We start from the raw sequence: 133686 nt of genomic DNA on the forward strand, positions 1-133686 counted from the left end.
CTTAGATGTTGGGACAGATCAGATACAAAATTGTCTGTACTTGATAAGAGAGATTGGAGGGTGGGGGAGCTGCGTGCCATTAGCATTCTACTAGCTTTGAAGTTAATGGTGTCTCATCCCAACCAGTGGTCTGACATAAATGTTGAATAAGGATGGTAGGGTGGGCAGCTTCAGTACTTTGAGTAGCTGTCCATCATGATCATTAAGGATCTGTGAGAGAAATGAGTGAAACCATTTTAATGCAACTCCCTCCATTCCAGCAAGGCCTCCAGGTGGACTGTGGGGCAGGGCGGGGAGAGTTGAGAGCGATCAAGATCCTACAGGCATCAGAAGGAACTTTGTAATTGGATAAATGAAAAATCCTAATGCTTTAATTGAAGCTGTTTTCCATCTAGCTACACTTCTACAGAATGGTGAGAAAAGAAACCCTATGGGCATTGCAGCCTTGAGTACCCCGGCAGACGTGGGGGAGGGGGGCAAAATGCTGAATCTGACAATGATCTCCAGGGGAGACTCTCTTATTGTTTTCCAGTGGAAGCCGACACTGCAATGAAAAGAACCTTGAGACAAGAAAAGAATTCAGCAGCACTTGCTGCTGTGTGTGTGTATTGTCCGTTGGCTGGAGGGGCTGTTTTTTAAAAAAGGTGACTTTGACAAGAGATTTGTTTTCCCACGTTGGCTGGTTTTAATTTAGTAAGAGACAAAAGGGATAATATTAAGACATATTTTGCATATTTCACATAGGTCACAACATGGGGCAGAGGAACAAGTCCGTCCCATTTTATGTTGTGATCATTCCAACACAGAAGTCTAATCACAACTAGATTATATTGCAGGGGTATGTTGGGTTACTCAGTTTGTTGCATGACATTTTTGTTAGTGATGTTTTGTCAGTGGTGTTTGGCTTCTGACATTTCACTTTCAGCAGCATGCACTGTAGACTGCCACTGGCCATTCATGCTGTCATAAATATAAAGGGAAGGGTAAACCCCTTTAAAATCCCTCCTGGCCAGAGGAAAACTCCTCTCACCTGTAAAGGGTTAAGAAGCTAAAGGTAACCTCACTGGCACCTGACCAAAATGACCAATGAGGAGACAAGATACTTTCAAAAGCTGGGAGGAGGGAGAGAAACAAAGGGTCTGTGTGTCTGTCTATATGCTGTTTTTGCCGGGAATAGACCAGGAATGGAGTCTTAGAAGTTTTAGTAAGTAATCTAGCTAGGTATGTGTTAGATTATGATTTCTTTAAATGGCTGAGAAAAGAATTGTGCTGAATGGAATAACTATTTCTGTCTGTGTATCTTTTTTGTAACTTAAGGTTTTGCCTAGAGAGATTCTCTATGTTTTGAATCTAATTACACTGTAAGGTATCTACCATCCTGATTTTACAGAGGGGATTTCTTTACTTCTATTTACTCCTATTCCTATTAAAAGTCTTCTTGTAAGAAAGCTGAATGCTTTTTCATTGTTCTCAGATCCAAGGGTCTGGATCTGTAGTCACCTAGGCAAATTGGTGGGGCTTTTTACCAAACCTTGTCCAGGAAGTGGGGTGTAAGGTTTTGGGAAGTATTTGGGGGGAAAGACGTTTCCAAACAGCTCTTCCCCAGTAACCAGTATTTGTTTGGTGGTGGTAGCGGCCAATCCAAGGACAAAGGGTGGAATATTTTGTACCTTGGGGAAGTTTTGACCTAAACTGGTAAAGATAAGCTTAGGAGGTTTTCATGCAGGTCCCCACATCTGTACCTTAGCATTCAGAGTGAGGGGAGGAACCTTGACACATGCCTAGAGTTATGCCAGTCATATAGCAAAGAACAATTAATCATCCCAGTTGTCTTTAAAATGGCTAGGTACAATAAATTCACAGCATGTGCTGGTTTTCTTCTGTTTTTATGCTGCTGCTGTTGCTGGTGCTGCTACAAAAATTTAAAAAATCAAGCTTGAAACAAAGGGGAAAGATGGCTTTTCAAAACACCCCATCACCTTATATTAAATTTGGTAATGCATCCCCCAACTGGGGACCTGTGAACCAGAAAAATGCTAGGGTTTAGTAAAATAACTTCAGCCTCGCTTGCAGGTGTACTGGAGATATTTATTTGAAGGGAAATGGAGTGTCTAGCATAATTTCTTCCTACATACGCTTCTGAGGAAACAAATCAAATGTTCTCTGACCTACATTTACCACTGTTCCCTATACAATCTTCATGATGATATGACTGGCTTTATTTGCAGATAGCGATTTTCTGATTCTAATTGGGTCTTGATAACTGTTCAGTACAGGACACAATAGTTTGTGTTTATACATCATCTAGCACAGTGGCATACTGGCCTGTGATTGAGGCTCCTAGGCACTATTATAATACAAATAATAAACAACAATAATCATAAAGAAGAAGGTGCCTATTTAACCAACAAGGATATATTTCTAGTTTGAGATTTTTAAATTTTTAAAAGATTTTTAAAGCCATAAGTGACCATTATATTCATCTAGGGCAGGAGTTCTCAAACTGGGGGTTGGGACCCCTCGAGGGGTCACAAGGGTCTTACAGCGGGGGGGGGGTCGCAAGCTGTCAGCCTACACCCCGAACCACGCTTCGCCTTCAGCATTTACAATGGTGTTAAATATATAAAAAGTGTTTTTAATTTATAAGGGGGAGGGCGCACTCAGAGGCTTTCTATGTGAAAGGGGTCACCAATACAAAAGTCTGAGAACCACTGATCTAGGGTAACACTTTCGAAAGTGTCTAAAGGTACATCTACATTTACAGCGGTGTGTAGAATACAGACACTGCACTCCCAGCTAGCACAGGTATAAATAGCAGTAGAGACGGTGAGGCCTGGCTTAGATGGCTGAGGTATGTACTTGACCCATCTAAGCCAGGCCTCACCCTACCCAGCTCTCTACGTCCCCAAGCAGTGCCTTCCATGTATACATGGCTGTTTTTAGCAGTGTAGTGTCCTGCTGCAGCAAAAGGCTCTGGGAGCGGGGAAAGGCTCCGGCAGGGGGGAGGGGAGACAGCTGAAGCCTTTTACTGTGGTGTGTATCTAACACAGCACAATTATGAGTATGGATGCAGCTCCCCTTTCATTGCACTGCATAGCTACCTAGGTAGTGCCTGTACTCTACACACCACCATAAGTCTAGCTATAGCTTAAGTGACTTAGGAGCCAAACTCATAGTTTCAAAAGCAAGTTAGACACTTGTGGCTAGATATTTATGGGATATAGGCACTGATATCCACCAGGTGGATGCCACTGACCTTTTCAAAACCCTACCTCCAGTCTTGCCTAACCTCCCCTTGAAGCCTAAGTTTCCACCAGTTAGCATTTTCAAAGCATCCTAAGCACTGCTGCTACTCCGTGGCTAAGGAGCTGCTTGAAGCCCAAGCTCATGCCAAAGCCCCAAGGTGGAATCTTTTAAAGTAGGCAAGGGAACACTTACCTTGGCAGCAGAGCCTGACCCCCTGCTGTGCCCTGAGCATGTCTAAGGTCTGATACCTGTCATAGCCCACAGCAGGAGGCCACTGCTTGGTCAAGGAGCAGTACGTCATCTGCAAAAAGACAGCCAGGAGAACAGGGAAACATAGGGTGAGCATGAGAAAGGTATTGAGTGTGAGCAGGGGAGAGAGAGGGAGAAAGTTTCAGCTGCTAGGGCATGGGTTACCTAAGTGGCTGATCTGGCTTAGGTGCCTAATTCCAGGAGAGGGTTCACAATTGACGATCCCAAGAAGAAGGAAGTGTCTATCTCTGCCCCATCAGCCAGGCTTAGCAGGTCAGCCACTTGGGTGCCTAAACTCCTCTCCTCTCCCCATCCCTTTTCTTAGCCTTTCACTCCTGGTTAGGATAAGCAGCTCTCTGTTCAGCTGACCAGCTTCTGAAAATCCCGTTCTTAAGCACTTAACTATCCCACCTAACTCAGGGATGAAAATTCCAATAGGTAGCAGGCCCACTATGGGTTAAACCTAAATCAGTGAGATTTAGGCTCCTAAGGGAAACATTTTCAAAGATATTTAGGTGCCCAGTGGGATTTTCAAAAGTGCCTAAATGGGTTAGGTGCCTAAATCCCATTGACAATCCCATTAGGCACCTATCTGCATCTTCGGGTGCTTAAATACCTTTGAAAATCTGACCGCAAGATGTCTGAGAGAGTTTTGAAAATGGACTTGGGCTCTTAAGTCACTTAGATGCTTTCAAAAATTTTACCCTTAGTCTAACTTCCAGCATAACACAGGCCAAAGGACTTCACTCAGTAACTCCTGCATCAAGCCCATAACATCGGGTTGAGATACAGCATAATTTTAATAAGAGGTAATACAAATATGGTCTTATTTCTACCTTGTTTGTGCACTATTTGTCTTTATTGCCTCTTATCTTTATTAAACTTAGTGTTGAAAAAGACCATCATCACTATGCCCACAGACTCTCCCAATGTTTCTTTGTGTCTTGTGTACTTTGTCCCAAAAAAAAAAAGGGAGGAAAAAAAAAGAAAATTCATGTGATGCCAATGGTAAATTTCATATATTTCTCTGATAAATTCAGGTTTTTTTACATTTTTGAATATGTTTGTTAGGGGGCTAATTCCTTCACCCACTTACTTCCCTGGTCCTTCTTGCATGAACAGAGAGCAACAATACCTGAAGTCCAAAGCTGCAAACAATTTGATGTTTATTGGGGTGAACTTCCAGCAAGCATGATTCTAGTTTCCTTCCCTGTTCCCATTTCCCCCCACCCTTACTTCCTGATTGACTGCAGACTATATAGTAAAACTTGAGTTCTGTTTAGCTATACTTTAACCTATCATTTTACTGAAATGTAACTAGCCAATCCTAACATATTGTAACATGATTATTTAACCAATTATATCCCACCACCTTAATTAGTTTACACCCAGCAAAATTAATTATACCGCAGACAGAAACAATCACAGAACCAGACCGAGACCATGCAAATAAACAATGGCAAAGTGGGAACTATAATGACAAAACAATACAGAAGTGAAGATTTCACTGCTACATCTATAAAGACATAAGGGTTTCCCAGCTGCATCTATTGATAAGTGAGTTCTTACTGAACAGAAAACTATCAAACTAAACTTCCTTTTACATCCTCTAGGCTCTTCCCTTTGTCTGGAGATGATAGATCAGATCACCTTTCTAACAGCTCCAGATTGCCTTATTTCAATGTGACTAGTTTGGAATGTGAGGATGTGACAGTTCCCTTCCCAGCTTATGGCTGCCTCTGCTGCTTAGCCAGAGATCTTAGCCTAAGAACAGGGCCTCAGACTGTCTCAGTAAGAGAAGGCCCTTACACCGGCAGACAGTGATTTGATTCTTTCTTTTAAACCTCTATAACTAGCTAAGTGATAAGAATACACCTAAATTCTTAGAGTCTAGGCCTTTACAGACAGGCCTGAATATCTATATCCTAACAATGTTCAATTATATTTATTATATAAAATTATATAATTTTTCTCTGCTGCTATCATTTTATATTTAATACTGTTCCAACCACTATCTATCCATATAAAAATACAGAGATGGGTCTGAAGCCAAACCTCAGATTTAACTACACCTGAACGTTGGAAGTGTTTGAAATATGAATCTAGATCTGAATTTTGCACATGGCAGACTTGCTGACCAAGCTGTGCCTACTTCATGGATAAATTAGGACTTCAGTTTCTAGGTCTGTGACTAAATGCCATTCAACCACCCTAAATTTGTATATGTAATCTCATAATGGGATATCCTCGCTATCCAACATCTCTGAGAATGCATCATTTGTATACACGCTACATTTTAATGAAAGAAAATATTTTTAAAATAATGAATGCGGTCATGGAGCCGCCGGCTGTATTTTTGCATGGAGTGATGAATTCTATCAAATACTTTGTGGGATGGGGAATAAGAGGGCCCCTTCTGTACAACACAGTGTGTTGTACTCATTACTGGTGCAATTCTGATTTTGCCATTGTTTTTACACCACTCAACTCTAGTGACTTCAGCGGAGTTATTCCTGTTGTATGCAGGTATAAGTGAGATCAGATCCAGAACCTACATGTTTTATTTGTGAGCTGATGATAATCAAAGGGATTTTGTGGGGGGAGGGGGTTGTTTGTTTTTCTCCCCCAAGGTTTCAGGGAACATCTTTGCAGGTGGAAACAATGAAACTTCCAGGAAGTCACACATTCCTTTGATAGAAAACTACTCTTCTCAAGGAACACAGATTACTCTACTGATTCTTACCTAAAGGAACAATCATGCTGAATGCGTTCGTGAACTCCGCTTTTTACTGTTTTGTTTCTCCTAGTTACTTGAGTTTGGGCCAGCAGATAATTCTCCAGTTTTCTAACTCTGTCCTTGCTATATCACCTGTCTCTCTCCTACTCTTTGCCCAATAGCTATCAAAACTAACCACATATTCTACCCATCTGTTTTCTCTAACACATTTGGTGTTTCTGTGTTTCCGTGGCTGGGATGATTTAGTTGGGGATTGGTCCTGCTTTGAGCAGGGGGTTGGACTAGATGACCTCCTGAGGTCCCTTCTGTCACGGAGTCCCTGGGCGATGCTCTGGAACTGCTCCCCATGAAGCCAGTCAGGACTCTGGGGTAGTCGCCTTTCTGGGAGCAGCCTGTCTTCAGGACACACAGCTCACACAGCTTCCACCTTCCTGGGTCTGACCTCGGAGCATTCAGCATCCTCTGCCCCTCCGTGCGCTTCCCCCCAGTGAGTCCACTCAGGTGGGGCTCCTGGGGAAGCCAGAGGGTCCTGCCCCCCAACTCCGCAGTCAGACGGGACTCTCAGCCAGCCAGTAAAACAGAAGGTTTATTAGACGACAGGAACATGGTCTAACACAGAGCTTGCAGGTGCAGAGAACGGGACCCCTCAGCTGGGTCCATTCTGGGGGGCAGTGAGCCAGACAACCACGTCTGCACTTCACTCCATGTCCCAGCCAGCCCCAAACTGAAACTCCCTCCAGCCCCTCCTCCTCTGGGCTTTGTTCCTTTCCCCGGGCCAGGTGGTCACCTGATTCCTTTGTTCTCCAACCCTTTAGCTCTCACCTGGCAGGGGGGAAGGGCCCAGGCCATCAGTTGCCAGGAAACAGGGTGTTGGCCATTCTCTGTGTCCAGACTCCTGCACACACCGGCCCTCTAGGGCTCTGCAATGATCATACACCCTTACCCCACCACCTAGATACTTAAGAACTGCCTAGGGGAAACTGAGGCACCCCCACACTATTCAGAGGAAACATTAAGAAGAGTCCCACTTCGTCACACCTTCCAACCCTGATATTCTATGATTCTATGAACTCAGCACAGGGACCTGCTCAGGAATTTACATTTGACTGACTTTGGAGAGGCATGTTAGAGCAGCCACCAGCGGTCAGCAGCTGGTGCTGGAGCAGCGGCTGGGGCTAGGGCTGGGGTTGGAGCAGAAATACATATTTTGTAAGATTAATATTGGGGGGAGGGGCTATGCCCCTGCTTGCCCTCCCACTCTCACCCTTGTGCATGGCCTTGACTCAGCAGCAGCTTGATGTGGAAGAAACCTGAGATTTGGAAAATTCCAACACACATAAATGTGTTTTATCTAGACACCCATTACCATAGTTTTAAATGAAAACTAGCAGATGCCAAATGAGTCACCTACCTTGAATACTCATTAAAATCACTGACCGTTATTTGCTACACCAGGGTCCATAGCTGTTGTGTGGAAAGCCTTCAATGACAAAATCTTACACCGTGTCTTGATTTTGCCAAATTCAAGTTCTGAGAGAGCAAGTCTGTCTATTTAAGCACTTACAATGTGCTCATTGCCATATCTTCTGAGCATCTTCTACAGGAGAGGTCCCTCAGCTGAGAACACCATGTTGCCAAACAGATCTGGACTGTCATAATGAGAGATGGGGGGAAAAATGGTATTTTTTTATAATTAGCTCCTAGCCCATGCTTCAAAGATACTTCAATTGAAGAGACTAGGTACTTGAAGGTGAAAGAGTAACCATTTCAGAGCCCAAAGCATTGGTCTTATCTGCTCAAAGCAATCTGTGCCAGTGAAAATGAATATTTTGACATAGCATGCACGCATGCCATGAATATTATAGCTCTGAGCTTGACCTAAAATTTCCTATTTTTTTCAAGGTAGGCATTTGAATATGATAAACAATCATCAAACATAGAGTAACTGCTTCTGAGCTGACCTTTCAAGATGTGGATATTATACCCTATTCCTGCAAACTATGAAATGTAAGAGACACGGGAGAGTCTGCCAAATCAATACCCTGCGTAATTGCTTTTTGAAATAGAATACACAGGGACGTATGCAGGCACAGGGATGCATTTTATGCTTGTCACATGTTATCTAAATCACCAGAAGATAAACTACTCAGGTGAACAATGGAAAAATTTGGGCATCCTCTAAGGTGAGTGTGGTCTACTGTACAGATGTTGCTTAGCTTTTGGCAGAGTGGGGAACTACCTCCTGCTGTCTGTTGCAGAGGGTGCCAAATCTTCTGGCGCTCTTGGCAATTCTGCTCCACCCTGAATGTGGGACAGTACCTAACAGACACAATCTGGCCTTTTATTTTCTACACAGCTGGGTTTTGAGTGGTAAAGTTCAGATCCATTGTTATAACTATTACAACAGTGCACAGAAATCCCAGTCAGGATCAGAGGCCCATGCTGTTGCAAAAACACAAGGAGAGACATTATTCTAGCCCATAAGTGTTTATGACTTTAGATCCAAACTTTGGCCAAGGGTTGCCGTGTTTGGATCTGTGAAGTTGATTTAGGCCATTATGAAACTTGGATCCAGATGGGAACTTTCTCCAAGTTTCAGGATGTCTGTATCCAGGCGTACAGTTTGGTCCAGCATTTAGCCCCGCAGTAAGTACATAAAGTAGCTCTTCAAAACCCACCTGCCTATATTCTCAAAGTTTTCGCAAACAACTTTGCCTGATCCCTAACAAGATCTAATCCAGTTCCCGCTGACTTTTATGGTAGATGCATCAGACCAGTAACAGCTCTTGAGAACTTCAGAAAGTAAACCCTACCCACTTGGAATCGGCAAATAACACTTCACCTCCACAGTTTTATCAAAATTGAAGAAATAAATATGGCACATTAATTAAACAAAGGCATATACACAAATATCATAAGAAACCGCTTTAGCAGGACTTGACGTGGATAGATTTAGTACTTTATAAAATACAGCACCAATCCAAAATTTAAAACATGTTAACCCATCTATTGTTAAATAAATGCTTTATTACAGCATATTGTTCAGTGACTGCTGATTTATCTTGTGGTTCTTTTCTCACCACTTCTTAGAAGAATAGTGATTCTTTAGGAAGCCATTATTGCAGAAGGTCATTGTGCAGGTTATTTGAAAAACAACTAGCATGTTTCCAGATTCTGAAAACTGCACATCAATCAATTCGGTATGTTAGACATTTACAAAGTATTCCTTAGGGATTATGCCCTATTATTCTGTTGCTGATCGGTTCAAACCATTATCAGCTCTGTACATACATTATAGGTGCCTCTAACATTTTAGGATCTGACTGCAAACGGGATGGTGAAAGATATACAGCATTTTTAATCTTTCGTGCCTGTTATTTCCATAAAATCTGCTTTAATGGAAGAACAATCATATTTGCCTGAAATGCAAAGGAAGCAAATGAAATAACAGTACAGTAATAATGTTACTGAAATTAAAAGCCATTAATGTCTTCCTGCCATAAAGCTTAATTGTGACTTATTTTGCCAGTGTGTAGACATAAGAGAAGTATGAACGCTGTTTTAAAATTAGAGGGATTATCTCTTGAAGTTCATATGCAAATGTTATTGGATTTCTGCTTTAGCAAAGAAAGGCTGTCTCAAACGAATATGAGTGAGTCACTTAAAAATAGATTAGCTGTACTTCTTGTACCGGGAATCTTTCCTGAGTTTGAGGGGTTCCTGTGTATTATCTAATTATTTTGTTCTGAAAAGGTTAACAGGAAAATACAAAATGTGATCAGGAACTATGTTAACATTCTTATCCTCAAAGGCATGTATAAAAGAAACACTAGCAATGTGCAAAATAGCACAGATATGTAGGGTTGAATCCTCAGCTGTGTCTGAGATGTGCTCAGTGAGGCTGAGGGATGAGGGGACAAAAGTGGATCTAAAGTCACCTTTTTGTGTTTCTCCAGTCATAAGGTCTATTTGGTCCCAGGCATAACTCTTGGAACATCCTGAAGGGGTCAGGCTTTTGAATACCTCAACGTTTTGGGATATTTACGTGGAGAAAGTGAGAAATTTCTGTATTGTTTTTATGAAAAGGATGTGGGACTCAGTTTCCCCACTCATTTTTATTCGGTATAAAGGAGTTTATTTCTTTCCAGAGACTGGAGAATGAACAATGAATTGACTGGGTGTGGGCCATATACATGTGTCCGGGTTGGTTTGAATGGACTATCAAGAACTGTCCACATGTGAAAGGAGCTCTCTGATGCAGACCAACCACCGGACCATTAAGTTTTAATAACTGTGGGCCAAGAGGATCTGTTGGATGTGGATGGGTAATTACCTGTCTGACCACAACTCCTCCCTTACCTCAATCTGGAGGGACAGTGCCTGTGAAAACAGCATGACTGGAACTTGAGACAAAGGACTTGAGTGTTAGAAGACGGATAAGAATCCTGTTCTCCCAGCCAAGGAGGTAATTCGCTCTTGGATAGTTGGACAAAGTCAGGAAAGTTTGCTGCAGGTGTGCAGTCTGCCTACCAGGCCCACCTAACTAAGCAAGGAAAAGCTGGCAAGCTAGTTGAGAGACATGTGCAATGTCCCTAAATACTGTATTCTGGTTGTCACATTATATCTTGTTTTGTCACTGCAAATGTCTGCTGATTGCACCACTCCCAACAGGGTAGATCTCCAACAGGAATCCTACCTCATTTGGAAATGCTGAAGGAACCGCGGCAAGAAAGAGAGGTGCTGAAGCCAGAGATCCAGGCTCAGAGCAGCAGTGTCATGGGGCTTGACCTGGATAAAAGCAGAGGCCTCGGGCCTATCATTTAAGAAAGGTATACTCCTAGAAAGAATGTATAAAGGTTGGAAGCATAGCATGCCCTGTGGATTCATCACAGTTTGTAACTGAAGTGTTGGTGCAGTATATGCAAAATTTGAATCTGGTTCCAGGTTCAGATTTCAGACATTCCCTAAATGTTGGGATTATTAACATCCAAATTTCTGATCTCTGTTTAGAAAGGCGGGCTGGTGAGGGAAGGGGGAAGTATCTAGTGAAGTCCCACAGCTTTCAATCTGAAATAGAACTAGGTGTTCAGATAAGGCTTTAATTAGTTAGTGGGTGCTAACAGAAGTTAAGTAGTGAGAGAGAGAAACCAGGACAGCTGTTTGGGAATTTATTTTATTTCCTGTGAAAATTAAATGGGAAAATATTATCAAAAACTGAAATACCCTAAATTGTTTTTGGCAACCCCAAACTGAATATTTTGTGGGGGGAAGTAAGGGGTAGGTTTATACTGAAAAAGTGAGATTTCAACAAAAAAAAAAACTGGGGGAAAAAATTAAAAATAAATTAACCAAAAAAAGTCAATGAAACATTTTTAACCAGCTCTATATACCAGTATTGTTCACGATAGTAATGTGTGACCTAAAGGATGAAGTAAATTAAACTTTCATGAAATGTATGAATGACACAACGATAATATAAAAAGCAAATGAAGAAGGAATAAAATGAACATATCTTGAGGCAGAGTGAGATGAGATTTAATATAAGGAAGTACAATTTAATACTTTAAAGGACTGTTAATATTTATTCTCATAGCTTCTGTGGAAAAAAAAAAGACTTGGAGCTAATTGTGCATAATAAACTGAATATGAACTCAGTTTGTGATCCTGCTGCCAAAAGATTAACAGAGTTCTGGGAGTTATATACAGAGCTATGGGGCAGGAGGTTATAACATCAGTTTGTACTGTAAATACAGCAATAGTCCTGCACATTACAAGGAAAAACATCAAAAAGCTGGAAAGAGCTAAAAGATCAGCTAAAATACTAATGATAAAATGATAACGAGACTGGAAAATGGGCATTATCTTCCTAACTTCGTTTGTACAGCTTAGAATACTGAAGTTTTAGGGAGAACTTGGCTACTTCCTTTGTCCTGCCAATGTTCCCAGCCTTCACCTTAGTTCATTTCTCCTACAAGCACCTCTCTGCTTTCTCTCATGTCACAACTTATGTAGGGAAGAAATGTTTGTATAGATTCTGAAACACAGAGATATGAGACAAGAAACTACAGCTTCCAGAAAGGATCACTGCAGCTCAGCCAAAGAAGACCATAGTGCATCATGGAATATGGAGACCGAACAGGGAAAAGAGCCCCGAGGGGATAATGTGGGCTGGAGGGATAAAGAACTACAACTCCCATGAGGCAGCATGGTGGATCAAGTAAAAACAGAGATTCTGAAATGACTCCCATGGCACTGAAGTAGTAAAGGCAAAAGGAGAGATTCTGTAACAAAATGGGGAATGTCAAAACATTTCATTCTGATTGTTTCAACATTCTTGAATTGAAATTTTTCTGAACTTTCATCTTTTCATCTTGAATTAGGATGAAAACAAATGTCAAAATATTAAATTTCCCATGGAAAAGAAATCCTGTTTTATGATCAACTCTAACGGTAAGTGTGTTGGGACGGGGATGTCTCTTTCCTATATATTTGTACCACACTTGGCACAACAGGGCCCTGATCCCTAACTAGGCCTCTAAGCTGATTATAATTTAAATAATAAATAATAAATATAATTAATAAACAAAATAAAAGAATGATTCACATTCAAAAGTAAAGGAAGATGTGATGGACTTAAGTTAATCAGTCAACCCTATCAGCTGTGCATCCTAGGGCTAAGTTTTTAAAAGTACCTAACAGATATTTGTCAAGGTAGCATAATCACCACACAAGCCACAACAATTACACATGACTGTGTCATTGTGTTTGTTGGTTCCTGAGTCCAGGTTAAATAGCACATCAAGTTTCCATACCCATGTACCTATACTATCTTTGACTTCAATGGGACTACTAATATGCTTAAAGTTAAGCCTGGGTTTAAGTGTTTTTCTGGATCATGGCCTTTAAGGGCATCTGCTAGACTCCTTAACTCTCTCCTTCACTGCATCTTTTTTCTTGCAATGTGGTTGAAATTGTTTCATCTATTAGAATATTGGCCAGTCCCAGAGAACCTTCAAGCTTTGGAGAGCTTGCAGGACCTCTGTGCAAGGTAGGAAGGAGGTTCCTTTAGCTCTCTCATAATCCCTGTACTGAAGACATGGATATAGATATGGCACCATAGTATAGATGCAGCCTACAGCCATGGAAGGGTTTTTTCCATTGCTGTAGGAACACCATCTCCCTGAGTGATGGTAGCTAGGTTGATAGAAGCATTCTTCCATTGACCTAGCTGCCTCCACACCGGGGGTTAGACTGACGTAGTTACAGTGCTTGGTGGTATACATTTTTCACACCCCTGAGTGCTGTAGCTATGACAACCTAAATTTTAAATGTGGACCAGGCCATAGACTTGTGAGCCATACTATTAAATCCCAGATACGGAAAATACATAAGATACTAAGAAATTTGAAAAAAAAAAAAAAATCTTTGTCCCAGGCCATCTCCCTGCGTGATATGTGGACTTTTTGAGTTTTTCTGTTTTACAGTGAGCAGGTCAGTCAAAACTGATTTTCAGGAAACTATTCATGCCTGTTTTCATTGTCTCTTATTTGCATGAATGTTTGTGTAATTCTGTCAAGTTGTTTTGTATTTTTAGGCATTATTTATTTTTTGTTATTATTATTTATTTTAGGCATTATTATGTATTTTTATTATGCATTATTGTTTATTTTTAGGCAGTATTATTATGTATTTTATTGCTCCTGCAACAATTTCTGGAGCCATTTTCATTTTCAAATTTCCTGTACAGTTGTGAGATTCCTTTTAACTGCAAATGTCCTTTCATTAATCACACACAAAAACATAAATCATAAATACATGTTGTGCACAAGCTTATCTCTGTAATCACACAATCTTCTAAGTTTCCTAACCCTCCTCTTTTTCCTATTATTTGTAAACTCCACTCGTGTCTTGTCTGATATTTGAACTGGAAACTCTTCAGGGCACAGGGTGTCTTTTATTCTATGTCTGTGCAGAGCCTAGCACGTTGGGGCCCCGATCCTTATTGGGTCTCTAGGAAGTATTGTAATAATAATCAGTAATTAATAAATTCAGATTCAACTTAGAAATTCACACAGGCACCCCAATTGTAAAGATGTGCAGAAAAACACAATGCACTCAGACATTCACATCACTTGCACGGAGGGATACAAAACACAGAGCTGCGTAGAAAGAAGTAACAAACAGTAGAGTTAAAGTGAATTTTGGATTCAAATGAAGTTTCAAAAGAAATGTGGATTCAAATGAAGTTTGCCAGTCTGGGATTTAAATAAGCACTTGTGAATGTTTTTTAAAAATTATTTATCTAGCTGTGCAATTTGTATTGGTTTGTCCATTAAGGGCATACAGTTCAGTCATAAACAAAATTCAGAAAGGTGAAATTCAGTCAAGAGAAAAACAGAACAAGAGCGCTTACAAGCCCTGTTCCCTCTAAGCTGTGCGCGTCTGCATGTGCACACAGATCCTGAACCCCACTCACACGGCGAAACACCACGCACACAAAAAATGAAATCGGAACCAGGCCGAAATATTGGGTGACTTTTGACATTGTTTGCCCGCCATCTATCAACACAGCCAGATTCTACTTGTTGGCAAGTGAGGGAAAGGCAAAGGAGGATAATGAATCGTACCCATCCCCGCCAGCATTTTGAACGTGGAACGTTGATCACGTCGGGATGGTCGGGACCCACACATCTCCTTGTAGTCTGTTCATTTGGCTGTGTACAAACTCAAATATGTGCGAATAAGTCAAAATGCCTGGCCGTAGTTGCTAAGGAACTGCAAAGATTTCCCAGAAATGAACAAAGGTAAGTGTTGTTTTCGTGATTGAAATCTTTCAAAGGCATTGGACCTCATACATTTACTCATGATGTTTTACCATTTTCCCCTCGTTTTTTGCCGCAGATACATGGACGTGGTCGGAACTATGCACAAACTTCCGGTATCCTGATCTGAATGATTTCCTGTTTGCCCTTTTTTCGAGTCACGCTGTTAAGCACATTGAAATAGTAGCCATATAATAAAAGTATTAATTTTAAATAAACCAATCTGGTAAAAAATCAATCCCAAAATGTCACTGTCTAGAGGTCTAAAGCGTAAAAGAACACCGAATTCATTTAAATCTGGATGGCTGGATGATACTATAAGGACGGTTACACCAAAGTCACATAGTGTAATGCTTGTTAAACTTCATGAAATATTCACATATGATGAGGACAACAGAGTGGTTTTGTATATTCTCGAGATACCAGAGCTTCGGGAGGATTTTCAACGGAAAGAATGTGGAACGATGTATGGAAGTTGGATTTCTTAAAGCGTCATCTGTTAAGGAAGTCTCATATAGACGATGTAACAAAACTTAGAAACAAAAACCCTTCCTTACGGAGCAGATTGCTTAGCATGATTCTTGAAAGTCCAGCTGAAAAGCAGAGGAGGCAAATTAATCTTGAACACAAGAGCTCAAACCCAGAAGTAATCAAGGTACTTATTGACAATAAAATGAACAGCTCAGTGCTTTCTGTTCAGGATGTTAATGATCATATGGAAAGTATGCACGCATACCAGCGAGCTGGAGAAGTAAAAATTATGCTTTTGAATTTCTTGAAATTATCAACTGCATTGTCCAAAATGACCTCATGTATGAAACAGCATCAGCAATGTTTCATACTCTAGCTGTTGATGAAAGCACTGATATATCCATTAACAGATACTGGATACTCTACTTTCAATATAGATCCATAAATTCTGCAGACTATAAAACTTTGTTTGGTGGACTATTACGATTGCAAGAATGTGATGCTGTTTCAATAGTGTCTGCAATCAAAGAGTTTTATAAAAAACACCAACTTGATCTAATGAAAATGGTGATGTTCACATCTGATGGTGCCTCCGTGATGTTGGGCAAACTCAATGGTGTGGCAGCTCAGCTGAAACGTGATATTCCACACTTAGTCCAGCACCATTGCATTGCGCACCGGGAAGACTTGGGGATTTCTGATGCATGGAAAGAGGTCAAGCTGATAAGAGACATCGAAACCTTAATGAGAACTGTCTACACAGTGTTCTGTCAGTCATCCAGGAGAAAATGCAAATTTCAGGAAATAGTGGATGCTTCTGAATGCGAGTCAGTGGCTTTCAGGCCACTCAGTGAAGTGTGCTGGTTATCTAGGCACTTTGCACTTCAAGCAATTATTCGCAACTATAATCCTCTTCTGGAATATTTTGAGCAAGACAAAGATAAAGACAGTTTCTAAATACTGCCACAAAAAGCTGAATACCATGGAAAAGTGAATAACATTAGAAGTTTTGAATAATGTTTTGTCAGAGCTGGCTTCACTATCCATGCTGCTCCAGAAACAGGGCCTTACACCTCTTGAAGCATTTCACCTTGCCCAAGGTAAACTGAACAAGATCAGAAGACAGTACCTTGGAGATTCGGTCTTATGGAGTGACAAAGTTAAGGCTCTCTTAGATATGAGCTCTCAAGAAAATAATGAAATTGATTCCAGTTCCATAATAACTTTCATAAACATCTTGTGTGCACATTTGGCAGACAGGTTTCCAGAGGATGAAGTCCAGGAGTGGTCCGCTTTTGATTGTGCAGCAATAGTTAAGTGTGACTTCAATTCTGGAATTCATCAGGTCGAATCCCTATGTTCAAAATACAAAGACTTTCTTGCTGAAGAGATTGTTATAGTCAGTCAGTACAATGACTTCAAGTTTGCAGTAGCCGAAAGAATCAAAAGCCAATTGGTTTTGAGCTTCCTGGATATGGTGACATTTGCTCACCAGAACGAACAGTTTCAGGATCTTGCAAAGTTGATGGATATTGGAGGAACATTCCTAGCATCAAGTGCAGACTGTGAGCGTGGCTTTAGCTTAATGAACACTCTAAAAAACAAACTACGGAATCATTTACAAGTAGATCATTTGGACATGCTGATGTGTATTAAGAGTTACCAGCTGGATGGAGGACTGACAGATCTGGGCAGAGTTTATATTGCATAGGCAAATGAAAAAGATCACAGGGAAAAACAGTAAGGTTAATTTAGCGCTCTTTGACATTTCGACCAATAAGGAAATTAAAATGCATTTGTAATTACATATATTATTCTTGGCTGATAATAATTTATTAATATTTTTTAGGAAAATTTTAAATTTAAAAAACAAACTCTTGTTTTTCTTTTTTTACTTATGATGTCTCTATCTGAACCCCCATATAAATTGACATAATGGTATACTTATTGAATTGTCTTTATTATATGTTTATCAAAATATTTTCAGACGTGTATAGAATGAAAGGTGAAAGTGGACACCAACAGGCAGAAGCCTATAGACTGATAATGATCATGATTAATATGTGCTTGATATATGCTCATGATTGTCTATAAAAAAGATCATAAAGCGTAATGCTTAAAACTAACTTCTGCTTCATGAAGAATGGTTACATTTCCTTTTTCTAAGTATTTAAAAATGACATTAATAAAATAACATGGTGTAAAACTATTATCACAAATTGCAAATTAAAACTTTTTAAATGTATACACATTTTACTCGTTTGGGTGCATTTGCCTCATAGCGCACAAATTTGAACTCTGCTTTAACAATTTGTGCAAAAGAATTTTTTTGCGCACACAGCCTGTCAAAAATTAGAGGGAACATTGCTTACAAGATTCATAATTTTTTATCCAAAATGAAATTCTGCCTCCCTTGTTCACCACTACTTCACAGGTATAAAACCACACCAGACCTTATATACCTGGCTAGGTACACAACACACCACACACACAAAGCAACTATAGGTGAATGGCACAGAAACACAAGAGCCACATGTAGGCACACAGATACACAGCCCATACACTAAGTAACTCACCCAGCAAAATGAAAGCAACACAAATGGGAATGAAAAGAGAGTGAAACAGGAGAGCCAAAAACAAACACAGAGAGGGTGCAGACTGAACGCAGCAAGCATCTGGTCAGCCCATGGTATGGAACCTTGATACCTGTGAAAGGGAGCAGATAAGTGTAAAGTCACTCTAATTAACAATAGAGACCCCCAGACACAATATAGCCAGGCACGTGCAGCCACAGAGATACTGTCAGAATCCGCAGCAGCAGTGCAAGTGCGTGGGGCGAGGGAGGGGAAGCCACAACGTGAAGGATGCACTAAAAGTGTACAGCATAGAACCGGATAATGTGAGCCCGTGACAAATCGGGCCAGGTGGTGGGTGGGAGCACGGGTGTGCCTAAATGAGCCTGGAGTAAGGACGCGTGCACGATACAATGACAGGGGGCCATCAATTAGAGGGCGCCTGTCCCGGTGTGAACAGCCCTGTGGTTATCAGCGACAGTAACTGGGTAAATAAAGATCCCCCCCCCTCCTCCTCGCCCCCTGCCTTGATAAGAACGTGCTGGCGGGGGCGCATCCAAGGGCTTATCAAGTCTCACAACCCACAGAGGAAACAAAGCGCCCCCGTTCAATGAGTGTGCGGGGAAGGGGCCGAGGGGCTAGTGGTGGCTTTGTACGGCCTGGGAATTGTAGGGAAGGGCTTGTCGATCAAGGGAACGGGGAAACCTCCGGGGGAGGGAAGGGGGTGCTCAGGACATATCAGTAACTAGCAACTTGTGCCCGAGCCCTGGAGTTACTTTGGGAGCCGGGCTGGAAAGGAAACCGCAATGCCAGGGCCCCTGCTACCCAAAAGTAGGAGTAGTGGGTGAACGGGTTAATACGCTCCAGAGGTGGGGCTATTGGGGGGCTGAGGGGTTTGACGCAGGGGAACCTAGTAACACCCAGATATTCCCCAGAACCAGCGATATCGCACTGGGGGGGGGGGGGGGCGGGGTGTTGATGCAGGGGAACCACACTAACACCCCCTGCTTCGCAGAGGCGGGGATATTGGGGGACTGGGGTGTTTGATGCAGGGGAACTCCAATAACACCCCCCTGTTCCCCAGAGGCGGTGATATTGGGGGGCTTTGGTGTTTGATACAGGGGAACCCCAGTAACACCCCCTGCTCCCCAGAGGTGGGGATATTGGGGTGGGGGGCTGAGGTAGTTGATACAGATGAACCCAAGTAATACCTCCTGCTCCCCAGAGGCGAGGATACTGGGGGGCTGGGGTGTTTGATACCGGTGAACCCCAGTAGCAGCCCCTGTTCCCCAGAGGCAGGGATATTTGCAGGGTCGGGTGTTTGATACAGGGGCACCCCAGTAACCCCGCTCCCTAGAAGCGAGGATATCGGTGTGGCTGGGGTGTTTGATACAGGGGAACCCCAGTAACACCCCCTGCTCCCAGGAGGCAGAGATACTGGGGACTTTGGTGTTTGATACAGGGGAACCCCAGTAACCCCCCTGCTCCCCCGAGGTAGGGATATTGAGGGTGTGGGGTGTTTGATACAGGGGAACCCCAGTAACACCCCCTGCTCCCCAGAGGCTGGGATATTGGGGTGTGGGGTGTTTGATACAGAGGCATCCCAGTTGCGCTCCATGCTTCCCAGAGGCGGCGATATTGGGGTGTGGGTGTCTGATACAGGGGAACCCCAGTAACACCTCTGCTCCCCAGAGGCGGGGATACTGGGGTGTGGGGTGTCTGATACAGTTGCGCGCCATGTTCCCCAGAGGCGGGGATATTGGGGGTGGGAGCTGGGGGTCGGATAACTGGGGGACCCAAGCGCGCAGTAACTCGCTCCCCAGAGACTGTCACGCCGAGGCTGCGGGTTGGGGGTGGTTGAATGGTCCATTTGGAAGGCGAATCCCGAGTCCTGCCCCAGCCAGCAGGGAGGGGGCCGGGGAGGGCTCGCAAAGGATGCGCCGCCCATCCCCAGCCGCAGGGAGCCTGCCGGTGCGGTGTGGCTCTGGCTGGCTGAGCGCTCCGCAGCCCCCGCGCTCCCAGAGCCACCTTTGGGGGAGGCGCCAGGTGCCTGAACTTCGCTGTCACCTCGTCCCGCTTCCTTATAAATTCGGGTCAGCGCTGGCGGAGGCAGCAGAGGCGGCAGCAGCACCTGGCCCCGCAGATCCAGAGCAGCGGATTCCCTCCCTCCAGCCAGGAGCCGGACTCGCCCGTGCAGCGCCGCGCACCATGGGGGGCTGCGAATTCCTCCTCCTCGGGAAGCCCCGCTCCCTCCTCTCGCTGGGCCTCTTCGCCCTGGTCCTGCTCGAGGTGCACTGGGGCGCCGCGGCTCCCTTGCAGTCCAACGGCGGAGCCTCCCCTCTGGCCAAGATCTACCCCAGGGGCAGCCACTGGGCGGTGGGTAAGTGTCCGCGCCGCGCAGGGAGACCGGGGCAGCCCTGGACCCCGCTGTAGCATTTATTGGGGGTAAGGGGGGCTTTTCTCCAGGCGCTGCAGCGCTTCATGGTCCTGCTAGAAACTTCGGACTAGCTCGATCCTCCTCCCAGTAACATCAGTCCACCTGCCCGCCCGACCATGTGTCTGCCTAGGGAGCGATTGATGGCTTGAGTTCCAAGCCTCTTGTTAATTAGCACCGCAGCCCAGACTTTACTAGCCTGTGGGCTTGGTTTTTGCGTGACACAGGCTATCTCACTGAGGGGAAGATGCGCTTTGTGTTCAGAGAGCCGTTTGGCTTAGGGCGCTGATTCTCCTCCGGCTCACGAAAGCAGGAGATCCGGCGAGACAGATGCACTTTTACATGGGGGGCCCGGTGAATTATAATGATGAATACATGCAAAGATAGGCGCCGTCGGATGCTGGGAATCCCTGTTTGGAAAAGCGGACCCCCCCCCCCCCACACACACACACACGGATCAGTGTCACCGCAACACACCCAGAATTCGGGAAGAAAAGGAGCCCGCGTGCAATTGGCCCATGCAATGGCTGAGCTCGAGAGCAAACCCGCGACAGCCACTGAAAGCCAAGAGAAGAGCGATGCTACCTTTGAACCCGTGTGATTCATTTAAGATGATACCTGCGGTCCGTGGCAGGGCTCCCCGTGGCTTCCAGGGGCGCTGAGCAGCACTGATCTGAAGCCGCTTTGTTCCTGGAATGCCCTGCACACTGCAGAGCGGTAAAACCAGCCCGTCCGAGGACAGGGAGGGTGGGGCTCCGCGGCTGCTTCTCGCGGCCAGACCTCGGCCGTTCTCTCCTGGAGCCAGGTGCGGGACACGGGCCATCTTTGTAGTCTGTGTTTGTACAGCTCCTAGCGCAAAGCGGTCCCTGGGTCCATGCCTGGGGCACTAGGAAAATAATAATAATAATACATCTAAACCTCACTTTACTCAGGTTTCAGAGTAGCAGCCCTGTTAGTCTGTATTCCCAAAAAGAAAAGGAGGACTTGTGGCACCTTAGAGACTAACCAATTTATTTGAGCATGAGCTTTCGTGAGCTACAGCTCACTTCATCGGATGCATACTGTGGAAAGTGTAGAAGATCTTTTTATACACACAAAGCATGAAAAAATACCTCCCCCCACCCCACTCTCCTGCTGGTAATAGCTTATCTAAAGTGATCAGTCTCCTTACAATGTGCATGATAATCAGGTTGGGCCATTTCCAGCACAAATCCAGGTTTTCTCCCATTGTATGTGGGGGGTGGGGGGGCAGAGAAAACCTGGATTTGTGCTGGAAATGGCCCAACTTGATTATCATGCACATTGTAAGGAGAGCGGTCACTTTAGATAAGCTATTACCAGCAGGAGAGTGGGGTGGGGGAGGTATTTTTTCATGCTTTGTGTGTATATAAAAAGATCTTCTACACTTTCTACAGTATGCATCCGATGAAGTGAGCTGTAGCTCAGGAAAGCTTATGCTCAAATAAATTGGTTAGTCTCTAAGGTGCCACAAGTCCTCCTTTCTTTTCACTTTACTCAGAGCAGTGAGGTGGGCTGGAGGTGGCAAGAGAGGAGCTTTCTTCCATCAGAATAGTTGGCAGGAGGCCTTAGTGAAATCCATCAGAGCCGCCCTGTGGGACAGGGAACCAGGGGCAGGTGTAATGAAAAGGAGTCAAATACATTCTTTGGATCATTCCTTCTCCCTAGAAAGACCAGGTGGGTGAGGTGATATATTTCATGGGACCAGCTCCTCTGGTGAGAGAGAAAAGCTTTGGGGCTACACAGAGCTCTTCTTCAAGGCGGACGAGCTGGCTCCAGCCCCTGATTTCCATGGCCAGCAAGGCCCTTTTGTGTTACTGACCCTGGAGGAGGATGCGGTTTCATTTGGAAGCTGATAGTGTCTGTCTAGCTAGTCACTAGACTCCCAGAGTGGCCTCGTTTCTCTTCACTCCCCTAGCGCGTGTGTTGTTTCCATTTTGTAGTGTTGGTTTGTAGGCTTATCTATGTGTCTAAATTGCCGCTCCCCGGAGGCAGGGAGGTTGCGGGCTGGGGTGCTTGACACAGGGGCAGAATTGTTTCCTTTGGTCTGCTTCCCCCATCGAAAGCCGCGGAGCGCTGGCTCGTTCCTATCAGCCATGGCAAGAGGTGGAAACGGAATTAAATACAGCTCCGGTGACCACAGACTAATAATACATCTTTGCAAAAGTCAAAGGGAATCGAAAGCTTGCAATTCGCGGGGATAGCGACCGGCGGAAGAAAGGCGCTACTGTGGGGAATAAGAAAGGAGAGCTTGACCCTTGGGAAGAGTTAATCATGGTAACATATCGCGCTATTTCTGAGTTCAAAATGTATATTGGAGAGTGAGATCCAAGGGGCAATGAGCCCCAATTGATACTTATTATTATTATTATTTCCTGAAAGCCTTGCCCTGACTTTCGCTCCACTTATCACAACGATCATTTGCAGGTTGTTGTCCCCAGCAGCGTTTCTCTTTTGCAGTGTAGACAGTGCCCTTAGTTTGTGGACCACGGCCAATTTCAATGTCACTTTCATAAAAACAACACCTGGAATACTGAAGCCTATCCAATGTAGCTTTTTGCCATAAAAATTACAGTTAAAAGTGGTAGGAAAAGCCACACTCTGCTGCTGAACTGGAAGCTTGGGTGGGAAGAAAATAAAACTTTCAACCTCTCCTTCACCTGCTCACACTCACTCCTGCTCTCAGTTGCCTCTCTTGGTGGCTTATTATATCTATCCTCTTCTCATCAACATATCACCCCACCCATTTAATATAATGGGCCTAGGGACTTTTGTGTGTGTGACTCTGAGTTGGTGTGACATCATTCAAAAGGCTCTACTGGCCAATCAGAATGTGGCTTTGGACATCCACACTCACATGCTAATTATTTTTTGGTTAATGTCATGATATTCTGATTATTTTTATAGGACATTTAATGGGGAAAAAGAGCACTGGAGATTTTCCCTACGTTTATGAAGAAGAAAACAAGATCCCATTTTCAGCATTACCTGAAAATGTCAAGCAGCTGGGAGATTACTTGCAATGGGAAGAAACACTGAAGAATTTGCTAAGGCTGTTAGAAGAAAATGAAAACAGAAGTGCTCAGACCCTAAGGGAAGAGCTTCCATGGTATACCAAGAACACTTGGGAGACAGATGATGACAGCAGCTTTAAAGATGTAAGTTTAAAACAAGAAGGTACTGTAAATCTGATTTTTTTAAAAAACAAATTAGCTCCTCACTCTGGGATTGTTGGTAGAGCTGGTCAAACATTTTGTAAAGAACAACTAATTCAGTGAATTTATCCCTTACTCCTGATCGCAAATTGTCACTGAATAGAGCATACCTTTTATGGGTGTATTTATTTAGAACAGCTCAGCATATATTTTGTAAATTTCAGCCTATGGCTTGGGTGAAAACTATTTGATGTGTATATTTTTTCAAGTATTGTGATTTATTTGTATTATAAAAAGTGCCCCAATCATTGCCAAACAAACACACAACCAGATGTAGTCCCTGCACTGAAGAGTTCACAATGTAATCTGAAAACTCCTGCAAACAATAGGAGGGAACCATCAGGGAGGAAGATTAAGGGTGATGATAAAAAGATTACATGATGGTTATGTAGGTGAGCTATGTTCAAACTCAGTGGTTTTGTATTTTTAAAAACACAAACAAACAAGATATCCCCAACTACTGCCCAATCTGCTTCTCATTAGCTAGCTGATTTATTTGAATTGTCAGTATTCCCCTTTCAATATTTGAGCTACATGAATGGCCATCTGTATCACTTGATATTATTTCTGTCCTTTGATGTTATGACCTAACCTTGATAAACTTCTGCCACTCAAAACAAATTTCACAAAATGGGAATTTGGGGCTAGATTCAGAAAGGGACTTAGGAATCTAACTGCCATTTTAGGCTCCTAAATCCCAGGATCAGGCCCCATTGAGAACCACAAAAACCCCATTCAGCGGCTGCCAAACATGCAGGTGCCTAAACTCACTGGGTAAAAGTTCCCTGGGTGCCTATGTTTCTGCCTCTGTGCAGGTACAGGGCTGCCTCACTCTAGGTATCTGGCATCCTGAGCCCCAGCGAGATGCACCTGGCTGCCTAACTCTCCTGCCAGGCCCAAGCCTGTAGGCATGTTCTGAGGCAGATTGGGTCCTGCATGCGAGTTCACCCAGAACAGCTGCAGGGAGGGAGGGAGGAGGACCTCCTTTGTAACTTTTAGCTAGGTGGTTAGGGTACTCACCTGGGATGTGGGAGAAGCCCAGTTCAAGTCCCCCCTCCACCTGAGTAAGACAAGGGATTTGAACAGGAATCTACCACCTCTTTGGTGATGCTCTAACCTTTGGGAATAGGGATAGTCTGATATAGGGAACTCCCTGTGTCTCTCCTGTTGAAGCTGTTCCAATGTGTATAAATAATGAAAGAACTATTGGAGTGGGGGGACTGGGTCTCCCACATGCTGGGTGAGTGCTGTAACCACCAAGGTAGGGAGTCATTCTCATGCTTGTGCTCTCCTCCAACCCCCCAACCTGGCCCCCACAAATGACTCTATTTAATCCAAATGGAACAGCTTCAGGAGGAGAGACTGAGCCCCCCCACCCCCCTCAGAATATTCAATAGCCCAGTGGTTAGGGCACACATGAAAGGAGATTTTGCTTTGCATTTTTCAACGGTAGTATTACAAAGAGCTTCTGTTTTTGTCATAAGCAATCTGTTTAGGCTCTGAGCGAACGCTTCCTGGAGTCAGTGGAAATTTTCCCATCTTCTGAGATTTGCTCTTACAGACATGGAGACCCCAGGGATCTTATGTGCTTCAAATTTCCTGAGCATTTATGATACTATTTAAATAATAACAATAATTAGCCACCTTAATAATAAACTGAGGCTAATATAATAAACTGGCACACTGGTCTGATAGCCAATGAGACTTGGAGCATAAAAGCTGTAATTATCAGAGATCTGCAGGATCCTTCTGCGTGCAGATTTTATCTCTGCAGAATCTTTGGTATATGATACAGTCTTAGTTACTCAGACTTTGTCTAGTCAAACCTTTCATTTTAAAGTGGTGCTGTAGAACACCTCTATGAAGGTGCATAGATACCCCAATGATGAATGTGTTGTGCATGGCTAGATGGGAGATGGTCAGATAGGGTTTATTTATTATTATAATAATGGTGTTGCCACTGATTCCAATGGATGCAGGATGGGGCCTGTAAGTCACATGAAATAAGTCCCAACTTTTGCTGTATTTGAATCTTCAGTGGAAGCCAACTGTCTAGAAAGATCAAGAGATGTTTAATCAGTCATGGTAGATTGTATCTGCTGCTGAGTTCTGATACTGGGGTCAAGCAATTAAATGTAAATGTTCCAAAGAAAATTTCAGACTGTATATGCAGGCTGAGAGAACATATATAAATTATTCTGGGACCATTGCATGGTCAATCTATTACAAGGCTGTAAATAATGGTAGATTACATATGTGCTTGTGGAGATGTTAGCATCGCAAGGGTCCATCCAAGTATGCATCACCATTGACTGCCATCTAGTGAATGTATATATAAGCATGTTTTAGTGGGGGCAAGAATCTTACTAGTAACTCTTCATACTAATGTATGAACATAAAATATAACAAGCAACACACTTTATATGTTTTGAGCTAGGAATAGAAAACTACAGAATATAAGACGGTATTGTTAGATGTCCTTTTGTCAGGGTTGTTTCCAAGTGGAATTTACTTAGGCTTCCTTCTTTTTAAGTGGCATTATTATTATTTTATTTATTTCCCCTAGTGCCCACAATGTGCAAGGCATTTTCCAAACATAAAAGCTATAATCTCCGCCTTGAAAAACTCACCATCCAAAAGACAGACACAGGGTGGGAGAAGGGGTACGACATACAAATAAGTGATGAAGTCAAATGAAGATAGGCCCCCTCCTGAGTGGGTACCAAGTATTTGTCACTCAGTAATGTTTTCTATATGTCATACTGTAATTTCTACAGAAATTTATTGGTTTCATCCCATTAAATTCTATAGGTTTATTCCATAAGGAAAGTGCAGGAGGAGATCCTGTTGAGATTATACTTTAGGTTAATGTGTGTAGCATGGGTATAGGTTTATAGGATTGTCAAAGGCATGTTGCCATAATGTACACATAGTCACTGTGCTGTAATTTCATTGTTCCATGTATATATTCAAATGTTACATTTTAAAAATCCAAATTAAAAGTATCTAGAGTTTAAAAACAAGAAGCAGAAGGTCCCTCTGGTTTCATGTCTGGCTCATATATAAGAATCAGGCTTATTTAGTCCCTTTTTCTATCTGTGTAGCTGAAATCTCCCACTGCTACTATTGTGTTCTAGGCACAATTCTTCTCTCTTCCGATTGTTGCATCCTTCTCCCCAGATTTTGCCTGTCTGTTCAGGGAGTTTACAATGCTTCTTCATTTTTATTTTCTTGCATGTCATGTCCTAACAATTCAGCCTTGCTCATCATTCCCCCAAGGTTTTGATTTTTGTTTTACAGTCAAATTCTTCTGCCTCAGTTAATTTAACAACTGCAAATCAACACCAACCCTCCCACCCCTCAGACATAGAGTAAATTAAAACTAAAACTAATCTGGAACAGCTGTAGAAAACTGAAGCCGCTGCTTTTCTTGTTGTTCTAAGGTTTTGCTCTTGCAAGCTGTCGCAAGTGCAATCCAAAGTAAATTATAAAATGTTTCTACGAACTCACTTTCCAACATTCATTTGATGTTCTGTAAATGGGACTATGAAGAAAATAATTTTGAAGAACTCTTTTTCTTGGACCTTGGTTGCCTTTTAGCAAGCTAACATTGGGGGCAAGTATTAGGAATGTATTTGTTGTATGGAATAGAAGCAGACAACAGTTATACATTAGGTTTATTGAATCAGCATGTGACTTTTGACAAGTCTGTTCTGTAAATATTATTTACTTCTCTTTATTAGATGATGGATTATCTGCTTCAAGTTATGAATAGGAAAGAAAGCACTCCAAGCTGAAGTGAAGATCTTCCAACCTTGAAGGAATAAAATAGTATCCTTAAGAGACTATGTTTCACAAGCACTCAATTGTAACAGCTAACCAACAAGGTTTCTTTTGTGTAAACAAGATTACTTTTGTGTAAAATACCTAAACACTTGTATTCTTGTATGTTCCAACATTGACTAAACTCTTCTTTTTTTTTTTTCCTTCAAGCTGCATTTTCTTATTTGAACTGCTTTGCTGTAAACAAATGTCCAGGAAGGGTCTTCCAGTTATCTGACTTCTCTGTCTAATCAGTTCACCTTTAGGTTAAAACTACATGACATTTCAACATTCACAATAAAGAAGAAGAAGAAAGGCCAAGTTTCTGTTTTTATCTGAGTTACAAAATGTTGACTGACTGTGTCACAAACAAACAAACAACTGGGAGGTTCGTTACATGTTGGGCAAGATCCTCAGCTGTATAAATTGATGTGGCTTCACTGAATCCCATAGAGCTACACTGATTTACACCAGTCAGGACCTGTCCATCTGTTCCATTGACCCTAAGGGGTGTATTTTCAGTGAGCCAAGATCCAAACGGCCTTACATATGTAAACGGGGGTCCCGCTATTGTGGGGAACTTTCCTGGCTTATACACTACCCCAGTGAAATGGGGCAGCGAAAGGATCTGAGTCCTCACTCCCACTCCCTTTACCCAGAGGCCTGCCTGACCTTGAAGGCTCCCCTTCCACTCTCCTGTGTGGCAGAGTCCTCGTAACCCCAACAAGGCTGGGCCCAGGACTCCTGGGGGGCTCGACCCGCAACCTTGTCATGGTCACTTCAGGCAGTGGCTAGGGTGTCCCAACTGTGGGGTGCTCTCTCTGCACTGGATACTTCTGTGACCCACTGATCATTACATACCATTCAAAGCAAATACAATGTATTAAACAGAAATCAATTTTAAAAAATAAGGAAAAAATAGGAAAGGTGAAAGGAAAATGCATCATCCTGCTCTGTGGCATGGGGACGTCACAACCACCATCTCTGAAGTGTAAGGGAAGTTCAGTCTGTTCCTCACAAGTCCCAGGCCTCGTGCCCAGGCCCTGGCTGTGCTGCGCTGCAGGGATGCTGCAGGTTGGACACTTGCTCTGGTGGTGGCCACATGGCTTCAGGCTCTAGGTGCCAGGACCCTTCTTCCCAGCGTCAGCCTCCCTCCCACATCAAGGTTATGCTCCTCCTCCAAGTCTGGCCTGCAAGGCCTCCTGGCTGGGGGCGTCTCCCTGTGCTGGTCCCCCTGCCCAGGGTCCCCCCCTCGCTCTGCCCAGCTGCTCACCGCACCCAGCTCCGGACTGCTCCAGCCCCAGCTCCGGCTCCACCCTGTGTCAGCAGTGCTGCTGCTCTGCCTCCAGCTTCCTGGGCTGCTTCTCTGGCTTTTGCTGCTGTGACTCTGCTTCCAGCACTGACCTGCTCCCTGGGCTGACCCAGGTCCTAGGCAATTCCTGCTCACACAGAGGACGGAACCACTCTGGCCTCCTGACTCCCTTATTAGCATGCCAACCCTGTCAATCAGGCTGACCTGGAGCATTGACCTCTCCCCAATGTTCCTGGGGACTGTCAGTCTCAGGGTCCTGATTTCCCATCCAGCCGTCCCCAACCTTTTGGTACTGGGCGGTAGCCAACAAGAACAAACCCCACTGAGTTTCAGTAAGGGCCAGCAATCCCCTTACACCTAGATGTGTAAGGCTCCAATGTAGTGAGGTATTTCTGCCCAGGCACTGGGATAAGCTCACCCAGACGGACCCTGTATTCCTCTGCATGATACATAAATGACATCTCCAGTGGGTCTTCAGAGTGGAATGTGGAGGGGATGTGGGATGTCACACACAAACAAGGGTGGGGTCAGGTGGTCCACACAGAGTGCAGTTCCATATGGCCCTAATTCAGCATGAAGGAGGAGCATTCCTACCAAACACACACACACACAGCTGCGTAAGACAGCGACAGGCTCCTAAAACACTTGCTGGGCCTGAACAGTCCTTCCCTCAGCTGCATTGTGCTTCAGTGTGTACATTGGCCAAGCAAAGTAATCTGCTCCATAGAAGGAGGCCTTTGCACTCAATTGGGCAGTTTCCTACTGGGAGTCCCACCAAGCAAAGGGAGACTGCTACTACTAGTTCCCACAGTAGAACAGCCTAAAACCAGACCACAAAGACTAAAAATAATTTCTCTATGCAAATGACTAAAGAATGGGTGGTGACATATGAAAATACATACTCAGGCTAGACAGTGCGACATTTGGCATCTCATAATTATACACTATAATAACTTTAGATGACAAAAATGATTCCCAGCTGAACGTTTGTTTCAAAGCAAAGCAAACCCTTCCTTGAGCACACAGCTGTGGCCATCCATCACTACCTTTCACTTTGAACAATCCCCCAAGGCTGGGGAATAATCTCTTGAGAGCGCCAGACATGTGTTTGTCCAAAGAGTTAGGTACAAATGGCTTTGACCAGAAACAGAGACGCTTTAATACGAATGAACGGGCACTAAGGGGGGCCTGATCCGAGCACACAGCGGTGTAGCTCGGTGCAGCTGTGCCGATGTAGCACGGTAGTGTCCAGACTAGCCCTAAGTCTCATTAGTGTCAGCCAACCACTTCTGAAACCTTCATTTTTTACAGAAGCCTTCTGTGAAATTCCCATACGTGGCATCTCACAGCAAGATGCCAGCTGCCAAGTTAAACTCAGCAATTCAAATTAGAAATAAGGCATATTTTTTTTAACGGTCAGAGTGAATAATCATTGGAATAAACTACCAAGGGAAGTGGTGGATTCTCCATCTCTTGATGTCTGCAAACACATCAGACCTGTCCTCCTCCCCCTCCACTGGCTTTCCGTAGAATATTGAAGCAAGTTCAGGTTCAAGGTGCTCCACAGGCCAGGTTGAGGGTACCTAAAAGTTCACCTGAAGCTACAGGATGAAGTTAGGGGTAGACAGCTATGCTCTGCTGGCGTAATGGAACTCGCTACAATAAGGGCTACTTTGAAACTGTCAGTGAACTCTTCTGGGAACTAAGGACCATCACAAACCTCACCACCTTCTGCTCCAAGTGCAAGGGGCATGTCTTCGACCTTGCCTTTACTAACATAAACTTGTGTATATCTGCACTTCTCCTCTTCAGGGAAGGATTAGAGGCTGAACACGTGACAGATGTTAATGTTACTTAAGGCGCTACTGGAACACAGGAGCAGACTTTTCAAACTGCTGGGGAGTGCTCGACCCCCTGGCACTGCCCCAGGCCCCAGGCCCCGCCCCCCCTCCACCTCTTTCCCCAAGGTCCCACCCCTTCCCTGCCTCTTCCTGCCCCCACCCTGCCTCTTCCTACCCAGTTCCGCCCCCTCCCCCGAGCATGCCATGTCCCTGTTCCTCCCCACTCCCTCCCAGTCTCCCTGAATGCTGTGAAACAGCTGTTCATGGCAGGTGGGAGGGTTAGGGTTGGGAAGGGGGAGGCACTGATCAATGGGGCCACCAGTGGGCAGGAGGAACCAGAGGGGTGGGTGGAAGCTGATGGGGTGTCTGCCGGTGGGTGCTCCACACCCACCATTTTTTTTCCCTGCGGGTGCTCCAGCCCCAGAGCACCCACTAAGTCGGCACCTATGTACGGGAAGTTTCAGAGTAACAGCCATGTTAGTCTGTATTTGCAAAAAGAAAAGGAGTACTTGTGGCACCTTAGAGTCTTCTACACTTTCCACAGTATGCATCCGATGAAGTGAGCTGTAGCTCACGAAAGCTCACGCTCAAATAAATTGGTTAGTCTCTAAGGTGCCACAAGTCCTCCTTTTCTTTCTATGTACGGGAAGACACTCAGAGTACATCTACACTGCAATAAAAGACCCACAGCATGTCCATGGCTGGCCTGGGTCAGCTCACTTGGGCTTGCGGGGCTAAAAATTGTAGTATAGACATTTGGGCCTGAGACTCCACGATGGGGAAGGGTCTCAGAGCCTGGGCTCCAGTCTGTGCCTGAACATCGACAATGCAATGTTTAACCTGAGCCCTGTGAGCCTGAGTCTATTGACCTGGGCTCGGAGACTCACTGCTGTGGGTTTTTTATTGAAGTGTAAGTACTATAATGATGAGCACGGTGTAAAAACCAGAGTAGAGTAGAACAGCATAGAAAACTGGATGCCTTTCTGTAAGATAGGCTTTAGTCAAACACAGGTGATTGGGCTCAGTACAGGAGTAACCAGATTAAATTCTATTATCTGTGGACCATACAGGAGGTCAGACTAGATAACCAAAGGGTCCCCTCTGTTCTTTAAAAAAAAAAAATCTATAAATTTAGGGCGTGAGCCTCTGTTACAAACTGGAGAATGACTGTATCACAGACATTAATTAATAACTAACACAGAGATTTATTTAATAGATTGTAAATTCTTTGGGGGCAGGGATTACCTTGTACTGTGTACAGTGGGGGCCTCTAAGTACAGCCCTCATATAAAGGTTGAGGGGGGGGGATTATTGGATGTCTGAACAGGGAATAGTTCAGTAGGAGTAGGATGTTATTCTTATGTCTGTGTACAACATTATTGAGACTGATACAAGAATACTACATTCAATTTTGGGGTCTGCATTTTAAAAAGAATGTTGAAAAATTGGAGAGGGGGAAGAAAACAGCCACAAAACTCCAAGAGTTGGAGAAAATGTCTTACAGTGAATGACGTAAAGAGCGTCTCTCTGTTTAGTTTATCAAAATGAAGATTAAGAAGTGAATATTTTAACAATTAGCACTAGCACTTTAACAATGAGGATGATTAACCATTGGAACAAACTTCCAAGGGAACGGGGGGATTCTCCAGCTCTTGGTATCGTCAGAACAAGTCTGGATGGCTTTCTGGAAGACATGCTTTAGCCAAATGCAAAGCTATGTTTTGGTCAAGCACAAGGCTCAATATTGGGATACCTGGGTAGAATTTAATGGCCTGTGATATTCAGAATGCCAGACTCGATTCGCTAATGGCCTTAAACGCTGTAAAACTATACATTTTCTTCGGCCATAACCTGTAAAATAGTTCTGATGAAGGTCTCCTGGATTCCAGCAGGTGGCAGACTCCGCCAAAATATGGATCCTTGCCACAGGGCTTCAAGCTGTTGTGTAGATTTAATTCTTCTCTTTCTCACTTTTAAAAGAAAAAGTTTATATTAGTAAATATGAACAGAAGCCGCTGGACAAAATGAAGAGCACTGAGTAGTTCAATCTCATGCAATTAACATACCCTTGACTGCAACCTAATTTATAGGAGACAGACTATATTCTTGGGAGAGTGAAGGTCTGCATAAGGCAGGGGTTCTCTTTCCGAGCCCTCCCCCCCACACCCACCCACATGCTATAAAAACACCACGGCCCACCGGTGCCCCAACAACTGTTTTTCTGCATATAAAAGCCAGGGCCAGCATTAGAAGGCAGCAAGCAGGGCAATTGCCCAGGGCCCCATGCCACAGGGGGCCCCGCAAAGCTAAGTTGCTCAGGCTTTGGCTTCAGCCCCAGGTGGCGGGGCTCAGGGTCCCGGGCTTCAGTCCTGCACAGTGGAGCTTCAGCTTTCTGCCCTTGACCCCAGTGAGTCTAACATTGGCCCGGCTTAGTGGACTGCCTGAAACCTGCTTACAGCCTTTCTAGAAGGCCCCGGACCCATGGTTGAGAACCACTGGCATAAGGTACCTATCAGAGACATGTCAAATTGTCCTCTTCTTCTTCATTTGTATTGAAATCTGAATGATTTTCATCGGCAATGAATACATTCTATTATTTTCATACATGGGTGGTCTGGTTAAAAATCTAGTGACTCCCCTATCCTTTGACTGCTTCCTGTGGGAGTTTTACTCAATTCTCACCCCCTAACCTAGCACTCCTCACTAGCAGAAAGTGGGTGTAAGGTCTGGTAGGGAACTACAAGTCTCTTTTACGAATTTGCAATATACCTATCACTGCAATATCTGTCTGAGAGGTTCTGATTGCAAACAAGTCCCTAGAGAACAAATATGATTTTAACATTTTATTATAACTTCTACTGATTCATTATTATCAGTCTATTTTATTGCAATATTGTGCTGCACATCATGTCACAAACAAAGATCAGATGTGTTAACTGCTCTGATCAATTTAGAATTTATTGGCCAAATCCTGCTCTTTCTACTCATACCAGCATTCTGTTTACCTCAACAGGACAACTCAAATAAGATCAACAAGGCTTTGTCCCTAAACTCGATATTTTTCAAACATGACAGATAGCTTTTTATCTTGCGTATCCTTTATTCCCAGGATCTGAAATAAAGAAAAACTTTACTGCTAGAACTGTCACCACTGAGATTTTATGGCATGATAAAAGTTTTGGAGACTTGTACGATATTCATGTTTTTTGTCACATAAATAGTGTACCACATGCATTAGATGACAAGCTACTATCCGAGTTCAAATATGTCTTTGCTACGCAATACACAAGCTGTGTCAAGTTATACAATTCTAACACCATTTTTTATTTCCTTTGTATCAATACAATGCTCATCTAGTCACAGAGTAGTCTAATTACTGTCCTAATATATACACAGGACTCCCATGGCTCACTCCTGCAGGTCTTGCTCCTATTGCTGTGAATGGGAACTGTTTAGAATCTGGCTACATATGGTGAATATGTTTAATAAAATAATTATTGGTTTTACAAGCTTCATCTTCCTAAATATTCTGGCACTTCTTCCTTAGCGTATGTAAACCAGTGTCAATCTATTGACCTCCCTGGAGCTATTCCACTTTATGCCAGCTGAGGATCTATATATTTAAACACTGGCTTTTCACACAAATCCTGTAGATCTATTGGCTTGTCTCATTTCTCTTTCTGTGTCTGGAAATTTCCTAACAGTCATAGCACCCTTCATCCTGCTCAACTGACAGCAAGAGGCCTTGCTGTGGGTTAGGGGATTTTTCTGATGAGCTAATCCTTTCTCGTTTGGTGCCAATGCTCTCCAGCATTGCTATGGGCCTATTGAAAGTGTCAGTGAGGCAGGGCTGGTCCAGACAAATCTGGGCTCCTCCCATCAAGCTATATAATTTGTCTCTAGCTGCAGTGTTTGACCTCCTCCTTGCTATTCACCCTAGAAATGTTCTGCTACAACAGCTAGAGGGAAAGGAAGGGAAATATGTGGAGTGAGTTTGAACAGTGGATGAAGGTTTTTCAGTGAAACAAAAGGGCAGGGTGAAGTTCCCCCAGCCAGCGCCACAATAGTTCACCAATGTGGCTCAAATTATTTCCACCCTGGAGCTCTCATTCATGAAGAAGCTGGTGCACTGCAGTACACAGCCACGGCACCGGGCCTTGCCCAGTAATCGTCCCTCTAGCATTTGAGTCAGTCTTCTAGGGTGAGACCCACATGAGCCAGCAAAGGGGGGAAATCCTCTTCAGCTGCAGGAATAGCAACACTGAGTGAGCTGGAACTGAAAAACGTCGCTAAGGATTTCAGAGGGGTTGGAGCAAAATAATAGATAAAAGGTGCTCCGTGGGGAGCTGTCTGGGAACTTTGCTTTGTCCTTCGTGTTCAGCTCTGTCTGTGCGTATTTAATCAGATCTCTTACAAAAACATTCAGAATAAATGAAGAAGGTGGATGGGCCGGTGGTTGTGGTGCTAACCTCTGACTTAGGAGATGTATGTTCATTACCCAGTTCTGCCACAGACCTCCTGTGTGACCGTGGCCAAGTCACTTCTGTCTGTGCCTTGGTTCCCCATCTGTACAATACCGGTATAGCGCTGCCGTACTTCACAGGGATGTTGTAAGACTAAATACATTAACAACTGGGAAGAGTTCAGATATTATGGTAAGGAGGGGCACACAAGTACTTAAGATAGATTTGGGTCCTTAAATGACTTGTGTTCTCCTGCTTGACAGACCACCTCACTCCGCTAAGGGGCCCTCCATTCTGGAACCCTTGGTCCAAAATACTATTTATTTCTTGACCTTCTGGTCATGCACAGAGACCCATCTTCTTACCATCTTCAGAAGGTAGGATCAGCTGAAGAAGCAGCCAAACGGTGGATTGGTGCAGCGGACAGGGGGTAAAATGGGGCCCAGCTGGGGCCACCTTTCTTTCCAGGACCTCCCAGACCCAGAACTGTTCATTTAACTCCCCACACGCACACACATGTAGCCTTGGGAAAACCTGCAGGGAGGAACTACCAGAGACTCCAGCCTGTAGGAGTAGGAGCAGAAGTAGCCAAAGCAGGGACCTTGGGACATTCAGGCATGGAAAACCCACACCCCTGAGCAGTGTCGTTAAGTTGACCTAACCTCCAGTGCAGACAGTACTAAGCTGACAGAAGAATTATTCCACCACCCTACCTCCATAGGGAAGGTGGATTACTTATGCCAGTGGGAGAACTCCTCCCATGAGCATAGGTAGTGTTTACACTGAAGGCTGCGCTAGAGTTGTGTGGCTGCAGCATTTCAACTGTAGACAAGCCCTCAGATAACTTGATACAGTTTTGACCGGACTTTCTCTGTCCTGTGTTGATGGGCTATTTGTTTCAACCCTCTCCCTTCCACTCTCAACCTCCTCACCTCAGCTTCACTCCGCACCTGCCCCCTTACCCACTTCTCCCTTGCCATGTCCCCTTTCCTTCAGTGACCCTTCTCCTTTCCCTTCTCTTTGCATTAGTTGATCCTTTCCTAACTACACTCCCCTCCCCACCACCACCAAAAAAACCCTGTGGAATTGATATGTCATTTGCTGCTATCATGTTGTTCACTCCGTCAGTGTGTTCTGCCCTGTCCCCGGTCTTGTGTTGGGCTTGTCAGTTTAGATAGTAAGCTCTTTGTTTATGACTGTTTATTACTCTGTCTTTGTTTAGCGCTAAGCACAACCCATTTTTGGTTAATCCTTAGGCACTACTTTAATAAACATGATTCATAATATCGCTAACAGGGGAAGGTGGGGCACAACATGGGACGATCTCTATAGCGAAAGAGGGGGTTGCTGGGGTTTCATTTTCTGGTGGTTGGTCATTTTCCTTTGGCTTGAGGGTGAGTAGCAGCTGCTGGCTTTAATTTTGAACTGATTGTATTCTAATTTGTTTTAATTGCTCCATACTCAAACTATGTACACATTAAGTATTACTGATTAATTAATTATATTATATCCACAAGGTCATACATAATAGTCAAATCCTTCAGTTCTCAGCTCAGCCTTACTCAGTCAAAAATCCCATTGATGCCTATTAAACTTTTATCCAAGTAAGGACTCCAATTTTGGTTCTTAGTTACCTAACTGATCTTTTCCATCTTTAACCTCTAATTCTCTGTCAAGGACTCAATCACTTTGAGCCGACTTCCAGAGTCTTTAATGTAGTTAAACCCCTTTTGACATCAGTGGAAGACCATAAAATGTGTTGCTTTAGCAGGAGAAAAAAATGCCAGTACAATAAAACTAATTGCCTTAGCATCTTAATTAACAGAGCAGTTTCATTACTTCACACGTGAATAGCATACAGTGCACTGGACTAGATTTACTCACGGAAGGTCCTATCCAGCACTCTTTTCTCAGTCAAGAGCCCTCTTGCTATTCATGGGAGTTTCAACTGCATAAGACCTACAAGGTCTAGTTTTAAATAGTCTCTTTTCTATATTTGTGTATAAAGAGAAATGAGAGTTTTCTTTCTTTTTTTTGCCTCTTGTTCTTTAAAATTTTTACATTATTTTTCTTCTATGGTAAAAATATTTGAAAATCTGCATCCATCACCTCAAATAGTTCAATCTATTCAATGAAATAGAAGAAGCCCTAAAGTATGACATCTCATAGCACAGAAAAACAGAGGAACAAAGGGACGATGTGTGTGGCGGGTAGGAAAGAATCCTAGGACCTGATCCAACGCCCATCAAAATCAACGGAAAGTCTTTCAGGCCCAGAGCCAAAAATTTATTAGGCTTCTAACTTGCATGGATTTCAGTGGAAATTAGGAGCCTAAATACATTTGTGGATCTGGGTTTCAGTGAGCACAGGGTGCATACTGAACTTTGATTTTATACTATACCCCAGGATACTGTACTAAAGAGAGACTTGGCCAGGAGCATTATTTTATAGGTTGAATAAACAGTTGTTTAGATTTGTGATAGAAAGTGCCCGAAGGCTCAATCCTTCTCTACTTAAAATTAATAGGATTGAAATCCTGGACCTATGACTGAAGTCCAAAGCTATAAATTTACTTCAGTGGGAGCAGATCTTTGACGTGTGTACTTAAGCATAGGTGGGGGGAAGAAAGAGATTAGACTATGCCTTCTATAGACTTTTTGCCTGCATTATAACTGCAGGATCTGGCCCAGGGAGTGAGCTTCTTCTGGATATTTTCCTCAGAATTATTAATTCATAGATTGATAGATTATGGACCAGAATGGACCACAGTGATCATCTAATCTGACTTCCTGTATAACAGTCCCTAGAATTTTACAATGTGATTTCTGCATCAAACCCATAACTTCTGGATGTTTGGGCATACCCTTTAGAAAGACATCCAGCCTTGATTTAAAGACTTCAGGTAATAGAGACTCTACCAGTTATGAGCTGTGTACATTCAATATCTTGATGGCAAGTCATCTGACATTAACAGTATCTGTCAATCAGTCGATTAATATAGATGGTGGAGGTAGAGATTTTTTCCAACACAATATAAATCCAAGAGCAAACTGGACAACTAAATACTGTGACAAAGCTCTGTCCTTGTCTCTGTGGGTCCCGCATTTCCTGGTACATTTCGCTAGCCTCAGAGGCTCACTGTGACCCTTCACATAACCCTTCTCTCTCTCTAGAGGCAAGGGGCACAGCCTACTGAGCCATTTTCATCATAAACCAGCAAGGGAGGTGAGGAGAAGCTACCCACCATTGCACAGTCTCTGTTGTCTCCTGGTGTCAGGTTCCTTCCCCACTCTGAACTCTAGGGTATAGATGTGGGGACCTGCATGAAAGACCCCCTAGGCTTATTCTTACCAGCTTAGGTTAAAAATGTCACCAAGGTACAAACTTTGCCTTGTCCTTGAACAGTATGCTGCCACCACCAAGTGTTTTAAACAAAGAACAGGGAAAGAGACCACTTGGAGACGTCTTCCCCCAAAATATCCCCCCAAGCCCTACACACACCCTTTCCTGGGGAGGCTTGAGAATAATATCCTAACCAATTTGTTACAAAATCGTCAAAGACCCAAACTCCTGGATCTTGGAAAAATGAAAAAATCAGTCAGGTTCTTAAGAGAAGGATTTTATTTAAAAAAAAAAGGTAAAAATCATTTCTGTAAAATCAGGATGGAAAATACTTTACAGGGTATTCAGATTCAAAACACAGAGGATTCCCCTCTGGGCAAAACTTAAAGTTACAGAAAACAGGAATCAACCTCCCTCTTAACTCAGGTAAAATTCACTTAAAAGAAAAGATAAACTAATCTACCCTGCCTGGCTTACCTATACTGGTTGCAATATTGGAGACTTGGATTAGGATGGGTTGGAGAAGATGGATTTCTGTCTGGCCTCTCTCAGTCCCAAGAGAGAGCAACCATATAAACAAAGAGCACAAACAAAAGCCTTTCCCCCCACCCCGCAAGATTTGAAAGTATCTTGTCCCTTTATTGGTCCTTTGGGTCAGGTGCCAGCCAGGTTAGCTGAGCTTCTTAACCCTTTACAGGTAATAGGATGTTGCCTCTGTCCAGGAGGGATTTTATAGCACTGTATACAGAAAGGTGGTTACCCTTCCCTTTATATTTATGACACCCAGTCTCAGTGATTAATCAGGGGGCAAAGAGGGGACCCCGGGCCCACTCTCTACTCCAAGCTCCAGCCCAGGGACCCTAATAGTATCAGCTATGGTAGCTGACTCTTACTAAACCTTTTAGAAACATACAATTCCCTGGGCTACTTCCCCACAGCAGCCCCCCACTTCCTCAAGATCTACTTCACCCTTACCTCAGGGCCTCCTTTCTTTTGCCTGATATGGTTTGTACTGCTCAGTCTCTCCAACAGCGCAGCTTCCTCCTACAGCTCCTGACACGCACACCCACCTGACTAACTGGGAGGCTTTTAACTAGTTTCAGCAGCCCCTGATTAGCTTCACGTGTCCCAATCAACCTAGCTGTCCTCCCTGCCTTCTGGAAAGATCTTAATTGGCCACAGGTGTCTTAATTGACCTGAAGCAGCTGCCATTTGCCATTTGGTAACAGGGATTTGTTTAGCCTGTGGCTAATATATCTGTCTCCCATTACTTTACTATAGCCACCTGGCCTTGCCCTGTCACAATATATTTCCATACATCATTTTCCTGATTTTAAAATGTAAACCATTGACTAGTCATTTTAGAAATGGGACCTTTGCTGTCAGGTTTTAAATGGAAATGATTCAGAAATGTTAACGGGCAGTATTAGCAAAATTATAAAGTGTTTTATCTTGTACAGTCAACAAAATATGAGATAAATAAAAGATTCTATTTAGATTCTTACCTAGCATTACTCTAGTGTTATGCCCTAGTGTTAGGTGTAGGGCATACCATATTAATATTGTATTAAACCCAACATGTGGGCAATTAGGTTAACCAAATGATATTGCCTTTCCAACAATTCTGTCCACTTTGCTTGCTTATGTCAAGAGATATATATCCTACCACTCTCTGAAAAACTTAACATAGACTTTGGCATTATTGAAAATAAGAACATAAGAATGGCCTTACTGGGTCAGACCAATGGTCCATCTAGCCCAGTATCCTGTCTTCTGACAGTGGCTGGTGCCAGTAACTTCAGAGGAAATGAACAGAACAGGGAAGTTATTGAGTGATCCATCCCCTGTCCTCCAGTCCCAGCTTTTGGCAGCCAGAAGTTTAGGGACAACCACAGCATTGGGTTGTGTCACTGACCATCTTGGCTAATAGCTATTGATGGACCTAGCCTCCATCAAGTTATCTAATTCTTTTTTGAACCCTGTTATACTTTTGGCCTTCATAACATCCCCTGGAAACCATTCCATAGGATGACTGTGCATTGTGTGACAAAGTACTTCCTTATGTTGGTTTTAAACCTGCTGCCTATTAATTTTGTCGGGTTATCCCTGGCTCTTGTGGTACATGAAGGGGTAAATAAAACATCCTTATTCTCTTTCTCCACATCACTGATGATTTTATAAACCTCTATCATATCCCCCTTTAGCTCTCTCTTTTCTAAAATGAACAGTCCCAATATATCTAATCTCGCCTCTTATGAACGTTGTTTCATATCCCTGATCATTTCTGTTGCTGTTCTCTGTACCTTTTCCAGGTCTAACATATCTTTTTTTAATATAGGGCACTCAAAACTGCACACAGTATTCAAGGTTTGGGCATAGCATGGATTTATACAATGGCATTATGATATTTTCTATATTATTGTCTATGTCTTTCATAATGTTTCCTATCATTCTGTTTGCTTTTTTGACTGTCACTGCACATTGAGTGGATGTTTTCAGAGAACTAGCCACAATGATGCCAGGATCTCTTCCTTGAGTAGTAACAGCTAATTTAGACCCCATCATTTTGTATGTATAGCTGGGATTATGTTTTCCAATGTGAATTACTTTGCACTTAGCAACACTGATACTTCACCTGCCATTTTGTTGCCCAGTCACCAAGCTTTGTGAGATCCATTTGTAATTCTCCACAATTGGCTTTGGACTTAACTATCTTGAGTGATTTTGTATCATCTGCAAATTGTGTCATCTCAGTGTTTATATATCCCCTTTTCCAGATCATTTATGAATATGTTGAACAGTATAGGTCCCAGTACAGATCCTTGGGAGACCCTGTTATTTACCTTTCTCCAGTGTGAAAACTGACCATTTATTCCTACCCTTTGTTTCCTGTCTTTAAACCAGTTACTGATCCATGAGAGGACCTTCACTCTTATCCCATGACTGGTTAGTTTGCTTAAGAGCTTTAGGTCAGGGCCCTCATCAAAGGGATTCTGAAAGTCCAAGCACACTATATCCGCTGGATCACCCTTGCCCACATTCTTGTTGAGTCCCTCAAAGAATTCTAATTGGTGAAGCATGATTTTCCTTTACAAAAGCCATTGGACTTTCCCCCAACATCTCGTATCTCTGTGTCTATTGACACCTTAATCTGGAACAGTTCCTAAAATCTGTCTCCTAAAAAGAAAGGCTTAGGCATGGGCGGCAATTATAATAGGCCAGGGGAGGCTCTGCTGTGACCACAGCCACCGGATCCCAGGCTGTAGGGCTTGGCAGCAAAGTTTTTGCTTTATTATGCCCCATGCAGGTTCCGGGGCGGCTGAGGAGGCACATACTGCCTGCATGGGGCATATCAAAAGCATCTTCTGCAGACACTTTTCCGGTGGGCGGGTTGGGTGAGGGGAGGCACAGGGCTGGGCTCCTCTGGGCAGAGGATGCTTGGCTCAGGACTTCGGCCATCCCAGCTGGGGCTCCTCCTGGTGTGGAGGGGGGCTCAGGGCTTTGGCCAGCCCAGCCAGGGATCCTCCAGCTCTTCTGGGCACGAGTTGGTGGCGGGGCTCGGGGCTTCGGCCAGCCCAGCCGGGGCTCCTCTGGGTGGGTTGGGGGAGGAGGCTTGAGGTTTTCGCCAGCCTAGCCAGACCTCCTCTGGGCAGGGTGAGGGGGAGTTGCTCAGGGCTTTAGCCAGACTGGGGCTCCACTGGGGGGGGGGCGCTTGTGGCTCTAGCTGTGGGGCGGGTGTGTGCACAGAAGGTCTCAGGGCTCCAGCCATGGGGAGAGCATGGGAAGAAGGGGTGGAGCTGTGGGCTAGCCTCCCCAGAGGTGGGCTCCACCCACCACCCATGGGCTTAGGTGTGGAAATCTTCTTCACATCCTCTGCAGTGTAAACCAATACAAATAATTCATTTAGCTTCTCTGCAACAGACTTATGTGCCTTGAGTGCTCCTGCAGTTTCCTGCATCCAATGTACTTTTAAAAAATTGCTTTAAGTTTTTGTGTCTTTCACTAGTTGCTCTTCAAATTCTTTTTTGGCCTGTCTAATTATACTTTTACACTTGACTTGCCAGAGTTTATGCTCCTTTCTATTTTCTCCAGGATTTGACTTCCAACTTTTAAAGGATGTCGTTTTGCCTCTAGCTTCTTCTTTTACTCTGGGGGTATACATTTAGCCATTGTTACTTTTTTTGTCCTCTTACTGTTTTTTTTGTTTGTTTGTTTTTGTTTGTTTTTTTTTACTTTGGGATATACATTTAGTTTGAGCCTCTGTTGTGGTATTTTTTAAATAGTTTTCATGCAGCTTGCAGTCATTTCACTTGTTTGATTGTTCCTTTTAATTTCCATTTAACTAATGTCCTCATTTTTGTGTAGTTCCCCTTTTTGAAGTTAAAGGCTACGGTCGTGGGGGCTTTGATATGTCCCCCCCCTACAAGTATGATTGCTATTATTGAATGGTTCAGCTATATTCTCTTCTTGGACCGGATCCTGTGGTCCACTTAGGACTAAATCAAGAATTGCATTTCCCCTTGTGAGTTCCAGGATTAGCTGCTTCAAGAAGCAGTCATTAATGGTGTCCAGAAATTTTATCTCTGTAACCCATCCTGCGATGGCACATACCCAGTCAATATGGAGATAGTTGAAATCCCCCATTATTATTGTGTTTTCTGTTTTGGGGACCTCTCTTATCTCCTTGAGCATTTCGCAGTCACCATCACCATCCTAGTCAGGTGGTCAATATCATATTTCTAATGCTATCCTCTTGTTATTCAAGGAGGGAATTTCTATCTGTGACGGGTTGGATCACAGAAACACCTTGTGACTGCCACCTGCTGTGCCAAGACTACTTCTGCTCCTGCTTTCCTGCCCTGTCAGCTAAGGACTTCAGTGCCCTGCCTGGTTTGAGCCAGACCCACTAGCCTGCTGCAAACCCAGACCTAAGGTCTGAACCACGTCCCCTAACAGCTGTAGGCTTAACTGAAAGCAACTTAGGAAGTGTTCCTGCCTTTAACACCCAACTCCCAATGGGGTCCAAACCCTAAATAAATCCGTTTTACCCTGTATAAAGCTTATACAGGGTAAACTCATAAATTCTTCGCCCTCTATAACACTGATAGAGAGATATGCGCAGCTATTTGCCCCCCCCCCAAGTATTAATACATACTCTGGGTTAATTAATAAGTAAAAAGTGATTTTATTAAATACAAAAAGTAGGATTTAAGTGGTTCCACATAGTAACAGACAGAACAAAGTGAATTACCAAGCAAAATAAAATAAAACATGCAAGTCTATGTCTAGTACAGTAATAAAACTGAATACAGTTAAAAACCTCACCAGTTCCAGTAAGCTTTCTTTTACAGACTAGTAGTCTCCTTCTAGTCTGGGTCCAGCAATCACTCACACCCCCTGTAGTTACTGTCCTTTGTTCCAGTTTCTTTCAGGTGTCTTTGTGGGTGGAGAGGCTCTCTCCTTAGCTAGCTGAAGACCAAAATGGAGGGGTCTCCCAGGGGTTTAAATAGACTTTCTCTTGTGGGTGCAGACGCCCTCCTCTCTCCTATGCAAAGTCCAGCTACAAAATGGAGTTTTGGAGTCACCTGGGCAAGTCACATGTCCATGCATGACTGAGTTCCTTACCAGCCAAGCCACATTCCTGGGAAAGCCCAGATGTGGATTGGCATCTCCAAGTTCATTGTTGGCTTAAGGGCTTCTTGATTGGGCACTTACTGAGAATAGTCTTTTCTCAGGAAGCTGACCAACTGCTTCACTACAACCTACTCAGAATCAAACAAATATGCAGCCAATATTCATAACTTCGAGTACAAAAATGATACATGCATACAAATAGGATTAATAGATTCAGTAGATCATAATCTTTACAGAGATATGTTATATGGCACATGTAGCATAAAACGTATTCCAGTTATGTGATATTCCCATAAAGCATTATGGGGTACAACATCACACTATCCATAGAGATTCTCTGGTACTGTTTGATTCAGTCATTTACAATATTTGACTCTATGCTTTCTTTCACATACAGTGCCACTCCCCCACCAGCAAGACCCACTCTGTCATTCCTACATATTTTGTACTCTGGTACTACCGTGTCCCACTGATTGTCATAGTTTCACCAAATTTCTGTGATGCCTATTATATCGATATCCTCATGTAACAGTAGGCATCCAAGTTCACACATCTTTTTATTTAGACTTCTAGCATTTGTATGCAAACATTTATCAATGTTTAGTTGTCTGCCCTCATGTGATGTAACTGAATAGGACTCTTTTTCGTCTGATTGTTCTCTTCAGTTCCGACCAGTACTTTATCAACTTCTGTCATTGCCTCTGTACTGCTATATAGAGTATACCCGTTAATAAAGCCCATCAAAAGCAAGATACATTCATTCTATATCCTAGTACAGGAACCTTCACAGGCAACTGGTTTAAATGTAGTATCCAAAACAGAGCTAAGGAAAGATACAGAACAACAAGTTAAGGAACTGGTACAAACTGGTGGGTTGGATGTTTAGATGGTGTAGAAAGTGCTTTCTAACTTGTAAACAACCATGTTATAAATATAAATGGTTTGGGGGACATATTTCAAAGCAAACCTACGAGAACAAGCTTCCCAAAAGGATTGGTTACTTTCTGTGTTTTTCTGCTTTGTCTTAGGCAATAAACTTGGCTAAGCTTGGCTATTTGGTCTCTAGGACATTTTTAATACCAAACCACAACTGTAGTTGAACAGCTGGCTATACAGTTGAGCAATGCTAGGCTCCTATGCTGGCTTTCATCACTCCAGTAGCTGTGTGCAGCACGGAAAGCCAGATGTGGCCCAGTCCAATGTGGCTGTGCCGGGGAGCAAAGGGCTGTATCCTCCACAACTCTCCACACATGCACACTCCTCCATGGTCTGCTTGGCTTGGTGCTCCTAATGTCAGAGAGATGGCAGGCTTGGCAGTACTCTTACTCCTCACCTACCCATGAGCAGTTGGGCAGAGTGGAGCAGGAGGGGGGGGGCAGAACCTTGGCATGGAATGGCAGAGTTCAGCTGGCAGGATCAGGAGGGAGTTGAAATAATCTGTGCCTAAAGGTGTGGCACATTACTTTGCCCCATGACCAAGAAAAGAGTAGGATCACGGTTCCTCACAGGTTCTCCCTGGGGAAGGGCAGCTATTAACTGTCCTATGCTCAGGGCATCGAGCAAAGGCTGAATCTATTCCATAGAACTGTGGCTCTCAACCTTTCAAGACTACTGTACCCCTTTCAGGAGTCTGATTTCTCTTGCGTCCCCCCAGATTTCACCTCACTTGAAAACTACTTGCTTACAAAACCAGACATAAAAATATAAAGGTGTCACAGCACACTATTACTGAAAAATTGCTGACTTTCTCGTTTTTACCATGTCATTCTAAAATAAATCAATTGGAATGTAAATATTGTACTTACATTTCAGTGTATAGCATATAGAGCGGTATAAACAAGTCATTGTCTGTATGAAATTGTAGTTTGTACTGACTTCACTAGTGCTTTTTCTGTAGCCTGTTGTAAAACAAGGCAAATATCTAGATGAGTTCCAGAAACCCCCTGGAAGACCTCTGCCAATCAGACGTGTACCCCTGGTTGAGAGCCACTGCCATAGAAAACCTCACTAATTATTTACAACTTCAATGGCCAGAGCCTCCAGACCTTTGTGAGTAACCCTGACTCACCCAAGTTGTTCCATCACTGTCACAGAGCTCTGTATGCAGAGCGGGGCCCACTGAGTGCAATTGTGCTATTCACTTGACTAAGGGCTTTGCAAAATGTGGCCCTAACTCACGGCTTTGCAAAATGTGGCTCCACAATTCTGAAGGGAAAGAAAGGGAGCAACATGATCAACTTAAAGGAGATTTATATCTTTTCATTTTCCCCCCTTCCACAGCCTTTTTAGTCCTTTAGAACTTGAGGGCTTGCAAGGAAGTTAGAAACAAACATTCAAATTACTATCCTTCTAAAACAGTTTAAGTAAAACAGGAAATCGGTAGTTCAGGAAGGGCCAGGCTAAGAGCCTTAGCAATGTTACAGGAAAGAAGTGGTTAAGGATCTAGATGATTTAATCCAGTTTTAAGAAAAGGTTTTACAGTGAGCAATTAGATGCTGGTTAAGGAATTAATCACTAATGGGTCATTAACTCTGACTGCTATTGTACAGTTAACAAGCTGAGGCAGGATTATTAGACTCAGTACCCAATTAAGGAGGAGAAAATATTTACAACAAACTGAACAAGTGGGCTCTTACAATGGAACAGAACAATTTGAGAGAAACATTATGGACACAAAAAAACTACCCATGGTACAAAAATGTATGGATGTGTACATCTGCAGTGTGCCTAGAGCTGTCACTTCACTTTCACTAAGTCTTTTTTCCTAAATGAAGTTATTTGCCTGCTTATCTTCATTATTTTCAGCAATAGAGGAACATATTGTTTTCTTATAAGGACATGATTGACCACTATCTACACACACACACTCATATATAAAACATTTTACAAATATTTGTAAAATTGTGCATGAGAGAGAGAGAGAGAGAGAGATTGAGATGAGAGAGAGACTGTGTGTGTAGATAGACAGTGTGCAGTTATGGACTATTTAAGGACATGATTGCATACAATCAAGCTGTCCAGCTGTGGCTCTAGAGCATGAGTACCAACCTCAGGGCAGTTAAGAACCAGTGCACAAAGCCCAAACTGGCTGTGAGATCTATACTGAGCTTTCACCAACCAATGATCAAGTGTAAACGTCTCAGGCACTCTAACAGCTTGAGCATGGAGTCACAGACAGTCCCCTTGGGTACTCCAATCTGTCTTGTCACCCAGGTAACCTACTTTTGTGATAGATGGTTCCTTACACCAAGGATCACAGCAATATTCAGATTACTCCCAGTCCCAAAGGACAAGTCACTTACCTCCGGTCAATTGCACTTTAGATCTCACACCAAAGACTTGTATTGGCTTGTAGCCAATCCTATAATAAACTATATGCAGATTTATTATATACGAAAAGGAAGCAAGAGAGTTATTTACAAGGTTAACAAACAAATGAGTTACCATCTTAAGTTTCAAAAAGTAATAGAACCTTCTATAATAAGCAAGTTCTATATGAGCCTTTAGGGCTAACTCAGGCCAGGCACGGATGATCTTTTGCTTATACAGTAGAACCTGAGAGTAAGAAACCCCAGAGCTACGAACTGACTGGTCAACCACACACCTCATTTGGAACCACAAGGATGCAGTCAGGCAGCAGCAGTAGACACACACACACACAAAAGCAAATATAGTACAGTACTGTGTTAAACGTAAACTACTAGAAATAAAGGGAAAGTTTAAAAAAAAAGATTTGACAAGGTAAGGAAACTGTTTCTGAGCTTGTTTCATTTAAATTAAGATTGTTAAAATCAGCATTTTCAAAGCTGTGTTAAGTCAACGTTCAGTTGTAAACTTTTGAAAGAACAACCATAACGTTTTGTTCAGCGTTACGAACATTTCAGAGTTACGAATATTTCAGAGTTACGAACAACCTCCATTCCTGAGGTGTTTGTAACTCTGAGGTTCTACTGTACCTAATAATCCTTCCCCCACCCACAACTCCAAAATCCAAGCAACATAAAGATATTATTCCTTCTTGCTAGGGGGTTTTATTCCCTTCTCCACCCTTCTGCTTTGAACTGCAAACTGAGCTGATGGGAGGAATTTACTTGCAAGACTCATCTTCATGGGGGACAGCGAGAATAAACAGCAAAGTCTTTTGTCCTCTTTAAAGTTTCACTCTAGTCCGTCTGGTGCCTATGGGCCTTCCTTGTAAGGCAGGAAACAACGCCTTGTGTTGGAGACCAGTATGTCACACTATTTAATGTCTCTCACCTGTCTGATGATTTATACAGACTTCATCTACACTAGCACTTTTGTTGGCAAAATTTTTGTCGGTCAGGGGTGTGGTGGGAAAAAAAACCTGACCAACATAAGCTTCACTGACAAAAGCGCCAGTGTGGACAGCGCTATGTCGCTGGGAGACGCTCTCCTGCCAGCATAGCTACTGCCGCTCATTGTGGGTGGTTTAATTATGCCGGCAGGAGCGTTCTCTCCCACCAGCATCGAGCGGTTACACAGGAGACCTTCTATAGCCGTGGTACAGCTGTGCCACTCTAAGGTCTGTACTGTAGACATTGCCACAGGTACAGAGGCTTATCATGCAAACACTTCAATATTATCTTATAATACGGGATACAGATATTATCAGTGAGATTAATGCAGGCGGCAACTGGTAAGCATTCCATCAAACCTAAACATTAAACAGAGTCTTAGAATTCTACCTATTTTAACAATACTAACTCACAGGTGAGCCAGACTGGTTCCAGCTCTGTATTCATCAGTGGAGACAGGGGGACTGTGGCATGAGCTGGGGCCTGGTCTGCTAGAGTCACATACACTATCTGTCTACACAAACGTATGCTCTCTCTCCCTCTCACACACATAAATGTATAATTCTACAACTATTTGTTACATTATATGTATATATTATATGTTAGGGGTGTGTGTGTGTACACTTATTAAGGTCCTGATCCAAAGCCCATTAAAGTCCTTAGCAGTCTTTCCATTGACTTCAATACATGAAGCCTTTGGAGCAGGACTTCATAGAGCTAGATTTTAAAAAATGGTATGTATGTATATATTTGTCTATCTATAGATTGATGTTTGTCATTATCATTGAAATTTCAGCAAGTTACTTATTAATCACTAGAAAGAACAGACAGAGCAGTAATCAGGCAACAATGAAATTAGGGCCTAATGCAAACAGTTACTCAGGTGTCTAAGTGTTTTCAAGATCAGACCAATTGTTGCCAGATGATGATGATTACCACTGAGGCAGTAGCTATTCATTAGTATTGTCATTGTTTTGTCCTTTATTGTTGGAGCCTAAATAATGCTGGGCACTTTGCAAACTGATGAAAAGGTCTCAGAGCATGGCTAATGAACAGGATATTACATATATACTAATATGGGTATTCATGCCAGCCAAAGGGAAAAATAGATGTTCCCCTACCGCGGAGGGGAAAAAAATCTCTGCTTGTGTAAAAGTAACTATGAATTTGTAGCATCAGGCCTTAAACATGCACAGCTGAAGCTATAAACAGCTTTCCTTGGCAATCTATAGCCAGTGTTTTATTCACCTGGGTTTATGAGAAACTTACAAACTACTTTGCTTGGTCATGAAAGATAATGAAGTGCTATTGTTACTGAAGGCCAAGGGGCAAACCGCCCTCAGTTACACCTCTGTGAAGATGGTGTCAATCTATTGACATTAATGGAGTTACTCCAGCTTTACACCCAGCGTGACTGAGAGTGGAATTAGTACATAATGGGTCTGATCCATAGCTTCTTGAAGTCAGTGCTAAGATTAGGCCCAATATTTAATAATGTGTTGAATCCAGAGTAGGTGGGGAGGGGCAGGGGAAATGGATGTATGTTTTGCTGGAAAGTGAAGTCCTCAAAGTGGTCAGAGATGATTTGGGGGAGTGCCCCTACGATCTGCCTGTTGGTTTTCAAGTCCCCAAAGCAGTTTATGTCCTTCTACTCTGGAGAAGGAAAAGGGAGGGGGATGGAAGGAGAGGAGGCTGTTTTCAAAATACAGCGATTTCCATTATTATTTTCCAAAAGCAGCTCTCAAGTCTGCAAATGGGCCACGTTGCTGGGAAGGGCTGTTTAGAAACTGCTGTCTAAGGTTAAAAAGCTCCCTGAAGTGAAGCTGAACAAAGCTGACGTGCTTGTTTCTGACAGGACCCTTAAAGATACGCACAGATTGTGAAAATATAATTAGGAGCCAGCCTTTGTCTGGCCACAATGAGTGGGAAATATTGAAAGAGGAGGGCTCCCCGTCTTTATTGACCCGTCCCCAGGACACAATGAGCGGGCTTGTGAGTCCTTCTCCTTCCCCTAATGAGAAACGTTAATTGCCACAATTTCCAGAGTGTGTAAAGCACCCTGTGCCCGGCCAAAAGAAGGGGTGTTTTCTTTAAAAGGTTCTCAGCCCCAGGAAATGTGGTAACAGAGATAATGGGAAATAAAAACGCTGTGGTTTTAATTCCTGCAGCTCGGACAATGGCGAGGGGCTCTCTGCAGATGTGTAATTTTAATTGCCGCTGATTCCCTCACGTGGAGCCTGCAGCTTCCCCCGGGCAGCAGCCTTGGGACCGGACACGTTCGGGGGGCTGCTCCCTGCAATCTGCCGGCTCGCCCCGAGCTGCCTGCGGTGGGGGTGGGGGGGCTTTAGGAAAGTGCGCGTGCGCGCGCGAGAGCGATTTGGGACTTTATTTCCGAAGAGCCCCAGCTTAACATTACCCGGCACGGAGCTTTTGCTCGAAGGAGCAATGTTAGCCCCGTGGATGAGAACAGCAGCTCCTGGGAACTCCGGTTGCTGTCCGGGGAACTCACTTCTTGGCTTGCACCGGAACAAACTGGGTTCATCCCCTGGCCCGACAGTTTAGTTAGCGATCTCCTGCCATATGCGGGGAGGGTAATGATTATCCCGCAGTTCCCACGCGCTAATGGGGGCTTTGCGGATTGGAGCCTGATGATGTTAAACAAACCCAACGGACCAGTAATAAAGAAGCGAGAGGAAAGTCACTTCCTCGCAGGAATTTCAGGCGAGTAAGCTCTGTGCAAGACAGGGGCACTGACCCTAAATCCCCTATGAAGGTAATGGGGGCGGGGGGGTTACCTGTGTAAAGACTGCAGGGTGGGAGCCAGTGTGAAGCTGATTTCCAATTGGCACATTTGCACCTCTGCCCCTGACCCTCCAGAGAGCTGTGCGCGTCACCGGCCCTTTCCACCTGTTGCAATGGCAGGGCTGTGGCTTCTCCCGGTACCTTGCCCAGGCCCAGCCAGCTCCCTGTGTCAGCCACGAGCCCCCGGAGCTCACGGGCAAGCGGCAACTCTCCCCGCGCCTAACGGACTTGCTAGCCAAATACGGTCAGCCTTCAGTTCCATTTTTCTGTTTTCCGGGGCATTTTGGAAGGTTGTCCTGGGGAAAGGCGGAGCGGTTCCCGGAGGAGAAGCTGACATCAGTTATTCACCCCACGGGTGCATCACAGTATCATAATATTTACAGACTAATTAGTTACTCATTAAGCCTCAACCCATCTCTGTGAGGTGGGTGAACAAGTGTTAGCCCCATTTACTGATGGGGCGCCTGAGTCGCCGAGAAGTTAGTCGAGTTGCCCAAAGTCACAGAGAGTGTACGAGACAGCTGGGGCCAGCTGCTCCGACGGCAGGACCAGGCCGCCCGATCAGGGTGTGCGAGACCCTGTGGGGAGTTCTGGCCCCTCGTACAGAAGAGACAGCGGTGAGGACACTTCCACCCCCGCACTGCAATAGAGCTGGTTTTCCGAGAGTGACTCACATGGACAGGGCCTGATCCAAAACTCCTTGAAGCCAACGAGAAACTTTCCATTGATTTCAAGGGCTTTGGATCAGGCCCCAAGGAAGGAATTCTAAAAGGGGGGTGGGGTGAGGAAGGGTGTGGACAGTATACCAATATTTGTCGTGCCTTTTCAAAATGGCAACAATACGACACTTTTAACTTCAAGAAATAACTTCAATCCGTCACCCTGAGTGCAAACTACACCGGAGAAGTTAAAACAGGGAGGTGCTTTAACATCTAAACCAGCCAAGTAAAACTGGAAGAATTTTAGCAAAAATAGATAGATGGGCAGCAGAGGAGGTTGAATTTATTTCCATGCTTTTGTTTGGTTTTTGTTTTAATGTGAGGTTCCAGTGACCCAGCTGTGCAGACACCTGTCATGCTCCGGATTTAAGAAAAACGGTTTAATGCAGAATTCATTGCTCAGCTTAGACTTCCTTATTTCACTACGATATTGTGCAGGACAACTGAACGACCGGAAAGTTCAGAGCTAACCTTTGTTTTAGGCGTGCCAGCCTAGCTAAAGGAGTTACACTGGCCGTGTGAATCGCCCTCTGCATTCTTGTCTCAAAGTTTTATACCCTTATCGCGAGATATCTCTGTTCAAGGGAGAGCTCTCCTTTCACACTGGATCCTGCTATTGAGTCGGTAGGCAGCGGGCTCCCGAGGGCGTGGGTGGGATTTTTCTGATTGCACCAGGAAGGAAAGGAAGCGTGTGATATTTCTTAACTCAATATTCACTAGAATGCCCCCCTTTGAACCCCAAATTCCCTTCCCCTGTTATAGGAAAACGAAGCCCCGCTTCACAGCGCGATAGCTCTTCTGAATGTCCTAAGGGCTCGAACTTCTGGGGTAGACTAGGAAGGGATCCTTCCGGCTTGAGGTCCCTTGACCTCACTGAGCCTGATTGAGTGCCGTCTCAGGCTCTCCGGGCGCTGGGTTTTCTGCATCCGTGTAGCTCCTCTGCTGGCACAAGTCACGTTTTACACCAGCGCAGGAAATTCGCACCAGCCGTTGATTTTGATACAGCAGCATGGAAGTAGGTACACTGGTGTAAAAAGCAAACAAGCCCTCAGTTAGGGCTGGGGGCAGATGGGTGCTGAGCACTCTGCCCCTCAGCCAGCAAAACGCTTGCTCACCCGCCTAACTTTAAGCCCCCGAGTAGTAGTCACTGGGGCTACTCCTACACTTAACATTAAGCAGGTATTTACATACTGGGCTCTGCTGGGCTGTGACCAGCATGCTCAGCCACTTGCAGGAGGGAGCCCTTACAAGGGTGGTTTGTTTGTTTGTTTTAATTACTTCTGATTTGCACCGCCTAGGTGGCCGCAGAGTCAGACTCGGGACAGGCAGGACGAGTTCAGCTGTGGAAAGGGGGCCAGCCTCGGGAAAAGTGACAACTGGATAGGAACAATTTACTCTTTATCCCTTCCTCTGCAACACCAATGGAATCCAGTCCGCTCTGAAAAGCTCTGGTTGCTCTTTTGATCTTTCCAGTCCCGGCTCCACACCGCAGTGACTTTTTAGTCACAGGGAACAGCGGGAGAGAGATGCAGGTGAATGGCAGGAACATGCGGCTACAGCAGATTTGAGGGGGTGAAAAGGTTATATTCACAGCCCTCCAAACGTGTGCGGTACAACCCGCAGGCCTCCCGTGCCCCCCCCCCACCCCCCAAGCTCGTGTCATTTCATTAAAGACAAGGCCAAAACATTTGCAAAATGACATTTTGACTGAAACAGAGAAATGGGGGTGGGAGGGGGAAGGTAATGAGAATTTAAAGAGAGGCGCCCTGTCTATTACTTACAGCTGTTTTAACCTGGGTGGTTGTCACACAAATACCTGTATATTGACTTTGTCTGGGTGGCAGCCAGGCACAGATCACTCTGCACTGGAAATGGATCGGGAACACACCTCGTCGTGTGCTACCTCCTTAACACTACTCTGTATTTTCCTCTCTAACTGTGGAGAACAATAATAGTCTAACACAGTGGTTCTCCGCGCCGGGACCCGGAGCTTGCCCCCTTCCCGACCCCTGGTTTAGTGAGACCATGCATTTAGACTGTGTACTAAAACAGGAAAAAGAAACAGAAGACACACTAGCTGCTGATCATATTTAGTCGAGATCCATTCGGAATCAACAAGTACAATGCATGGTCTTAAAATCGTCCTTCTTTAATGTTACAAACCCCCCTAAGACTACACATTTCTCTGCCCCTACTGTAGTTTTTAATATAACCAAATGTCCAGTCAACAAGTAATATCAAATTATTAGCTCCTGAAACTAGAATCAAACCCTAATCTGCACAGGGATACAGAAGGGACACAAAAAAATACAAACAAAGCAACTTCAGGGGCGGGAGGCTACTGGGATCTAGGAAACGCATTTCTTTAGTGCTTAGCTCCATCTGGGATGTGAGCAGCTTGTGCCAGGAGACTGTTCCTTCCTCTCAATTACATGCCTACTGCAGAGGAAAGATCTACGATCGGTGACTTATTTTCCTGGGGGGATCTTTGTGGAAAGCTACCAGCCATGCTGGTAGGGTCCTCTGTTGTTCTGGGGAGATGGATGTCTGTGTGTCCCTTCAGATTGTCTGCCACGGTTTCCCCATGGACTGAATATGCTCCTTTGCTTTGAGCCGTAACGCAGCTATGCTGGTGTTCCTAGGATCCGTCTCTTCCAAAGTGAATTTGTCCACAAAATTGGTCCCGCACTGGTAGGGCGGAGGAGGCCCCATTGTCCCCAGGGGTTGCAAGGTGTGGCTGATGGGTGGCGGCGAATTCAGGAAAGGTGGAGGGGTGTAGCTGCTGGGGAGGCTTTGCGGGGAAGCCACGAAGCCGGGCAGAGTCTGCAGGGGAGTGCTGTTAGCCATCGGTGGGGTGAGCCAAGACTCCAGCGGTAAATTGCTGCTGATCGTGCCCATGGCAGAGGGCTGGGGGGATCGGCTGAAGGAGAGTATAGGGGAGTCCTGCAACTTCATTGAAGTGACTTCCAGTTTCTCTTGCCTTCTCCATTTGGCTCTCCGGTTCTGGAACCACACCTAAAAACACAGTTTGGGGATTAGCACCGAAAAGGAGATTCTAATTTTCCTCCTGTCAACTCCAATGCAAAGAGCAAATCATAAAATCATGGGGTAACAACAATCCGTCTACCCACTGTGCTTCTTTGCTTCTCGGAGAATGCCCCAGCTCTGCGGCGAGCTGAGACAGCGGCCAACAAAAACGCTGGAATCTTGAACTAGTTCCAGCGCGGCCTGGGGGGGAAAAAGCGATTCCTTGGGTTGAAATCGTTTCTTTTAAACCGAAGTCTTTTCAAAATCGCTTGCGGGATATGGGTGGGATTGAATTTCATCCGAAAGCAAAAAAAAAAGCGAGAAAAGATGCGGGTTATCCGCGATGCAAAGGAGGCAGAGTTGCTTTTTATGCGGAGAGTCACCATATATATTTTTGGAGGGAAATCGGCTGGTTTCTGGGTTGGGGAGAAACTTTCTGAAGCCAGAAGAATAGATCTGAAGACTCCTTTAAGGAGACAGGCATGGCAGAAGAAAGCAAGACAAGGAAAGTGTCTGGGATAGGAAAACACACGTACAAATCTATCATTTCTTCTCACTTTCTCTATTTGTGGTGGAAAATTCTAGCTATTTCTGGAGTTCTCTTGGGATAACTTTCCTAGCCTTCGGTGTGGCTTTATTGGAATACTCTGGCCTTAATGCAGGAAATAGTCATCACCCATAGCTTTGCTCGGTGCTTGGAGTTATCCCGAATACCTTCTCCAAGAGGCACTGGTAATCACGACACAGAAATATTTCATGCACTGTCCGGACCGATGGGAAACAGCCCTGGTTTAAACGCAATGAGTTCGGGCCGGATCCAAAGCCCACTGAAGTTAATCGGAGCCTTTCACTGACTTCAGTGCGGGTTTGGATCAGCCCCACGACACGCCCCGAAAGCAAAACGGTGAGCTCTCATTGCGAGCTAGGCTCCGGAGATCCCGCAGCTAGAGTGTCAGCTAAAACCCGTTAAAGCGGGATCCCGGCTCCCCGGCTGAAATCAAGCTTGATCTTTTTAAAAGAAAACGCCTCGAGGCAATTTAGAGGCACCCTCCCAAACCAAGTAATTCCCCATCCACCCACATCTGGTCTCATTACACCACTAGTCGCTGTGATGAAATAAGCACCAATGTCCCTTGCAGGCAGTTTTAAAACCCCCACACCGCTTGGAATCGCTCCCAGATTTTTCACAGATGACTAGTAAATATTGAAGGCTTTTCAAACATTTTAATGACCCGGGGATTAAAGATAATTAGGCCATAATCAAAGCAAAACAGTTTACCACCCAAACGCCGCGCGGTGGGAACTAAGGTAAATTGCGGGCTGCGCAGCGAGCGGGGAATGTTCCTCCTGGGAACAAACGCAGGCAGCTCGCAATCTCCGCTGCGAAAGGCGCGAGGAATAAAATCCCTTCCCGCACGACTCCTGGGCGTGCGAGGTAAAGCGGCGCTCGGGAGCGCTCGCCCGGGGCCAGCGGCTTAGCGCCCCCGGGGGCGCTCCGGCCTGGCCCCGCGAGGCGGGCAGCGGGGCTCGCTTACCTGCACGCGCACTTCGGGCAGGTTGACCTTGACGGCCAGCTCCTCGCGGCTGTACACGTCCGGGTAGTGCGACTTCTCGAAGGCCCGCTCCAGCTCGTGCAGCTGGTAGGTGGTGAAGGTGGTGCGGTTGCGGCGGTGCTTCTTCTTGGGCTGCTCCTCGTCCGCGAGCTTGGCGTCCGGCAGCGGCGGGCTGAGCCGCTCCGGCGGGTGCTGGAGGCAGCCGGGCTCTGGGGCAACGGGGGGAAGAGACCGTCAGGCGGCTCCCGGGCGGGGCAGAGCTCGCGGGCTGCCCAGCCAGGCCGCGGCCCAGGGCGCCCGTGCCCTGCTCCCCGGGGAAAGAGGCCCGGGCCCCCCCCTCCCCGAAGGGGGCTGAGTCCGTCCTAGCCGGGTCCCCCCCCGCCCAGCCCCCGGCTCACCTTCGTACTCCTCGGCCCCGCTCTCCTGCTCCTCCGGCGGCTCCCCGGGCATTTTGGGGAAGCAGGGCCGGGGGCTCCGCTTGTCCGCCTCCTTCAGGGCCCGCGGGCTGCCCACGGGCTGGAAGGCGCCTAGCAGCCCGTCCTCCTTGGAAAAGCCCAGGATGGCCTCGATGCTGTGCAGCCGGGACGGGGCGCCGCCGGGGCTCCTGCCCAGGTGGGCCGAGAGAGAGAAGCTCCCGTCCGCCATGCTCAGAGGGGAGCCGGGCAGGTGCATGGAGACCCGCTGCCCCGGCTCGTCCCTCCTCCTCGGCGCTCACCCGCTGCCCCTCCGAGCTGGGCTGGGCTGGGCTGACTCCAAGGCGAAGCCCCGCGGAGCTCCGGGCTGGGGGAGAGGGGAGGGGAGGGGGGGAAGCCGCCCCCCGATCCCCTGATGTCAGAGCCCGGGCAGGCTGCAAACCAGCCCCTGCGCACGCTCTGAGTCCTTAAGCTGGGCTGGGTGTCAGAGCCCGTGGCCGCCTTCTAGGGGCCTGGCTGCTTGTCCTTGAAGCGCCGCGGCTGGGCGCCCGGTGACCTCTCCTCGCCCAATGGCTCGGGCAGGGCTCGCCGGAGAGTTTTAAAGCGCCCTTCCACGGGCAGTGGTCAGCTGCGCCCGCTGCGGGCTCCTCTCCGCCACTGCCACGATTAGCCTCAGCCCGGCGGCTTTGTCTTCCTGCGGACGCTGTGTCCACCTGAGTGAATGGGGCGGTCGACTCCTACCCGCGCAGCCAGGGAGCAGGGGCCGCCCGACGCATTCAGGCCCAGCTTCGCGGGGCCAGAGCTTCCGAAGCTGGAATTAGCCCGAGGCTTGCCAGAGGAGGAACAATTATTCCACAGTTATTCCTGACTCTGAAATCCTCTTGGCGCTGGGCCGGGTTTGCATCGTCAGACCCGAAGGTGGGGGAAGGCCCGGTTAGAAAACCACTTGGTCTTTTAAAAAGTGGATTCAACTGACCAAAGCCAATCACACAACCCAGGGGGAAATGCAGCTCCTGTCCTAATCAGATGCAGTGACCTATGCTGTGTTTCTCGAAATCTAACCTACTGTGTTGCTATCATAATGCTTCAAACAACTCCGCCGGCCTTAGCGGAATCCTGAGTTTGGGAAGAATGCTTTCAAAAAACATATATTTTTTTTACTTTTTAAATCGAATTTATTAAAAAGAAATCAGGCCGTCTTGCTAGACTCTGATTATATTGCGTTCTGGGTTGTCTTGCTATCCCATTTCCCTTTTTAGTTTGCTCTGTATTTGGATATTTCTGGTTTAATGGCCTCTGTAAAATGTTTAACGGCTCTCTGTTTTGTTGGGAGGGAAATGCCTTTTCCTAAATTCGTTCAGCAATACACAGGCTAATTGTTTTTTCTATTCCGCTTTTTTAAAACAATCCGTCCTTGCTCTCAGTGTTAGTGCAGATTTGTGGATCGATTTCCAAAGGTGTGTGAAAAACGAAGCGAACGGAAATGAAAGGCAAACAAGTATGAGACGCGTTTCTCCCGGTAAAAGAGGGATGGTTACTCCGGAGAACGAAGTGTATTGAAAAGCCAAATGTTACTGGTGTCAGAGATTAACTACCGCCTCAGACCCTGGAGAAAAGGGGTACGGACCCACCGCAGGCTTCACACAGCTTCTGATTTAAACGTTTCCTCTTCACTCCGGTTTGCACGAAAAGGGGCGCTGTTTCCTGACATCTTCAGCTCCTTCCTGTTCGTTTTACTCCTCCCAGTTTGTCCCACTAACGTCCCAGTCTCATTGAAGCCAGTGGGTCTATGGGAGTAAGTAAAACAAGCAGGGTCTGGCGTCATGCCTTGACCTCAGTGCAGGCTTAGGGAAGGGAAGAGACTTCGTAGGCAGACTTTCGCCGCCGCCCCGCCCGAGGGGTGCCCTACGGGCTATATTCGTGGTAGTGAGCAGAGATTATTTGCAGGAAGAACAGGGAGACAAAGTTGGTGCTGTTCAGCCGCTGGGACGGATCAGATCATTTCCCTTCACCAGGGGAGAGCTCTCCAGCAATTCTGCATTGGGTACCAGCTACACATTCAATAGACGAGCTAACTTCTTCAGCAACAGTTAGGGGTGCTGGAGAGACACTCTTGGGTAGGTTCCAGGCGAAGCACTCAGAGCACAGCGACCCCTTTTCATCGCTCAGAGCTCGGCGATCCCAGGCAGAACCGACATAAAATTGACAATGGGGTCACTTGAGCCTTTCACGAAGTCCGACAGGGTAGTTAAAATTCGACCGTGTGTCTCAGCTCACCAGAAACCCGTTAATTACATTAACCATAACAATAAAGAATCCATTCAAAGGCAGACGTTTTCTCTGACGATCTGTTGACGTTTTGCTCTCCAAAATTTCGCCAATGTAATTTTCTTTTTAAAAAACCATCATTAGCTTTCAAATAGAAGTTGACTTCAACCGAAGAGGGGTTATGTGGTGGGATCACCAGTTACTGATCTACCATTATTTCTAAATCTAAAAACGGATCTTGGCATTATTCCTAAAACAAGCTGAGCATAAATAAGAGGAGGTTAAAGCTGAGACTCTGAATTAGCCGACGTCTGAAAGGAGTGCCTGGCTCCTGGCGAGCCGATAAACCTGGCGCACTGAGGACGTGATCAGATGCACCTAATGCCTAGAGATGGAACGATTTTGTACTGGGTGATCAGACAGGGGGCCACTGAGTGGACCTTCAGCTAAGAAGAGGGACTGAATAAATTGCAAATGAACTATCCACAGGACAGGGAAACCATTCCTAGTACTTTGCTGTCTCGGATAGCGTCGGAGTTAACAGTTACACCAGTGGTATGGCCAAGGTGCGCCCATCACGTAGGACAGTCAGAGAGGAGTTTGTTCCTGTCCAGTTTTCTGCTCACCAGGTGGGAGAGGAAGTTAGCGAGCTAGTTAATTTTTCCTTGGCACTTGTCTCTCCCCCTACTTGAGGAAGTTTACATAAAATGCATGCTCAATATTAAACCGAGCATTCATATTAGACTCTCTGGGTGGACAGAAAAGCCTAAATGGAGAGAGAAAAATACATAAGACAGTATCAGCCTGTGTCCTGTGGGCACGTTCAGGTTCCCTGTTTGTTCCTCCAACGGAGACTGGCAGCGCTTTCCTGCGCCCCTGCCCACACGCTGCGAAGGGGCTTATGGTTTTGTTTGTTTCCCCAAAGATAATTCCGTTTAGAGCTGCCCGGCTCTCCCGAATAGCGCCTGGTGAGGTTAGCCTGGAGTTACTGTGTAGTGGAGGAAAGCAGGCAAAACCTCAGCCGCCATTGGCAAGGAGGGAAGAGACGGAGAAAGGACAAGAAAAGGGTAGGCTAGCTTTTGTGTGCAGTACAAAAAGCCAGTCAATACCATTGTGGGGGCACTGGAGGGTACTCAAAGCAATCAGCCGGGGGTCATTGTGCTCTTTTAATGTACATGTGTATTTCCCAAGAACTCTATTAGTGAAGATGAATGGACTGTGCAATGTCCCTAATTTGTTCTCATTTGGAGCTGGATGTTTAGGGCCTTCACACCCGCGCACAAAATGCGCCCGTCCCTCCAGTAACGCGGGGCACGGAATCCATCTGCAGGATGCAGCAAAACGCACAAGAAGATGAAATTGCAAATTGCTGGTCAGCTCCCGAGCAGGGAATAAGGGCACAAAGGAGACAGGGAAGCCGGGTAACGCACCTTCTGCCAAAGCCACAGACTGTGGTCCTGCGGATGGGCTGTTTTCCTGTCTCACCAGGCTGGATCAAAGGGAGAGTGAAGCAAGAGGGCCCAGGTTCCCAAACCACAGCGGGCAGGGGTCCTCCACTATGACCTAACACAGCAGGATAATGTCCCATCCAATACCCAAGGTTCTTTCCTCGCGGCTAAGGGGCCCCTCTTTTATTTTTTCCTTAGAGTTTCATAATCTATTATAAATGTCTATATGGCATCCATTACCACACAGGCTTGGACTAACTAACCAGAGCATGATGTATATAATGTGAGGGGGGCAGCTGTCAACTTCCCTCAGAGAGAACTAGCGATTACTACACAGACAGTGTAACAAGTTTGTCTTACTTTATCCCCCCAACCAAGTCTAACACTTGCAGAGTTTAGGTTAACAAAAGGAGGAAGGGTAAGTGATTGGACGTCTTCCTTTGATAGTAAGGCATTAGCCGCTAGGTAAATCCTCTGCACGCCACTGAATCCCATCTCACGCTAGTGTGAAGTCTCAGAAACTGATCCCACGATGGGCCGGGGCTTAGCAAAGACGATTTCCACTTGGAAATGACAAACAGGGGAATAGGATAAGATCTGAAAATATCCATCATCTGAACCAAGTAGCTGGGATATTCCCTGCCTTTGTGAGATAGTCCCCGCCCCTCCCCGCTCCCTAGCCTCTTGCAAAGGTGCTTTGTATTGTTCCTATTATTGTTGCAGGTACTTTATGAAAAAACGTGTGAGACAAAAATAGAGAATCTGTGAAGCGTTTATATACCAGCTTCTACACATGATCCAGAGTAGAAGAGACTTAATTTATCTCATGTCAATAATACTCAGCAATATGCACCAACTTCTCCCTTATAGGGCAGGATGGAAGCAGAACCACAAAGCACTGACCCACAGAATTCTGCTTCCCTTTCCCATCTCCTTTATTTGTCTAGATCAAATGATCATTGCCTTCACCCCTCCCCCCCCACATTTAAACGGTACATAAACAGTTCTAAAAACGTTAGGATACTTCCTAATATGGGTGTATGAAACAACAGAGTGCGAACACAGGCTTAACATAGACAGCAGGTTTAAAACAAGCAAAAGGAAGTATTTCTTCACACAAAGCACAGTTAACCTTTGCCAGCGGATGTTGTGAAAGCCAAGACTATAACAGGGTTCAAAAAAGAACTGGTTACATTAATGGAGGATAGGTCCATTACCCAGGATGGGCAGAGGTGTTGTCCCTGGCCTCTTTGCCAGAAGCTGGGAATGGGCGACAGGGGATGGATCGCTTGATGATTACCTGTTCTGTTCATTCCCTCTGGGGCACCTGGCATTGGCCACTGTGGGAAGACAGGATACTGGGCTAGATGGACCTTTGGTCTGACCCAGCATGGTCCTTCTTATGAAGGGTAAATATGGCTCTCTGGATGGCCAGCAATGTCTAAACTAAGAGAGAAAATTACACAAGACAGTCTGTTGGAGGAACAAACAGGGAATACGAACCTTCCCATAGGGCACAGGCTGTTGCTGTTATAAAAAGCTATAGGAAGTGTATTGTGTTTTTCCTGTCTCTAAATAGTTCATATTATTTGCATATTAAAAAGCTCTTTTTGAAAACACAACTTGAACTTTACTGGGGAACTGGCGTCCTTAGTTTAATACTTGTTGCTGGCTCCCTTGCAGTCCCCTGTACCGTTTATTTCTGGAGAGACGCATTTTCAGTTCCCATCCACTTGGAGAGTTGATTATAGTTGCTGAGCCCAGTGTAGATGAAACACACACGCACCATTAACAACGCGCGGTGAAGGGGTTAGCTATCCCCTGTAGGTTACTACACGTGGGAGTATGAAAGACTGAGATTAACTGTCTGTTCAGCGTCCAGCACAAGTAAGCCCGATTTGGTTAAAGCGTCAAGGTGCTTCCCGAATAGGAGCAGTGTTAAAGAATAAATACACCATGTGTCACTTCTCCCTTCGGTGAATAAGCCAGGTGTGTGACCACTCTGAGACCTGGGCCCCTTGCACCAGTGATTTCTCCCGAGAGGGCGGAGCTGTGAGTTTCATGCAGCAAAGCTATGTTAATGCAATCCTTCTTTACTTGTTTTCCACTTAGCCTAATTGAATTCAGATTGCTTAAAAGTGGGCACCAGAGACGTTTAGCTTGAAGGGATGACGGCTCTGAGCTCTAGCGATCCTATTAGCGGTAAGAATGCAAATCCCAGGTGGAGTCCCTTTAGCAGCAGCAGCTCCCATGTGACAGACCCCTGCTAATCTGCTGTCTCCCTGGCGAGCCCCCCGCCCCAGTAGGCGGCCCCCTGCCGGCGTGAAATGGGGACCAGAACCTTGAGAGAAAGTACTTAGAGCAAGATCATTTATTAATTATTGGTTTCAGAGGAGCAGCCTTGTTAGTCTGTATTTGCAAAAAGGAGGACTTGTGGCACCTTAGAAACTAACCAATTTATTTGAGCATAAGCTTTCGTGAGCTACAGCTCACTTCATCGGATGCATACCGTGGAAAATACAGAAGATTTTCTTATACATACAAATCATGAAAAAATGGGTGTTTACCACTACAAAAGGTTTTCTCTCCCCCCACCCCACTCTCCTGCTGGTAATAGCTTATCTAAAGTGATCACTCTAGTACTCCTTTTCTTTCTCCTTACAATCTGTATGATAATCAAGTTGGGCCATTTCCAGCACAAATCCAGGTTTTCTCCCCCACCGCTGAAACCCCCTCTCCTGCTGGTAATAGCTTATCTAAAGTGACCACTCTCCTTACAATGTGTATGATAATCAAGGTTTCAGAGTAACAGCCCTGTTAGGCTGTATTGGCAAAAAGAAAAGGAGGACTTGTGGCACCTTAGAGACTAACCAATTTATTTGAGCATAAGCTTTCCTGAATAACAGCTCACTTCATCGGATGCATACTGTGGAAAGTACAGAAGATGTTTGTTTTTACACACACAAACCATGAAAAAATGGGTGATTATCACCACAAAAGGTTTTCTCTCCCCCCACCCCACTCTCCTGCTGGTAATAGGGGGGTCTCAAACCGGGCACCGCCCCTCAAGGCGCTCACAACTAGCGTCTCTTTATGACATTCTTTTGGACTTGCCGTCTCTCCATTTTTCACACCTGTAAAGGGGAGCCGTGTACCTACCTCCAGCCATGCAGAGAGAGTGAATTCACGTTTGTGAAGCGGTGTTAGGTGCCCTGTAAATGCAAAACTGCAGTAACACTCCTGCTGTCCAGATGCACGAATAAATAAGCAGTACAGGAATCATTTCGGCTGGGTTATCAAAGGACTCTCAATCTCTTAAACTCCTTGGAAAATCCCAAGCTTTATTTCTAAAAGGCCCACCAGTGCCACAACATTCAGGGTGAGATACAGCTAATGAAGATTACAGTCTAAGACTGCAATGCCTTTAAAATGGAACAACGTGCCAACAAGAAACATAGAAGAGACCAAAGCAAACCAAAACCTGCTCCTAGAGGGGAACCCCTTGGAGGCAGGGACTCTCTCATTTTGTGTCTTGTGTAGCACCAAGTAAATTGTGGAGTTTCACATATAATACAAACAAACACAATAAAACATTTCCCTCGCGGGCTGCTATTCAGCCCAGTACAGATGAAACATACACGCATCATGAACAGCGCACGCTGAAGAGGTTAGAGAGCCCTTGTAGGTTACTACACGTGAGGTGGGAGTAGGAAGGACTGAGCGTGACTATACGTTGTGTGTGTTACCTCGCGGAGGCTTCTAGGCACTTCCTCTATATACACATGAAATAAGAGTAATCATTTCTCTGAGAAGTAACAGGGGCGAGGGGGAGCAGAGGTGAGCGACACAGGGCTCAGCCTTGACGCCCCCTGAATGAGTTTCAGTGAGGACGCGGAGGCATGGACTGAGTCCCACACGTCCAGGGCCACCTCCACAAAGCTCAGACACCTGCCGATACGAGGTGAACTGGCAGAAATGTAGCGGGCTTGGTCTGCGTTGAGGATTTTCTCCCACGTTTGCTCGAGCACCTGCACAGCCCCATTCATGGGAGCATGGGTGCAGATCAGTCACAGCTGTGTTTAAAAAGACAGGCAGGCTGGGAGCAGGTCTACCCTGCCCCTTCCCCCTTTGTTACCACCAATGGAGTGGTACCCGCTGGGGCTTGTGCTTCTGATTTATGCAGGTGGGATGGCTGAGCTCTTTTTGTGTGTAAAATCAGTTCTGTTCAGAGCTCTGCCACTGGCCTATTGAGGGACCTCAGCAAGTCACTTCACTTCCGTGCCTCAATTTCCTCACCAGAAAAACGGAGATATTACTGATGCTTCCCTCCTTTGTAAGGCACTTTGAAATCCATAGAAGAAAAGTGCTATTTAAGAAGTAAGTGGTGTTACTAAGGAATTTGTCAGTTTTGACTGGTAATAAACTGCTAGATTCCCTGTGAGGCAATTTAAGACACTGATTCTTCAAAGATGTGCACCCATATTTAACCATCTCTTGCCAGTGATCTCACTGAAGGCAGGGGACCTAGTGCTCACAGTTACTGGGGCAAATGTCTTCCCATATGCGACTCCTGCATTACAAAAACAACAAAACCAAAAAAAACCCTGTCCATTACCCAGAAACTCCTCCCCTCAGTATTTGTCGAGGTTTGTAAATGCCGTTGAAGAAAGTGGCAAGCTAATTTCTGAAAACGCGAGCCCTTTAACGAGCAGCGCATGAGATCATCGTCTTTAAGTGACAGCCCGTGGGTCAGATGCCCGGAAGGATTTACTGGCCAGGCCCCTTGCTTTTCTTTCTCTTCTGGCTGCTGCTTTTAGATTTTTTGCTAACCTAAGCCCGGCTGGGAATCCCAACCGATTTCTCCACAAAGTGCAAGGTGTGTTTGCATTCCAGTCCACAAGTCCTCGGGGGTGTTTTTTGTAGGCCGCACCATGCCTCTTTCAGCAAAGTGCCATCTCTTACGTATACAGTTTTGAAAGTTGTCTCAAATAAGTGATTCGATTCCCAGAGGAGCTGAACACTTACAGATTCCAGTGAAAAATCAAGCCCCTTACTTAGGGGCCTAAACGTAGATCCAGGTACCGAATATTAGTCACCCAAGTTTCAAAATTCTAGCTGGTGTGTTTTTGTTTTAAGTCCTTGGCTTATCTTTTTAAGTAGTGCATAGAATAATCAGATCCCTTTCAAAAGGCATTTTAGTTCACTTCACTCTTGTTAATATCAGCCCTGGGACAGCACCCATTTGCTTTGAAGTTCTTATATAGCTGCCCCCAACCCCTATAATTTGGCACAGATCACCCATACATTAAAAAAATACATTACTTTTTAGTAATGCGGGACCGCGTACAGCGAAAAGTCTTTTTTAACAGTGACTTGTCATTACACTTCAAATCTATTCGCTTCATTCAACCCTTAATTTTTATGGAATCTCATTAATCACTTGTGCAGTGATTCCGATTGTACTTTCTCCTTTGACCCTTTAAACTGTGAAAATGCTGATCCTATATGTACTGACGAATTTAATTAGCTGCTTGAAACCACTAGATGCTTTCAATAAGATTTTCAAGATGTTCCGGTCACGTTTTAATTCAAAGGTCAAATGCTTTAGATGTGTTTACTGTGGTGTTTTTAGATAAGGTAATTTAATCTGCAAAGCTAGACAAAGGTTTGGAGGTAGTATCAGGTTGATATAGGGAAAAAATACAAATGGAGGCATGGATTGATCACCAGAAGTTAAAAGATAAGTTGAAATTGGGCTTGTGACTTTTTTTCCCTTGGTGATGTAGAAAAGCAGGCTGAAACTTTTTAGTTTAACACAAATCTGTTTTATTTTGTTTTGTTTTTAACCTAAGTAAAAACATTCTGGAAACAACTGTGGGGACTGGTGACATGATGACATCACAAGAGACAAACTCAGGCAAGGTGGGGGGGGATTTTCAGGCAGAAAACACATTAAACTCTGATGTCTAAAGTACTCTTTGGAGAAAGGGGGTCTTTATTAAAGCTTATCCTCACCCCTTCAGTTAAGATGCGAGTACTCACAATACACACCTTTGAGATGTCCCAGAAGCCTTTCAGAAAAAGGGAAGACCAAAACTTGACATTCCTGCTATTTTCTAAGGTGAAAAAGCAAACATACACCCAAAACAACCCCCCCTTTTGGGGGGAAGGCCCCATGCTTGTAGCTGGCTTAGAGGAGAACCATATTATAACAAATCCAGTTATTGGCAATCCACTGCAGTTCACCTTTGAAACAATAATTGCCCAGAGATACAACACAATGGGTGTCACAGTTACAGGGCTAGCTGTACCATTGCCCCACTCTGGTATCTCCGAATCCATCTTCCAGGTGCCAGACCTCATGTCTTCACCTGTTCTGGGATGGAATTTCACAATTCCTCCACTCTTAGACCAGGCCCTGGGGCTATAGTCCCCTGTGGATCCACCAGGCTTGCCCACCAGATCTGACAGGGTGTGGCACCTGCAGTTCTTCCCTTCAGGAGCCTGTGTCCACAGGTAAACACAGTGACAAGACAGCCTTCTGAAACGAAAAATGTTGTTTGTTTTGCAGTAAGAACAAAGCATTTAGGGGAAAAAAGGGTTTAAAAACCAAACAGTTGATACCATCCCCTTATGGTAACTTAGGCAGGCCTAACTTCTTCAGACATGCCAGCAAGTTCCTGTCTCTCAGTCTGGTTTCCCAGAACAGCTCTTCATTCCATTAAGAGACACTCTCCTTTTAAACAGCCAGAGTTCTTTTTTTGTTCTGCATTCTTGAGCTTTGGCCCTTCTGGACAAACCCAGCCTGTAGGCTCAGTAGAAGATGGAGCCAGGATCCTCCTCTGGCATTGTCCCTCAACAACGCTCAAGTGACTTATCTTGAGTCATTCTTTCCTTTCCTGACAGTCCCCTATTAAAATTAAACCAATATATTCATACAGTGAATATCTCAATAACCAGGTCTACACACAGTATTCATAAATTAATACAGAGCAGCTTCTATTGCATCGCAGTCAATTAAAAAAACTTAGAAAATATACCACATGGAACTACCTTATACTAGATGGTGAAGTTAGTTGCATGGATCTACAGAACTTTCTTATCACTAACTCTATGATCCCATGGTCACAGGCACTGGGAGCCCTTTTTTGATAAGGGAATTCTGAATTAAAACTAAATGGCTTGATTCAACACTCAGGAATCTGTTGGCCAATAGCTGTGCATACAGTGTAAACATGGCAAAGACGACAAAGCAAAAACCTAGGCTGTCAGGTTTTTGTAAGAGTGAAAGAAAACTTTCTGGCCCAAGAACTTAAACAGTCTTTAAAAAAAAAAAAATCACTTGAGCCTTCATTTATACCCTGCCCAAACTCACGCATGTGCTTAGTTTTACTATTATTAGTAGCCCATTGACTTCAGTAACAACACTTGTAGTGCAGCAAAGCACGAGTGAGAATTTGGGGACATAACCAGCTTTCACATCCTTGGTATCTGGGCTGTTATTCTCCTAGTTATTCAGTCTTCCAGTCTTCTAGGCCAGACAAGAATGGACTTTATAAAACAAAAAAAAATCAAATCCAGCTTTTTTTAAAGTGGCACGAGTCCATTCCTCCCCGCCCCTTAATATTACATAGGAAACACAAAAAAGGCCCATATTGACATCTGTCAACCTAGGCATGATCAGGGTCAAATTTGCATTACATATAGGGCTAATTTGGTGGAAACAACAGGTTGTGCCAAATCAAACTATGTCTTTTTACAACCACACCCTTATATACACCCACACACTTAAGTCCTAGAGTTCAAACACCTTGCTTTTCACACGTACATATTGTACAACTTTGGCATTAAATGGACTAGCCCATTTGTAAGGAATTAAAAATAATTTGTTTAATCAAACCCCTTCAGGCATCTATCACTATAACAGAATAACTATAGTGGTGGAAAAAGAGATATACTATTTACTATTCATTAGCTAATTGTAATTTCTTATAAATAGGGTAGCTACCAATTTATGGAGAGCCCCATACACAGCTTAAAAGGGAGGACCCTACACCCATTCCTTCAGCAAAGGAGTGATCACCCCGTGGTGTTATTTCATCTCAGCATGTGAGTATAAATGTAGCGTTAATTTGTTATACTGCAATTTCTATACATGCATGTTTTAGTTTTATCATAATAGAATTTTGAATTTCATCACTCATTGTGTCACTAAAGGTTCTTAGACTGAATTAAATAAATTACCTGTAACCAAATCAAGGACCGAACCTTAGGCTTATATTATTTTTAAAATTTTGCATCTAAAGATAATAATGAGAATATCCAAATCATAGTTTACAATATGGGGAGCCTAGCACAATGGGGTCTTGAACACTGACTGAGGCCTCTGGATGCTTGCACTTCTGCTCAACAATGATGCAAAGCAGCGTAGACTGACACATGTTCATTTTCATCATCTGAATCAGATGCCACCAGCAGAAGGTTGATTTTCTTTTTTGGTGGTTTGGGTTCTGTAGTTTCTGCTTCAGAGTGTTTCTCTTTTAAGATTTTTGAAACCACATTCCACACCTCATCCCTCTCAGATTTTGGAAGGCACTTCAGATTCTTAAACCTTGGGTCAGTGCTGTAGCTATCTTTAGAAATTTGATATTGGAACCTGCTTTGTGAAATCTGCAGTGAAAGTGTTCTTAAATCAAACAACATATGCTGGGTCATCATCTGAGACTAACATAACACTAAATATGTGGCAGAATAAGGGTAAACCCATGGAGCAGGAGACATACAATTCTCCTCCAAGGAGGACAGTCACATTTAACGAATTCATTTTTTGAAACAAGCGTCATCAACATGTTCTCTGGAATGGTGGTTGAAGCATGAAGAGGCATATGAATGTTTAGCATATCTGGCACATAAATACTGTACCTTACAATGCCAGTGACAAAAGTGCCATGCAAACACCTGTTCTCACTTTCAGGTGACATGGTAAATAAAAAGCAAGCTGCGTTATCTCCCATACATGTAAATAAACTTGTTTCTCTTAATGATTGGGGACAAGAAGTAGGAATGACTAAACTTGTAGGCTCTAAAGTTTTACATTGTTTTGTTATGGAGTGCAGTTATATAACAAACAATCTACATTTGTAAGTTGCACTTTCATGATAAAGAGATTGCACTACAGTACTTGTATGAGGTGAATTGAAAAATATTTTTAGAGTGCAAATATTTAATCAAAAGTAATACAGTGAGCACTGTACACTTTGTATTCTGTGTTGTAATTGATATCAATATATTTGGAAATGTACAAGATCAAAAAATATTTAATAAATTTCAATTGGTATTCTATTGTTTGACAGTGCGATTAATTGAGATTATTTTTTGAGTTAATCATGTGAGTTAACTGCGATTAAACAACAGTCCTAGAAAATATTCAAAATCAAAAAATCGTTCTGCTTCAAACCCTGCACAGTGGAAACAGCTGAGATTTCCACATGAACTGGTTTGTCCATTTTTTTGATCAGCGTTACTTCTATCTCTAGCACGTGCTTTCCATGCGACTTACCTTACCATTGCCCAGGTTGGACCACTAGGTCAGGAATTGGCAGTTGGGAGGTTATTGGATGATGTATGCTTCTCCAAAGAGAAGGAACTGTTGGGAAGCTGGAGCAGATGGTAACAGGGCAGCACTTAAGAAGAAGGAAATAACTCCTATGAGGTGTTAGATTGGATTGCTAGGTGGTGAGGGTGGGGCTGGGTCAGAGGCTGGGAGTGAGCCAGCTCCCTCAGTGGGAGGGAGAATCAGTTGCAGGGAGGATTAGGGTGTTGGATAATTTTGAGAACTAATTAGTATATGTATCCCCCATGTTTGAAAGGTGGAACATTAGTAAGCCCAGGTCTCAGCTGCAGCAGAAGTTGAGGGTTCTAAGCCTCTCAAAGAACAAGGCCCTTAGTTACTGGTATTGCAGTGAATACAAAGGCAAATGAAGTAGCTATTAGGAGCTTAGCAATAGCTGACCCACAGGCATAGACGTTAGCATCTCTCTTCAAGAAATTTAGAGAGGAAATGTCAAGCACACTGTAATGGGGCCAGCGTCCGCCTCTCATGAGCACCCCCTCTGGTTGGGTGTGTCTGCGGTCTTTCAACCAGTCCCAGCCCTGCCATCAGGCTGCACCCCCAGGGCTTCCTCCCTGGAGGCAATGGTTTTGCTCTCTTAGCCTGTTTTGGCCCCAGTCTTCACCTGGGCCTCCTGACAGTTCAGTCCCTTTCTGGGGGTTTACTGATGTCCAATTGTAGGCCCTTCCCCAGAGTGGGGAGGAGGGCAGGCCCACCCACGACTCTGGTCCCAGCCTAGGAATTCTAAGAATAGCAGCCATGCACCACTGTGTCCCTTTAGTAAAACTATCTTCAGTTCCCTGGGCCACTTGCCTGCAGCCCCAGCCTTGACCAATACCTAACCATTAGCTCAGGGCTCTTCTAAGCTCAGGCCCAGTAGCCAGCCAGGAGCTCTTCTTTGCTCCTCTGGTCTCTACTAGCACTAAGCTGTCCATTGTGTTGGTCTTCCCTTTACCAGCCAGGAGCCCCTCTGCACTCTTCTAGCTCCAGCAAGGAATTGGCTGTCTCCAGCTCTGTAGCTCCTTTTTATAGGGCCCTCCTGGGCCCTTATTGGCTGCTTCCCCTGCAGCCACTCTGGTCTGCTTGGAGGACCTCTCCACTGCTTCTTCCCTGAGATGAGTATAGCAGGACCCTGAGGCCTCCATCAGGGGGCCTCTAGGCCTAGTCCACCCCGTCACACAAAGCCAGAGTTTTCCTTTCCTCTTTTCTACATGGCTGCTGAATTTTTAACTTCCAGCTTGGGAGGCCCAAGGGACAGTCAGTTTAAACATGCTAGATGTGTCATCCCTCATCTAGCACTATAGCACCTCCTACAGTGGCCACAGTGGGTGTGAGCCAACATTCCTGTACTGGTACTTGAACCTGCAACACTTGACTCAGAGACAAAATTGCTACCAACAGCTTGATTAACTGTACAGGGTTAAGCATGGGCAACTTCCCATCAGAAGGAGAAGAATACATTTTAAGAGGCTTTAAATGTTTATAATGGAGACACACTGCATGACACCTGGTGTATCTGTAATCAACTGGTTACTATACAATATCAGAATTGACAGCCAATTTTTCTAACTGTTTTATAATGCTGATTGCACATGTTTTGGGAAGCATGATTTATAAATTACTGGTAATAAATATATACAATTTTTTCCCTTCTCTTTACTTATACATCACCTTTGCCAAATTTTGAAATCAGTCTTGTATGCCTGACACAGGTTGAACCCCCATTGATAATAAATGCAACTTCTGCCTCGGTCAAGATGATAGCCCATTTTCACAGGATGCATTACCTGTGTTGCTAAAGCAGTTAAGATACAAAAAATAATAATTTCATTGAAACAATTTGTGTTGAAGATTCCCTCCTCTTTCTAAGAGAAGCCTTTAAATGTGCTGAAGCCTTCTCAGAGCTTGTCCTAAAAGTCACCTGTGAAGGACTTTTAAAACTTTGGTCTTGTACCATTTGTGATTCTTGACAACTGTACAAAGAGGGGAGGAAAGGTTTTCTTCTTCTACTTTCTGTTTTCTTACCTTACTGGTATTAGGAATGATAGGTCTGATTCACCTGGTCTTGTTGGAGGACGTAGCAGGTTTACACTGTTGGATCTCCCACCATAATTGAAGGACAGTACTGAATCTTTAGCAAATGTTTCTTTCCCCAGAAATGTTAATCAAAGTCATTAAAGTTAAATGGTGTTCAAACTCAGAGTCAAGCTCTACCCACCATTTTTGTACCATGTTGGCAAGGAATGTGGTTTTATTTTTACCAATGTAGTTATACCGAGACAATCCCTTGTGTAGACTCAGTTATACCAGTGTAAAGATGCCTTTTACAGATATATCTTCTCCCCCTGCCCATATAGGCATAAGGGCTTGTCTACGCTACCGTGCGGGGTCGTGAATAGCATAGCTGAAGTTGATGTACTTAGATCTACTTACTGCAGTGTCTTCACTGTGGTAAGTCAACAGCTGACGCTCTCCTGTCGACTCTGCTTGCGCTTCTCATTCTGGTGGAGTACCGGAGTCGACAGGAGAGCATTGGCCTGCTAAACTCAGGGTTGTGAGTTCAATCCTTGAGGGGGCCATTTAGGGATCTGGGGCAAAAACTGGGGATTGGCCCTGCTTTGAGCAGGGGGTTGGACTAGATGATCTCCTGAGGTCCCTTCCAACCCTGATATTCTATGATCCCCACGGGATCGATTGCTGCCTGCTGATCCAGTGGGTAGACAAGCCCTAAGATATACAGGTATAACTGCATCCACTCCAGGGCCGTTGTACCACTTTACTTATACCAGTATGGTTAAAATGGTACAACTTTTGCATGTAAACATGGCCAACACCTTGATTCAAATCTCACCTCCTCTCAGGCCCAGATCCTGCAATTAATTATATGCAGGCACAGCCCTGCACCCATTTTAAGCTCCATAGTCAGTTGCAGGTGTCTCACAATCAATCAGGGCTGTAGTTGCCCAACTTTCAATCTCTGGGATCACAAAATGCTAGAGAGAGAGGACCTGAATTTTTGATGGAAAAGACCAAGTAGGGAAACTCTTCCTCCCAGTAATCTTTTATTTATTTAGTCCTAAAAAAAAAAAAAAAAATTTAGACTTTCATTAAACATCATAGAAAAGCAAAAAGGACCTAAAAAGCCGGGGTCACCTTTAAAAATTCAGGACCTGTGATTTATGGGGAACTTACATCATTCTTAGCACACGGTCTCAAAGGCAGAAGTTCCTTTCACATATATTACATTAAAATGAAGTGCCCCTTCTGAGAAGCCAGGCAACATCAGACTGATGCCGCCGTGGTGTGTGTTTGTACTTGATTGACACCTGCCTGGGAGTTTGGGACTGATAACCACAACCTTAAAGGGTTTTTTTCCCTGCTTGGTGGTGAGGGATTGAGACACAGAAAAACACAGAGATCGGGACAGTTGATGTGAACAGAGCAGTACAGCTGGTGGCTTGAACTACAGTTACTTTGATGGGAGGGTCTGAAAGTGGGGCTACAGCTGTGTACTGTTGCTGCTACTATCTACCTTCAAAGCAACCATAGAAACAATATTACCTACATAATGCTAGCAAAAATGGACTGGACACAATATCCTGAGTCTCTTTCATGCCCCATAAACCATCCCTGACATTCAAATCTTTCCTAACTGCTCAACAGCCAGGACTGATGTATTAAATACATAAACATTGCTAAAATCGCTAAATAACCTTAACTGATAAGAGCATATTTTCTGAAGCAAGTGCTGGGAAACAAACAAAGATTTTAAATAAGATTGCCTACGTTTTCCCACTCCACACAAAAGGGTAACCAGTTTAAAATGATGAATATACTCCGCCAAATGAATACAAAAATGGCCCTTGATGTGATATATAATGAACATTTGAAGCCATATAGTGCTCTCAATCCCTTTGAGCAACTGGAGTTGCACTGTGGATGGGGGACACATTGTTGATGAGATGATAAACTTGTAAAAGTTTTGGATGAACTTATCCAGTCTATTTTTTCCTGTGATAAAGCACCTAAGATATTGCTTCTTTCTTGAGTATCATATTGGTAAGCTTGCAGGCTAAATGCAAGCACTGATACAACACCTACGCCAAAGCCTTGACATTGCTAACAAGATGGAGTGGTGGGGGAGGCGGGCGAATATATTACATTTAGAGAATCGACCCATCCTTAGAAATTGATTCTACTCCCACTCAAATGAGTGGAAAACTCCCATTGACCTGAATGGTGCAGGATCAATCCCCCACTGAGATCTTCTAATTCCTCTTTCTTACATACATGGGATGAGTAAACTGTCAGCAGTCGTTCACATGAATGTTTTCTGGTTCAATAAAACATTATATGCTGTTGTTCATAAAGCTAGTGAATTTATTGTAATTTTTTTTATTTTATTTATTTAATGTAAATTTATTCCATTTATTCAAGTAGGGGGCTGGGATAAAGGGAGAAGAACTTTATATTCCCAGGGAATGTTGCCCTCTTAAATTGAGCAAAATATACATTTTGTGAAAGCAAAACTTAATAAAACTAATGCTTAGGATAAATATAAATGTCTCTTCAATGCTTTTAAATTCCAGTAAAAACCATTGTGTTTAAATCAATAAAAACATTGCAATCCAATCATTGCAGCACCAAATCCTGAAAGTGAAACTGGCTTCTTTTGATATTCAGTGCCAAGCCAAGGGATATGCAACAGGTAAAGAGAGAGCATCAGCAAAGACTGGTACACTAGATTTTAAAGGGTCTTTCACATTTAGTACCTAGGGTATGATTAGTAACATAGGAAAAGGAATGTGTGTAGCAGACCTGGTTTAAGTTGACAGAATCCCTTTAAATGTTCAATAATAGAGAGGCAGGTGTTTCTCTGTATCTACCGTTGGGCTCTGAGAATGCCCAGCTACTTCCACATTATACCCACCCTCTGAAGGTCCCATTTCAAAGCAACCACACCTCCTTTCTGAAGACCATCAAACAGGAATTCCTTTGGAAATTCTCAACAAAGCTCCTTCACTGACCACGTTGTAGATCAGGGGTTCTCAAACTGGGGCTCGGGACCCCCCAGGGGATCGTGAGGTGATTACATGGGGGGTCATGAGCTGTCAGCCTCCACCCCAAATCCCGCTTTGCAGCCAGCATTTATAATGGTGTTAAATATATAAAAAAGTGTTTTTAATTTAGGAATGGGGGGTCTCACTCAGACGCTTACTATGTGAAAGGGGTCACCAGTACAAAAGTTTGAGAACCACTTTTGTAGATCCTGAAAGATACAAGGCACTCCCTCCCCTAGGGAGTTCAGGGTGCTGATCCCCCAGAGGCCAGTTTTAACTCAAATAAATCCATTAGTCCAATATTAAAGGTGGAAGCTGTTGGGAAGAAGTAATTAAAAACTGGAGGACTGGGGGCAGTGGTGTTGAACTCTTCATGGATCTCATATCTAAAGTCCACTTTAAAGCTGCCTTTGGCCGTTTCATGGAAGATAAGTGAGACCAGGTTTGGCCTGTGTGTTCACAATGAAAAAGCGACCATATTTTAATGCATTTGTTCAATGTAAACTAAGGGGGAGGAGAGGGAGAGAGAGAGAGAGACAGACATATAAACCTCTCAAAGAGCATTAATCCAGGTACACATATTGTAGAATATTAGTCAGTTTCATCCTGGTCTATCTGTCCAAGGAATTACACAGCCCACGTCACCGCAGTATTGAGCATTAATTAGTGTATTCTTACAACAGAGAAGTGTTATTACCTCTGTGTTACAGGTGGAGAACTCCAGCAGAGAAAGAGTACATAATTTGCTGAAGGGCACACAGGAAGTCTGTGACAGAACCAGGGACTGAATCTGATCTTGAGTCCCAGTTCACTGCCTTAACCACAAGACTACGCTCTTTTACTAGCTATCGACAAGTTATCTCATAGTCCCTAATTTAATGTCTCTTATTATAGGCTCTCAGAAAAAAAAATGCCTCATGTCTGCCAGTAGAGGCTGTGCCAAGCTTGTCTCAGCGGGAAGCTGGTCATTGCATACCTTTGTGCTTTGAGAACTTTTGGGATGAAAAGGGCTAAACCAATCAAATGATCCTATCTTAGTGTTCACCTGATTACAGGACCGAATCCCAAAGTCCTTATTCAGGACCTAATTCTTCCCATTTATGCTACGGTCACTCCCACTTTATATCAGGGTAAGTGAAAGGAGAAATCAGGCTCTTGGTGTTTACTTCGGCTTTACTCAGGCAAGTCTCTGGTTGACATTGAAAGTTTCACTTGAGTCAAGACTAAAACCTAAAGGCCAGATTCTGCTGTCACAGCAGTGTAAATGAGAAGAAAGTCAGTGGAATTATTTAGAATTGACACTGGTGTAGCTGATCAGACTCTTGTCTTGAGTAAGGAATTTAGGATTTAGCCCACTCTAAATACCTTTAAAACTGCAGATAAGATAAATATTTGTGTCTAACAAGTGCACTGGTTCTTCTTTCCTGATCTCCCTGGTTCTTTGTTCTGAGATTTATAAATAGCACATTTCATGAGAAGTAAAATATATTCTACAGTGGCTAATAATTGTAATTTAGAGTTACAGAAAAGCATGAGAAATAGTGGAGAGAAAAAAAAAATCAACAGCTGAAAAAGAAACAAAGCTTCTATTCAAGTTGCGCAAATCCCAGACTTCAATCAGATTCACTGCTAACACACCACATGTGTATATAGTATAAGACGCACAACAAAGATAACTGCAGGAGTACAAGGTGACACCATGAATTTAAAAATACTCACCTGTCACTTCTGGAGATCTGGGATCTAATAACAATGATAATACTTTGCATTTCTACAGCATCTTTCACCTGTAGAATAAGTATTAAATAAAATAAATTTGGTTCTCTCAGTTTAGCCTATGCTGGATATTTATCAACATCAGAAACCCACATCATTTGGCACAAATGGCAGTCCAGGAGAGACCCACTACTGTAAGAGTAAGTTTGTGTTGTAGTTCAGGACTGAGGAGCAGTTAAAGTAATTGGAGGAAGTTTGCATTATTCATTATTCCTGGCTCTAGTGCTAGCCACCTATCTTTGACTCACCACAAAAATCACTATATTCACTCAGAGCCGTGCGATTGTGCAGCATCTACTGCAAGTTCTAAATCCATAAAGCATTTGTCTTAGGATGCAGTGTTATACATTTCAGGATTTTTTTTTTTATGCTTAGCATAGAGCTGGTCAAAAAAGGGAAGTCTAGTTTTGCAAAATATGTCAAAATTTCAACATTATTTTTGTTCTGAAGTGTTTGAAACAGACCCAATTTTCATTTTTAACATTTTTTTCATGATTTATTTTTTCTGAAAAAAATATCACAGTGATTATGGACATTTTTCATTTACCAAAGACCCAATTTCTGGTTAAAAAATTGAAAACCATTCTGATACGCTTTTTGATCTTTTCAATAAAAAATTCTGGAGAAAAGGCAGCACTCTTTGCAAAAAATAATTTGACAATTTTTCATGAAAAATGTTGTTTTTGAAAATGCCATTTTTTCATGGAAAAAAAAATTTTGTTTGAAAAATGCTGACCAGCTCTAGGTTAGTGTGATTTAAGCAGGTACATCTCCTACATTGATTTAAATCTGGAGGTTTAGAAGTCTCTCTCTCGCTCTCTCATATGTACACATACTGCTTTGGAACTATATGGCATTCCATCAATTTTGCTTGTGCAGCAACTCCCATGATACAGTATTAAATTCATATGGTTTGCAAAAAACTCAAGCCCTGGTTTCTCTTTTACATGACACAACATTTCTGTTCAGCTGCTTGCTTTATTTCAGTGAAAGTGGCTTGAGCTTTTTCTTTAATAGTGTCTATATCCATATTCTGAATGTTCTGTAACTGTCCAAGGATAGACTCCTTGTCTTCTTCTTCTACTTGATCTTCTGCCACCATTTTCTGAAGGTCTTCTGGTAAATCCACATCATCACCAGCCATTTGTATCTGGTTCTCATCCATTTCACTCTGTGAGAAAAACAAATATAGTCCATTCCATTATGACAGCACACTGCCTTTGCTAATATAGAACCTGATCTATCAGCTATTGAAGGCGATTTTTAGACACAACAAGTGAATTTGGGTGCCCAGCCTGGGAAACCATTAAGAGGTCTGATTTTCAGAAAGTGGTGAGCACATGTCCTCTGAAAATCAGGTTCCTTTAGGGTGTTTCAAACAACACTGCCAAAAATGGAGGTACTCAGAATCACTTGACACTTTTGAAAATCTTGGTCATCACTATTAATTGTGGTGACAAGTTGGTACTCTGTGTGTGTGATCTAGCTACATAAACAACGAACAACAACATTAAAATCAACCTGTTGCAACTCCCGGAGCTAATCTGCAGTATAAACTCACTTCTGGAAGCTTATTCTTTCAGCTGTGACCTACAGATGACATGAAGCAATGTTTTTGAGGCTAAGAAGTTGATTGTACAGGTGGTCCAGAAGGCATTAGCTTTAGCGAAATTGTGCTGCTGTTGTTTTTTTTGTCGGAACGCTGACAGAATATCTATTAGATCCTGAAAACAAAGCCAATGTATCAGTCTGCGCAGTGTAAGTGAAAGCTGGAAAAAAATGGATTTCCTCGGACCGTTGGAAAAGGCCTCCGATCAAAGGAATAGTGGCAGTGGTTGGGCTGAGGGTGGGGATTGCCCGTTTAAATTTGACCATTGTAATGTTATGCTGGGCTGCCACATCCCTACCCCCAAATTAGAAACTCAGTAAGTCATTTTTTCTGATCTGTTTCTTTCCAAGCTGTAAACGATATCTGCAGTTACCATACAATCAATTCTCTGGGGAAAATCAACAGGTGCGGAGGAGCACGTGGTTCAGACAGAGACATCCCTTAGGGGGAGTATCTATAAATGGATATTCCCTGTGTCCTAGTAAGGCGAGGATGGAAGATGATAAAATACGGGTAGGATCTGATGAGAAACAGTCCAATGAAAAAAGTCTCATTCAGTTACGTCATGTAATGGCAGACAGCTAAAAAGGGACACATTTTTAAGTGCTTATATGCCAATGCTAGAAGTCTAAATAATAAGATGGGTAAACTAGAGTGCCTTGTATTAAATGAGGATATTGATATAATAGGCATTACAGAAACTTGGTGGAAGAAGGATAATCAGTGGGACACAGTCATACTAGGGTACAAAATATATCAGAAGGGCAGAACAAGTCGTGCTGGTGAGGGAGTGGCACTATATGTGAAAGTAAGCATAGAATCAAATGAAGTAAAAAAATCTTAAATGAACCAAACTGTACCATAGAATCTTTATGGATAATAATTCCATGCTCATATAATAAGAATATCACAGTAGGGATATATTACTGACCACCTGACCAGGATGGTGATAGTGACTGTGAAATGCTCAGGGAGATTAGAGAGGCTATAAAAATAAAAAACTCAATAATAATGGGGGATTTCAACTATCCCCATATGGACTGGGCACATGTCACCTCAGGATGGGATGCAGAGATAAAGTTTCTTGACACCTTAAATGACTGACTCTTGGACCAGCTAGTCCTGGAACCCACCAGAGGAGAGGCAATTCTTGATTTAGTCCTAAGTGGAGCACATGATCACTCCAAGAGGTGAATATAGCTGGACCCCTTGGCAATAGTGACCATAATATAATTAAATTTAACATCCCTGTGGTGGGGAAAACACCACAGCGGCCCAACACTGTAGCATTTAATTTCAGAAAGGGGAACGACACAAAAATGAGGAGGTTAGTTAAACAGAAATTAAAAAGTACAGCACCAAAGGTAAAATCCCTGCAAGATTCATGGAAACTTTTTAAACACACCATAATAGAGGCTCAACTTAAATGTATACCCCAAATTAAAAAACAAAGAACCAAAAAAGAGCCACAGTGGCTAAACAACGAAGTAAGAGAAGCAGGGAGAGGCAAAAAAGGCATCCTTTAAAATGCAGAAGTTAAATCCTAGTGAGGGAAATAGAAAGGAGCATAATCTCTGGCAAATGAAGTGTAAAAATATAATTAGGAAGACTAAAAAAGAATTTGAAGAACAGCTAGCCAAAGACTCAAAAAGTAATAGCAAAAATGTTTTTAAGTACATCAGAAGCAGGAAGCCTGCTAAACAAACAGTGGGGCCACTGGACGATCGAGATGCTGAAGGAGCATTCAAGGACGATAAGGCCATTGTGGAGAAACTACATGATTCTTTGCATCAGTCTTCATGGTAGAGGATGCGAAATGTGAAATTGCAGAACTACTAACTGTAGTATGTAACCTAACATTTAAATTAGCTTCTGTACCAAATGACTGGAGGTAATGTGACGCCAATTTTTTAAAAGGGCTGCAGAGGTGATCCCGGCAATTACAGGCCAGTAAATCAGACGTCAGTACCAGGCAAACTGGTTGAAACTATAATAAAGACCAAAATTGTTAGACACATAGATTAACATAACTTGTTGAGGAAGAGTCAACATGGTTTCTGTAAAGGGAAATAATGCCTCACCAATCTACTGCAATTCTTTGAGGAGGTCAACAAGCATGTGGACAAGGGGGATCCTGTGGATATAGTGTACTTAGATTTTCAGAAAGCCTTTAACAAGGTCCCTCACCAAAGGCTCTCAAGCAAAGTAAGCAGTCATGGGATAAGAGAGAGGGTCCTCTCATGGACTGGTAACTGGTTAAAAGATAGGAAACAAAGTTTAGGAATAAATGGTCAGTTTTCAGAATCGAGAGAGGTAAATACTGGTGTCCCTCAGGAGTCTGTACTGGGACCAGTCCTATTCAACATATTCATAGATGATCTGGAAAAAGGGGTAAACAGTGAAGTGGCAAAATTTGCAGATACAAAACTACTCAAGATAGTTCTAGGCAGACTGCAAAGAGCTACAAAAGGAACTCTCAAAACTGAGTGACTGGGCGACAAAATAGCAGATGAAATTCAATATTGATAAATGCAAAGTAATGCACATTGGAAAGCATAATCCCAAATATACAAATAAATGATATGGGCTAAATTAGCTGTTACCACTCAAGAAAGAGATCGTGGAGTTATTGTGGATAGTTCTCTGGAAACACCCACTCGATGTGCAGCGGCAGTCAAAAAAGCAAACAGAATGTTGGGCATCATTAAGAAAGGGATAGATAATAAGACAGAAAATATCATATTGCCTCTATATAAATCCATGGTACACCTACATATTGAATTCTGCATGCAGATGTGATTGCCCCTTCTCAAAAAAGATATATTGGAAGTATTTCTTCACACAATGCACAGTCAAACTGTAGAACTCTTTGCCAGAGGATGTTGTGAAGGCCAAGACTATAACAAGGTGCAAAAAAGACCTAGATAAATTAATGGAGGATAGGTCCATCAGTTGCTATTAGCCAGGATGGGCAGAGATGGTGTCCCTAGCCTCTGTTTGCCAGAAGCTGGGAATGGGCAACAGGGGATGGATCACTTGATGTTTATCTGTTCTGTTCATTCCCTCTGGGACACCTGGCATTGGCCACTGTTGGAATACAGGATACTGGGCTAGACCAGAGCGGAACGCAAAGCACTGGGTCACGGCCGCTCTGGTCAACAGCACCGACTGGGTCGCTAAAAGTCTCATCAGCGGTGCTGCCCGGCTAAGGCAGGCTAGTCCCTACCTGTTCCAACATCGTGCTTCACCCTGGAAGCAGCCAGCAGCAGGTCCGGCTCCTAGTTGGGGGTCCACGGGGGATCTGCGTGCTGCCCCCACCCCTAGCACCAGCTCCCCACTTCCCAGCCAATGGGAGCAGGGGGGACTGTGCCTGCTGGCACTGGCCGCTTCTGGGGCACAGTGCAGTCTGTGGTGCCAGGAAAGGCAGGAAGCCTGCCTTAGCACCCCCACTGCACCACTGACTGGGAGCCGCCTGAGGTAAGCCTGCACCCCAACCTCGTGCCCCAATCCCTTGCCCCAGCCCTGAGCCCCCCCAAACCCAGAACCCGTTCCTGCACCCCAAACCCCTCATCCCCGGCCCCACCCCAGAGCCTACACCCCAAGCCCAGAGCCCTGACCCCCTCCTGCACCCAACCCCCTGCCCCAGCCCAGAGCCTCCTCCAAAACCCTGAACCCCTCACTTCCAGCCCCACCCCACAGCCCTCACCCCTGCACCCCAAACCTCTGCCCCATCCCTGGGGTATGGGAGGGGCTCAAACATCCCCTGCTCTGTTGGGTTGTGGGCATCAACAATTTTTTTTAACTGGGTTACCAGAAAAAAAGTTTGAAAAGCACTGGGCTAGATGGACCTTTGGTCTGACCTAGTATGGCTGTTCTTATGTTTCCACTAAATCAAAATATGGGGAGTAAGCTTAATACAGAGAAGTAAAATAATCAGCAATTATTTTAAAAAGCGTGAATCTGAGCTACTAAATTACATATATTATGCCTAGAGTCAAACAGTGTTCTATTTATAATACCACGCTAATGGTCCGGTTACAAGAGAACTGGACTTAACATAACACGGATACAGGGGCGAAAGTAACTTAAAGAACTTACCGGTACTCCAGAGTCCTGAGCAAGGGGTCATGGCCTTGACCAGAAGAGGTGGGGCCTTTAAATACCCGGGCCCTTTAAATCAAGATTTAAAGGCCCCAGGGCTCCGGCTGTGGCTGGGAGCCCCGAGGCCTTTAAATCACCCCCAGAGCTACCAACTGCAGAGGCAGCTGGGAGCCCCAGGCTCAGGGGCAGTTTAAAGGGCCCCGGATGCCGGCCGCCACTACCGCAGCAGAGCCCCTGGCCCTTTAAATCACCACTGGAGCCCTGCTGTGAGCCCTGTGATTTAAAGGGCCCCAGGGCTCCGGCCGCTGCGGGGTTCGGGTGGTGCTTTAAAGGGCCTGGGGCTCCCTGCAGCGGCTGGAGCTCCAGGCCCTTTAAAGCGCCACTGGAGCCCTGCCACCACTACCCCAGGGGTAAAGCACTGCCCGAGCGCCCTGCCAGAGCCCCTGGGGTAGTGGTGGCAGGGCTCCGGTGGCGATTTAAACGGCCAGGGGCTCCAGCCGCTGCGGGGAGCCCCAGGCCCTTTAAAGCGCCAGCCTGGGGAAGCCGGTCCGGTCTGGCATGCTGGCTCTTGCCGGTACGCTGTCCCGGACTATACCAGCTTACTTTCACCTCTGCCTAGATATTACCGCAGCCACCTTGTATACCCAGCAATCATAAGCTGGAAACAGGAACACCACATAGTCAAGAAGAATTTAGCCTTGGCAGACAGAACAAAAACATCTGCACAGCTGCAGTTATAACAAGAATAGCTGACCTTGGTCTAGGTGCCTATATTTGTAAATTTTTAGCTGAAAGTTTCTTTGCTGATAAGTAGAAATTATGAGGGATTTTTTTGCTGTTGCTAGGGAAATTGTTAGTCTATTAGAAGTTACTTTGAGTTATGCTTTGTTTTGAGCTACTTAAAAAAGATTAGTTAAGAGTGTGCATTTTGGAGAAGTTTGGATTTTCTATGAGCAAACTGACTGACATCAATGTCCCCAGTGGCAAGGACGACGGCTGGCCACTGGAGACCTGCTGCCGCCACTTGACAGCACCTCAGACTTTGGGTAGCTATCTCTGCGGTGCTCTCTAGACTACTGCTATTTTTGATGTGTATTTTGTACTCAGTCAAAACAAGGGTTTTTTTTTTTTTTTCCAGTGGAAGCATTCTTATATGTACCAATCATTTATCGGATGAGGGTGCTTTGTCCCCCATCTGGAAAACAGAGATTAGTTAGCATAGCTTTGGGTTCAGATAACCCCAGGTAACAGTGCCTGGTTTTAATTGAACTACTTCATTGATTAACCATCTTTTGTATTAAAGGGTGGTTTGGAGAGCAAACTCTCACACTGTACACGTACTTTGTTCTGTTGAAATACAATGGAAGGAACAGGCCTATGGGTCATGATCAAGACTCTCCTGTCCTAAGCCTCAGCTATCTACCACTATTCCATAACCCCTAGCTAGTGCCCACGGATAATTTATATAGCAGCTAAAATTGTGCTAGGTACTTTACAAGCATGTGAGAAGAGAGGTCTTGTAGAATTTACAATCTAAGTAGCCAAAATACAATAGAGATCTGGGAGAAAGTATCTAAGCACACAAGAATGTGATTGAGGTGATGTTCAGTACATATATCTTATTAGTTCCACAAAGTATTTTTAAATCCCTTCTCTTCCCATGTGGCTAGAATTTATTGACAATGGGAAGATTTTTGTTGCTTTTTAAAATATTCTATTCACCAAAAAGTAGGTTAAAGAGGTTCTGCTTAAATTGTACAAAAAAATCACCATAAAGATATATATCATTTCAGTTCAAATGGCAAAAGTTCTGGAAGACAGAAGCATATGAAAACAGTGCAATAGAATGGAAACTATTCTGCAACCTTAAAAAGAAGGTAGTGCTACCTGAAGGCAATGTTCGTTATTTGGTGTAGGAGGGTTTGGAATTTGGCCCTGTTCAGTTTTACACTAAGACCCTTTTACGTCTCTCTAACAACATAAAGGGTCTTAACATGGGAGCAAATTACATTTATACCCACTTTCAAAACCCTTCTCATTGCTAGAGTGGTGTGTCGGAGTATTAGTGTAAATAATATGTAGTGAGTGCTAATTTCTGAAAGGCCCCATTTATTAACTAACTTTAAAAGGAATCTGGTGGCTAATAAGGAATTTTAGGGATTGTCAACACGTGGAATTTAAGTGTTTGCTAAACAGGAACACGGTACTCTTATGCTGGAATAAGAATGTCCATACATGGAGTTAATCAGGAACTACTCCATGGGTAAACAAGCCTTAAGAACAAAACTTCTTCCACCAAAGGCTCCTCAAAAAAGTGTGTTAGCATGAGAAGGTGCTCACATACTACAGTGACGAGTGTGGTATGAGATTCTTTATAGGATAAAATAACTGGACAAATTCTTCTCCATCTTCCTTAAACCAAACATACAAAACAGAAACTATATGTAGGTCTCCAGTCAGCGTCTGTCTATGACATGCTGAAAGTGAGGGGTTGTATTGTGCATAATCAAAGCACTAGCTGCAGCATTGTTAAGTGAAGTAATGGGAGGACTTAGACAACAAAAGAGAGGATGGAAGTTGGGCATGAGTCTGAGAATGCAAACGAGAGGCAAGGGAAGGAACTAGTTAAGCAATTAAAGGGAGCAAAATGCAGCAAATACTATACACGCTTGTTTTCTGCTTGCTTGCTGAAAAGCCCTGCCAATGGGACTATGTCAATTTTTCAAACAATGGCCATTTTGTTTAAATTTTATGGTGAATTCTGATGGGTCCAGCATTCATAAAAGCAGGATATTTTGACACAGTTCACACATCAAAGATAAGCATTAATGCCTCATTATATCTCCAAAATGAAGCATGACAGTGGCTAAGGCCCAATCTGAATAAGCAGTAATGCAGTCAGCAGGAGGTGTTTCAGAGAATGAGAGGGTTCTGGTATCCGAATGACTGTATGAATGAATCAATGTAAGAATGAATGCAAGAATGCACATGTGCAATGGACATTCAGTCTCAGTTCTATAGCAAGGGAGGTCAGATTGGCTTACCCGACTGCTTAATCATTATTTACTGTTACAGGTTTCCACGTGACAGTATATTTGATAGCTTTGTTTACCTCAAATCTGATTTTTTTCATATGCTGTTAAAATAGCCTGGGCAATACCAGAGTTAATATGATGCAATAATATCAAGATGCTTGCAAGAAACAATAGGAATAGGATTTGCTACCACTTAATCTGTTGAAGACAGCAACAATATTATAATAAATATTCTTTATACAGTTAACAATGCATTAATAAGGAAACTTTTGCTACAAAAGGAGTTTCTCTTCTTGAGGTTCTTCCCAGCCAGTAGTACAGGTGGATGAGGGTGGACTTCAGATAACAAAAGTTATCCTACAAATTAGACAAACTCACATTAACCAGTCAGCCATAGATTTCCCAACCTTTAGAACTGTAGCAATAAATATATTAACACTACTACATAATGAGTTACTGTATATTAAATCCATACATGCACGGTACTCACTTGGCCCACCACTACCATGGTCGATGATGGGGTTGAACCAAAATCCCAGGACTGAAGATCCTGGACTGCTAATCATGCTAAGAATTCTAGTAGGGAACAGACTACCAATGGTAAACTAAGAAGAATATAAACCTCAACCTTCCTTTCGAGGCAGCTTCTCAGAGTTCCAGTTCCAGTTCTCCTACTTTGACTGTTTAATGGAAATTTAGTTTAGATATCTGGATTTTATTGATTTGCGTAAGCCTGATAGACATAATAAGGGATTTGTTCTATCAGAAAATCAGACCAAAATTTTCAGTAGGAGCTAGCTGGATCCCAACACTTAAAAAAAAATCAGTTCTATCATTCAGGTGCCTATATACAGAATTAGGTGGCCACCTTTAGCACCCCATTTTGAAAGTCCTGGCCTCAATATCAAATTCATTTCAGAGCCTGCTGGAAAAAACATTAAAATATCCTTTGTAATACATTTATACCAAAACCCACCAATCCCAGCCAGCAAATTATTGTTAATGATTTTAAATGGAAGGTGCTCAGACACTATAAATAGGTACCAGTATAAAATCCCAAGGTAGATAGGTGGAAATATCGTTTTCATTGCTGAGGAAAGCACAGACTTAAATATTATTTTTCATTGAGGAAAGCATAATGTTACTTGAAGGCTTGTGGTCTACTGATGAATCACACTCTACTTTCTACGTGATTCTGCAAGTGCTTTTCAACACTCGCTTGAGGACGTGCACTTCTGAGAGTATAGAGTACATTAGCCACCGTTTTGCCTTAGCCTAGTTCCTTTAAAGCAGCATCTGCTCTAAGCCAGAGCCCTGATTGTGGACCTTATACATCAGTGTAATTAGCAATCATCTAGTCTAACCATTCAGTCTGATCAACTCTATTTAAAATCAAAGCCAAAGGGATGAAAGATCACAGACTAATCCATACAGGAGCCAAACGATCTCCTCAATATTATTAAGCAACAGACCACATTTAGATTTATCATTTTATCATGTGATTTGCCTGTGCCTAATGTACAACAGTATTTGGATACGGTGACACTGAACAGAATTCAGGGTTGTTTCAGGGCTTTGCAATGGGCAGATGGCAATTCCAATTAGAGTGAATCTGCACCTACAATGAAAGTCGCCTGCAAAATCTGACTTCATGAGGGCCTGTGGCTGTGTGCTGGGATTGCCATGGTGCACTGAGGGGAAGCAATTCTGCAACCCTAGGCACTATGGCACTGCTGTAGCCTCAGGATGGCAGTTACACTGTGCGCAGTGCACTCCCACTTTTGTGGAGAAGAATGCCTAGCAGCTTTATGGATCCACTAGCCCTTCTCCCCACAAACTCCCTTCGCAATGGAGAAAGATCCCACCTCCCACCCCTGTAGAGCTCCATGGTGCACAACTGGTGTGTGGAGCCTGCATGGAATCCCCAAATCGTACTCCTCTTTCTACAGTGGAGCTACATCTGTTCTACTAGGTCAGGGCCTGCAGACAAAGGATTTGGCCTTTTAAGAAAGTACAGTATATGTTTTGTACAGACAGTTCTCTGAAAACTCAGTGTTCCAAATTCTCCTCAGGAAAGTTTCTCTCTGTGCTTTGACAATATCTATGAGGCAGAAAGGGATTATGTAGCATGCAGCGTAACGTTTAGCAAATCGCTTATTTTCAGAATAGTGCAGTTATTAAATTGAGTCAGTGATAGTCTGGCTCCAAAATACAAAAAAGTATTTAGAGATTATGAGGCTGTATATAATTATATGCTTCTTTTGTTCCTCATGCATTGTAAGAGGAGAATGTATTCCTTTTTGAACTATTTTTTTAAAAAAAGGAGAATGTAAGTGCATTATTTTATAATGAGCCCGTTATATGGATGATGATATCTGTAAACTTTTTCCTTCAAATGGCAATGACTGAGACTCTTTACAGCAACCAGGAATCTGCCACAGCAATGTCAATGGACAGTGAAAGTGGGGAGATTAGATTATACTGTACATTTCAACTGCAGACCAGATGGTGTTTTGCAAAGTCTTACATAAAAGCTGCGGGGGGGGGGGGGGGATTTACATTTCACTTCTAAAAATATTCATGACAAAAATTCAAGAAACTGACAAAGTCCCACAATTCTTTCCCTCTCCCTTGACCATTTCATTCTGACATTTTGCCCAGATCTCCTAAAATTTTTCCTGCAATTTTTCCACCTGGTTCCTCACTGCCATCTCATACCTTCTTTTTAAAGAAGCTATAAGCCATTCATGTACAGCTAGAGAGATGTCATCTTCTCCCCCTTACCTGGCTTTTTTTTTTTTTTTGGTAAGGCAACAAGAAAGCAGATTTTCTAGCCACCTCCAAATGACCTGGGCACAATAAGCAGTGAGATGTAGAGCTACTGATTTAAGTATGCCAGTCTGGGCTTTAAATGTGCAAGAGATAAACACAAAAAAATCAGAGCTAAGAATTCCATTCCACGGTCTTATTATTGGGCATTCATTAGCACAACACAGGTGAGAACCAGGGGTGAAAGTAAGACTTATCGGTACACTGGGGCCAGCTCTGGCCCCCGGAAGGGGCGGGGCCTAGGGTGGCAGGGGCGGGGTTGAGGGGGTCAGAGCCAGCCCCAGCCCACCCTGTAAGGTAAGTGCCCCCCCCACTAGGGTAGCAGCAGCAGCCCAGGGCTCTGGGGGCTATTTAAAGGGCCGGGGCGGTAGAAGCAGGGGAGCCTTTAAAGCCCCGGGCCCTTTAAATAGCTGCCGGAGCCTTTAAAGCCCTGGGCCCTTTAAATAGCAGTGGGGCTCTGGAGGCGATTTAAAGGGCTGGGAGCCCCAGGCCCTTTAAATTGCCCCCGGGGAAGCCAGGCTTACTTTCACCTCTGGTGGGAACCAAGAAGCAGCACCGTCCAAGGTGAAAATAAACCAGTTGACTTTTCGGAGCATAGATTATACTCCCAGAGAGAGATGAAGAACAGGGCACATTCTGATTTTATTACAAAGTGGAGAGAAACTGACTGCTAAACAGAGAAAGAATGGCCCCTTTTTTGGGGCGGGGGAGGGGTTAGATATAAGGAAGTAAGGAGACAAGGTGCACCTTGCACCAGTGGATAAGGGGGATGGATGATGATGACTCCAAACCATATTTTGATCCCAGTTACGACAGTGTAAATCCAGACTTCATGAAGACTTTTGCCGTTGGTAGTGCTAGAGATGCCAGTGAATAAGACACTGGACTGGGACTCAGGACACCCAGGCTCTATTCCCAGCTCTACCACTAATCTTGAGCAGGTTGTCATCTCATCTCCATTATCCTTTCCCACTCTGTCTCTCATCTATTTAGACTGAGAACTTTGCAGGGTAGAGATAGTCTCTTACTGTATGTCTGTACAGTGCAGCTCAGTGCAATGGGATCTCAGTTGAGCCACTAGGTACCACTATGACAAAAAGATAATCATGTTAGTTTGATTTACACTGGTGTAAAGCAAAACACAGTCTAGGCCTACATTTAAAAACAAACCCTATCTGATACAGAAGTCCAACAGAAGCAAAGCTATGGCTATCTCTTGATTTAGCACAGGACTCAGTATGCTGGATTCTATCCCTAGCTTTGACTTATTAAAAATAATAATGCAATACCATCTCTGTCTAACTAACAGCTATAAATCAAATCCTGGAACTTAACATTGAAAATTGACATCTCAGGTGCTGCTCAGGTGTCAAATTCAGAGATAGGTCACATGCACAAATTTTTTTAGCATCAGATTTGGTATAATTTAAAATTAAAATGTTAGTCTCACCAATGTCTTTGAATTTTCAATCTATTTTTTTTAGACAAATCACAGTAGGCAGAACACAGAAACATATCTACAGATATAACAAAGCTTACCAGTCAAGGTATTGAATCCACACTGTTATTCCACTATTACACCAGCATAACACTGAAGTTAGGTAGAGATGAATCAGGTCTCCAAATGCAATGTTTAAGGCAGAGAGCTGTGCTCTTCCCATATCTCGCAGAGAATGCTTTGCTGATTACTGATTAGTTCCCTTACCATTATGCTTTCTTTTTCTGTGCAGAGAGGGGCAATCACCTCTATGTTTCTTGGCTCCTCTGTGCATGCAGTCCCAAAGTGCATCATCATTATTATTAAATATTTATATCTTAGCACCCAGAACCCCCCAACCAGGACTGGGGTCTCATCATGCTAGGTGCTTTAATTTAGTTGTTTTACCTTATAAATATTAGGAAAGCCAAGTCCCATCTTCTCTATTTTGCTCAAAGTCTTTCTTAGAGGAGCCAGACATATAAATCTGGAACTTTCTCATCCTTCAATTGAAGTGGGAAGCTATAGAATTTTTACCAAAAGAGCTTTCTTCAAACTCTTATTCAGTCCATTGAATTAGATAGGTGTCAGACAACAACATTTTAAACAGTTTGAATAAGAATCACTTCCCCTCACACATTATCAAGGTTTCACCTTGCATGCTTTCTCTAATAACATAGTCCTCACAGTTCTCCAGTCATCCATTAAGTCTTCGAAGAAAACCAAGAGACAAGGCCTGTCTTTCTAAAGTAAGTAACAAGCAGCAACTTCTCATTCAGCCTCTTTCAAAAAAAAAAAAAAAAAAGGCTCTCTGAATACATCATAAAGAAACAATAGTAGACCTAATTTTGTTTTCATTGTTGATCATCTTTAAAATAATTTCCTATTGTTACTGGCATTTCATGGTTGATTTTCGAATTACCTTGGCTGATAAAATATCTCAGGTTAGCTGTACATTTATATCAATTGCTCAGACTAGCCTAACAGTCCCATATAGATGACGTTTCAAATGACACACTATTTAATACACAATTTTGGAGGTCATAACCTTAGTTAGGATAACAGGAACTTTCCCCAGATAAGCTTTTTAAATGCAACTCATGAGATATCTCTTATTTTCACCTTCTTTTTGAGGCCTAATCCTACAAATTTGAGACTTCAACAGGACCATGTATGTGGGTAAGAAATATTCAACTGAGGTCAAGCCCGTGTTGGGTAAAAAATAAATTATTAAGCTGAATCCAGTTCACTGTATTAAAAACATGCAGTAAAGACAAATCTTATCTTGGAAATAGGTGATATGCTGACTACTGTGGAGAGGCAAAAGTTGTCAACAAATCATACCTCTCATAGATGAAAACATCTTTTCAATGACAAACCGAAGCTGACAATGCTGTTAATAGGATTAAGGTTCATTAAGGAATTGTTTTCTCCTATAAATCTGGTCCAAATAGCATGGATCTTTAGGTTTTGCACTGATGTGGGGGCCCTTTTTAATTCTGACATTCATTATTGTATTTACACCTTAGGATTCTTTCTGATATTGTTAACATTTATGCCTTTCAGTTCAATAGCCTGTTATTTAGATTCAAGCCAATGTTTCCAGATGGTTAATGCAGTTTGGGTTGTTGTATTACCTTTTTGAGAGTATTATGCAGTGCTTTATAAGGATAATGAAGAGCTATGCTTTTGTGGGGGAGATAATTTGAATCTAATTATTTGTTTTTTTCAATGTATAATTTATATATTTTTTCTATGATTAGAGGGAAGAAAGTTAGGTTACAACCAAGAAAATAATAGATCATATAGATGCACAAATCCAAAATGGTGAATCTTGCAACACTTATCCAGTTGGGCCCCAATTCAGCAAAGCACGTGCTTAACTGTTTTGCCAACTCAGAGCTTCTGTCCTTACTTGGGCAGAACTCCTACTATTGTCATTGGAAGTTTGATCAGAGGACTGAATGAAAAATGAGGCCAGAATACTACAATGAGCACTGGACAAATCCATAGGGATCACTGGGATTTTGGACAAAGGTGTGTGTGTGTGTGTGTTTTTGGGGAGAGGAGACCACTTGTGTAGAGATTATTGCAGCATCAGGGCCGAAGTATTACTAGGGTTGCCAACTATCTAATCACACAAACCCAAACACCTTTGCTCTGCAGCCCTGCCCCGCCCCTTCTCCAAGGCCCCATCCCTGCCCCGCCCCTTCTCCGAGGCCCTGTCCTGCTCACTCTATCCCCCATTCCTCCCTCACTTTCACCATGCTGGGGTAGGGGGTTGGGTTGCGGGAGCGGTTTTGGCTCTGGGCTGGGGCTGAGGGGTTCGGAGTGTAGGAGCTGGCTCCGAGCTGAGCACCCTGGGTACAGGAGGGGGTGCAGGGTGCAGGCTCTAGGAGGGCGTCTGGGTGCAGGAGGGGCTCAGGGCTGGGGCAGGGGATTGGCATGCAGGAGGGGGTGCAGAGTGCAGGCTCTGGGAGGGAGTCTGGGTGTGGGAGGGGGTTCAGGGCTGAGGCAGGGGATGGGGTCTCTGATAGGGAATATGGGTGCAGGAGGGGGTGAGGGGTGCGGGCTCCAGCCAGGCGGTGCTTACATCGGGTGGCTTCTAGTTGCCAGCGCAACAGAGCTAAGGCAGGCTCCCTGCCTGCCCTGGCCCCACACCGCTTGTGAAAGCAGCCAGCACTTCCCGGGGGAGGGGCGGCAGGGGGCTCTTAGTGCTGCCCCTGCCTACAAGCACTGCCCCCGCAGCTCCCATTGGCCACAGTTTCAGGCCAATGGAGACTGTTGGGGGCGGTGCTTGCAGGCAGGGGCAGTATGCAGAGACTCCCTGTACCCTCTCCACTCCCTGGGGCTGCAGGGATGCGTTGGCTGGTTCTGGTAGTGGTGCGGGGCCAGGGGCAGGGGCCTGCCTTAGCCCTGCTGCACCACTGGACTTTAAGTGGGCTAAAATCTCCCGGATTGGCTTCAGTAGCCTCCGGGAGATAGAGCCAGATTCCAGGAGACTCCCTGAGAAACCCTTAGTATTACAGGGGAGATTTTCATCATCACCGTCAGGCACTGCCATGGACTAGGCCCCTAACTACGCTAGTGCCTTTGAAAACCACTCCTTTGAGGATTTAGCCCCACAGAAGTAACAGCAGTAAAATATTGCTCCAGGAAAGGAATGTACATTAGCTGGTTCATCACACATTCCCAGAAGGCAAAACAAAGTTTCATGATTTTTTTTTCTACTCATCCATTAATTTAAATGCTAGGGTTTTTTTTTTTTTTGGTGTGTTTTTTTTTTTTAACAGATTTAGGCCTGTGACCCAATCTCTACTTCTAAGTTCTATGGTGGCAGAATGAACTTTTTTGCAATTAAATTTGCCCTCAATTTTTTTTTTTTATTCTTCATTACTTACTGATGTTACAAAACCCATTTCTCCAAGAATGAAGTATTCAGGCCTTAGGGGCACGCATGATATGTTGACCCCAACAAATGTCATATTGAGATTGCTGGATGGATAAGAGATTAGTGGATAGCTAAGGATAAGCTCTACCCCTTGCATTGATGTCAATGCCCATCTAAATCCCACTCTTTCCAGCCACTGACAAAAAAGTAAAAGTTTTCTGTATAAATAAGTGCCAGGTTTGGGGGCAACAAACAGTTTCAAAAAAAGTTTGGATGGCTTCCACCTCAGTGGACGGGGAACCAATCCCCTCAGGGACAGGCTGACTAGTGTACTAGAGGGAGTTAAACTAATAACAAAAGGGAGGGTGAAATGAGGGAAGATATGAGCCGTCATTTAGCACAAAATTGAGATGTTGAGAACGAACTTAATCAAGGGACATGAAGAAAAGTTCTTTGACTGTGCCATTGCTAGAAGCCTGGGTAACAAACAAGAACTGGAATTGGTCGTTTGTGAGCATAAATTTGATCTAGTTGGTATTACTGAAACCTAGTGGGATGACTCACACTTTTGGAATGTTACAATCAATGGTTATAACTTATTTAGGAAGGATCTAGTGGCAAAAGGGGAAGCGAAGCAGCCCTTTATGTCCAAAATAGCATTGCTTGCTTCCATGTCACTGATAACTCAGAGGAAAATCATCTTGAATGCTTATGGATTAACATCCTGACAGATAATGCACAAGATGGGGAATTAATTCGTGTCTGCTACAGACCACCAAATCACACTAGAGAAACAGGATGACCAGCTTCTTACGCACCTATCTATAATGTGCAGGAAACAAAGCTGTATGATCAACCTGAGCTACATGTGCTGGAGATCTCTGTGACCCAGACACCCGGTGGTGCAAACTGGCAGAAGGAATAAAGGGTATGTACATAGGGGTTTACAGGGGTTCCCTGGATCTGGTATCTATAAAATAGTTCATAAAGAGCGGCATGTAAGATGTCTACCAAGACCCAGTAGCTTACTAGTTATCATGATCATTGTGAAATGTATGTACAGATAATATTTAAGGACTTATGCATTCATACTGAAAACTATGTCCTTAAATTATGTGAGCTGACAGGTCACCAGAAGGTGATACACAGGTTCTGTTCAGGGAGCGAGTAGTAGACCCTCATCTCTCTGGCTGGTCATTGTGTAGTCAATGTCTCAAAGTGTCTTACTGAGCCTGATGCTAATGAAGAGATTATGAATTCACATGAGAGGCGACCTGCAGGAAAAAACAAAAACAGCCAGGGAGCATCTTGTTTACGGGTAAAGACAATGGATTTTTAGGGTATAACCTGGAGTACTGAGGTACATCTGGGATCCTTCACTGAGGAGATGAATTGTCAATGTGTTCTGTCTTATGAAAGGAAGGTCACAGCCAACCTGGCTTGAAAACACTGCAAAGACTTTGGGGAGCTAAACTTCATTAGACAGGAAAGTATCTGGCTAATTAAATCTAGGCTGTAGAACGTGTATTATAATTTTATTTGACATGTAACCATTTGTTTCCAATACTTTGACTTGCTACTTCTCAAATCTCTGTACTTTCTTAAATAAACTTTTACTTGTTTACTTTTATTGGTTTTCACTATAAGCATATCTAAGTGCTGTATATTAAACAGAGTGGTGATCTGAGGTGAAACTGGTAATCTGGTGTGTACTGCTTCCTTGGGAACACTGAAACTATGTGAACTTACTTATTAAAGCCTATCATAAAACTATTACACTATGTATAAATTACACAAAGAGAATGTCTTACACCAATTAAAGGCTCAGACATTTTTAGTTAAGGTTGAAACTAGCGGGATGCTCAGAGGGTCCTGGGGTTGCAGTGTGCCTGCAGAGGGACAGCAGAGCCTGCATAGGTTAAGAGGGGAATGTTTGTGTTTGCTTATGGGAGGTGGAGTCATAGGCGCCGACACTGTGGATGCTCCGGGGCTGGAGCACCCACAGGGAAAAATTGATGGGTGCTCTGCACCCACTGGCAGTTCCCCGCCCCGCCCTGCCCCCCTGCCCCAGCTCACCTCTGCCTCCTCCCCTGAGCGCGCCTTCCCTTCTTCTCCTCCCAGCACTTGCCACTGCAAAACAGCTGTTTCGTGGCGTAACAAGCTGTGGGAGGGAAGGGGGAGGAGCGGGAACACAGTGCACTCAGGGGAGGAGGAGGAGGGGAATAGGCGGGGCCGGGGATTTGGGGAAGGAGTCCAATAGGGGCAGGGAGTGGGCGGAGTTGGGGCGGGACTTTGGGGAAGGGGTTGGAATGGGGGCAGGGAGGGGTGGAGGCAGGGCCGGGCGGGGTGGGGCAAGCACCCACCAGCACCAGGAGAAGTTGGCGCCTATGGGTGGAGTTGGGGAGCTGACAGACTAGTGGGGCAGGTACAGCCAAGGCTTCCTCATGTGTATGGTAGACGGTAGCGAGGTACCTTCCACCCTGGGTATCACCAAGGAAATATCAGGAAACGTCATGCTGCCATCCATGGAATTTCTAAATATAATAGTTGACAATTTCCTTACTCAAAAAGTGTTGTATTCAACAAGGGGAAATTCTATATTAGAATGAATTGTGACAGACAAAGAGGAACTGATCCACAAAACTAAAAATTAATGGTAGTTTAGGTATGAGTGAACATGACTTGATCACATTTATAATATGCAAACAGAATAAAGTCCAGACCAGTGATATATGTACTTAGTGCTTTAAAAGGGCCAATTTCATAAAGTTGAAAACAATTATGAGGTAAGTCAGTCAGGAGCAGGAATTTAATCAGAAAAATGTGACTAATAATTCATAATTGTTTAAAAACATTTTACTTGATGCCCCAAAAGAGACAATCCCATAATTGAGGAATAAGGCCGTGCTGGTTAAAAAAATGACCTGGTTTAGAGGGGAAGTGAAGGCAGCTATAAAAAAAAAAAAGTACAACAAAAGGAAGAAAGGTGAAGCTGATAGTGATGAATATAAATCAGAAGCCAGGGAACTGTGGAAAAACGATAAAGGAAGTACAGGGACACAAGGAGAAATCTATGGCAAGCAGAGCTAAGGACAATAAAAAGGAGTTTTTAAAGAATATTAGCAACAAAAAGACTCCTAACAGTGGTATTGATCCATTACTAGATGGAAATGGTAGAATGATCAATAATAAAGCAGGGAAAGGCAGAAACATTACATAAATATTTCCGTTCTGTATTGTGAGGGGGGGAGGACAGATTATGCAGTCATATAATCTGATAACACTCTTTGCTTTCCACTAAAATCTCTGGAGGATGTTAAACAGCAGTTAGACATTTTTAAATCAGAAGGTCCAGATAGCCAGCTCTTTTAAAACTCTTGGATGCAAGTTAGGTTGCTGGACCATTAATGCTGATTTTCAATAATTCTTGAAACACTGGGAGAGTTACAGAGGACTGGAAGAAAGCTAATGTTGAGCCAATATTTAAAAAAGGTAAATGGGATGACCTTGGTAATTATGGGCCTGTCAATCTGACATTGATCCCAGGCAAGATAATGGAGCAACTAATATGGGACTCAATTAATAAAGAACTAAAGGAGGGTAATATAATTAATGCCAATCAACATGGGCTTAGGGAAAACAGATCATTTCAAACTAACTAGATATCTTTTTTGATGAGATTGCAATAAATGATAAAGGTAATAGTGTTGATGTAATATACTTAGGCTTCTAAATGGCATTTGATTTGGTACTGCACATTTTTACTGAAAAACTGGCATATAAAATTAACATGGTATATATTAACTGGATTAAAAACTAGCTAACTGATAGGTCTCAACGTGTAATGTAAATGGGGAATCATCATCAAGCAGTGTTCCTCTTGTGGGGTCCCACAGCAATGGTTCTTGGTCCTACACAATTTGACATTTTTCTCACTGACCTGGAAGAAAATATAACATCATCTCTGATAAAGTTTGCAGATCACAAAAAAACTGGGGGAGTGGGAAATAATGAAGATGACAGATCACTGATACAGAGCAGTCTGCAAAGCTTGGTAAGCTGGGTTCAAGCAAACAACGTGTGTTTTAAATACGACTAAATGTGTACATCTAGGAGCAAACAATGCAGGCCATACTTACAGGATGAGGGACTCTATCCTGAGAAACAGCAACTCTGAAAAAAATTTGGGGGTGGCAGTGGATAATCAGCTGAAGATGAGCTCCCAGTGTGACATTTTGGCCAAAAGGACTAATGCGATCCTTGGAAGCAAAAATGGGAATCTTGAGTAGTAAAGATGTTATTTTACCTTGAATTTGGCACTGGTACAACCGTTGCTGGAGTACTGTGTCTAGTTCTGGTGTCCACAATTCAAGAAGGATGCTGATAAATTGGAGAGGGTTCAGAGAAGAGCCACAAAAATTATTAAAAGATTAGAAAACATGCCTTATAGCGATAGCCTCAAAGGAACTCAATCTATTTAGTTTAGCAAAAAGAAGTTAATGTGTGACTTGGTCACAGTTTACAAGTACTTCCATGGGGAACAAATATTTGATAATGGGCTCCTCAATCTAGCAGAGAAAAGTATAATCAAATGTCTGGAAGTTGAAGCTAGACAAATTCAGACTAGAAATGAGGCATACATTTTTAACAGTGAGCAGAATTAACCATTGGAACAATTTACCAATGATGGTGGATTCTCCATCCCTGGAAATTTTGAAATCAAGATTAGATGTTTTTCTAGAAGATCTGCTCTTGGAATTACTTTTGGAAAGTTCTATGGCCTGTGTTATGTAAGAGGTCAGACTAGATTATTACAATGGTCCCTTCTGACCTTGGAAACTATTAATCTAAGATTTAAGAAGCGTTAGTGCTGCTATTACAATGGAGAAATCCAATGGAAAGCCACAAGTGAGATAACTTTCAACTGCAAAAGAAAAAGTGTGTCCACTCAGACTCTTAGGCTGTGATTTTAGGTTTAGGAGTCTTTGAATATCCCAGTCTAAGGGCTAATATAAAATTGTTTTCACTTTCTAATAGTTCACAGATGTATTATTCAAAACTGAAGAGCTGAAAGGGAGTAGGTGACAAACAAAGGCCAATTTCATTTTTACAGTGTTATTCAAAAATAATCCTACCACATCTGATACCGGCAGTTTTCACTGATGTCAGTGAGCAATTAAAGTCAGTCAGCACATTTTCAGTTATGGAGAAGGGTGTATATTTTAAATGATAGATTGGATCACTAAAAAAAAAATATATTTTACATTGGTAATGAACAAGGTTTGCCAAGTCATTTAAAGAAAGATGGCATAATTTTATGAAGCTGCAAGTTTGATTTTTTTTTTTTTAAACAGGGCTATTATTTGCTTTTAAAGCTCATGAGTTTTAGGTACAGTTGGTTATGCTTTAAAGTAAGAGTGATGTAATTTTATGAAAAGGTCACCAGAGGGCCTTTAATGGCTAAAGGTTAGTAGTAGAATATCTAACTACACTACATACAATACACAGATTTATACTTGCTTTTTAAATAATACATGTGTGTGTGTTTATAATTTTCTGAAGCTATGTGATTTAGTTTTCTAACTGATAGATCAGTTTTAACTACTTTGTGGTTAGGTTCCCAGCTTTTTTTGTTTCATTTTGTTTTTTAACATTTTTGATGTTTCGGAAGGGAATTCTTTAAATTACTGGGCAGAGGTGGCTGTAACTACTTTAGTACTAAGTTATGTTTTTTGTAGGAGGTAGATGTGTAAAATATAGTTCGGCTATAGGTTAGGGAACATGTTTTTAAATTCTCCATTTAATTCACACACCAGCAGTCTCAGGTTTTCATGCAAAAAACAGAAGAGTTTTTGAATGACATTAAAATATTAGATGAAGCTGGCCGTGTGAAGTGAATGAAAACTTCCTTACCATATTTTTGCCTTGGGAAGGCTCTCAAAGAGACTATTTCAATAGTCAGGGTACCGTTTCTCTGAGACAGTGTGATGGTACACCAGTAGGGTTTTATTTATTTTTCTTGCAGACCATTGGAGATATATGAATGATGCAAGACTCTCCAAAATCCCATACACAGCACTGGGTAACTATGTAGAGCCCAGAGATTGCAACTTCCTTAAAATGTTTTGTGCTCATGAATGCTTTAGGGAATTATTTTGATTTTGTTTTCACTATACAGTACAACTCCCTCCAACCTCCGTAGTGCCATCAAATACAGAGTCAGGGTGGAGATAGTGGCACACAAAAGACCTACTGAAAAGGGCCACCCCTTGGGAAAGAAAGCAAATGAAGACATACAGGCTGCCCTCCAGAGACTGCTTAAGGATACAAGATCTAACAAAGGCCTTGACGAATTTGTGGCTGTGTGATGGTTTAATGAATGTTATAATATTCTTCAGGGAGACTGAGAAGTGGCAACAGTAAATTTCTTAAACAAGATAGCTTACCTACTCACATTAAGCCAGATTATTGCAGAAAGTTCTCTTACGATTGTAAGTAACAATGGTTAAAAGCACAGAGATGGGTGATGGGCCTCCTAAAGCAATCAACACTCATGTACAGGAAAATTATTGACATGCAATGGAAAAATGGAATTGTTTTAAGAAATCTGCATGACAAGTTTAGTTTTGCTGGTTGACTCCTGTGAATACCCCAGAGAGTTGTTAGAGGGAGTCAGACAGCTACCAGTAGTGTCTCTGTTTCACAAAGCTTCAGTTTTGATGAATTGGCAGGTTTTGATGAAAAAATTGTCAAAAAATTTCCAACCAGCTCCATGCAATAGGATCTTGGACAATAACTTCGTCTCCAAGGTACTACCACATTTCAAATAATTAATGACAACAACAACAACATTTGGCATTTTAGCTAAGGTACCACAGAGCCATTTTAGGAAATATATCAAAATGCACCTCTCCCAGAACAAGAAACTGCTTGTTGTACCTCATTGATATATTGGAGTAACCTGAACAATACATAAACAAGGCATATATTTACATTGAACTCCACTGCCACGATTCCCACTAAATTTCAAAACTATTTTTAAATCAGATAAGTTTGGGCAACAAAAAATACCGCCAACAAAAATCTGCTAAAAACACCCTTGTCTAACTCTTCCAGTATGTTTATTTTTCTACACCACCTTCCAGATCAAAGCAAAGAAGGGACACCAAGTGACTTCAGTATTTTTATCAACTTTGACCAGGTTAAATCCTTCTTTTGTGCTCAAATAAGCAAGAACAAAACTCATGGCAAAAGGTTTTATACTGCTAGCTAGAGCTGATGGAAATTTTTCAACACAAAAATATTTTAATGAAAAAATGGCCTTTTTACAAACATTTTTGAGAAAAACTGATGACAGATTTTTTCCATTTTTTGGGGTGAAACTTGTCATCACTTTAATCTATATTTTAGACAAATTTTATTAAAATTGTTTTAAAAGACATTATAGAAAATGGACACCCCTTTTCCTCCCCCCTGCCACAAATAATACATTGTTTTTCTTAAATAAGACATTTTGATAAAATCCATTCGAAATCATGCAAAATGGAATTTTTTTTTTTAAAGTGACATTTTCCTGGATTTTCTGACCAGCTCTATCGGTAGCCTTCAGCCATGGTTATGCTATTACAGTAAAAACACCATTTATCCAAATAAAAACTGAGGTCATGGAATTTATTGTGGTCAATGGAAGTGTCAATAAAAATGGGAGTTTTTCCAGGTAAGTGATGCTCACAGAAGAACGTAATCTAAATTAGGATAACAGAAGCATTCAGATAAGAGGGGTTAATATAAGAGGGGCTCAACTGTGTTAGATTTATTGCTGGCACTCTACATTTTCCTTACCCATTTCAGTAGTTAGCACATTCTTTTTGCACAGGAAAGAAGATGCCATAGACTTATTTTTTCTTCCCAGAAAAATCCATTCCCAAATCTATGCTGTGGCAAAGTTAAAATTACAAGAGCTGACAGCTCATGGGAAGATTTTTTTCTTAACTTTTCTTTAAGTTGGGCCTTAATAAGGTGGTTGCCAATGGGCCCATGGTTGACTCTTTATTCCCTGCTGTTACATAACCTCTGTGATAGTAACCCTGAGCAATTATGAATGAAGTACCTTGGCGGATTAATAATTCGTTAGTTGAGGGCATTTTTAATGTTTTGAACTCCCTGTGGATTGTTAATTTCATTATTGCTGCTTAGTTAATATAGAGAACAAAGTTGCATGGAGACTTCTCAACATTCAATAGGGCCATCATCCCAGATAAATGCCTCCACCCAGTAAAAGAAGACTGCAGGAAAATGCTACGAGTTTACTGCTACAATAACCACAAGTTTATATACACTACACTAGTTACTAGAGCTTTACTGATAAGGCCTTGATTCGGCAGTCATATGTTCGATAAAATGTATCTCGATTCAGCCTATTTGAATCCTGGTCAGGGGACAGAGTCCACCAAAACAAAGGAAAGCCCACCCTCTCAGGTGAGGGAGGGACCACAGAGCCAGAAATTCAACTGATTACAAGAGACAAAGAATAAAAAACGGGGATGGGGTGCAGGTCACAGGATCAAACAAGGGATCCAGAGGAGGACACCAAGCAGAGAACTCAAGACAATGCCACCTCTTCCAAGAAGGTGTCAGTCAATGCCATCCAGAGGAACTCTTGACAAAGGAATATACCATAACTGATCGCTATATTTGGGGTCAGGAAGGAATTTCCCCCTGGGTCAGATTGGCTGAGACCCTGGGGTTTTTTTGCCTTCCTCTGCAGCATGGGGTATAGGTTGCCTGCCGGTTTAAACTAGTGTAAATGGTGGATTCTCTGTAACTTGAAGTCTTTAAATCATGATTTGAGGACTTCAGTAACACAGATAGAGGTTATGGATCTATTACAGGAGTGGGTGGGTGAGATTCTGTGGCCTGCAATGTGGTCAGACTAGATGATCATGATGGTCCCTTCTGACCTTCAAATCTGAGAGTATGAGTCTATCTAAAATCTCAGAAATTCAGCATAGTTAAAGACCAAACACCCTTGTATGTTGTATTTGTACACAATGGCTATTTTATCCAACCTGGAAAGAGAATCACTCAAGGAATCTTTAAAATGCTGTGAAGTGATCCTATTGGAGCCTCATAGGCCTGCCCGAATTGTGAGCCTAATTGTGGGAAAGTGGATGGAAGTTTATAAAATGGTCCAATCATCTATAAAATAAATGTTGATGGGAAAAGGCAACAAATGACCAACTCTGCCTGTTACAGGTACTTTAACCATTTTTAACCTTCTATCCACTTTCCCACAGTTAGGCTCTCAACTAATATGGACTACTAGACCCCAGTGCACCTGCATGGAGCCCCATTTAAGTCCAACTTCATGGGCTGTGTGTAGCAAAGCAGTCCATCCGACAACAAGCTGCAGGATCAGGACCATACTATTTCTATTGTATAGAAATACAATATTCAACAAGTGTGTTGGTGATTCAGAGATACCAGTTTCGTTTTTTGAGGTGTTGCCATTGTGCCCAGAGTGTTTAATGCATTTCTGAACCTGGGAAGAGAAAACTTGAAACTCAGTTAACACAGGAGAGGATTGAGGGGTTTGGACAAACACTATCTCTGCACTTATAAACATGATTTGACTCCTACCCCACTCTAATTTTTACATGACTCCCCAATACCCTTTCTATTATGGGCCTGATCATGCAGCCTTAAATTACATGAAGAGTCCCACTGGAGATACATGATCAAAAACTGCTGGACCGAGTTCTATATCAACAGCATTTTTGAACCTGCTTCATCTCATTCTATTCTAAATGTGCTAAGCACAAAGGCATAGACAAATATAATAAGGCACAATTAACGGATCTGATCCTGCAAAGCCCTCTAGGTGGGAAAAAAATATATAAAATGAGAGACAACAGGTGGATATAACAAACAGATGTGGGGAGCACAAGGAAACAGTGACTCAATTATGGTAAAAAGAAAAGGAGTACTTGTGGCACCTTAGAGACTAACCAATTTATTTGAGCATAAGCTGTAGCTCACGAAAGCTTATGCTCAAATAAATTGGTTAGTCTCTAAGGTGCCACAAGTACTCCTTTTCTTTTTGCGAATACAGACTAACATGGCTGTTACTCTGAAACCTGTCATTATGCAATACAATTATGGTAAGTATAATGAGGATTAATATATTCATTTCAAAGGGTCTGACATTAAAATTACAAAGACAATTGTAATTAATATTGCTGTCGTATGCTATACCACCCACTGTACATGTATTCACTGTATATGGAATATGCCAGAGAACCATTTATCTTTTTGCACTAGGCAAAAGTGTAAAGATTTTCAAGGACAATCATTGTAGTACTAATTGATGCAGCAGATGTTTGATTCCATATAAGAAACCTAGTTGGTTCCTGGTCTGGTTAAACTGTGATCAGAAAAATACTTTTATTACAAGGTAGTCTTGGAAGAGCAGATATACTTTATTATGTAAACTCAGACCTTTGCACGAGGAAGTGAAGATGTAAGGCTGGCTTTTAAATTTTAAGGAGTCAGTTGCTCATACAGTACACAGAAATGTCCAGTATAAAAGGGCTTAAGGTGAAGAGACTAAGCATTCCTAAATACGTCCATGCCTAGTCTAGTGTAGCTGCTCACAGAGCTATTAGCTTCCCAGGAAGGCTGAATGGCCCAGAATTATTCGCAGGGCTTCTTAGCCTTCAAAAAGAGGGTTGAGTAGGGAATCAAGGGGGAAAAAGACATTATCGATGAGGACAAATCAGTCTTTTAGAGGAAAGGGAATAAAAGCTGAAATTTCAAGCAGAGAATTGGCAAATGAAGTTAACCAAAGCAATCTTCCTACAGAGCTCTCCTAACCCACCAGGCAAGTCCACTAATAAGAGAAAAAAATAAGTTCAGTATCAGAAAAAATTGATTAGTAGCTCAGTTAGCCCAAGTACTGTGCGGAAAAACCCAGCCTTGTCCACCTCAACACGTGGCAGTGAGTTATGGTCCACAACATTCCACAGTGGTCTCTAAGGCCTTGTCTCGGAGAAACGTAGAAGGAAATTTTGCTACTTTCCACAGGCTGAAACCATAGCAAAATGCTACAACTATGAACTCAGAAGTGACTAGAAAAGAAAAAGGAGGTGTGGTTGCAAGTTCTGATTAGTGGAGATGAATCACATACTTGGGTCAGATTGGCAGCTGCTGGAGGAGGCCAGGCATGAACTCAGAAAGAACAGGATGGAGTCTCAATGAATCCCTGTCAATTTTCAGAGCAACTAGTTCAGATACTATGATTTCTCATTAACTTAACTCTATGGACAGACATATACACATCTTTCTACATATTCATTTGGATACCAGTCTAGGAAATGTCACTGTCTTAAGGGTTAACCATGCTATCTACAATGCGTCTGATGCCATCACAGCTTGCCCAGGCTGTTAATAATGTTCCAGATGTCTTTGTTGCTTGACAGCTTTTACTTTTCAGGGTTACCTTTTGGTTTCTCAGTTAATATTTGATCAGTGGCATTAGGGACAGGGACAGGAGAAGGACCCATTGCAACAAACTTCTGACCTTATAAGAATGGCAGAATAAATGAAACTCAGCATTCAAAAGGTTCAGAGGGTTTGAACCTACAACACTGAAATGGGAGTTTGCAATGCCATCAAAATGCTGAAAGCCCTAGTTTTCAACGTTATTGTGTGTGTCTTGCTGAGCACTGGCCCTTTATTCAGTGCAGTACAGAACAAAGCTAGAAACATGCTCATTCCCCCATATTTACAGTGTAAGTACAGCTGTTAAAACCTAACAATTAAGCCTTAACTAAATCATGTCACTTAACCGCAGACTCTGTCATACAATATTCCAGCAGCAATGCTTGGTGTTCAGCCTCTATATGAAGCTTTAAATTTAAAAAAGGCTCCAAATGCCAATTCAGCTCCAACTTCCTCTTTTCTTTTGCTGCCAAAGCACTCTGCTTACTGACCTTCCAAAATTCTCTCTCTGATGAGCAACAGGAACCTAAAGCCACAGTAGTCTCACCCGCAAGTTGTCCTCCCTTTTTATGCTTAATCATACATACCAAGAACCAAGGGTAACATTTTCAAAAGAGCTTATATCCCATTTTCAGAAATGACCAACATACGTATGAGCTGAAGTCTCATTGAAAAACCAGTGGAATTTAGCCTCCTCAGTGTGTTTGTAGCTTTAAAAAAAAATTAAAAAATGGAATGTAGGCTCCTAAATCACCTAGGCACTTTTGAAAATTTTACCCCAAATATTTGATTGTGGTGATACCCGGCAATATTGCAAAGGGCAGTTCACTCCCATTATTGTAGGTGGGACAACTGGAGTAAGAAACCACAAGATTATTTTTAAAAATTATTTCAGTAACACAATTTTATCATTGAAATATTTTTCATTCCTACAGTGTTGCCCATCTGAAGTATCTCATATAAATATTAATCAATGAAGCCTCACAATAATCCTGTGATGTAAGGTGGAGAAACTAAGGCACAGAGAGGTTAAGTGATATTATATTGGGTCCCAAAGCAAGAGGCAGGCTGTGAAAGAGCCAGGAATTAGAGTGGGTCAGAAAATGTCCCGTCCCCCCGGACAATTTTGATTTTTCCTTTGAAAAAACAAAAGATATTTGACAAAAACCTCAACGTTTTCTAAAGCAGACACATTTTGCTCAAAATTTCATTTGATCAAACCCCAATTTTCTTGAAAAATCATACTGATGGAAAATTTTCAGCTACCTCTTCCAGGAATAAAACTAATATCTCCAAATCCCAATCCCCATTTCTTAACGAGACAGGGTTTTCAAGAGTGACTAGCAATTCTAAGTGCCAAACCTGATGGAGATTTATCTGAGCACCCTTTAAAATGAAATCCCTTTAAAGCATCTCAGGTTGGGCACCTAAAATGGAGGCACTGAAAAATCACTAAAAAGAATGAGGAGGACTTGTGGCACCTTAGAGACTAACCAATTTATTTGAGCCTAAGCTTTCGTGAGCTACAGCTCACCTCATTGGAGGCATCCGATGAAGTGAGCTGTAGCTCACGAAAGCTTGTGCTCAAATAAATTGGTTAGTCTCTAAGGTACCACAAGTCCTCCTTTTCTTTTTGCGGACACAGAGTAACACGGCTGCTACTCTGAAACCTGAAAATCACTAGCCGCTTTTGAGAACCTAGAGCCCAGCCTTCCTCCATTTTTGTGTTATGTGAAGTGTAGTGTAGCATAGCATAGGGATCTCTTTGGCCAAGAGACTTGACAGTCTCAATGTGCACATTTGCTGGAAGATGACATGGGTATGGAAATCTCCCTAGCCAGACAGCAGGTCTGATTGCAGCTGTTTTAAAATTGGCCTGCGAACTAGGTCATGATTGTGACTTGGTCTTACCTTAGGCAGCCTGTACTTTTCTCTCAGATGAACCCTCAGACAGGCTCTCTCTGCCTTTTTTTGTGCAAATGCCGCATCTCTCTCCATCCTGAAATCAAAATAAGAGGAGTGTAACCAGAAACCCATCATGTGACAACTCGTCATTGTCACGGAACTAATTACTCAGCTATAGAAAACTAAAGGCTGAAGTCATTCTCATCCCATTTTATGCTTTAACACAGCATAGTCTGTATCAGACTAAACAAACAACAACGAACAGATGCAGAGCTCTTTCCAGACATTTACTAATCAGCTTCATCGCACCTATAGAAGATAGGTTAGTATTATGCTCATTTTACAGAGGAACTTGAGACACAAAGTTAAGTTACTGGTCCAAAGCTAGAAATGGAGTCACGGTTAGAGGTTGCACTAGAAGTCAGGAGTCCCTGGTTACCAGGCCTGTGCTCAGACTAGTAGGTCATTAATCTCTGTAAGAAATGAAGGACAAGTCTAATGATGTAAGTTATGTTTTGGTCTCGCCTCCAGTTTTGTTCTCTCTGCTTGGCTGGATCTTGCACTGATTATCACTGAGATCAATGGAGAGCTCTTTACAGCAGAATCTGAAAGTTCAAATCTTTCCCTGATAATCTGAGAGGAGACTCTTACCCTCCATTCAGTAAAAATATGCCTGTTCAAGGGAGGCAGCTATATCACCACAAATTTAATGGGAGCAATAAAATAAAATAAAATAAAATAAAATAAAAGTGGTGATAGGTCTGTTTACCTCTCACATGACCATTGCTTCCAAGCGATATTTGATAGGGACGCTACTTTTGGGCCAAATGCAACAGTCCTTAATCAAAACTCCAGGATTTGGCCATTCCTATCAAATGTCTTCCAAGACTGAAGCCAAATAAGGGGTAAACAGACATTCGTCACTGCCAAATTTATGAATGGCCATTTTACTGAATCAAGGAAAAATCTGACTTAAATTGATTTAAAAAACATTCACTGTGATTTTTGGTTAGAGTGTTTATATTTTTAGCTGTAAAGTTGATAACACTACAGCTGGTTGAGAACTATCCCCCGCGCCTCCCCCCCCATTCTCCAAACTTCTTCATTTTCATGAATTTTTTTCATAACATGTTTGGTTTTTGTACAAAACCCAAAAGTGGTTTGATCAAATCTTAACCATAAGCTTTCAGAACAATATACATGGATTTAGCAGAAAAACTTCCTTTAAAGTTAAAAACCTGCATACATAATATGCAATTGCCTGCCATGCAGTTTCCTGTTCCTGTCCACTAGAGGCTAATGGGCTGTTGTGGATTCATAACAAACTGTGACATATCTATTAGGTCGTGTAATCCACTCTCTTGCCGTTGCAACATTATTTTCTGTGGAACATATTCTAGAGTTTCATGTAAACTAGTTTTAAGCATCCACTTGAAAAGCTATTCCACAGCCGAAGCAGACCTCACTCAGGAACTTATTCTGATATTCAGCATACATTTTCTCACCTAATGTCATCCCAATACTCTAGGTAGCCTGCCTGTGTACAATAATAAGAGATTCTCTTTCTGCATTTTTACATCCATCACATACCTGTAGATAGTCATTTCCCACTTATTTATTGCTATCATCAAATCTTTACAAAGAAGATGGGGTTAAAGTGTGACTTCAGAGAGGAAGTTCTAGAAAATCAAGGCTAGAATTGATGCCCATCTATCATGAATAGTGAAATCAACCTGCTTATAATGCAGGAGAATGGACTATGTGACTCATTAGAGGACCCCTTTGCTGTTAACAAGTCTCTCATTTGCTCGTTTACATGCCTTCCTGATGAATGGTGATTGATGCATTTTCACATTTTTAACCTAAGCAGTGTTGGTTAGAGGTTAAACAAAAATAGTGGAGACAACGGGGTCACGTCAGGGGTTCTAATCCAGTCTGAGCCTCTGACTCACTATGTGACCTTGGGCAAGTCATTTAACCTCTTTGATCCTCAGGCTGTGCAGCCGTAAAACTGAGTAAAATTAGGAGGTCACTAAAACCAGATGTTACATCTGTGATCATGTTTCCAGGATGAACTGACATACAATTACAGAACTAGTGCAGTGTCCAATTCCATCATTCAGTTTTTCTATGCAAAAACACTTAACCATTTTCATTACAGTTTCCCTATCCCCACCTGTGCTGGAAGGGAAATTGTTCACTTATTGACTTATAGCACAGCTTCATATTTAAAAACACAGCACACTTCAAAACATTATTGAAATAACATGTTCTTCTCTTTCGAATCTTTTCTCCTCTCCAGATTTCTTGCTTTGCTTATCTATTCCAGCACAGCATCTTTTGGCCGGCTGATTGAAAAGAAAAAATAATCTCCCACTATGTAATGTACCACAAAAGAAGGTAACATTTTGAATTGTTTTTACAAACAGGTTATATTTATTCAGAATTTTATGACTGAAATTGCTGCTGCTAAATATAGACCTGGATACCTCTTAAATTCCATAAGTCATTAACCTTTCACCTATAATCATCTTAAATGTAGGATTTATACAACCATTATGTAATTGATCGTTAGTGAACTAGATGCAGTGGAGATTTAGAATTCAATTGTCTTTCTTTATTATTATGCAGGGTTTAAACTCCTATCTGCTTGAAACCCATTATTTTACTTTATATCTGCTATGTAAACAATGCCCACGCATTTTATTTGTCAGAAGGTGGTTACAGATTGCAATTATCAGCCAAATAAAATTCCTGAGCTGTAAACAGAGAGCAAACCTCTCTGCTTCATTTAATAGAGAGTTTGGACAACTGGAAAAATGGTTTAAATTTATAGTTTTGAAATTAGTCAAGCATCCTTCAAATAAACATTACCAGCTTTACATTCTTCATTCTTCCCTGTCCTCAATTTTTGCAACAATAAATGGGGGAGATAAAATATTTTAAGCATATCAGATTTAGTGTTTTAAGTGGGTCAATCATATGATTTTCAGCATTAACCACTGCATTCTTAGATTGCAACCAGCATTTACACCATTAAACCTACAGAAATAAACTTGAAAGAAATTATCTTGCCCATATGGAAGCAGAAAGCAACACCAGCACAAGATGTGTAGGTGAGTGTGTGGGGAGGTGGGGAGGGTGGAAATGAGGGTGAAGATGAGGGTGAAGGATGAAACCATGATACAAAACATCTTACAATTTTCAACTAGATGAGCTTTTGTTTTGGAGAGGCTGTTCAGAAAGCAATGTTCCCTATGCTTTAAAATAGGAATGTGGGGTAAGGGGACAATGTTCTGGCTTTTTCTGGGGTTATTCTCAGATGAGCCAAGTCATCATGAATTAGTCACACATTGATAATAAGGGAATGTGTACTCACTTCTCCTCAACAATTTGCTTTTGATATTCCTCATATTCCTCTCTAGTCATTCCTGCTGCTGCAGCTGGGTCGGAAGGACCACTTTCTTCTTTGCTTTCCTCACCTCCACCACCAAGTCCTAAATTCTTGACCTGGTTGCTCAACATGCTTTTCATTAAGAAAGCCATTTTCTTCCCAAGAAAATTTAAAAACCAAACCAAACAGGCTCCTGAAAGATAACAATACGTTTGTCAGCAAAGGAATTTCTACAGCCTCAGCAGCTCTTCAAGGGCACAATGCTAGTGAGAAGTGGATGCCAAAAACAGTTCGTCAGCCATAATCTGGATTAAAGTGGTGAACTCCTTAGTATCTAGAGGCAGATGGTTCAGATTACTCCAAAAAGTCATTAGATGCAGCTACCTACTTTTAATATTAATACCTTAAGCTAATTGTAAATACAGAAAAATTCACATAGTTCACAATAGCATTTTGATTTTAGTCTTAAAACTCTCAATTACACGGAGACCAAAAAGCCTTAATCAGAACACACAGTATCTGAAATAAAATTGATGATTACATGGTTGATTCCATGATCACAGCAGAATTGTAAAATTCAGGCTACTGAGCAGCAAATTCTGTTGGATGTACACAGTCCAATGAGATTTGAAAACTAGGATTCTTCATTAAGCAAAAACAATCCTTTTATCCATTAATATTTTTATCCCATTGGACAGAAAGTACAGTACAATGGGGGTTTTCTTCATCTGCTTTTTCAAGCCTTTTAAATGGTTGGTTTCTAGGACAGATGAACGAATCCTTAGTGTGATCAGAACTTTTTTTTTTTTTAAATAGAGGGAAGAAATTATATCTTCCCATTTTTCTCCACCATTCTGATTTACTTATGGCACTAAACTCTCTCTAGACCATCATTTGATTGGCACTGCATGGAATATTTAGTGCGGAAGGTTCTTAGTCAGGTAAGAAGAAACTCATTTTGTTTAGCTAGCTTACAGCATTGCTATCCTTTGTCTGAAAATTGTCTTCTTGGGACTGGTCTTGCATACCCTTACTCACATGAATGAGCCCCCTGACTTCAGTGGAATTAGTTGGGTATACTCATATAAGGGTTTGCAGGAGCTGGCACTTAAGATTGCAAACTCTTTGGGGACAGGAAACTGTTCATATGTCTCAAATGCCTTGCACACTTTGGAGTATTTTTATAATCACACCGAGGATTATTGGGTACTGTTTAATGAAATATTTTTGAGCTCTGATCATCAAAATGGCTCTCCCAATGCATTTGTCATTTCATTGGCAATATGGGAGGAGTCCAGTTCAGTTAATGCCCTAATCTACATTAGTACCTTTCTAATTAAAGCACTCCCTGCTACTAAAAAAAAAAGTGCAGGATGTCCAGTAATCCTGGATTATCTCTGATTAATCCACAGACTTTAACTTTCCTTCTGAAAACAGATAAATATTACTTAGGAGAATTTAAAATCAAACAAAATACATCTGATCTACTGAAAAGATTTACAAAACTATTGTTTTTTTTAAAGCCTGAAATCATTTTGTAAACATTATGCTCCCCTTTAAGGTCCTGCATAACTGAATTCTTTGGGAGTAGGGATTGCCTTCTACTTTGCTGGTTTATTCAGCACCTAGCAAAACTGGGCTCCAGGTACTTTCCAAAGTTTCAGTCATCCAATCAGGGACCAAGAAACAAGAATATGCAAATTATGTGACCAATCACAGTTTGAATAGAAAATTTGGACCAGTTGCAGCTCAGGAGCAAGCCACAGACTGAAACTGATGCGCAAACTGTTTGCCAGATAATGAATAAAACTCATTATCTGGTCATGCAGTTTGCAAACAGAAAAAAGAAAAATAACCCAACCTGTTCCATTCATTGGCCAGAATACAGATACATGCATCACTTTTGGTTTGACAAAGGACTATTAAGAATTTGCACAGATACAGTTGCCAATCTCTAAATTACTATGAGCCCACATTATGCAGAAGAGAGTAACAATAGTAGTAATTAATGTCTTACATTTACACAGCACCTTTACAAGCTCTATAGATAAGCATCACCATGCCCATCATAGAGGGGAAGTTGCTTCCAAAATGAATCATGGTTGCTGTTAAAGGGTAAAATCCAGGTAGAGTGCACAGTCCAGACAAATCCATGTGGAGCTGAGGAATGGTCTTCATCCCCAATCTACAGCAGGTGGCATGTTTCAGCTATGTGGGCATAGCAGAAATATCAGTTTTACTAGGTCCTGCATAAGTGGGTTGATACATGGTTCTGTTCACTTTGCAGAACGTCTGGCTATATCTTTGTCTCACCCCTGCAAAGTGCCCAGAGAGCTGCAATGGAGTTGGCGTTCAGAATCCCCTGCACAAGCTTTCTCTGGTCTGGCAGCTCTGCAGGGATTTGGCTACTCAAATACCATGATGACTGGTGCATCTTAACCTGAATAGGGCATTTTATTCTTCAGGTGGTTAGCTGACGTACTCTGAAGCTAGGAACCGGTGTTCTCTAGTTTTGCTTGGAGTAGCTTATTGTGACAGAACAAAATTCAGATGTATTGGTATAAGAAAAATCTCACCATGCTGCTTCTGGAACAGCAGCCCTAGAAAACACTCCCTTTCTCTTTGTTAGGTCAAGAAAGACCTGTCCTCTGTTTACTAATGTATGTAAGATCGTATCATGAGGATCAAGACAGGAGATGACCTCCCAGAAGCAGGCTGGCAACACTCCTGCACAGCCCATCTTCCTCTTAGCGAACAAGCATTTGCTGGCTGTGGTGCACAGTGAGAGCAATCCAATTATGTATGAAGACCACTTGAGGCTATGAGCCACGTGATGGATGTTTCCTTCAGACCAATGGCTCCTCTGCCACATCTATATTTAAAACCCAAAAGATACAGACTTCCACCCATTTTTTCTGTTTCACACCTCTTTTTGGTCCCTGTCCTTCTGCGCTCGGTAGTATCACTCCTCAGTGACCTAAAGGAGGATACAAAGTAACTCTCAATGTCATCAACATAATTTTAAGTGGCTTTCCCCAGCCCATCCAGTGAGTTAGTGTCAGAGGCAGGATTAGAATTTAGAGTTCCTGCATCTCAGCTACATCCAACAGGCCAGCAGTTGGATTGATGGACCACCACTTGTCCATAGGCACTTCCTACTAGTCAGTACAATAAAGCATTTGGAGACCGTCAGCTCTTCAGGGCAGGGACAGTCTTCTAGTTCTGCATTCAGAACATAAGAATAACTATACTGGGTCAGACCAATGATCCAGCCAACCCAGTATCCTGTCTTCTGACAGTGGCCAATGCCAGCAGCTTCAGAAGGAATGATCAGAACAGAGTAATTATCAAGTGATCTATCCCCTGTTGTCTAGTCCCAGCCTCTGGCAGTCAGAGGTTTAGGGACATCCAGAGCATGGGATTGCATCCCTGACCATCTTGGCTAATAGCCATTGATGCACCTATCTTCCATGAACTTATCTAATTCTTTTCTGAACCCAGTGTGACAAAGTTCCTGTTCTACCTTGGTGGGTCCTGCGCTTATTGGGGGATTTTGCTCACCTCAGAGATTCACAGCAACGCTCAGTTTGGCCACTTTCATGGCTCAAATCTGCTGTTCACTCAGATAACCTCATCACTGGCCAGCATGGGAAAAAAAAAGAGTAAAAACAATCCCCGCAGTTTCTGCTGATCCACCCTGTGAGTCGGGGACCAGCTCAGAGACCTTCACCTCTGATGGAAGCTCCTGTGTTGGGTCAGGAGTTGGGAGGTTTGGGGGGAACCCGGGCCTGCCCTCTACCCCAGGTTCCAGCCCAGGGCCCTGTGGACTGCAGCTGTCTAGAGTGCCTTCTGGAACAGCTGTGCGACAGCTACAATTCCCTGGGCTACTTCCCCATGGCCTCCTCCCAACACCTTCTTTGTCCTCACCACAAGACCTTCCTCCTGATGTCTGTTAATGCTTGTACTCCTCAGTCCTCCAGCAGCACATCCTCTCACTCCCAGCTCCTTACGCGCACACCTCACTAACTGGAGTGACAGCCTTTTTAAACCAGGTGTCTTGATTAGCCTTAATTAATTCTAGCAGCTTCCCAATTGGCTACAGGTGTCCTAATTAGCCTGCCTGCCTTAATTAGTTCCAGAAAGTTCCTGAGTATTCTGGAATAGTTCCTGTTATCTTACCCAGGGAACAGGGACCTGCTTAACCTGGAACTAATGTATCTGTCTTTGACCACTCTCTTGTAGCCATCTGGCCTGACCCTGACACACCAGTTATGCTTTTGGCCTACACAACATCCCCTGGCAATGAGTTCCACAGGTTGACTGCGCATTGGGTGAAGAAATGCTTCCTTTTGTTTATTTTAAACCTGCTGCCTGTTGATTTCATTGGGTGATCCCTGGTTCCTGTGTTATGTGAAGGTTAAATAATACTTCCTTATTCACTTTCTCCACACCATTCATGGCTTTATAGACCTCTGTCATATCCCCCATCAATCATTTCTTTTCTAAGCTAACCAGTCCCAGTCTTTTTAAATCTCCCCTCATTTAGAAGCTATTCCATACCCTTAAAACATTTTTGTTGTCCCTTTCCATTTCTAATGTATCTTTTTTGAGATAGGGTGACCAAAACTGCAGGCAGCATTCAAAGGGTGGGCATAGCATGGATTTATATAGTGGCATTATATCTACTGTCTTATTATCTATCCCTTTTCTAATGATTCCTAAACTTTTTGGCCTGCTGGTGCACACTGAGCAGATATTTTCAGAGCTAGCTACTAAGACTCCAAGATCTCTTTCTTGAGTGGTAATAGCTAATTTAGACCTCATCATTTTATATGTATAGTTGGGATTATGTTTGTCAATGTGCATTACTTATCAACATTAAATTTCATCTGACATTTTCTTGCTCAGTCACCATGTTTCATAAGAAACTTTGTAATTCTTCAAAGTCAGTTTTGGCCTTAACTATCTTGAGTAATTTTCTATCTTCTCCGAATTTTGCCACGTCACCGTTTACCCCTTTTTCCAGACTATTTATGAATATATTGAACAGCACTGGCGCCAGTACTAGATCCTTGGGGAACACCACTATTTACCTTTCTCCGTTGTGAAAACTGACAATTTATTCCTACTCTTTGTTTCCTATCTTTTAACCAGTTACTGATCCATAAGAGGACCTTCCCTCTTATCCCATGACTTCAGAGCCTTTGATGGAGGGACCTTGCCAAAGGCTTTCTGAAAGTCCAAGTACACTATGCTCATTGGATCATCCTTGTCCGCACATTTGTCATCTGCTTCAAGGAATTCTAATAGATTGGTGAGGCATGATTTCTCTTTACAAAAGCTGTGTCAACTCTTCCCCAACAAATTGTGTTCATCTGTGTGTCTGATAATTCTGTTCTTTACTATAGTTTCAACCAATTTGCCTGATACTGAAGTTACACTTACTGGCCTGTAATTGCCAGGATCGCCTCTGGAGCCTTTTTAAAAAACTGGCATCATATTAGCTATCCCTCAGTCATCTGGTACAGGAGCTGATTTAAGTGATAGGTTACAAACCACAGTGAGTAGTTCTGCAATTTCATTCTTGATTTTATCAATTTTCTCCAATACCTTCTCTTCTGACATCTCAATCGGGAACAGTTCCGCAGATTTGTCCCCTAAAAAGAATGGCTCAAGTGTGGGAATCGCCCCACATCCTCTGTAGTGAAGACTGATGCAAAGAATTCATTTAGCTTCTCCACAGAGGCCTTGTCTTCCTTGAGTGCTCCTTTAGCACCTCAATTGTCCAGTGGTTTCAATGATCGTTTGGCAGGCTTCCTGCTCCTAATGTACTTAAATTTTTTCCTGTTAGTTTTGTGTCTTTTGCTAGATGCTCTTCAAATTCTTCTTTTGGCCTGCCTAATTATACTTTTACACTAGACTTGCCAGAGTTTATGCTCCTTTCTATTTTCCTCAGTAAGATTTGACTTCCAATTTTTAAAGGATGCCTTTTGGTCTCTGCCTTTTTTACGCTGTTCAGCCATGGCTTAGCTGGTGACCACACTTGCAGCCCTGTAGGAGATTCATAGATTTTTAAGGCCAGAAGGGACCATTATGATCATCTAGTCTGATCTCCTGCATAACGCACACCACAGAACTTCACCCAGTATTCCCTGCAGCAAGTCCATAACGTTTCATTGAGCTAGAGCATATCGTTTAGAAAGACATCCAATTTTGATTTCAATCCACTCCACCTCTAAGTAAGTTGTTCTAATGATCAATTACCCTGTTAGAATTTTGCACTTTATTTCAAGTTTGAATTTGTTTAGCTTCAGCTTCCAGTGCTTGAGTTGAGCCTTCATTAGACAAGGAAAAGGCTGGCAGGGCTACAGGAATGATGTTCCTAGCCCAGCCAGGGAGAAGGGTTTCTGTTGCACAGCTTTGGATTACCCCCATAGCAGAATAGAGGGTGCTTCAGAACTTAGCGTTGTTCTGCCCTCTTTGTGTCATGCTGTCTTGTAATAGCGATGCAGCTGCAGCTCAGACATTAAGGGGTAACAATATATTAAATTGGAGAAGGGATGCCTGGAGTGAAAGACTCCCTTGGATTTGCAAGAGAACAAGAAAGAGCCATACTGAGCAATAAAAGTAAAGGTCAAAATATAGAAGAGACATGTAACGCTAGCCAGTTCAGTGCAGAGGACGACCTTCCTGTGGGACACAAGAGGCCATTTAGTTTTATGCAGGCTGCCTGTCTAAATCCTTGGAGTGTTGTACCAATAAAATAAAAACCAGCAGGATCTTATTAAAGGGAAAAAGGCAAAATACCACATTTATTGTGAATACAGAAAGAATCATAGTAAGCAGTTAGTTATAGTTATAACATTCCATTCAATCTCAAATTTATTCTCACATTCATTCATACAAACACACACACACACACACACACACACAGGTTCTGCAAGGTTGTTATCATAGTTACCAGCCTTAGAGTTGCCCATGCCAAGCCACTGGCCAGGTGGCCTGGACATGAGGAGGGAGCAGGGCCTTGTCAGATGCTCATCTGATGCTCCTGGAAGTTGGTTTGCAGAATCAGACCCCCAAAGTTCTCACTTTTTAGAGTCTATTTTTATAGGAATTTCTTCCTATGCCAGTCTATGGGAATTGCTTCATCATGCTGTTGCTGAATCAATCAGCAGATAGCACATTCCTGACGGCTCCAAGATGTTATCTTGTTCTTTGGTTCTCCCATTCTTGAGGCTGTTGGGTGAATTCCAGTCTGCCCTCCGGGTGGGGTCCTCTGGTTATTTCCACTTGACACCTTCTTCAGCCGATGGACACTGGATTCTTAGGCTGGCACCTCCCTGATCATTCAGTTATTATCCACACCAAGCATCCATCCACATACATCCTCTATCTCTATTTTAATCACAATTGTTAATACAACAAAAGGGCGGGGAGTCTCTGGGTGCTGTTTCTGTTGTTAGAGTATTGCTTTGAGTCTCTCTCTCTGTGAATTGCTTTGAGAACAGACTCTGTCTTAGAATGTACTAACACAATTAGCAGCTTGCAAGTTTCACACATAGAGGGAGAGAAACAGTACCAAAAACCAAGAGACCTCTTAATTAGTAATACCCTGGAATTTAAACTCTGGGGAATCAAACTCATTTGTGATTTTAATACAGAACTTCTTTAATATGATCCAACATAATCCCCCTTTTGACACTAAGATTTATAATCGTCAGTGTCACTTTCTATGTAGCCTATTCAAGAGAAAGTACTGTGAGGCAATTTGAGTTTGTGATTCCAATTCATGCCACATACATGATCCTAGTGATGTATCTTTACTACAAGGTTCTGGGGAAACAGGCAAGGTGAGGCACACCCACTTTTGAGGAGTCCATTCGGTACAACCTCTAGTGTCCAATAGCTTCCCTCCCTCCCCAGCTCACTGGCTCAAGGTCCAGGGTAGCCAAAAGGATCCCATGTGTAATATGGGGAGTGGGTTAACCTTCAATACCTTTGCCTCCAGGGACTGTTGGTGTGCAATTTTGACAACAATTTCTCCCATTAACAAGTCTGGTTTACAATAGTGGAAACATATTGCATCCATTCATATTGATAAGTGTCAAACAATGATCTCTTTCTTTTTTAACAAATGCATCAAACCCTTAATATTTCCCAATAGGACCCAGAACATTTTGTGTTCCAAAGTAGCTAGTGCAAGTATCTGCATTTCAGTGCATCCCATAGTTATGGCTGTGTAGTTTCCTATTTCTAATATTTTTTTTTCTTATGGATAAGCCATGTGGTAGTATTAAGCCATTACTAAAGATTCCATTGGCCTTTTAGGTTACCCAGACCAATTTGGACCAAGTCTACATTGGCATGTACTTGTTTTTGTATCAGGCTGTCCTGTAGCTGGGACAGAAAGCTTAATTTATTTTTAAGTTCCTGCAGGTCTTCAGTATTTTTTTTTTAAACACACAACAGTGCGAGCAACAACACAAAACACAAGACAAAACATAGAACACAGAACACAATTTCTATTGTGACAGTAGATTCATGGTATTGGGTTGCTTTTCAGCTGGCAGCTTTTCCTGATTTTCTGAAAGACAAAAAGAACATGTTTCTACCCCTTTTGGGGTGGCAGATTATTGCTTAAAATATTTCTTTTACAAATACCCTTGCTGATTGCAGGCAAAACAGAGAAATTGCCCCCATATTTTCCTGTTTTTGTTCTATAGGCAGGCCAGGTTTCAAAGGCTTTTATCTTTTAAGGGTTATGGGGAAATTATCCCACTGTTTAGTCATTAAATCCCTGAGTTTTCCTTCTTATACAGCAGACCAAGTTTATAATGTTTTTCCTGCTGTGTTAAGCTTTAAGTTGTATTTACAGGTAATAACTGAGAAGCATCATTACCATACGACCTTAAAGGATTTTTCCAAAAATCATACACACTATACGTTGTTACAGGGATACTTATTATCATTAAATGTATTAAAATTATCTTGTTATCCCATGCCTTTTACTTAGACAATTTGTTTGCTGACCAGGTATGTCCTTTATCTGCAGCTCCTTTGTGCTGCTAGTTCTTTCCTTCCTTTATCATTTAGGTAATTTGCATTTTCACAGAAACTTCCTGCTTTTGGATTTAAAGCCATCAGCAGCTCAGAGACTCTATCTTAAAAGGGACACAATCAACTTTCACCAGAGTTTTGATTACTTTTAACTTCTGCTTCCAAAACACACAGCAATCTGAAAAAGAAAACCCAACCTATTGTGGCTCCCTTTGGAGCCCTAATAGCATTTTAATTAAGTAGCATGGTATGTTTGCATTTCTTTTGCCCCTTCTACAATATACCCTGCACATGTTCTGGGGCAAATGCACATTTCTTCCATAGTTTAACTTCTATAACATTATCCAGATCCATTTTTACATAAGGTGTCACTATTTCTTTTTTTGCTTACAGAGTTTTCATGTACCTTTATCAAAGTGACAGTCTGATTACTCAGAGCCATTTTAAGACTCAGTGTTTCTAACATTGCTTCTTTTTGTTTTGTGCACCTCACCCCTGCTGTTGCTTCAGAGAGGCACTGTCTTTTTTTAATTTTTTTTTCTACAACTCTCATCTGCTATTTTGTTACAAAAACAAACAAACAAAAAACAAACAAAAAGAATCCAAAAAAATTTTTTTTATATATTCTCCTGATTTTGACTGCCCTGCTGCAGCCACAACTTAAAAACATTTTAAATTTTGTAAAGCATTGAGTTACCTTTTAAGGGTTTCAGAGGAACAGCCGTGTTAGTCTGTATTCGCAAAAAGAAAAGGAGGACTTGTGGCACCTTAGAGACTAACCAATTTATTTGAGCATGAGCTTTCGTGAGCTACAGCTCACTTCATCAGATGTTTACCGTGGAAACTGCAGCAGACTTTATATACACACAGAAATCATGAAACAATACCTCCTCCCACCCCACTGTCCTGCTGGTAAACAACACTAATTACCTGTGTCTAGCAAAAAGGTCTGTCAGTTTTGCAACTTTGAATTAAAGAGTCAAATGGATTTTTAGTGGCATTATTTGAAACAAAAACAAAACTAACTGGTCCTTAGAACTTTACATATTTACACACACACAGACAGATACATACACGTTTTCTTTTCCTTAACATCCCTTCCACACTGCTCTGTTTTTTACATCTTACATTCCCTTTATACATTTGAGGCAGTTAAGTTCCAATAGAATCCTCTTATGTTCTTTTAGCAAATTTGACTAAATTGTCCAGTCAAATGATTTTAATCAGATAGTTTATTTTTGCCTGGCTAATTTACAGACATTCCTTTGGAAAAGGGCCCATTTTTCTTTCAGAATGGCTGCAAAGAAACCAAGAATGCTCTAACACTTTTCCTTTTTAACATTTTCGGTTAAAAGTTGTTTGGGTGAAATACAAAGTTTAACTGCTTAATTCCCTTCAGCCTCTGCAGAGTTAACTTTTTTTTTTTTTTTTTTTTTACTCTCTTTTCTCTTTGTAATTATGCCTGGGGGTGCCGTACATAGGACCTTCTCCCCCTTTACCTGCCTCCCTCCAGCCTCTGCAGAGTTAACTTTTTCACTCTTTTTATATTCCTGGAGTGCCTCTTTCACTATTTTCAGCTGGCTTTGGATATTTGTAGCCAGCACCTTCCAATTGTCTGCTCCCTTTTCCATTTGTGCCTTTTCCTCTTTACATGAAGACAAGCGGAGGGAAGAATCCTTACATGCCTCCCACAACAACCAAATTGCTGCTGCATCTCTTTTGGCAGCACTAGAAGGTTTGTATATGAGGATACACTGAGCCAATCTATCCTCTAGGTCCGAAATAGTGCAGACATCAGCTAGGGCTTGTTTAGTCCAAGGACTGTGCCCAAATTTTTGAAGGATTTGTTTAAAAGGTGTAATTTCTTTAACAAAAGGTGAGGTTGGAGTTCCTTCTGACTCCATTCCTCCCTCTAGTACTGGCTTACCCTGTTTTCTTTTAAACATCTTAACATGGATATTTCAATCTCTTTGTCACTGCTGGTATTACTTAGCAAGTGACACAGCCTAGATTCTGAAATCATAGCTTAATCTATGCGTTTTTCCCCTGCTACCCTCCCGGAGGCCAGCAGGTCCCCTGCTACCCTCCCGGAGGCCAGCAGGTCCCCTGCTACCCTCCCGGAGGCCAGCAGGTCCCCTGCTACCCTCCCGGAGGCCAGCAGGTCCCCTGCTACCCTCCCGGAGGCCAGCAGGTCCCCTGCTACCCTCCCGGAGGCCAGCAGGTCCCCTGCTACCCTCCCGGAGGCCAGCAGGTCCCCTGCTACCCTCCCGGAGGCCAGCAGGTCCCCTGCTACCCTCCCGGAGGCCAGCAGGTCCCCTGCTACCCTCCCGGAGGCCAGCAGGTCCCCTGCTACCCTCCCGGAGGCCAGCAGGTCCCCTGCTACCCTCCCGGAGGCCAGCAGGTCCCCTGCTACCCTCCCGGAGGCCAGCAGGTCCCCTGCTACCCTCCCGGAGGCCAGCAGGTCCCCTGCTACCCTCCCGGAGGCCAGCAGGTCCCCTGCTACCCTCCCGGAGGCCAGCAGGTCCCCTGCTACCCTCCCGGAGGCCAGCAGGTCCCCTGCTACCCTCCCGGAGGCCAGCAGGTCCCCTGCTACCCTCCCGGAGGCCAGCAGGTCCCCTGCTACCCTCCCGGAGGCCAGCAGGTCCCCTGCTACCCTCCCGGAGGCCAGCAGGTCCCCTGCTACCCTCCCGGAGGCCAGCAGGTCCCCTGCTACCCTCCCGGAGGCCAGCAGGTCCCCTGCTACCCTCCCGGAGGCCAGCAGGTCCCCTGCTACCCTCCCGGAGGCCAGCAGGTCCCCTGCTACCCTCCCGGAGGCCAGCAGGTCCCCTGCTACCCTCCCGGAGGCCAGCAGGTCCCCTGCTACCCTCCCGGAGGCCAGCAGGTCCCCTGCTACCCTCCCGGAGGCCAGCAGGTCCCCTGCTACCCTCCCGGAGGCCAGCAGGTCCCCTGCTACCCTCCCGGAGGCCAGCAGGTCCCCTGCTACCCTCCCGGAGGCCAGCAGGTCCCCTGCTACCCTCCCGGAGGCCAGCAGGTCCCCTGCTACCCTCCCGGAGGCCAGCAGGTCCCCTGCTACCCTCCCGGAGGCCAGCAGGTCCCCTGCTACCCTCCCGGAGGCCAGCAGGTCCCCTGCTACCCTCCCGGAGGCCAGCAGGTCCCCTGCTACCCTCCCGGAGGCCAGCAGGTCCCCTGCTACCCTCCCGGAGGCCAGCAGGTCCCCTGCTACCCTCCCGGAGGCCAGCAGGTCCCCTGCTACCCTCCCGGAGGCCAGCAGGTCCCCTGCTACCCTCCCGGAGGCCAGCAGGTCCCCTGCTACCCTCCCGGAGGCCAGCAGGTCCCCTGCTACCCTCCCGGAGGCCAGCAGGTCCCCTGCTACCCTCCCGGAGGCCAGCAGGTCCCCTGCTACCCTCCCGGAGGCCAGCAGGTCCCCTGCTACCCTCCCGGAGGCCAGCAGGTCCCCTGCTACCCTCCCGGAGGCCAGCAGGTCCCCTGCTACCCTCCCGGAGGCCAGCAGGTCCCCTGCTACCCTCCCGGAGGCCAGCAGGTCCCCTGCTACCCTCCCGGAGGCCAGCAGGTCCCCTGCTACCCTCCCGGAGGCCAGCAGGTCCCCTGCTACCCTCCCGGAGGCCAGCAGGTCCCCTGCTACCCTCCCGGAGGCCAGCAGGTCCCCTGCTACCCTCCCGGAGGCCAGCAGGTCCCCTGCTACCCTCCCGGAGGCCAGCAGGTCCCCTGCTACCCTCCCGGAGGCCAGCAGGTCCCCTGCTACCCTCCCGGAGGCCAGCAGGTCCCCTGCTACCCTCCCGGAGGCCAGCAGGTCCCCTGCTACCCTCCCGGAGGCCAGCAGGTCCCCTGCTACCCTCCCGGAGGCCAGCAGGTCCCCTGCTACCCTCCCGGAGGCCAGCAGGTCCCCTGCTACCCTCCCGGAGGCCAGCAGGTCCCCTGCTACCCTCCCGGAGGCCAGCAGGTCCCCTGCTACCCTCCCGGAGGCCAGCAGGTCCCCTGCTACCCTCCCGGAGGCCAGCAGGTCCCCTGCTACCCTCCCGGAGGCCAGCAGGTCCCCTGCTACCCTCCCGGAGGCCAGCAGGTCCCCTGCTACCCTCCCGGAGGCCAGCAGGTCCCCTGCTACCCTCCCGGAGGCCAGCAGGTCCCCTGCTACCCTCCCGGAGGCCAGCAGGTCCCCTGCTACCCTCCCGGAGGCCAGCAGGTCCCCTGCTACCCTCCCGGAGGCCAGCAGGTCCCCTGCTACCCTCCCGGAGGCCAGCAGGTCCCCTGCTACCCTCCCGGAGGCCAGCAGGTCCCCTGCTACCCTCCCGGAGGCCAGCAGGTCCCCTGCTACCCTCCCGGAGGCCAGCAGGTCCCCTGCTACCCTCCCGGAGGCCAGCAGGTCCCCTGCTACCCTCCCGGAGGCCAGCAGGTCCCCTGCTACCCTCCCGGAGGCCAGCAGGTCCCCTGCTACCCTCCCGGAGGCCAGCAGGTCCAGTTAACCTATTTCTCCCTGCTACCTTCTCGGAGGCCAGCAGGTCTGGTTAACCTGTTTCTCCCTGCTTCCTTCTCGGAGGCCAGCAGGTCCGGTTAACCTGTTCTTCCCTGCTACCTTCTCGGAGGCCAGCAGGTCCGGTTAACCTGTTCTTCCCTGCTACCTTCTCGGAGGCCAGCAGGTCCCCTGCTACCTTCTCGGAGGCCAGCAGGTCTGGTTTAATCTGTTTTTCCTGCTACCTTCTCGGAGGCCAGCAGGTCCCCTGCTACCTTCTCGGAGGCCAGCAGGTCTGGTTTAATCTGTTTTCCCTACTACCTTCTCGGAGGCCAGCAGGTCTCCTGCTACCTTCTCGGAGGCCAGCAGGTCTGGTTTAATCTGTTTTTCCTGCTACCTTCTCGGAGGCCAGCAGGTCTGGTTTAATCTGTTTTTCCTGCTACCTTCTCGGAGGCCAGCAGGTCCCCTGCTACCTTCTCGGAGGCCAGCAGGTCTGGTTTAATCTGTTTTTCCTGCTACCTTCTCGGAGGCCAGCAGGTCCCCTGCTACCTTCTCGGAGGCCAGCAGGTCTGGTTAACCTAATAGAAATGCCTAGCTCACTAGAGCTGGCGGTGTGCACACCAATATTTACAATAACTGAGGTTTTTTACCAATATTCCCCCTTTCGCAATTCTCCACCAAAATGTTGTACCAATAAAATAAAAACCAGCAGGATCTTATTAAAGGGAAAAAGGCAAAATACCACATTTATTGTGAATACAGAAAGAATCATAGTAAGCAGTTAGTTATAGTTATAACATTCCATTCAATCTCAAATTTATTCTCACATTCATTCATACAAACACACACACACACACACACACACAGGTTCTGCAAGGTTGTTATCATAGTTACCAGCCTTAGAGTTGCCCATGCCAAGCCACTGGCCAGGTGGCCTGGACATGAGGAGGGAGCAGGGCCTTGTCAGATGCTCATCTGATGCTCCTGGAAGTTGGTTTGCAGAATCAGACCCCCAAAGTTCTCACTTTTTAGAGTCTATTTTTATAGGAATTTCTTCCTATGCCAGTCTATGGGAATTGCTTCATCATGCTGTTGCTGAATCAATCAGCAGATAGCACATTCCTGACGGCTCCAAGATGTTATCTTGTTCTTTGGTTCTCCCATTCTTGAGGCTGTTGGGTGAATTCCAGTCTGCCCTCCGGGTGGGGTCCTCTGGTTATTTCCACTTGACACCTTCTTCAGCCGATGGACACTGGATTCTTAGGCTGGCACCTCCCTGATCATTCAGTTATTATCCACACCAAGCATCCATCCACATACATCCTCTATCTCTATTTTAATCACAATTGTTAATACAACAAAAGGGCGGGGAGTCTCTGGGTGCTGTTTCTGTTGTTAGAGTATTGCTTTGAGTCTCTCTCTCTGTGAATTGCTTTGAGAACAGACTCTGTCTTAGAATGTACTAACACAATTAGCAGCTTGCAAGTTTCACACATAGAGGGAGAGAAACAGTACCAAAAACCAAGAGACCTCTTAATTAGTAATACCCTGGAATTTAAACTCTGGGGAATCAAACTCATTTGTGATTTTAATACAGAACTTCTTTAATATGATCCAACAGGAGCCTGTGCTGTAGTAAACCAGTCAAAATGCATGAACAGGCACAATGCCATTTAGCAGATGGGCACGAGGAGGAGGGAACTAAGAGGCCATCTCTGATTGTGTTCTACAGCTGAAAATAAATCCCTCTGCAGATTATGCACATGCTGACCATCACCGCTCAAGCACCTGACAAGACTGGCTTTCCGAAACATAAAACATTGCTTCCGCAGCTGGGCTGTGGAGAACAGAAGTGCATGCTGCATGGAAAGGAGTAAGGAATGGGAAATATAAGATTCTCTAGTCTCCTTATCAACACCCACTGCTGTGGCCTACAGTCTTGCTCCCCAATTGCCTTTTTGCTAAATACTGTCTAGTACCATTTCCCCTTAGTTTCCACGTATAAAGGCAGCAAACCACTTCCGAAGCCTGTTAGTAAGTTACCCCTGATTCACTGGTATCTGATACAGGGAGGAAACACCAAACCAGAAGTGGTCTTTGGTTCAACAAAGCCCTACTCTAGCTCCCTCCAAACTCTGCTTCCTAGTTGCCTCTAACACCCATATCCCTCACACATCACCTTGTCAGGGATTTCTGCTAACAATGCCCCCAAGCCCTGCATAGAGCAAGCAGCAAACCAGAGGCAAAGGACAGCTATGCAAACAGGTTAGATGAGGGCATTTTGGCAATTTAATCACCATAGTCACATGAGACCAAAGAGAGGGAAGCAGGGTTGGGATGCAGAGTGAGATCCTCACTTCTGTTCCAGGCCCATAAAGGGGTCTCCGTGCAAGAAATGAGGAACACTGCTATAAGGGTGACTTCCTGAGGACCCCTCCGTAAGCCCTGTAGTCTGGAGAGGCATGGCCATTGCACGATTGAACCCCTGTCCATTAATGGACCATAAAAATGTTTTGGGGTAATTAATACTGATAACGCAAAAACTTAGAGCCCTTAGCGCTAATATACATCATTTGTGAAGAAATCTCCCTGTAACTCTCTTTTGCCAAGAGGTGAGGGACAGGTGAAGAGTTAAATACTTAATTACACTTGAATTTTAGAAGAGTTAAACTCCTCATCGCTCACACAAGTGGAATCAGAACTCAGAGTAAACAACAAATATATTCTATATGTATATATATTAAACAAAGTATAATACCAAAGAGTTAAACCTCTGAAACCTTCTCTTATAATCTTAAAGACTTACTTGTGTGTTAAAAGGGGAGGTGTATTTGATCCAGATGTAGGCTTCACCCACAGCAAGCTAACATAGCACTACATCCAGACACAGATGCTCCATTTAATGAGTAGAGATGAGTGTGGAACAGGAACAAGAAACTAGGTGGTGCAGCAAGTAAACAAACTTAGATTCGTAAAGTCCAAGGCCATAAGGGACCATTGTGATGATCTAGTCTGACCTTCAAGGCTAAATCCCCACTCTGGCACTTCAAGTGCAGAAGGTGGGGGCCCACAAGGATTCTAAAAATTAATACTTGCCACTCCAGGCTTCTATTAAACTCCCAAGGTTACAGTTTTCCTCTGACCTTGGCTTGGTAAACGCTGCCACCACTAATGCAAAAAACCCCCTTGGGCCCAGGAAGAAGCATTTGGAAATTCCTCCCTGTGGGGTACCCTCAAGCCCTTTCACCTCCCCTCCCCCACCAGGGAAGAGCTGAGAAAGGAAACAAAGGAAATTAGCTGTTGCCACCAGCTAATTAAACAACATATGCACAAACCTCAAATCCAATCCTGTTCTTAAAAAGGTAAATTTTATTAAAAACAAAAAGAAAGAAAATACAGTTGGAATTTAGGTTTTTGCTAGATTTTAAAAAAGAGCAATTCCAAAAATTAAAGCAACCGAAATAGCTTTCTGGGGGGTTCAGCTTAAAGGTTACAAGCAAACAAAAGCATCTGGGGTTAGCACAGAGGAGTCCACAAACCTTAAAAAAAGTAACAGAAATAAACCCTAATTGTGTCTCTCTAAACATTCCTAATTTACTTACATTACACAGCATTTCTGCTGCCCTGTCTCTTCAGCCCAGAGAGAACGACAGACAACAAAGGGACAGCTTCTTTCCCAAAATTTTTTTTTTAAAATCTGGGGGACTTTTTAACCCTTTAAGAGAACAAGGTAAGAGAACAGCTACCAAGAGGGATTTTACAGCTAACTGGCTGGCTGGGTGTCCATCAAAGGGAGCTACCCCCCCTTCATTTATCACATCTGTTAAAGAAGTTTCTCCCAAATAATTCCTACAGCAGAGCTTTTAGTAAAACATTCAATGTTGATTTAAAAATAGTCAGTGATGAAGTATCCACCATGACCATTAGTAAATTGTACTCATGATCAATTACTCTCACCATTACAAAGTTACCTTATTTCCAGGTTGTCTCTCTCAACTTCCAGCCACTGGATTGTGTTATACTTTTCTCCACTGCATTCAAGCGCTCATTATCATTATCAAATAAAGCCTGCTGCAGTTTCCACGATATGCATCTGAGGAAGTGAGCTGTAGCTCACGAAAGCTTATGCTCTAATAAATTGGTTAGTCTCTAAGGTGCCACAAGTCCTCCTTTTCTTTTTGTGAATACAGACTAACGCGGCTGTTACTCTGAAACCTAACATTATCAAATTTGTTTCCCATATAGATACTTACAGATTGTAATAAAGTCACCCCTTAAATTCTTACATTCCACTGCACACAAAGCATCAATTCTATGGCAACATTTTTATTCTCGATAATCTTCATTCACAGACTTTAAAAGGTATTAATATTTTTAGGGTGAGGGAAGAGAAGTATTTTGGGACCTACTTGACATGTTAGCATTCACCCTTCTCAGAAAACTTGCTCTCCTTTGGCCTTCCCAATTTTGTCCTCTGCTGGCTCTGCAATGTGGTCACTAGAGCACTGGAGAAGGATCTCTTAGCTTCTTCCATAGCTGTAATGTAAGAACTCCTTATGCTATCGCTTGTTCAAAGTCCTAGATGTTTTTCAACACTGGCACTTGATATGCTCTACCTGTAGTAAAAGCAACATACTCTGTCTAGGTTGTGGAAGAGCCAGTTAGGTGTCAGGGCATCAACTGTGGGATGCAACCATGACCTGCTATTTGGGGAAGAGCATGAAGAATTGGCTGGCCAGCCACTTCAGCATCCTGAAGTTATGGACACTAGCCAATCAGGACAGCTGCCCTTGCTAACACTGCCAGATCTTTAAATAGTCTTCAATATTACCAACTATGAGTGGCCAGTTGCAAAGGCCAGCAGGAGTTAGAATGGATGAAGAGAATCACTGCTTATCATTCCAGTCAGATCCTAGAGAGAGGTAACAGGACACTGCCTTTCCTCTTCAAGGATCTTGGCTGTGGAGTTGAACAGGGTGCAGAATTACCAGTCTTTGTTTCATGTTTACACAAAGCTGTTGAGACAAACAACAAAGCTAACAAACATCAACATGTTGGAAGACAATCATCTCAAGCCCTTTAAGATCCAGGTGGTGCCTTACCTTACCAAACATCTAGCAGAGAGACAGCAAGCCAGAGGCTTGATTTAAGAAAGCTCTGGATAAGAAGAACTATGTCAATTGTCAGTGTAGTAAGAGGCCCTGAAACATAAACCCTTGTATCAGAGGCCCGGGCTGAGGCCTAAAGCCTGAACCAAAGTACTTCCAGGCACTGCTAAGTAAAGCTGGGCTGTAAGCCAGAGGCAGGCCCTAATTGCAGAACTTGGCAAGAAAAGGGCTCCTAGAAAGCACGCGCTAATGATATAAGTAGTAATAAGAGGAACGTGTGCCAAGATGGCACCTGGACATCCCAATACGAGGACACTTCACAGATATAACAAGGAACAGCCAGGTGCATCCCAAAGACAGGGTCAAAAGGACAGTATGATGGACAGATCTGTTTGTTTGAACCAACATGATCAAAGGGGGAGACAGCACCCTAATGAGTCAAGGGGCTGTACCTCAATAAGTCAGTAGGGATGAGTAATCTGTCCTGCAACTGTATAAAAATAGGTCCCGGAGCGCATATCTTTGTCCAGCCTAGGGGACAGTGGAGTGTCCCACCCCTGACTGAGCTGTGTCCATTGCCAGGGGGCACATATTCGTAGTATGTCCTATAGAGTCTATAGGAAACTATTACTGTGCTTCGTTTGACAATAAACCTGGCCGGGTGCCTTCGTACCTTACTAGAGTCTGTGGTCTTTGGGGGTTCTCTCGGGGTCTGCTGTGTCAGCCATCTGCGCAGAGCTGGGGCAGCACACAGAGAACACGCACGCAGCCGGCTGTTATCATCGAACCAGAGCAGAGCACCTCACCGGTAGCTACTGACAACAGTCAGAGGGAAGCATTTTCAGGAAGTGGTAATATGATTGTTTCCTCATTTGAAAGAGCCTAACCACCTACCGTCTAAAGTGGTTTACAATCTTGTGGTTTTCTTATTACCAGGTTTTTGTTTTTTGGGGAGGGGGGGTAGGGGGAGGAAGGTTTGGATAACATTTGAGAACCTGAAAGGAAAACTGACTGAGGTACCAATAAGACACTCAGCTCAGTAACAGGCAAAAGATAAGGCAGTTCCTGCTCCAAAAGTAGCTTACAGTCTAGACAAAACACAACAGGAAACCACTGTGTATTTTTGTGTATAAAATGGAGCTGACTTGTCTATCTTTGTCCATGAAAAATGGAGAAAGAAAACAACCATCATAAATTAGTGCAAAGTGAACTTGGTTTAATGTTTTGAGTTTTAATAATCTGTAAGATATTTTATTAATTTTTTTAAAGTACTTTGCTTTGAGAGTCTTAGAGTCAAGGTACTAATGGAAGTGCACTTAGATGTTCTCTTAAAGTTATATTTACATAAAATTCTGACCCTCAGCCTACCACTTTTTGATAAATTTATGTAAGATTCAGTGGCTAAAGAGTGCAAGCTTTCATTTACATCTTCCCCTTCCCTGAGCCTAAAGGTTGCACAATATCTTCTTCTTCGGCTATGTCCACACTAGGAGCACTTTACTGGTATACTATACTGGCAAAGTACTCCTAGTATGGACCCAGTTATTCTGACAAAGCTGTTTGGAGCAGAAGAGTAAAACTGTCACCAGCTCCCACTCCGTGAACTGCATCCAAACTTGGGGCTTCTGTCAGGGACCATACCTCTTCACACCCCAACAGACATAGCTATGCTCAAAGAAGCCTGTAGCGTAGACATAGCCTAATGGCTGCAACCAAGGGTTGTCAATTAATCTCAGTTAACTCATGCGATTAACTCAAAAAAATTAATTGTGCTTAATTGCAGTTTTAATTGCACTGTTAAACAGTAGAATACCAAATGAAAATTAAAATATCTTTGGATGTTTTTCTACATTTTCAAATATATTGGTTTCAATTACAACACAGAATACAAAGTGTACACTGCTCATTCTATATTATTTGTAATAAAAATATTTGCATCGTAAAAATGATTAAAGAAAGTATTTTTAATTTCACCTCATACAAGTACTAAACTGCAATCTCTATATTGTGGAAGTACAACTTACAAATATACATTTTTTTTGGTTACACAACTGCACTCAAAAACATAACTAAGCAAAACTTTAGAGCCTACAAGTCCACTCAGTCCTATTTCTCATTCAGCCAATCGCTAAGATAAACAAATTTGTTTACATTTACAGGAGATAATGCTGTCCACTTCTTATTTACAATGTCACCAGAAAGCGAGAACAGGCTTTCACATGGGACTTTTGTAGCAACATTGCAAGGTATTTTACGTGCCAGATATGCTAAACATTCATATGCCTCTTCATGGTTTGGCTATCATTCCAGAGGACATACTTCCATGCTGATGACGCTCATTAAAAAAATAATGCACTAATTAAATTTGTGACTGAACTCCTTGGGGGAGAACTGTATGTCTCCAGCTCTATTTTACCCGCATTCTCCCATATATTTTATGTTATAGCAGTCTCGGATGATGACTCAGCAAATGTTGTTCATTTTAAGAACACTTTCACTGCAGATTTGACGAAACACAAAGAAAGTATCAATGTGAAATTTCTAAAGATAGCTACAGCACTTGACCCAAAGAATCTGAAGTGCCTTCTAAAATCCAAGAGTGATGAGATGTGGAGCATGTGTTCAGAAGTCTTAAAAGAGCAACACTCCGATGCAGAAACTGCAGAAAACGAACCACCAAAAAAGAAAATCAGCCTTCTGTTGGTGACACCTGACTCAGATGATGAAAATGAACATGCATTGGTCCAAACTGCTTTGGATCATTATCGAGCAGAACCCGTCATCAGCATGGACGCATATCTTCTGGAATGATGGTTGAAGCATGAAGGGACATATGAATCTTTAGTGCATCTGGCATGTAAATATCTTGTGACGCTGACTACCACCGTGCCATGAGAACACCTGCTCTCACTTTCAGGTGACATTGTGAATAAGAAGGGGGCAGCATTATCTCCTTCCAGCGTAAACAAGCTTGTTTGTCTGAGCAATTGGCTGAACAAGAAGTAAGACTGAGGAGACTTGTAGGCTCTAAAGTGTTATTGTTTTATTTTTGAATGCAGGATTTTTTTGTACATAATTCTACATTTGTAAGTTCAACTTTCATGATAAAGAGATCGCACTACAGTGCTTGTATTAGGTGAATGCCATCTCTTTTATTACAGTTCAAATATTTGTAATAAAAAATATATCAAGTGAGCTCTGTACACTTTATATTCTGTGTAATAACTGAAATATATTTGAAAATGTAGAAAACATCCAAAATATTTAAATGAATGGTATTTTATTATTAACAGTGCAATTAATCATGCAATTAATTTTTTAATCACTTGACAGCCCTGTTGCAAATCAATGTAAACTTTAGAGTGGTCTATACTTGAAGTCGTACCAACATAACTAACTGTATCTGTTAGGGATTGGATTTTTTTTTTTAAAAAAAACCACTACAATCATACCAGTCCAAGTACTAGATTGGACACTACTATACCAGCACATATATATAAAAAAGACTCCTGCTGGTAGTTATCTCCCATCCCATATAGGAATAGCCATATTGGGATAAAGCAGGTTTATACTAATATAACTACATCCCACACTATGGAGGTTTGTACTATTTTATCCATAGACATAACTGTATATGTATAGAGGAAGCAGTACAACTTTCTAGTGTAGAAGAGGTCTTTGACTTTGACAGAATGAAACAGCAGAGAGGTGCGAACTATTCCAGCTTCTCTTTAAAAGATGTTTGTTATGAAGCTCAATGAAAACACTTCTAGGGCCAAAATTGTCAACTTAGATGCACGACTGTGTGTGAATTAAACATAAGCTTTAATCTTATTTATTCTACCTAACAGGCAGTAATACCACCCTGCATCATTCTCCTTACCTCGTATCTTAAATAAGACAGACAAGTAACTCCTATATCACTTATACTAATGTCATGGCAGTGGAGTTACACTGGTTTAAGTTGCATCCGATGAAGTGAGCTGTAGCTCACGAAATCTTATGCTCAAATAAATTGGTTAGTCTCTAAGGGGCCACAAGTCCTCCTTTTCTTTTTGCGGATACAGACTAACATGGCTGCTACCCTGAAACTGGTTTAAGTGAATGCAGAAATCAGGAACTAAATGTTTAGCTGATACAGAAAGGCCATATTGAATCCTAAACTTGTGTGTAACCCTACTACTGTAATCAGTGGCAGATCTGAAGTAGATTGAGAGTAGTCAAACACTAAGATTTGTAGCTATAGCTAACAGAATATGATAAAAAGGATATTCATTCCTTTCCACAAAATGAATTGATGCGAGAGTTAGTGTAGTTAATCCTCATTGTAAGCATTTTGCATTATTAAACCAAGAGACAAATCAATGGAATCTTAGTCCCCAGGCCAATGAGCACGAAGGACTCGATACAGTGAAATGCTGATCATGAGTGTAAATTAAAGGCACTGAGCCCCAATCCCAGAAAGCATCCAATCTCTGCTAAGCAGCAACAGCAGTTAGAGAATTTTTACAGTTTGCCTGCCCAGGAAATTTTCTAAAGTTATGCAACATGACACCATGAGAAACAGATTGAAGATTTTTGTTTTTAAAAGTGACTTCATTGACTGCTATACAGTAACTCCTCACTTAACATTGTCCCA

At 43.4% G+C, this 133686-nt stretch overlaps 3 protein-coding genes across 3 annotated transcripts; 1 reads left to right on the forward strand and 2 right to left on the reverse strand.

The window, feature by feature from the left end:
• The first annotated feature begins 20033 nt into the window (after positions 1-20033).
• On the forward strand, positions 20034-27908 carry GRP (gastrin releasing peptide). Its single transcript, XM_073346160.2, has 3 exons — positions 20034-20478; positions 23458-23708; positions 27509-27908. The coding sequence occupies exons 1-3, from the start codon at positions 20034-20036 to the stop codon at positions 27560-27562; spliced, it is 750 nt and encodes a 249-aa protein (XP_073202261.1). The 3' UTR covers positions 27563-27908.
• A 26667-nt stretch (positions 27909-54575) lies between these two features.
• RAX (retina and anterior neural fold homeobox) lies at positions 54576-57268 on the reverse strand. Its single transcript, XM_073346161.1, is given in 3 exon segments — positions 54576-55031; positions 56579-56838; positions 56995-57268. Coding segments are annotated over 3 exon segments (990 nt in total).
• Positions 57269-78114: 20846 nt separating this feature from the next.
• Positions 78115-110563, reverse strand: CPLX4 (complexin 4). The gene is made up of 3 exons (XM_073343653.1): positions 110397-110563; positions 107024-107111; positions 78115-78342 (listed from the first exon to the last, which is right to left on the reverse strand). Exons 1-3 carry the CDS (start codon positions 110561-110563, stop codon positions 78115-78117), a joined length of 483 nt encoding a protein of 160 aa, XP_073199754.1.
• Positions 110564-133686: the final 23123 nt, after the last annotated feature.

This window comes from Lepidochelys kempii, chromosome 5 (assembly GCF_965140285.1).
Source record: "Lepidochelys kempii isolate rLepKem1 chromosome 5, rLepKem1.hap1, whole genome shotgun sequence".
NCBI lineage: Eukaryota > Metazoa > Chordata > Testudines > Cheloniidae > Lepidochelys > Lepidochelys kempii.

What these genes read in the sequence shown, in the direction of transcription:
- GRP (XM_073346160.2), top strand. Translation starts at nt 20,034, where the DNA reads ATGCGCCGCCCATCCCCAGCCGCAGGGAGCCTGCCGGTGCGGTGTGGC. An exon ending in GGGCAGCCACTGGGCGGTGG is followed by an intron (nt 20,479 to 23,457) that starts GTAAGTGTCCGC and finishes TTATTTTTATAG; the next exon opens with GACATTTAATGGGGAAAAAG. An exon ending in ATGACAGCAGCTTTAAAGAT is followed by an intron (nt 23,709 to 27,508) that starts GTAAGTTTAAAA and finishes TCTCTTTATTAG; the next exon opens with ATGATGGATTATCTGCTTCA.
- CPLX4 (XM_073343653.1), bottom strand. Translation starts at nt 110,563, where the DNA reads ATGGCTTTCTTAATGAAAAGCATGTTGAGCAACCAGGTCAAGAATTTA. An exon ending in AAGCAAATTGTTGAGGAGAA is followed by an intron (nt 107,112 to 110,396) that starts GTGAGTACACAT and finishes TTTTGATTTCAG; the next exon opens with GATGGAGAGAGATGCGGCAT. An exon ending in AAAAGTACAGGCTGCCTAAG is followed by an intron (nt 78,343 to 107,023) that starts GTAAGACCAAGT and finishes TTTTTCTCACAG; the next exon opens with AGTGAAATGGATGAGAACCA.